The sequence below is a fragment of the Heptranchias perlo genome, chromosome 30, assembly GCF_035084215.1.
Source record: "Heptranchias perlo isolate sHepPer1 chromosome 30, sHepPer1.hap1, whole genome shotgun sequence".
In the NCBI taxonomy this organism is placed as follows: Eukaryota; Metazoa; Chordata; class Chondrichthyes; order Hexanchiformes; family Hexanchidae; genus Heptranchias; species Heptranchias perlo.
This window is the reverse complement of record NC_090354.1, coordinates 18,500,993-18,622,888: the sequence shown is the minus strand read 5'-3', so window position 1 is coordinate 18,622,888 and position 121,896 is coordinate 18,500,993. Positions and strand designations below refer to the sequence as shown.

At 40.9% G+C, this 121,896-nt stretch overlaps 1 protein-coding gene and 1 long non-coding RNA gene across 3 annotated transcripts; one reads left to right on the top strand and one right to left on the bottom strand.

Annotated features, from left to right (window-relative positions):
• Window positions 1–625: 625 nt before the first annotated feature.
• Window positions 626–61,323, bottom strand: LOC137299962 (glucocorticoid-induced transcript 1 protein-like). Of its 2 annotated transcripts, XM_067968999.1 has the most exons (9): window positions 60,830–61,323; window positions 48,230–48,378; window positions 24,297–24,386; window positions 19,706–19,822; window positions 18,614–18,757; window positions 16,488–16,707; window positions 14,892–15,012; window positions 9,767–9,818; window positions 626–827 (listed from the first exon to the last, which is right to left on the bottom strand). In XM_067968999.1, the coding sequence occupies exons 1-9, from the start codon at window positions 61,179–61,181 to the stop codon at window positions 804–806; spliced, it is 1,269 nt and encodes a 422-aa protein (XP_067825100.1). In that variant the 5' UTR covers window positions 61,182–61,323; the 3' UTR covers window positions 626–803. The 2 variants fall into 2 exon arrangements, with proteins under 2 accessions (XP_067825100.1, XP_067825099.1); XM_067968998.1 differs by lacking the exon at window positions 626–827 and having other exon boundaries at window positions 4,797–9,818.
• A 15,702-nt stretch (window positions 61,324–77,025) lies between these two features.
• On the top strand, window positions 77,026–88,718 carry LOC137300158 (uncharacterized). Its single transcript, XR_010958036.1, has 2 exons — window positions 77,026–77,159; window positions 87,412–88,718. It is a non-coding gene; the product is annotated as an uncharacterized lncRNA (long non-coding RNA).
• The last annotated feature ends 33,178 nt before the right edge of the window (window positions 88,719–121,896 follow it).

Genomic DNA, 121,896 nt, shown 5'->3' with positions numbered 1-121,896 from the left:
TGGAAATCTTCCCATGGCTCCCGAATAGCTGACAAACCACTGCCCTAACAGATATGGTAATGGTGGCTGGACAAGCAACGAGAAGTTTACCAGTACTCTGTGCTGGTAAAGTACAGTTTTAGCTGGTTAAACTCCAGCAGTATTCCCGTGCACAAGTGGCTTCTAAGCCTTAGGCTTTGAAAATCTGCACCTAAGCTCTGTATTTTGGAAATGCGATGTATCCTTAACCTGAGTGGGTGGGGGAAAAAGGAGGGAAAGGTAGAAAAAGTGTGCACTTTGCATTGGGCGAACAGAAACTCTGCTCGTGTGGAGGTCATAGTACCTTGGTTTGAAGACTCAAACATGGAGTTCCTGCGCATGTCAGACATCTGGCTGACCAGAACAAAAATATAGCCTGACCTATGTTCTAGCATTATATCCATAAATTACTGGAAAATAAAATTGCTGCCAAAAACACAGTGATTTCATTTGTTTCCCTTCTGCTTGCTAGTTGCAGGTTTCTTATCTATTCAATTGTGATTTGCTTTAAGAATATTTGAGACAATTAGATGCAACAATGATGAAATTTTTTCAAATGCAAAATGTATAAGTGACCGATGTGCACAAGATTTTTCGGTTGATAGCTCAAAGTAATTGATGTCAATGCTAGGTATGTAACATTTTTCCCCTCTTTTTGTCACTCGAGGCCAACATCAACCACTTCCAAGTCAGGTATAGTATAGGCCAATTGTAGTGTGAAGCTCCTTTTCTTCTGCCCAAATATGTTTTTCTAACTTCTTGACCAATGTGAATTTTTCTATTATTCACAGCAACCACCCTGCCAGCATCTAAAAGGAAAACAAACAAATTAATTAGAGCTGGATGTGTGCAGTTTTGTACTGTGTGCTTAAGGCCAGTTGGATCTGGGCTGAATCAGCTCACTCATTTCATGCAGAGTGAAGGGATTTTCATCTATCAATCTGGCCTGGATTTGAACATAGAGATGAAAGGTCTACATTCTAACCTATTGTAGCAACAGTCTCTAACCCTGGAATTTTACTGACTAGGTACCTCACTACAACAATTTTTTTTTAAAAAACAGGTTGCCAGTATATCAGTCAAGGGACCAGTCATCAAAACCATTTGTTTCTGCTCTATCAATATTGATATCAAGACTCTCCACCCTCAAGAGCCTACCATACTACCTACTTGGAGAGGACATGACCAAAGGTGGCATACACACTCTTCTGCTGCAACCTCCTCTACAAAAGCACAGCCCTAACCTTTCCACTCTTCCTGCAGGGATCTACTATTCAGTACAACACTTCTGTATACCAATATGGGAGGCACTAGCCCATCTCCTCCCCAGTATTTCAAAAAGGTGCTGGTACAGTATTTGTTGACTGCTGCCAATTTTTTTTAATGTACTAAGACATAATTAGCCACATTTTTGTAACTTCGCCAGCATACAACAAAATCCTTAACACAAAGTCTAATGAAGAGTTGTTACTATGGGAGTGTTATATTACATTAGTTGTGAATAGAAAACAACACCTCACTACAATACAGTCTGAGGTAACCACTGCCCTTAAAGTTGCTGAAAGATCTGATTTCAATCTGTATTTCACAGGTATAGTGGTAAATTATACAAGCTAATCCAAGCAGCTTCCTGAGCCAAGAAATATGACCCACAAAGATATGAATGTCAAAAAATACAATGTTGAGTCACTGTCAGATTGAATGGTAATACGATGAGGTAGCAAACAGACACTCAGTACAGCACAGTCAAGTTGACTGGATTTCTCATCTGGAAGATGTTTTGCAGAAAAAACGATCATGGAATAGCTTCTGTTTGGGAAAGAAATTAGGAAAATGGGAGAGAAATTGAGGGGGGGGGGGGGGGGGGGGAGGAGGAGGAGGAGGGAGGAAATAAATGTAATCCTCCCCCAAAAAAATTTTCATTAAAAAAAGTGTCACACTACAAGAGCCAAAATCTCTGGTACAGACCCTTGCAGTGCTAAAATATTACATATTAATAGAACAATCAGGTGCATTTTCACCCCCTCCCATACCAGGGTGCTCGAGATTACCAGATTCCAGGCCTTTGGTTCCAGAATGACAGTGGCAATCTTCATAGGGTGCCAAGACTGGATCATCCAATTTTCACTTCTTCCGTGAGAGGCACCTGGTTTTTACTTGGCCCTTTCTATATTTAGGATCATGAAGTTAGTGCACAGTAGATGGGGATTTAATTTAAAATCCATCAACACTGTCAAATTTACCAATGTAATTCAACAAAACAAGTAGAGACAATTTGTTTTTAATGTGAAGACCTAATGTAATCAATGTTGGGCAAGTCCATGGAAATGCATGCAAACAAAATCATTGCTGTTTAAATTTGCATGATGTTTCATACAGAATTATAAAATAATTCTATAAAAGTGTTCAAATGTGCATATCCACAAGAGTTTAGATACCAGAAGCGTAAACGAAATGTTCTGATTAAAAAATAAAACAAAGCAACAGCTCTGGAGGGTGTCACATATAAAACTTGGTTTACAGGAGCACTGGGTGTGATGGTAACAGACAGGAATGGATGTGTATTAATATAAACATCTCAACAAAAAGCTATACTTGAAGGTGTATTTGTCCTCCTTTGCTGGTATGGCTAGTAACAAAACCTATGCCAACAACTCAACATCAAACTACCATGGGCTTTTAAGATTTAGTTGATCTGTTCAGATGGAGACCACAGATCATAAATTCCCCTTAAGAAGCTAACATTTTCTCACGTCTAATTGAACGGTTTAATGCAAGACAACTTATAGCGAAGACTAACCAAATACCACACATCGACCACGTTGCACAATTTCTAGGTCACACATTTTACACACGCCATATTCTCAGCCATCATTTACCACAGATCCTTTCAAAACACGGACACACATCTTGCACATTGTGAGCCATAACTAGGGAGCTCTCATGGTGGATGCTGGGAGCAGCAAGATTGAGAAATTGTGTAAGGGTAGCAACAGACCATCGAAAGAGTCCCATAGCTCAACGCATGTTCCAATGCAGCATTTGAATTTCTGCAGGCAAGGGACATAACTCCAGGTAATGACAATCCAGTGAAGAGAACTGGCTCAGTCCCAGCAGTTCCGTTCCAATCTTCTAGAAGGTAACAAACCAGCTTAATTTCACCTCATCTTTCCCCCTCCCCCTTTTTTCTTTCTTCCTGATTGTCACATAATATGCAAGATGTGCCTTCTTGTTTCTAAATAGGGTTGCCAACTCTGGTTGGACATATTCCTGGAGGTTTAAACACATGACATCCTGCCTCCGGCTACCCTACACAGTTAAACATTTTTTCTCCATTTCCAATATTTTTTATATCTAATAAATCAAACGTGTTCAAAGAAAGTGAAAAATTTTTTTTAATGCCCCAATGATTTTTCTATTACTTCTAAAAGGAACTGTGGTAAATGATGGATGCAAATATGTAATGTGTGAAACATTGTGACCTAGAAATTGCGCAGTACAGTGGAAGTATGATTTTTGGTTATTTGCTAGCGGTTGTTGGAGTTAAGCTGTTCAATTAGATTAGAGAAAATGTCAGATCATTGATCTATTATCTGTGAACAGCTCAACTAAATCTTAAAATCCCATAGTAGTTTGATTGTTATTGGGATGGGTCTTGCTATCAGCCATATCAGCAAAGGCAGACAATTCCATCTTCAGGTATAGATTTTGTCATCAATGAAGTGTTAGAGCAGGCCATCCTCATCCAATCCACCAAGCTGAATAGTCGGTCTTTGGACGATTGAGTTTAAAACCGAGCAGGAGGATTGTTTCTCCTGTTTGGAGCTCAGAGCGCACAAGTATTTTAACCTGAGCAGATATACAAACAAACTTTTTGACAAAAACAGCAAAGTCAAAGCAATAGGGAAACCAAAAAAAAAAAAAGTCAAGTTGCTCCACAGCTGACCATAGGTACATGCAACCCCACAATTCAGTTCAGTAGCTGTGCAGCAGAGTATAGGAAATGCCAATGCTTCTGTGCAGCAGAGGGAGGTATTGAATAACATATGGTGTAGCAGGGCCACACACTGCATCTGCTCAATTTAGGATTGTAAAATTCTTACAGGACAAGAAATCCAAAGTAAAGTGCAACCTGCATAAAAAAGGGAGTCTGATTCTTGCAGATAAGCTGGCTAAAAATTGTAGCCTTCTCACCCTTCCCAATCCAAAGACTGTTCAAACAAAGTGATGAGATGCGGTTGCTTGATCAAGCTGAAATCAGGGGTGAGACTATTTCTCTTCAGGAAATGCTTTGCATGGTTTTTTGTTCAGACGGACAGACAGACACAGACAAGCATCAACATACCTAGCAACTGGCCATAGCACAACATTGATGAAAACATCAGAAGTCATCTCCAGCCCATGCAGTCACAGTGTACAGCACAAGACAGGAAATACAGAAGGTCTCTCCCTCTCTCCAAGCCCATACATTGAGTCCTTTCACTTACACATATTGGGATAGACCTGCCACTGGAGAAAATAGTGCAAAAAGACATACAACAAAGCCTAGTGGGATCAGATAAAAACACATGGCTAACAGTAACTCCACTGTATGCCACAGACAAGGAGCAAAAACTGGGTTACTCCACTCCTGTAGATGTCCACAGGCATCAGTGTATGAAATGCAAGTGCTTGAAAGTTGATTTTGCTTAATGAAAAGCAAAACATTTTTTAAAAATTTGAACAGTTACACCATTGAGACCACAATCCCTTAGGAACAAAGCACAAAATATCTGCAGTGGAAATTGGCACTTTTATTTTTGTATTTTCTGAAACTGAACCTACTTCTTTAAAAAAAACACACAAAATCCACACGCTAAACACAGCTCATGTGGTCAATACATTTGTCCAAGCTTAATGTTCTGAAACATATGTACAATGTCAACCAAACCCCCAAAGTAGTGTCTATAAGACAAAATAATTCTACATCAAAAGGTACACTTCCCAGCCAATTCAAATCTTTAAATACAAAACTGGTGTTACATTAACCAATTTGGTCAGCAATTTACTTTACTCATAACATTCATGTGGTATTAGTCATCTGCAGTCATCATAACAGAGCTCATTCTGATCAACAAATACACTACAATAGAAAACACAATACAGTTAGAATTCTTCAGATATTCTAATTTTGTTTCTCAATATGGACACACATTTCAACAGTGTGTAACAAAAGGAAATGTGTCATGGTAGTGTTTTTTTTGAGGGCAGAGGAATGCTATGCTTGCAATGTCTTGCTTTATAAAGTCAGCCACCTTATCTTGTTTCACATAAGTTCACTATTTATTTACAAAGGGTCATGAACAGATTATTTTTGCTTTGACTTTAATTGCTTGATTCTCAAGTTCTAGAAACCACTGGGATTTTTATTTGGAAAGTACAATTTAAGCTATAATTGTATAAGCCACAGATGACTGCAAGGTTCTCCTTTTTCTAGGAGGCAACACAACAGGAAAAGAGTGACATTTGATCCAGATTTTAAAACATGGCTATTGCAAAAATTCAACAGTAAATTTAATCCAAGATTAAAGAGGAAGAAGAATATTGCTACATTGTTCCACAACAGGTGCAGTTATCCAAATCCTGGCAACTTCAAAAAGTTGAGGTCCATTTAATACTGTTACACCACTTGGTTTCTACCACCAGAAGGTGCTGGTTCACTTCATAAATGCAACAGTGTTTATTTATTTCTACCATGTTCCCCAAAAGACACATTTCTCCAAGTCCTGGCAGTTTCTCCAGCAGTGGATACCACAACACTGCAATTTAAACTCATATTTCCACTGATCCAGATATGCCATCTCATTTTACTACCAGTCTGCATCATTATAATAAAAGCAAAATACTGCAGATGTTGGAAATCTGAAATTGAATCAGGAAATGCTGGAAAAGCTCAGCAAGTGAGGCAGCATCTGTGGAGAAACAAGCAGAGTTGATGTTTCAGATCGAAGACCTTTCGTCAGAACTGGAGCTCTGACAAAAGGTCTTTGACCTGAAACGTTAACTGTTTCTCCACAGATGCTGCCTCACTTGCGAGCTTTTCCAGCATTTTCTGTTTTTATTACTGCATTATAAAGTGGTCTAGGATACAGAAATACAAAAATTGGTAGTATAACATGGGAGTCAGGTTGGCAATATGACTCCATATTTCAAAAGGTGATGAAGAGGTAAGTTCACCTTCACTGAGAAACTGTCACACTACTTCAACTGCAGTACAACTGAAGCAAAACTCTCTCTGAACTACAGAACAGTTAAAAAATTGTTAGAATGTTTAATGCTGTAGGGTCCACAAGCCCAGCTACTCTAACATTAAAATGTAACTGGCTGGTGAGCAAGGCTCTGCACATGCAAGTATGTATTTGCAGAGAGTTGGTTGTTGCTAGGCAGAATGTGACCTACTCCAGTAGTAATATTAACACCCACAAGCTATTTTCTGCAGCTTTATAAGGCATGTAAATCCTACCTCCCAACTATTCCAAAGAGTAAACTTTGAAATCTGTTCAAACCTTCAAATTTTTTTACAGATACATTACTTGCCGTACAATGCAGCATCAGGGCACAGAAGACTATAAAAGGATAATTAAATGAGACATGAGCAAGTGAAGACAGGACTATTATATCTTAAGAGTTGCACAAGATTTTACTTTGGACTGTGCTGAATTCAGAACCAAGCAAAGAGGCCAAGTTTCAACTGAAACCAAAACTAAATTAACACTCCAGAAGTTTGATTCACTGCAAGGATCAAGTTAATAGAAACAATTGCCACAATTACATTTTACACACTGACAAGTGCAGCCCATGTCAATATTGTAAATTGACAGCCATTTCAATTCTACAAATAAAGTATTCTATAATCAATATCTGGACTGGGAAGGGGGATGGTAGAGGAAGGGGTAAACAACAAACATCAACTTCAATTAGCATGGTGTCTCACTGACCCTCCAAAGTACTACTTGACAATTGCACTGCACTGTATCGAGCCTCTTTCAAAGGTCATCATGAAGCATGGACTAATATGTTAGGACACTTACTGTCTACAGTTTCACTGTGTAGGTGATGGAATACCAACAAGATTGCATTGAAACTCAAAATGCACAAGCAAAGAACACACCATGACACAATTCTTTTGGACACTCCATTCTAAATTTGTTTCAGAAACCATAATTAACCACACAATCTTCAACTTGAGACAATAAGATATTAAGAGTCTAAATGCTGGTGCTTTTACTTTCACAGGCTCTGTATCAGAATATACCTGTAAATTAAACTGGAATGCAGAGGAACTAAGCAGTTTTTAAAAAATCTGTACACTTTGCTTTTAAGCTAGAGGTTTCAGATACATAGTTACATTTTTTAATACCCAAGTTAGACTCTAAATGAAGCTAGCCCTTTAAATGGGTACATCAATTGTTTAAATAAATACCAAACAAAAAAAAACTACATTTCTGTATATTTAAGCCCAGTCTTATATTAGAAGTAAAATTAAAAATACAGTTCAGTAGAAAAAGCATTTGAAACAGTGACAATGAGAAAAGTAAAGTCAGATTGTTGTTGGACATAACAGGTGCAAATAAACATTGTGCTCTTCACTTGTTCCCTCTTCCCCTCCAAAAAAAGCCAAAACTATTTTTTTTGGCAGTGCAACCAAATATACTGTTGAATTAAGCCATTATTTTAATCCTTGGTGCTAAATAGCAGCTCAGAATTTTTTTCTAAACATTTCTCCCCAATGTTTAAAATTCCTAAAGTACTGCGATTTTATTTCATTTCACTCTCACAAAATGAATACCAACTGAGTGCAGAATATTTCAGGACAAGCTTAAATCTTCTGAATGGCTTGTAGTTCTAAATGCAGCCATAAAAAAAATCCTACCCAAGATGTAGACAAAGTTCACAATATGTTACTGAAATTGGTTGGAGCAGTCAAACTTCAGAAATCTTGAATATAACATTTGGTCAGGAAATGTATCATGTTGTGTAATACACAATAGCAGAATGCAATATACACCATAGCACTTATGTGCTGTGTCAAGGAACTGAAGTGTATGCCAGTTAATTGCACGAGTTAGATCAGTATAACCTCAACAGCAATTCAGTGTATTTAGATTGGCTCCTAACTTGATTTTAAAAATTAGCCCAGTCACCTACCACATGTTTTATTTGACCTGGACAAATTAATTTAACCAATTCCTAATATTTGAGTTGTTAACCTGATAGATTTTTTTTAAATGAAGTTTTGATTTTAAAATACCCTCCTGCTCCTTTGTGGCACTATCAGAACATTTCAGGGGCAATTCATTCCCATCCAGTCTCAATTTTTAAAAAAGTGTGAAATGAGTAGTGATAATTCTGCTCAATATTGGATAAACAGGAATTTAATTTCCCCTGTGGCATCCCCATTAGTAGGCTTAAGTTGTATCATTATACTCCTTTTATCCTTGGAAAGATATGAGTAATAAGGTTTTGAAGCAGATCAAAACACCATTCACAGTTCAGTTTCTTAGCTGAGCTTATACAAGTGTTTGATTGGCAGGAAATGTACTTGCTGCTACGGGATACTTGCTAAATTCCAGTATTTTACCGTGCTCAATTGTTCAGCAGCACCCAATGGTTTATACTTGCACCAATCCTAATCAGTAACCCGGGATTTCTAATTAGACTCAATATTCTACCTTTAAATCAATAGCAGTTGCACAAGTCACTTCAGTGCTGTACACTGCTTTAAAATGCTAAACCTAATGCTTTTCATAAAGTAAAGAGCAAGAAAAGTTGTTTAAGGAAAAAGCTTCCAATGTGCATTTTTTTTAATATATAAACAATTTTATTTTCTAAATACTGTAGCAGTCTTACACACAAGGTACTATATGAGGTTAAAAGCTGACTGAAAAAGTACCCCAGCAAAAATATTAGACAGTGGCCAACATTGAGAATGGTCCTATGTCTTCACACTTTTTTTTCCCCTCAAGGTAAGCTTGTGCTTATTGTAGTTGCACTCGCAACATGTGGGCTCAAGCCAAGAAAGAATATGTACTGCTCTAGTTAACAGGTAAATAAAGGACTAGCAGACATTTCTGAATTGTTGTTACTGTAAACTCCAGCATATATATGACAATAATTTGTATTCACATAAGCTGATGTTTGGTGCTAGGGTAATGAATTATTTGTCTTCAGCACAAATATTTACAGGCAAGTCCTAATAATACTTGACCAATTTTTCCCTAAAGCAGATGCTTCATTTGTTGGTTTAGTATCAGTCTGTTTACATATGAAACTGTTAAACCTGCAGCCAAGATACAAATACATTTATGGCTAAGGCAGCCAGTATCTGTAGTATTTAACACCATAAACTGGTTAGGGGTAAAGTTCCAGTCAGCTATTTACCATTTGCAGATTTGCCAGTCTAAATCACTAATGAGCTCTGGAAAAAGGCACCTTCTTCAGCCTGAGCAAGTTTCCAAGGATCAAACTGTAGAGGTTGTTCCTTAGAAAGCTCAGCAAAGTCTGTGGTCCCTGAATCCTCCAATGGTTGCTGGAATGAGACCTGAGTTGTAGACTGGCAAGAGGTCAAAGTGCTTGATGATACCCCTGTGCTTGGAGAGGTCGATGAAGCAGATGCCGGTAAGTGCCTTAGTATTAAGTCAACAGTTGGTAAGAGAGGCTTAAGAATATGAACTGGGCAGAAGGCAGAGCCAGTGGGGTTGAAATTAACCTTGTTTTTATCTGGACACGAGTACAGCAGAGCCTGTCCAAAGGAAATAGCCCTGAAAAAGAACACACAGGAATGATTAATTCACAATCATATTTAATTGAACAGATTTGAAAGCATTTCAGCCCAGATAGAATTACTGTACATTCGGGTGAAATCTGATCATTTTGTCAATATAGTTTACATACTGAATTTATAAATCTAAATATTAGTTTAAGTGAAATTGTACCTAGGGTATTTATGTTACCAGTTTGCCTTAAGGTTTTTAGTATTACAATTGGATTCCTGCAGCAAAGCCAAAAAAAAACAAAATTCAGTTCAGCTTTTTTCCACCTCTCCCTCCACCCCCCCCCCGCCGTCCCCCGAAAAGGACAAGTCACAACTTGTAATGATTTTGTACAGCAACTGTTGAGTATTTTAGAAGGAACCATTCTACTCATAACCCTATGCCCTTTACAACAGAGAAAGACACAGCACATCCCTACGTAGGGTACAGAAATTTTTATTTTTTAAAAAATTCGTTCATGGGACGTGGGCGTCACTGACGAGGACGGCACTTATTGCCCATCCCCGATTGCCCTCGAGAAGGTGGTAGTGAGCCGCCGCAGTCCGTGTGGTGAAGGTTCTCCCACAGTGCTGTTAGGAAGGGAGTTCCAGGATTTTGACCCAGCGACGATGAAGGAACAGCGATATATTTCCAAGTCAGGATGGTGTGTGACTTGGAGGGGAACGTGCAGGTGGTGTTGTTCCCATGTGCCTGCTGCTCTTGTCCTTCTAGGTGGTAGAGGTCGCGGGTTTGGGAGGTGCTGTCAAAGAAGCCTTGGCGAGTTGCTGCAGTGCATCCTGTGGATTGTACACACTGCAGCCATTGAGTGCTGGTGGTGAAGGGAGTGAATGTTTAGGGTGGTGGATGGGATGCCAATCAAGCGGGCTGCTTTGTCCTGGATGGTGTCGAGCTTCTTGAATGTTGTTGGAGCTGCACTCATCCAGGCAAGTGGAGAGTAATCCATCACACTCCTGACTTATGCCTTGTAGATGGTGGAAAGGCTTTGGGGAGTCAGGAGGCAAGTCACTCGCCGCAGAATACCCAGCCTCTGACCTGCTCTTGTAGCCACAGTATTTATGTGGCTGGTCCAGTTAAGTTTCTGGTCAATGGTGACCCCCATGATATTGATGGTGGGGGATTCAGCAATGGTAATGCCATTGAATGTCAAGGGGAGGTGGTTAGATTCTCTCTTGTTGGAGATGGTCATTGCCTGGCGCGAATGTTACTTGCCACTTATGAGCCCAAGCCTGGATACTGTCCAGGTCTTGCTGCATGCGGGCTTGGACTGCTTCAATTCCATTCGCAACCCCTCAGATAACGAACACTGCAATCATCAGCGAACATCCCCATTTCTGACCTTATGATGGAGGGAAGGTCATTGATGAAGCAGCTGAAGATGGTTGGGCCTTGGACACTGCCTTTCAGAACTCCTGCAGCAATGCCCTGGGGCTGAGATGATTGGCCTCCAACAACCACTACCATCTTCCTTTGCGCTAGGTATGACCCCAGCCAGTGGAAAGTTTTCCCCCGATTCCCACTGATTTCAATTTTACTAGGGCTCCTTAGTGCCACACTCAGTCAAATGCTGCCTTGATGTCAAGGACAGTCACTCTCACCTCACCTCTGGAATTCAGCTCTTTTGTCCATGTTTGGACCAAGGCTGTAATGAGGTCTGGAGCCGAGTGGTCCTGGCGGAACCCAAACTAAGCATCGGTGAGCAGGTTATTGGTGAGTAAGTGCCGCTTGATAGCGCTGTCGACGACACCTTCCATCACTTTGCTGATGATTGAGAGTAGACTGATGGGGCGGTAATTGGCCGGATTGGATTTGTCCTGCTTTTTGTGGACAGGACATACCTGGGCAATTTTCCACATTGTCAGGTAGATGCCAGTGTTGTAGCTGTACTGGAACAGTTTGGCTAGAGGTGCGGCTAGTTCTGGAGCACAAGTCTTCAGCACTACAACCGGGATGTTGTCAGTGCACTCAGCCGTTTCTTCATATCACGTGGCGCATTTCATCAATTCGTAGGAACAATTAACACAAACAGGATGTCTGCCATCAGTGGTGCCTAAAGACATGCATGTGGGAAGGAGATCCAAAGTACTATCACTTAAATCCTCTCCTAAAAGCAAAGTAACTAGTGGGAGCACGTACCGTCACAAGGTCATTAACCTATCTTGGCCTGCCTCCATACTTCGGAACACAGGAACAGGAGTAGGCCATTCAGCCCCTCGTGCCTGCTCCGCCATTTGATAAGATCATGGCTGATCTGTGATCTAGCTCCATATACCTGCCTTTGGCCCATATCCATTAATACCTTTGGTTGGCAAACAGCTATCTCTCGGATTTAAATTTAGTAATTGAGCTAGTATCAATTGCCGTTTGCGGAAGAGAGTTCCAAACTTCACCACCCTTTGTGTAGAAATGTTTTCTAATCTCACTCCTGAAAAGGTCTGGCTCTAATTTTTAGACTGTGCCCCCTACTCCTAGAATCCCCAACCAGCAGAAATAGTTTCTCTCTATCCACCCTATCCGTTCCCCTTAATATCTTATAAACTTCGATCAGATCACCCCTTAACCTTTGAAACTCCAGAGAATACATCCCCAATTTGTGTAATCTTTCCTCGTAACTTAACCCTTGAAGTCCAGGTGTCATTCTAGTAAACCTACGCTGCACTCCCTCCAAGGCCAATATGTCCTTCCGATGGTACGGTGCCCAGAACTGCTCACAGTACTCCAGGTGTGGTCTAACCAGAGTTTTGTATAGCTGCAACATAACTTCTGCCCCCTTGTACTCCAGTCCGAGATATAAAGGCCAGCATTCCATTAGCCTTACTTCAGAGTCTCTTGAAAATAATGCAAAAGGCTTTACTTGATCTGATTACTTCAGAGCGTTACTTTTCAGCCAGACAGATGACTCAAAAATTTTGATCCAAACTTTAAAAAAAAAATGAATTTGGAAGTACTCAACTGTGCATATCACTTTCCCAGATTTTGAACACTATGCAGCATGTTCAAAGGGCAAAGTATAACACGGAATGGTCTGCATAACACTTGTAGATCTAAATCTTACTAATCCAACAGCCTTTCAATTCTAGCACCGTTAAAAGATGCATTGGTCACAGTGATCGTTCTGCTACAATGTACAACTTGTTACAGTAAGCTAGTTAGTTTGGAATTCAATCAGCCTACTGTTCCATGATCTGCACATTTCTAATATTTTGCACATTGGATTTATTTACTTGTTTCTATTCTTGTGGAATATTAATTGCCGATTATAATCTGCAGACTGATGTTGGTTATATAATATTTGATATTCAATATGGTTGAATTGTTTCTTTGTGCAGCAGCAGAATTTTAAAAGAGGGATCATATGAGACAGAACCTGACACTAGTAAGGACCAGCTAGCATTTGAGGCACAGGGTATTGAACAGAAGCCTTCAGCTCTTCACCTTTGCCCATATTTCATTCTCTTGCCAACTTCATTTAACTAACACAATGAAGCTCCTTCCTAATTTTACAATGAAAATTAGGCAAATACTATAGAGAGGTAGGACAATTCACAACATCTTTATGCCCTGAAATAGATGAAGTTAGTTTCAGAATTTGAATGGCTGGAATAGCCCCACTTGTCAATATTGCCTGCACCAGGATTGGGCTGTACTTAGAAGTTTGTTTTTTTTAAAAAAATTCATTCATGGGATGTGGGCATCGCTGGCAAGGCCAGCATTTATTGCCCAACCTTAATCGCCCTGAGAAGGTGGTGGTGAGCCGCCTTCTTGAACCGCTGCAGCCTGTGTGGTAGGTAGGGAGTTCCAGGATTTTGACCCAGCGATGATGAAGAAACGGCGATATATTTCCAAGTCGGGATGGTGTGTGATTTGGAGGGGAATGTTGTTGTTCCCATGTGCCTGCTGCCCTCGTCCTTCTAGGTGGTAGAGGTTGTGGGTTTGGGAGGTGCTGTCGAAGAAGCAGCCTTGGCGAGTTGCTGCAGTGCATCCTATGGATGGTACATACTGCAGCCACGGTGGTAAAGGGAGTGAATGTTTAGGGTGGTGGATGGGGTGCCAATCAAGCGGGCTGCTTTGTCCTGGATGGTGTCGAGCTTCTTGAGTGTTGTTGGAGCTGCACTCATCCAGGCAAGTGGAGAGTATTCCATCACACTCCTGACCTGTGCTCTGTAGATGGTGGAAAGGTTTTGGGGAGTCACTCGCTGCAGAATACCCAGCCTCTGACCTGCTCTTGTAGCCACAATATTTATGTGGCTGGTCCAGTTAAGTTTCTGATCAATGGTGACCTCCAGGATGTTGATGGTGGGGGATTCAGTGATGGTAATGCTGTTGAATGTCATGGGGAGGTGGTTAGACACTCTTGTTGGAGATGGGCATTGCCTGGCACGAATGTTACTCGCCACTTATCTGCCCAAGCCTGGATGTTGTCCAGGTCTTGCTGCATGCGGACACTGACTGCTTCATTATTTGAGGGATTGCGAATGGAACTGAACATTGCAATCATCAGCGAACATCCCCGTTTCTGTCCTCATGATGGAGGGAAGGTCATTGATGAAGCAGCTGAAGATGGTTGGGCCTAGGACACTGCTCTGAGGAACTCCTGCAGCAATGCCCTGGGGCTGAGATGATTGGCCTCCAACAACCACTACCATCTTCCTTTGTGTTAGGTATGACTCCAGCCACTGGAAAGTTTACCCCGAATTTAGAAGTTAACAGGGGGAAAAAATAGATCATGCATCTACACCAGTCTCCTCATACTAAAAATACCAAGGGCTCAGACAATCTGAATGGGAAAAATTAACAAGTGAGTCTGCTGTCTACTCATTAATTTGGGAATGTAAAAATCAATTGAGTAGATACACATAGGGCATGTGCTTAAAACCAAAAAATAAAGCCAACCTTGAGCCCCGTTAACAGAATGTTGTGGAAAGTTTGTATGTAAAATTGCTCTTAACTTAGCTGCACCAGTAATTAGCCAATTTGAATGAGCATAAAATTATTACATCATACATAAATAATCCCCCCCACCCAAGTGATTTGCATCTAAACACTTGACAATCTTTTACTTACGGTGTTTCTTCAAATGCAGTCACCCGCTCACAGCCTTCTGGAGGCTCCCGCTTGAACATGTAGCTGTGGTTTGGTTTGGGAGAGGAAGCATACTTCAGGAGAGGGGAGCTAGTGCCACTATCTGCATTTTAAAAAAAAGTGGAGGAAGTGACTTAGCAACACTGGTTTCATAACCAAGACAGCTAACATTCCAATTTGACTGTCAGATGTGAGAATATCCATGCTTTCATTGGACAGTTAAGTGGAGTCCAAAGAGGGGAAACAGTTATAGGAATTGTATTAATATACATTTTTAAGGCAACTTAAGCAAGTCAGGCCCATATTTTCCCCTAGTAAGCAGTTTTTCTATATTTCATAAGGGAGACCCTTCTTCAGAAGAGGCTTATTACATAATATGCTCCTCTGCTTTAGCATCTTCCCCACAAAAAATATTTTAGTTGAAAAGGTGCAGTGGAAACACCAATTGCACTGACTATTCATTAAATATATTCACAGACATGAACTTGCTCCTTTTCAGTAATCAGAGTTAGAGGGCCCGGTTTAGAAGAGCAAGTCATTTCCCATTTTATGTAAGGTTGCAATAGCCTGCTGGTTTAAACCAGCATTATCAGATGTATTAGAAGTGGGAAGAAACAACAATGTATTTGGCCCCAACAGGGTATTCTTTACTTCCACTTGCAAATAATTTGGTGAACCTAAATTAAGACACCCACAATAGGGAATATCCAGGATAGCCTCAGCACAGAAGAAATTTCAAATCTTGAGATCAATGCCTGACAAGCTGTAAATTAACAGTCCATAGTGGCTTGTTTGACAACACTAATGTAATTTTACATCTTTGTTGGTTGAGAATATCAATACATTATAGCTGACCACCCAACTGGATTGTTTAGGTTTACGAATAGTGAGTCAAAAAGTGTAGTTAATGGCCCGGAGACAAAAAATGGGATTAAACTAGGCTGAACTGTGGCTTTGAAAGAGGATAAGACACTCTGCAAAAACCTGGAAGAAACGCATTGCAACAAAAAACAAAAAGACTGCGCTGGAGGAGCATTAAGAGAAATTAATTTACAGAGCAGAAGGCTTACTGCTAGAGAAAAGCTGCAACAGGAATTGACTCCTCAAAAGGACTGCTATTTGCGAATACTGCCTTGCACTCTTATTAGCCTAATTTGTATTATTCCGTAGGTTATTTAGTTTGCAAATATTTAGTCCATACATTGCTGAATCCTGTATTGGATATCCTGCTACTTCAAGGAGGACAAAAATGCAAAATAAGCAATCGAATTTTAGCCAGGGCTGCTGTTTGGGTTTCCACAATTCATCTTTATCTTGTGCACATCAGGCAAGCGTAGGATCAAGCTTGGCTACAATGCACATTACAGTCAAAGAGCTTGCTGTGTAGCATCATACAATGCAGAACAAATATATGACCGTAGTAGCAGAAAGCTGCTAGCACCTGTGCAGCCATACCCTGCATGAGTCAATACCTCCAGGGAAGGGCAAGAAATGGTACAAGGGAGAAAAATGAAGTTACATTTTGGTACAAATGATTCAGACGGAAAAATCTTCCACATCTATGCACCATAATCTCACCTTTGTCCCGAACAAAAAATGATACATCTTCTATTATACAAGGCCCCTCTTCCTGGATTCCATTTGGATATGAAGGAGAAGGGGACGGGGACGGATATGGAGAGGGACTACTATAGCCACTGGTCTGTTCGAGGGGTACAGGCGAGGGGTCACTCTGAGAACTGCTGCTGTATCGTTGGGAAGGGAAGGGTGCCCTGTGTCCATCAGGTGCATCCATAATCTACAAAGCAGATACAGGAAAATGAAAAATCAATGATAGTAAAAAAGGTAGAAGACACCAAACCCCAGTTCACAGTGATTATTGAAGAATACAACAATCCAGTCCATCTTGCAGGTAAATGCTCGATTGTGACAACTTCAACAAGCTTTATAAAATATGAAACTATTTGCATTTGTTTTTGGCAAAGTATCATGGCAACCTGAGTAAATTTCCCTTGGCAGTCATAGCCACTGAACCAGATTACCCTGTAATAACCACATCACTGCAGCCGCAAGATTCAAATACAAATGCTCTTGCCCAACAGCAGTGCATCAGATTGGTTTGGTTGGTGGCACTCTTGCTCGCAAGTCTGAAGGTTCAGTGATTCCCATATTGTTGTATTTGAAGTGCTTTGGAGAAATTGGAGATGTGAAAAGGTGGCATAAATGGCAGTTCTCCACCCCTCCAAATACATCATGTTTAAAGCTTAACTGGTCAAACATTTAAATCTATAAATAATCTCAAATTGAATTAGGGGGACTGGTGATTAAATTTTGTTGAATTTGAAATTTGACTAAAAAATATTTACCAGCTTAAATCATTGAAAACAGATGACTAAAAGACCACCCTTGCATTTATACAGCACCTTTCATGCCCTCAGGACAACCTAAAGTGTTACACAGCCAATTAAATACTTTTTGAAGCATAGTCACTGTAGTAATATAAACAAATGCAGCAGCCAATTTGTGCACAGCGAAATCCCACATACTGCAATAAAAGGCTAAATAATCTGTTATAGTGATGTGGTTGAGGTGTAAATGTTGGCCAGGACAAGTTCCCTGTTCAGTTTCAACATCTCATCTGAAAGACAGCACAGCACATCCTAGAGTGGCCTACATTATGTGCTCGAGTTTCCGGAGAAGGACTTGAACCCACAACCTGCCTCAAGTTATGAGTGTGCTAACACCTTAGTTCAGTGGTAGCACTCTCACCTTATCAGTGTCATGGGAACTTTTACATCCAACTGCAGAGACTGAAAGACAGCCCCTCCAACAATGTAGCACTCCCTCAAGTATTGCTCTGAAGTGTCAGCCTAGATTATGTGCTTAAGTCAGAGAGTGCAGCTTGAACCCACAACTTTGACTCCAAGCTGAGAGTTTCATTAGCTGAACTAAGCTGATGTTTGCTTCCACGCCCATTAATCAGGTGAGCCTGGACAGTGGGTGCTCGCAGGCCATTTAACCTGGGAGCATCACAGTTCAGGATGAATTCAATCCTCACCAGACTTCCAGCAGGACCAGGCTACGACACAGGATATCCTCTCCGGATCCACCACACAAATTTGGGGGCAAAGAAAAAAAAACCTTTCCTCCCATCAAAAGTTCAATTCCATCTCCCACGATCCCCCCACCAAGCAAGTGTGTCTGGATTACAATTCCACAGATACCAATAACCTTCTGCTATCTTGCCCAAGTGACCATTCTTCATGCACAAGCTTAGAGTGAATGTTGGTGTGTTGTTCAACCACAGGACCATCACTGCTGAATAGAAAACTTGTCTACACACACTTTCTAGTAGGGGCTCACTGGACAGAGAACAGAGCAATAGCTGAGGCTAATTTCCTTTCTCTAGCTCGGACACAAGCCAATTGTAGTATGCCTTTCACTACTCCACTGCCACACTCACACCAGCAAGCAAACCGGGGACACCATCCTGGTTTGAATAGCTCAGTAATGCATCACACAATACATTTGATCTTGGGATGAGAAAGGGAACAAATCTTCATCCAAGTTATTTGAAATTCAAGTACACATTCAATAAGAAATGTAATAGTTTTGCAGTGCATCGAGTCAAAAAACAATCAGAGGGAAAAAACAAAACGAACATTCAAGTAATTTAACTGGAGTTTATTAACAAGGTTACCTACCTTCAGTAACTCTTTCTCTCCAGGTTCTTTAATAAACATCCCTTCAATTTCCTGATTTATTGCCTCCAAGCTGTTCCTAAGTCGTGGAATTAACTTTGTGATGGCAAGGTTTGCTGGCAGAATCGGTACAAACTTGGAAGGTCCCTTTCAAAAATAGGCATTTCAAATTATGAAAAAAGGGATATAAAATTTAATGAAAATGAACAAGTTCACACATACAGAATGGTTGTTTATCCTCAATGTATCTATACCAACACCCATCTCGCGGTCAAAATCTTCAAAACAAACATTCCCGTGGGAATCTTTCAATGTTTGATTTTTATTAACTATATATTCCTTTTTATATCTAAGGGATAATTTGATCTTTTAACAAAATATTGTCAGACACATTTTATGCCTTTGAGAGTCATCTTTGATTTAATGTCTGAAATAAACTACAATGTGATTCCTCAGATTTTGAACTTTTAATCAGCCATGTTCAGACACACAGCAAATTTACCAAGTCTTACTACAGTATCGGAAAGAAAGAGTTTCAGGACAAGTTAATTTAGCCAGCATCACTTATTCACTGAGGTAGTTTAAAAAAAAACAAATGGCAGTGTGAAGTTAAAAATACTGTATCTTCCAGATATTTTTTAAAAACTGAAGTGTGGATTGATCATGGAGGTGGACATAGGTCCATAAGTTACAGCAGAAAAAATGTGAAAAGGACTTGGTCTACATCACCCTTAGGTGCGCTTATTTAATTTCAAATTTTAAAAAAGTAATAAGCTAAAAACCTCATATTGCATTTCATTAGATTCATGAGGTTTACAGCATGCACGACTGACAACCAGCTTGTTCGCTCTCAAACAATGCAGGTGCTTCAATTATTCAAGCACTTCCTTTCTGATGCCAACACATCAGTATGAACCCTAATAGAATCCAAATTCAAACTTACAACCACCCTATGCCCATGGTCATTGAGACTCAGGCAGTAACTACCAGAACTGGGTACAACGCAAGTTTTAGTTATAGGCAAATTTAATTATTGTGGTTTTAAACAGGCAAAATATAGACAACTTCCATCCACGAGCAGCCCCTGCATCTTACCTGCTGAACCGTGCCCATAGCAGCATGATCTCCATGCAGAGGTGACTGACGCTCTTTGTCTTTGCTGTGCCTCTTGCTTAGTTTAGTGCGTTGGAGTTGCTGTCTGAGCTTTGCAATCTGGTCAGGTACCATAGATGGGGCAGGGGGGGGGGGGGGGGGAAAAAAGTGAAAATTCTCCGTCACAATATTGTTACTTCATCCTGCATTACAGGAATAGTATTTTAAGATATCTATTCAAATTTTTTCTATGCAAGTACCAGTTCAATATTCCCAAAGTTCAGGGCATCAAAAGGTTTTAAAGAGCTAACTAGAAGCCAAGATTTAAAAAGAATCAAAGAAGTGATTAGGTAGCCCTAGGCTTAGATTATAAAAGCCTAACAATGAAAAGCAAGAAGCTCCATAGCTGTGTTTTCCTGAAAAGATTATGCAATATAGCTACACTGAGCTATGCTGGGAATAAATGTTAAAGTAAATGCAAATTTACAGCTAGAAGAGAGAAGTCAAGACAAGATTAGCAAGTCACAACCAAAATGTGGTGTTATGCTTTGTTAATGCCCTTTATTTACTATACCTGGCAGTTTAAAGATGCAACTGCTTTTCAAAACAAATGAATGCTTTATGTTCAAGTTTTGAAAGGTTGGCTCTGCTTGTGTACGTCAAAACACTTAAGATTATGAAGAACAGGAACTTCATTTTAAAAATGTGAATGAAACTCAAATTAAAGACTACATAAAAACTGCATTTAATTGAAGCCTTTGTATTTATTAAGTCAAAAGACAAGCTGTGATGAGCAGCCAAATTAAAAACCAGTTTTGAAAGTTCTTTGGTGGGGGTGGAAATGCAAAAGAATTGGGAATGTGCTGGCATGTAGTTGCAGTGAGCTAGCTTGTACAGTTTAAAAGAACATTAACTATCCCTCGTCACTCATCTTCAGGAATCGCGCTTGATTTGCTCATCAACAGCATTTCCAAAAAACAAATTTTCCACTTTGAAATCACAATTCCAAGCAGTGAACATCAAGATGACAGCACAGGGTAGGCCCTATGCATCTGTTAACAACAATGGTTTGCATTCTAAGTGCCCATGAAGATCAATAACAACAAGATGACCACAGAAACGTTTTCAGCTGTTAAAGCCTGAAATTCATCAGTGGAATTTCTTTGGCTGCATCTACAAACTAATTTGCATTTATGTAATGCATTTCACAATCTCAGGACATCTCAAAGCACTTTAAAAGTCAAATAAGTACTTTTGAAGGGTAGTTACTTTTGTAACTTAAGGAACTGAGGCAGGCAATATGTGCACTGCAAAGTTCCACAAACAGCAATGAGATAAATGACCAGATAACGTTTCAGTGATGTTGGCTGAGGGTTAATTTTTGGCCATGATACTGGGAGAACTTCCCTGCTCTTCAAATAGTGCTATGGAATCTTACACATCCATCTGAGGGCAGACAAGGCCTTGTTTGATGTCTCATCTGGAAGATGGCACCTCCAACAGTGCAGCATTTCCTCACTACTGCACTCAAGTGTCAGCCTTGATTATGTGCTCAAGTCTCTGGAGTGGGGCTTGAAACCATGACTTTCTGACTTAGAGGCAAGTATGCTACCACTAAGCCAAGACTGAGACCTATGGCACATGTCTTGATTTGCGTACAAGGCAAGTATTTTTCCCACTCTGGTAAATTAGAGCACGTCTTCCAGGCTGTCCTTGCATACATCACCTACGATTGGACTGTGTTCTCTGTTTGCTCAAATCCAGCTGAGTGTGAAATAAGTTTGGGAAGAGTCACTAGAGAGTTTCCAGTGCCAAATAATCCACAATGCAATGTAGGGGAAAAAAGTTAGTTGCCAAACACTAGAGAAGCCATATTGAAACAACTGGTGTAAAAAGTTGTCCAAATTTACAGGAGATGTTGGTTAGCATGTCCCCTAAAATATCAATAGGACTTACTGTTCAAATAAATTCCATCACAGTTCAGTAAACAGGTTCCCTCTTTTGCAGAGAAACCCTTGGTTGATGGGTTCCTCAACCCAAATGAGACATGTTGATTGAGTAGCGTGCACATCAGAGAGGAAGGGGGCAGAATTCGTTAAATGGTTCAAATGGTTTAGAATCAACATATGAATCCCAAGCACTGATCATCAACTCCAACTTAATCCCTGCAATATCGTCTTGTAAAATATGTACAACTTGAATTTTATGCAAAAGTTTTGGTCCATATTGGGTCCCTTCGAGTGTTGACTCCATGTTTTGGATGTGTGATGACACAGTTATGAGGACTGACAACTGATTACCACAGTTTATTACAAAATAGTCACCAGTTGATGACCACAAAATTTGATTTTTAGTGTGCAAATCGCAACTGAATAAAATCCTTGTATATGAATTGTTTACAAATTAGTCAGCTGCATTTTCTCAATACCATATTTCCTTCCAGAATATCAGCCCTGCCATTTTTTCTATTATATCACAGCACCACATAATTCCCCAAATATATCTTGGCCCAAGCCACCTCCATATCCAGGCACTGATGTACGTATCTGCAGTCACATCTCTCGCCTCCATTGGAGAAGTGTCTAGCGACCATTTGCCATAGCACTCTAGGCAGCATAAATAAATTTCATTTGCATAGCACCTCATCACATCTCTCAAACGTCCCAAAATGCTTCACTACAATGAATTGCTTAGAAGTGCAGTCACTGTTCCATAGAGCTTGCTTTCAAACCAGATAATTATGGTTCAGCTCCCTGGGTTTCCAGTCACTGCTTGGAAGCGGTTTCTAAAATCAATTCACAGTCCTGCCAATGTGTGAAGCACCACATTTATTTATCTCGAGGGAAAGAAAAAAAAACTGGCATTGTTAGCTCACTATGCGGCATGTATGCGATCAGTCACGATATGGATATCTGTCAGAGCAACCCACAGTCCTAATTGCTGCACTAACAGACTCCCATAGGAAATATTTTTGGGATGTTGGTGATAAAATGGTCATGACAGATAACAGACTTGATGGCCTTAGAAGATTTGAGTCACTTGAACCAAGACAGCCAGTAATAACCAATTAGAAGTCATGCCAAAGTTGCCCATAAAAACAAATTGCTCGTGTTGTCCCTGCTGATTTAAGGAACATTATTCCACATAGGTTTGTGAAAGACCCATGCTGTCCAGAGTTTTTAAAATGGATTTCTGGTGTAGAGACTTGTCAAAAAACTAATATTTAATGCATCATGATAGTTAGCTCCATGTAGTCGTATAAAACCACACTGCTGCACTGTACTAAGCATAAGTGGGATTTGTATTCAAAGTCTGTCATTCAGAGCTCCCAAGTCAAGCAGCAAGCAGATGGTAGGAAAATTGGATGCAGTCATCTCAGGCCACTCTCACCTACCTCCTAGTGGCCAGTTCCAGATACGGTCAATTGCTTGACTAAAATAGGTAAGCTGCCCTTTCGGCTAGGAGTAGCATGGGGCAATGAGAAAAACAAAGTCCCAACTCCTCACCGATAAAATTGAAGTTATATTGCAGCCAATTCATGAATAGAGCAACAACATACTGCATCACAATAACAGTGGGGCTATTTCAGTCCTCACTCAATAGGCCCACATACCCTGAAGGACTTATTCCCTCCCAACCCAAAGATGCAAAGTGCAACCATGTACCCCGGTATTGAGATTAACTAGGGATCAAACACAGGACCACCTTATCAGTAAGGCTCAGTATCACAAAAGTTGACTTACAACTGAGCCAAGTTTGCTGGTCTGCTACACAATTCCTGATTTCTACCATACTAAGATGAAAATGAGTACCCAGTGCCCCTCTAATGCGGCTGGTTGCACAGAGGCCAGAAGATCATGCATGACCCAAAGTGCAAACTGAACTTTACAACATAACAAATCTAATAGCCTGTGTAGGATTAGATTCAGAACAAGTTAAGAGATCCTAGTCTCAGCTATTTCATAGAATCATTCAGCACAGTTGGCCATTCGACCCATCGTATTTGTGCTGGCTCTTTGAAAGAGCTATCCAATTCGTCCCACTCCCCTGTACTTTCTCCATAGCCCTGCAAATTTTTCCTTTTCAAGTATTTATCCAATTCCCTTTTGAAAGTTACGACAATCTGCTTTCACCACCCTTTCAGGCAGTGCATTCTAGATCATAATTTGCTGTGTAAAAAAAAATTCTGATCTCCCCTCTGGTTCTTTTGCCAAGTTCTTTAAATCTGTGTCCTATGGTTACTGACCCTCCTGCCAGTGGAAACAGTTTCCCCTTAATTACTCTATCAAAACCCCTCAATTTTGAACACCTCTATTAGGTCACCCCTTAACATTCTCTGCTCGAAGGAGAACAATCCCAGCTTCTCTAGTCTCTCCACATAACTGAAGTCCCTCATCCTTGGTAAACATTCTAATAGATCTCCTCTGCACCCTCTCCAAGGCTATTTTTCCCACCAACTCTAATTATTTGAGCTAGTACATTCATTATTAGGTCAAGTGGTGCAGCATGTGCAGGCAGACAATAAAAAAAGATTTAACCCAGGGTGACAGCAGCCTCACAGCTTTTGCAGCATCGATTCAAGTACACATCTCACCTCTTTCAGCTGGTCCGCACTGCCCCACGATGCCGAACGTTTGTGAGAGTTTTTCCTCTTCAGTCCTACCTCATGCCAGATGCTAGGAGTCTGAAAGCACAATGAAACCCTTCAATTAAAATTATTCTGATCGCTGTTTAAAATGGAAAGAAAAATTAGCATTTAACAAATAAATAAAGGCTAATTAGTTTAAACATACTGTCTACCAGACACTAAAAATATACTAAGTGTACCTTTACTACTGGACATTTAAGAGCAAAGCTGCATAAAATTCCATAGGGATTTTTTTTATTTCAAGGTAAAATATTCCACATTGTATTATAAGCCCCAGGTGGTACAAAAATGACAGCATAAATGCAATACTGCCAATTCAACTCCAGTGCTACATTGGCCACTTGCAACATCAACACATCAAGAACAAAAAAGGGTTTGCTGTGTTATATTACAGATATGTTCATTCTGCCCCACCCGACTACCACAAGTAAAACAGAAATAGGTTTTTAAAACTTAAGCCCATAGACTTCGTACAGTGATGAGTGGACTAGAAGAACTCCTATATATGCCAGAATGGAGTTTGAAGCTCTTACTGGATTTCCTTTTTTTTAAAAAAAAGAAAAAAGCATTTGGAATTTCCAGACATAGCTCATATGCTGTGACCAAGGAAAAGTAGTTTGCATCTTGATTTTAAAAAAAATATATAAACCCCTGATAGAGGGATTAGAACTCTATGAACGGAGCAAGTGATTTGGTGCTGTGCTACATACCATAATCAATTCTGTTAATTTCTATACTTAATGTATGTAGCATAATTTGTAATTTTGCCCATGACATCCTGGAGACAGTGACCATGCTGATTTGAGATCCGTAACAAATTAGCCGGAAAAGAGAGAAAAAAAACTTGAAAGTCCTTTGTCGAGCTGATAGGTACACAAGTCCAGGGTTTGAATGCATCACCATATTTTTGCAAGCACTGTCCAAGTCTTACATAGCTTTTGTATGTGTGTGTGACTGGTGCAGTCTATTGTGTGCAATCTTTATGCATCCAACTGGTTGAACAAATGGCAACACTTAGCTGCAAATTAATGTAAATTTTTATTGCATTTCAATTCAGACTGCAACCAAAAGGCATCAAGTATCTTGTAAGATACACAGCAATACTAAATTGAGTCAAAACCTAGTAAGCAAGTACTAAAAGCAGAATGAAAAGCCCAGAGTATAAACAAACAGTCACAAAAAAAGGTAGGTAAGCAACAACTTTCCCTGCTTTCTTATTTAAATAGCATGCATGTGATCAATACAAGAGTTATCTTCAAAGGTTAGGTGGGCAAAGAATATTTCCCATTAAAGCTTTTAGAAACTGCATTTAAAGAATTCTAGATTTTAAGCAATGCATTGTTGGCCACTACAAATACAGATAGTGAGTACTTCCAAGGTCCTCACTATTAAAATCTTTTGATGGGGGGGGCGGGGAAAAGAGTGGTGGAGGAAAGAGAAAAAAAAGGGGATTGCAATAAAACAGGTCAAGTTCCTGCGGGAACTTTGGACTTACTTTACATTGCAATTTCCTCACCTATTTTGTGCACTTTGTAACAAGATAGGAATGAAACTGAAAACACACCTGTTGAAAGTTAAACCAAATCCAGGATAAGTGTTCAGTGGTATCTAATCAAGTACAGTACATACCAACATGATCAGGACACCAATTTAATTTGGCTGAACTGGAATTGCATTTACTGAAATTTGTTTTGCACTTACTGGCACTGATCTACTTAAAATCCAACAAACTATAAATATTGACAGGTCTGTTGGTGACAATGAGCTTAAACACAACTGAAAGATTACTTGCATAGTTTTCCTCATCCTTTGGAATACTACTAATTTGTTTTTGGTGAAGGTTTAATTATTCAAAAACATGAACTATTATGGATATTAATACTTTAAAGCAGAGGTTCCCAAATGTGGTTATCAGGAGCTGTGAGAAGTACGGGTTGGCCTAGAGTTTGAACATGGGGTTGGGGGCGTGATCACTCGCACTTAATCATCGCAGAAATCGGCCACGACCACCAGGGAAGCAAGCATGGAGACTGCCAAACTGGTGATTGCATGGTGAAGGTACAGTGATGGAGAGACCGGTATAGTAAATGCCATTTTGGGGGGGGGGGGGGGGGGGGGGGGGGGGGGCCGAGCCATTGCAGTCCTGATAACCGACCTCCCATTCAGTACTGACCCCAAACGGAGGTGAAATTCAAACTCATTTCAGATTTGATGTTTGATAAGAATTCGCTCTCAAAGGCTGTTTAAATGTGGTTGCAAACTAACTGATTACACATTTAATACATACACTTGATTTCTAAAACATTTCACAGAAGTTAGCAACTTTAAAAATCCAAAAATATTTCTCCCCTTGCTGGGCTGTAGTTCTGTGGATAATGGAAGTGCTGTAGTATTTTGTCTGGTGACCATTCACTGAGAATCGGTGCCCTAATTAGTACCTAACTGTGTCACGGTAAAATCCTGATGCTGTAGTTTATATAAAATCTTATTTTTTTAATCCCACGTTTCCTTGTAGCTTACTCACATGATGCTTCATCTTTGGCAATAAAGCAAAAGCGTTAGTTTGTGAACCTATTTACAAATCAAATCCACCAAAAAAAACTAATTCTTGCATGTCCCTTTAACTAAGGATATAGATACTGGTTAGTTTGGGAGAGGGATTTCTGTGTATTGGTCTCTTTCCCTGCTGTATTTTTTGCTCGCTGACTAAATCTCTTGACTATCCTTCAGTGTCCCTCTGAACATCTCACCTACTTGGGGGGGGGGTTAAAGATCCAAAGCCATCAGCAAACAGCTCATCCTACTCAATGAAACAAAGGTGAGTCACCAAGTGTTATTATGTTCAAGTTTATTCAGTAGTATAACAGTGGTCCAATGCTATTTATGTAGCATTCTGTCTTAAGCAATATTTTATATTGGCCGAGAACATAAAATCCTTGTTTTAAGCAGAAAACCTGTTTCTTTGAAAGAGGGGCGCAGGGGACATGAATCTCCGAAAGGGGGAGGTTCAGCAAAAAACAATTTGGGAAGCTCGGCTTTAATGCTTTCACATCTTTGCATGAGCCGTGCAAGTGTTTCCTGCTCCCCGCCCCCAGAATACACAAGGCCTTGTTCGTACTTTGACTCCAAGATATGGCAACAGAACATCCAATAAATCTAGCAAGAGGCAAAAAACAAGCTCCAAGCAAGGTCAAAGAATTTGAGGTGTGGGACAGGTCTCAAAATGTAGTTCAACCTCCACCTGCAAAGAATGAGCAAATAGATAACATACCACTCCAAGTGAGCCACCAAAGTACTATATAATGAGGTGGGAAACTATGACCTTAAGTTAATACAAAGGCAAGTTTGGAGAACACACTTCAAAACAGCATAATCAAAGTCAGAATTAACAGAAGCATTCAAATAGTTTCACATAGCTGCCTCCTTTTCAAAAGCCACAAATTTAAATGAAGGCAGTCAAGTTCGGCCACTCCTAGTGCTCCATCGGTGACAGCAATTTTTAGCTGTCAGTTAACTGCAGTACATCTAAGCACAAAGCCTTGTCCCTCAAATTGGGGGGGGGGGGGGGGGGGGGGGGAGAAAATCAATTATGGTCATCTTTTCCAATCAGATCTAGGGGAAAAACTCAAATATTGCCTCCTCCAAAATAGATAATCCATCCACGGCCAACTACTGGACTATCCCTAACTACCACAGGAAAAGTAGCAACTGTCAAATCAAGGTCAATACATCCACCACCTGCCAAAGACAAATTGGTTTGCAAGGACATTTTTACTCACTTCACCCCCTCAAGAAATCCACCAATATATATTACAGCCAAATGGAAAGCACAGATCAGCAAGCTCAAAAAAAAGTGCTGGGGACATAAATGCCAAACTGAATCAAATCTGAAGAAACTGCAGCCCCCCCCACACCTATCTATGCACTAATGTCACAGTTTAGTTTGATTTTCAAGTTATCTATATATTACACAGGATTTACAGCACAGCAACAGGCCATTTGGCCCAAATGGTCCATGCCAGCGTTTATGATCCGCATGAGCTTCCTCCCACCTGACCATCTCAGACTATCAACATATCCTTCTATTCCTTTCTCCCTCATGTACGTACCTAGCTTCCCCTTCAATGCAGCTATGCTATTCGCCTCAACTACTCCATATGGTAGCAAGTTCCACATTCTAATCACTCTCTGGGTAAAGAAGTTTCTCATGAATTCCCTATTGGATTTATTAGTGACTATCTTATAGTTATGAACCCTAGTTTTGGACTCCCCCACAAGCAGAAACATTTTCTCTAAGCCTACCCTATCAAACCCCTTCATAATTTTAAAGACCTCTATTAGGCATCCCTCAGCCTTCTCTTATCTAGGGAAAAGAGCCCAAGCCTGATGGTTATAACCTCAGGTCTGGTATGTAGATTGGCTTCCTTAAGAACATGGCTAATTAAAGCATAACACTTGAGGGTTCATTTATACTTGAAAGAATATGCAGTTGAGAGAACACAAATAGAAGTAGGCCATACGGCCCCTCAAGCCTGCTCTGCCTTTCAAACAAATCATGGCTGATCTTTGGCCTCAACTCCACTTTCCCACCTGATCCCCGTATCCCTAGATTCCCCTGGAGTCCAAAAATCTCTCAGCCTTGAATATACTCAACGACTCAGCATCCACAGCCCTCTGGGGTAGAGAATTCCAAAGATTCGCAACCCTCAGTGAAGAAATTCCTCCTCATCTCAGTCTTAAATGGCCGATCCCTTATCCTGAGACTATGCTCTCTAGTTCTAGACTCTCCAGAGAGGGGAATACCCTGTCAAGCCCCCTCAATCTTTTGTTTCAATGAGATCACCTCTTATTCTTCTAAACTCGAGAATATAGGCCCATTCTACTCAACCTCCCCTCATAGGACAACCCTCTCATCCCAGGAACCAATCTAGTGACCCTTCATTGCACCGCCTCGAAGGAGAGTATATCCTTAGATAAAGGAGGCCAAAACTGTACGCAGTACTCCAGGCGAGGTCTCACCAAAGCCCTGTACAATTGTAGCATTACTTCTTTACTCTTGTACTCCAACCCCCTTGCAATAAAGGCCAACATGCCATTTGCCTTCTTAATTGCTTGCTGTGCCTGCATGCTAACTTTGTTTCTTGTAGAAGAACACCCAGATCTCTCTGGACATTTAAATAGTTTCTCACCATTTAAAAAATATTCTGCTTTTCTATTCTTTCTAACAAAGTGAATAACCTCACATTTCCCCACATTATACTCCATCTGCCACCTCCTCGCCCACTTAACCTGTCTATATCCCTTTGCAGACTATGTCCGTCTCACAGCTTACTTTCCCACCTACCTTTGTATATATTCAGCAAACTTAGATGAAGGGACTGAATGTAATGTATTCAAGTCACTAGAATAGATTGTAAATAGCCGAGGCCCCAGCACTGATCCTTGCTGCACCCCACGAGTTACAGCCTGCCAGCCTGAAAATGACGCGTTTATCCCTACTCTTCTGTCCATTAACCGATCCTCTATCCACGCTAATATATTACTCCCAACCCTATGAGCCCTTGCGTAGCAACCTTTTATGCAGCACCTTACGAATGCCTTTTGGAAATCCAAATATACGACACCCACTAGTTCTCCTTTATCTACCCTGCTAGTTACATCCTCAAAACAAATAAATTTGTCAAACACTATTTCCCTTTCATAAAACCATGTTGACTCTGCCTAATCATATGATTTTTTTTTTAAGTGCCCTGTTACCACTTCCTTAATAATGGATTCCAGCATTTTCCCTATGACTGAGGTTAGGCTAGCTGACTAGTCCACTGCTTTCCCTCTCTTCTCGAAAGGAGTGTTCATTTGCTACCTTCCAATCCACTGGGACAGTTCTAAAATCTAAGGAATTTTGGAAGATCACAGCCAATGCATCCACACTACCTCTGCAGCCACCTCTTAGAACCCTAGGATATAGCCATCGGGTCCGGGGATTTTATGGCTTTTAGTCCCATTAGTTTGCCAGTACTTTTTCCTCTACTGATTTTAATTGTTAAGTTCCATGAGAATTCCATGGGTGGGTACTCCTGCAAAACAAGGCAATTGGTCGGGACTTATGCGCCCAATACACCTACTGCAAGCATGTTAAGTTCACCAGTTGAAAGCTGCCTTCTGGTTGATCCCCATTTCCTAGGACAGAGAGCATACCAAAGTCTACTTTGCACAAATTCATTTGAAACAACCTCAAGAACCTTGCACCTGGCAACAGTTATTCATTTGTAGAGCTATAAGCCCTGTGGTAGAGGTGTGCTTGAATACAAATGTTCCATTAACAAGTTCAAGCCTTTAGAGTGACCCTGAAGTAAGGAGTCCAAGCTTAGAGATGTCAAAGCAGACTCCTGATGGTATGTCTTAGAGTCTCTGGGGAACATTTCTCATCTGATTAGCAATGTCAGCTCCCTAAAATGCTATTGGATTTTACAACATTTTTGACCAAGTAAAGAGACAATGAAATATTGCAGTCGGAGCAAAAAAAACTTCACTAACATTACAGAAACTGATGTCAAGCCAAAAACAGACCAAATAAAATCTCTTCCCACATTAAATTTCAGCTACTGAACTTCATCACAATACAAAAACCATGCATAAACATCTACAGCAGCTAAACTACCTCCAGGCACTTTGTGGTATTAACTAACAGTCTTCAACATTTCAGAAAACACCATCTTTGGGGAACTGGAAAAATCACTGGCCCACTGCAATTTTTCTGGTCTAAAACATACTTTGTGTCTTCAAACAATCATGAACTTGCTTTCTCTTTTCCCTCCACACCCCAACTCAAATCTCTAGTCAGAGCACTCCCAATTGTCCCAACATGGTCATTTCCTTCATCCACAAAAGGTAGTTTGGAATGTAAATCATAGATTTTGCACTCATCTGTAGAATAGCACATCCACTCCCCAATATGGTACATCTAAATAGTAAGGGAAATAATGTCACCATTTCGAGACGAGGTTTCACCTGAATTTTTGTACACAGGGATATCTCTACTGGGTAATGGGATGCATACTTGTTGCATTTAATGTCAGCATGAAGTTAAAACAGAAAATCACTAGAAGACTCAGCTATTCTCACATGTACTGGAGACAGTTGTAATTGTTATTGGTAAGAAAATTACCATCCACTATTTTCTGCTGCCTTGAAGTGGAATTAAAGCTACTTCCTTGTTTGCATTCAAAACCAAAAGGCAGAACTGCTGCAGTTAATAAACTGCATTTCTGTCCATGCAGTATTTACCAGAAATCCTTTTGTATTGTTAAATTTCAAAGTATAATTTCTTCTTGCTCTTGCGTTTCAGAATTGCCTGCAAGAGCTCCAGCAAAAAAGTACACAAACCACAAAAAAAATGTCCCTGCTTAAAAGGATGTGGGCAACATGTGAGCTTGCCTACATTTATAAATCAACACTGGTTAAATAAAGTAGGCCATTTAACAGTTACTTCTTGATACGCCCTGATAATGCACAGTAATATTTTCACAAGTAAGCACAAAAGCTCATTCAGCATTACTTGTGTGCATGCAGGCCAACTCCTCACAAACAGCAATGACCAGTTAAATAGTTTGCTTTATTTTTGTGGTAATAGAAAAGAATACTGGCCAGGACAGCAGGCAAACTCCTTGGGGGAGATTTTAACCCTACCTGCCTGTCAGAAACCATACAGGTAGGCAATTAAAATTGATTGGGTGACGTATCTACCGATGTCCCATTTTTAAAAAATTCATTCATGGGATGTGGGCGTTGCTGGCAAGGCCAGCATTTATTGCCCATTCCCAATTGCCCTTGAGAAGGTGGTGGTGAGCTGCCTTCTTGAACCTCTGCAGTCCGTGTGGTGAAGGTTCTCCCACGGTGCTGTTAGGTAGGGAGTTCCAGGATTTTGACCCAGCCACGATGAAGGAACGGCGATATATTTCGGAGTCGGGATGGTGTGTGACTTGGAGGGGAAATTGCAGGTGGTGGTATTCCCATGTGCCTGCTGCCCTTGTCCTTCTAGGTGGTAGAGGTCACTGGTTTGGGAGGTGCTGTCGAAGAAACATTGGCGAGTTGCTGCAGTGCATCCTGTGGATGGTACACACTGCAGCCACGGTGTGCCAGTGGTGAAGGGAGTGAATGTTTAGGGCTGCTTTGTCCTGGATGGTGTCAGAGCTGCACTCATCCAGGCAAGTGGAGAATATTCCATCACACTCCTAACTTGTGCCTTGTAGATGGTGGAAAGGCTTTGGGGAGTCAGGAGGTGAGTCACTAGGCATGGACTACCCAGCCTCTGACCTGCTCTTGTAGCCACAGTATTTATGCGGCTGGTCCAGTTAAGTTTCTGGTCAACGGTGACCCCCAGGATGTTGATGGTGGGGGATTCAGATCTCACCTTCTTCCATTTTAATCTGCTCTTCAGAGCAGGTGGCAAAGGAACCCGACCGAAGCCAGTGGGATCCTTCTTAAAATTGCAGTTGGGGTCCAATGATTTAATTGGTCCTCCATCTACATATTTTAACTCTGGCCTGAGCAGGGAAGCCACTGTCTGAAGAGGATCTGGAACCAGAAAAGGTCATTCAAGGTACGTATTTGACACTTTCCCGTAGGTCCATGTCAGTACTTATCTTCCTAATAACGACCCTTGCTTTGGTGCCAATTGGAGGTCTCCTGCCACTCAAAGAAAATTTATGGCACAGAAGGCGGCCATTCGGACAATCGTGTCCGCGCCTGCTGAGAAACGAGCCATCCAGCCTAATCCCACTTTCCCGCATTTGGTCCGCAGACCTGCAGGTGCACATCCAGGTTTTTTTTTAAAAATAAGTGAGTTGAGGGTTTCTGCCTCTACCACCCTCTCAGGCAATGAGTTCCAGAACCCCATCACCCTCGGTGAAAAAAATTTCCTAATTTCCACTCTAATCCTTCTACCAATCATTTTAAATCTATGCCCCCTGGTTATTGACTCCTCCGCTAAGGGAAACAGGTCCTTCCTAGCCACACCATCTAGGCTCCTCATAATTTTGTACACCTCAATCAAATCACCCCTCAGCCTCCTCTGCTCCAAGGAAAACAACCCCAGCCTATCCAATCAGTCATCATAGCTAAAATTCACCAGTCCTGGCAACGTCCTCGTAAATCGCCTCTGCACCCTCTCTAGTGCCATTACATCCTTCCTGTAATGTGGTGACCAGAACTGTGTGCAGTACTCGAGCTGTGGCCTAACTAGTGTTTTATACAGTTCCAGCATAACATCCCTGCTTTTATATTCTATGCCTCGGCTAGTAAAGGAAAGCATTCCATATGCCTTCTTAACCATCTTATCTACCTGTCTTGCTACCTTCAGGGATCTGTGGACATGCACACCAAGGTCATAAGAAATAGGAGCAGTAGGCCAATCGGCCCCTCAAGCCTGCTCCGCCATTCAATAAGATCATGGCTGATCTGATCCTAACCTCAAATCTAAATTCATGTCCAATTTTCTGCCCGCTCCCCGTAACCCCTAATTCCCTTTACTTCTAGGAAACTGTGTATTTCTGTTTTAAATTTATTCAATGATGTAGCTTTCTCTACACCTCTCAGTATCCTCCTATTTATCGTGTATTCCCTTGCCTGTTTGCTTTCCCCAAATGCATTACCTCACCCCTCTCCGGATTGAATTCCATTTGCCACTTCTGCCCATCTGACCAGTCCATTGATACCTTCCTGCAGTCTACAGCTTTCCTCCTCACTATCAACCACGGCCTATCTTTGTCATCCGCAAATTTCTTGATCATGCCCCCTACGTTTAAGTCCAAATCGTTAATGTAGACCACAAAAAGCAAAGGACTTAATACCGAACCATGCAGCACCCCACTGGAAACAGCCTTCCTGTCACAAAAACACCCGACCATTACCGTTTGCTTCCTGCCATTGAGCCATTTTGGATCCAATTTGCCACATTCCCTTGGATCCCATGGGCCTTTATTTTTTTGACCAATCTGCCATGTGGGACCTTATCAAAAGCCTTGCTAAAATCCATGTAGACTACATAAATTGTGCTACCTTAATTGATCCTCCTTATCACCTCCTCGAAAAATTCAATCAAGTTAGTCAGACACAACCTCCCCATAACAAATCCGTGCTGACAATCATCAGAACAGGCTGAAGGGGCCTTAGTTGAATTTCTCATCCAAAGGATGCTACTTTTGACAACACAGCATTCCCTCAGGATTGTACTGGAGTGTCAGCCTATATTAAGCTCATACTCTGATGGTGACCGTGTGCAGAGTGTGAAATCTAAACTCTCCTGTGCCAGGACCAACAAACAGGTCACCACAAAGAGACATGTACTTTCCATCATTTTTAATCCTCACTCAAGATTTTCTATGCGTCACTTGATTTGGTGACATGTCAACTTGAACAAATGCCATAGATTTGCCATCACTATCCCAAATGATATGTATAACAAGTGACCAGAGGTACAGCAACATTTACACGAAGGATTTTAAGTTATGTTCTGTCCAATATTTTGCTATAGAAAAGGAACCGTATGCACCAAATGTAGCCCTCAATATTTTATAATGTAAAGTAATCACTGCAATAACAGACATTTTAGGTTCTGGTGATATTAAATGCATCATGGGACAGCTTAGTTCAATTCAACTTAAAAAATGTACGAGAAAATAAACACTGCAAGGAAATAGTTGCCAGATGGTCCAGATCCTATCTGATCTAATAACTAAATCTTGCTGATTATGGTATGTAGCTCCATAGATTTGGAAAGAGGATATTAAGATCTAGTTGACAGAGTTAAGTTGCAATTAGAGCTGTTTAAAGGTACATAAATACAAATTATGTTTGAAAATAGCTTGAAACTAGTTACACAAATAATTTAGAGAAGTGCAATATTTTCAATATAAATGTATTTTTTCTCCCAAATTAGAAGTACTTTTTTGTTTAAAAAAGATTGCTGTGCTTTTAATCTTTCCTCCTTCATGGAGATTCATCATCTCAGATTTCCTTGTGTCCAGGTTGTTCAACTAATCCAACCTGGGAGGCATCAATAATGTACATCCTTGACGTGGCTCCCTACAAAGTACCAGATACTGTTAAGATCTGAGATATCGAACAGCTGGGGGGGGGGGGGGGGGGGGGGTCGCGGTGAGAGGGAGAACAAGAGTGGTGATAAGGAAAGCCTAATTCATTCTGAAAATAGTCCCCACTCTTTCTTTCCCCGATGCTATCCATGCACATTAGGCTAAATAAGCTACATTTATAGCTCCTAAAATTAGGAACTGAAACGTCATTGTTTTCCATACAACAGCCACCTGCCATAATGCATTTTGTATGAGGGTATGGCATGATACAGTACATTAAAAAAGAAAATTCAGCTCTTGGGGGAAATGTACAATATTAAGCACAAACAGAAATGCTTCCTGTATTTCCTTACTCAAATTTGTATGTTTGAATTAATGCAGACAAATGTTCTCTTAAAAACAAAAAGACCTGTTTTAAAAGAAAACTGGAATGTACCTTCCGGTCCTCATCAGGAGTATCTACTGGGTGGTGAACAGATTTTTAATTCAGCTCATCTATCTGCAGTGACCTCTCGCTCGTCAAATTTTGGTTGCGAAGGCTCCTTTGAATGTTTTACGACATGAAAAGGCACGATATTTACTATGCTTAAGGCACTTGTTGAAACAATAAAATGGAGAAATCATCTTTGAATGGGATAGTGTTGAAGTAACTGCTTCACCTTATTTAGCAAGTTCTCTGCAAGAGGACTCTCAACTTGGCCAATTATTTGTTCAGTGACTACTGTTATACTAATCGTTTCACAGCACAGATTGGAATCCATAGGTAGGATGTAAAAAAGGTCTCACTAAAACATGCCAGAAAGACGTCAAATTGCACTGTTTTATTTTGGACGTGTACATCTAGTACCCATTTCTCCCACATGCACAGAATGTGGAGGTGGTCATAAAAGCAAGATTAATCAGTCTGATAGTAGTGAACATTTTTTTGAAACCCACTGCTTCCTCATCAAAAGACAAAAGTAGTGGAGAAACAAGCTTCTATTTTTAAAAAAGGCTCTTTCAGAATTTTCTAGAGTCCATTTACGACACTGTCCGGTTCAAAACTGGATAGGAAATCACAATTAGGACAGGCAGGGGCAATAATTGGTCCTGTTTTATTGTACACAAGTTTGAGAAAAAAACACACATTTTAGGCCAATATTCAATGCAAGGTCAATTTCATTTTTTATTGGTCGGCCCAGTGTCTGACACAGGGAAGCCCATCATTAAGTGCCTTCAATTCAAGGTGAGAAACCACATCCCACCTGCTTGTTTGCCTGACATTAAGTGTTCATTCTCTCTTTTACGAACACTTAGCCAAGTCTAGAGGGCAGAGCCAACACTGTGGGCAAAGGTGTACTGTATGAATCTACTTGCCAAAACCACACAGTCTACCAGAGCAGATTACTTAGAAGCTTCCTGCTGCTTATTCAGGCAAGATCATGCTACTCGTTAGGACCTCGACCTGCAAGATAAACTGGAACATGGTGGGAAGAATCCCAGCTCCCAGTGACAAATCTACCTCTCCAGATTCCATTAATGAGTCAGACTGGCTGGTTAATCAGTCTAGTTCATGGATTAGATTACTATGGAGGGTTGATTTAGTTCCAAATTGGCTGAAAAAAAGTATATAACCCCTCAAAATTTCAGGTTTCTAATAATCTGAAATAAAAACAAGGTCACATGACATAACTCAAGTGAAGATTAGAGTGTACCTTTAGCGATCACCATGAATAATCATTCTATATTGGTCATCTACTAGTCACTGCAATTTTGCTGCCTGCAACCACTATCTATATATTCAAAACCATCAACGTTACTGCAACACAGTTTTTCATTTTGTTTTCCGCTAAGACGACGACACTAACCACACGTTAACAGGTTGCCTCCATGTCAAAATGATCAAATTGCAAGTGACTCACTGCTGCTAAATAGACACCCACATTTTACCTCAAAGCAGATCATACATGGAACTGTAGAGGATTTATTGTGTATACACATTTGGCCTGCAGAATTCAAGCAGTTCCCATGACTCTCAGGTCAAGTCTTGAAATTCTACTGTACTGGCTGCTTAAAGTACTATGGACCTACCTGATTCAGGTATCAGATTAACATGGAGGGCTGACTTGACACCACAGTGCATGCAAGTCCCAAAGTTTCAGATTTCTAATACAAAACACAAATCCACATTACAGATACCAAGTGAAGATAGAGTGTATCTTCAGTGAAGTGGATTTCAGAAAAGTGAGTGTGCAAAATCTTCATATATGTCTATTTGAGCTGTGAAATACACTCACCAGCAAAATTAGACTTTATCCCACCAAATTTGTGTTGTAGCTCATGCTGTTTCCACATATACCATACAAGGATGGAATACTGGTGGTTACAGGGCTACCAGTTCTGCTAGTGTTAAGAGCATCACACAAATAGCAAACACAACTTTAAAAGCAATGTTGAAGTGCAAAAACCCTAAATGGAAATATACCAGTCGAACATTGTAAAGTGCAGTATATTTCAGTTACTAAACTACTTCCAAAACCACCTGAAAAACTTAGCACAGGAAAACGTCCTTACAAGATAGGTCACAATGCCAGCACCCCTTCCCCCAAATTGCCAAAAATCAAATGTCCTGCAACAAGATACAAAATTTGGCTAAGTGAATGAGGCATCCTTTGGGAACTAAAAGTACAGAATGTTCACCATCTTTTGTACAGTTACATTTCACAATGTGTTCTTCAACCCAGGGACTGAAACACCATTTGTACAGGAAATGAAACATCAGGACATCCTGTTTTGTTCTACAGGTGCTCTAAATATCCAGATCATCTAGTCTTAATTGGCATTCAATCAACATTAAAAGTGGCCAATAGAAACATTCCAGTATTACCTGTTTATCAGTTTCTTACTAGAACACTAACAGCACAATATAAAAACTGTGTCAGCAACAGCACAAATGCCAAAAACTAAAAACTTCTGAACTCTATTAAGATTCAAGTTGAACTAGACTTAACTCCCAAGTTGGGCTAGGTCCTGAGCCAAGGTTTATACACTGGTTCATAGGCATGACTTCTGACTCCAGCACATCTAACATGCTCTCACCTCCCTCCTATAGTCAGGAGTTAGCCCCCCCCCACCTCCTGATTATTCACCACCTCTGTTAGCATTCAAGCCTGCGATCTTTGTTCTTCCCGGGTCCAGCGGCCTGCCTCTGGGTCCACATCTGGCGCCCACAGCTCAACTATAGGAAACAAATGAGGCTGGCGGACCAATTTTGCATGGTCCTGCCACCGGCCTCATTGACATGTGCAGTGTGCGCAGCACCAGGATTGCTCCTCGATTCAGGCGTGATCCAATTTCTAGGACCAAATGTTTAAAAAAAAATTCAAATCAATGATTGTGGTAGTTTGCTGATTGGGTCACTGGATCAGACTTAAGTGTCAGCTTGGCCCAGGGCTAACACTCATCCAAGTCTGAAGGTTGTGGGTTCAAGTCTCATTTCAGGACTTCAGCACATAATCTAGGCTGATACTTTAGAGCATTACGGAGGGAAAATGCAACGTCAGGTGAGGTGTTAAACTGAGGCGTCGTATCTGTTCAGGTGGCCATAAAAAAAAATACAATGGCACTTTTCAAAAAGCTGGGAATTGTTTGTGTGCTAAGCTAACAATCTCAACCAATCCTATCAAAACAGATTAAATTTGTCATTCATCTCATTGCTATTTGTAGAACCTTGTTCTACATAAATTCTTTGCTGTTTGCTTACAAAGCCAGTGAGCACGCTCCAGAAGTATTTAATTGGCTGTGAATGTCCTGAGGACATGAAATGTGCTATGTGAACACAAGTCTTTTTTCTTCCAAGGGAGCAGGGAAACCCAGCACAATCAGCTAGCTTCACCTCAATAAATAGATCTCCTAGAGTAGCCTCACTAACAGGCAAGGTTTGTGTATTGCCCTGGCAGGTATAAGGTTAAACTCCTGAGATTGAAAAATACCTACCACATTCCCAGTTTAATTGAATTGCTGACTCCAAAGACTTTATCAACATATTATCTGTTTAGGAAACAGTGCAGATAGACATGTCTTGCAATGGGGTGTACAAGTGGCAGACTGCATTGCCTAAGCAAGCCCACCAGAAATGCAGCTCTGTAGAAGAGTGTAGGTGTGTGTGCAAGGAATAAGTACTTTTCAGATTCACTTTCCCCGCTGAATTAGCACTTCATCAAACCACCGACACCATTCTTTCCATTCCTGACTCAATGAAGATTGAATTCAAATCCATCTTGAATAGGGCAATTTTATCACAATTATACATGCTGAAAGCAGCACACACCAAACATTGGTTGGGTTACACGTGCAACTTGTGGTAAAACTTGCCTTTCTTAATTATGCCTTTAAGATTCCTAGCCACCCATTGGTATATGAAAAATTCTGCACAACTGTTTTCTTTCCTAAACCACATGTGAAAGCAACATTTCATTGTTCACTGAAATTACAGGCGCTCACCTACATAAACTATACAAATAGACCTTTCTTCTCTTTTAGGATCTTGTGTTCCTTTGGTGTTGTCTACAGCATTCAACCACTTACTTGCCAATCTTGGCTCAGCAAATGCTGACAGCTTCGCCTGTGTCATTGAAGGAAACATTATCTTTTACCTTTTGATTTCTCAGAGGGGGGTTGGGAGAAGAAGTTACCAAAACCAGTCTGTTTACAACATTAGAGAGACAGAGTATGAGGTTTCCACAGTGAGCACAAAATGCACTGCATTAAGCCATTCCATGGCCAGCGGTCAAACAAAAGAAAGAGTGAACTGCATTTGTTACAAAAAGGGACAAAATGGATTTCTGACTCACAGCAAATGATCACAAAGTCCTGCTGGGTAGATTTTTTCTGTTGTGGAGTGCGCTATTACAAACCCAACAATTGCTAGAAAGTTGAATCCAGTACCATATAGCCGTTCCGAAGCAAATGTCACCAGGCTCCGTGCAGAAAGATGGGAATGACAGGAATTCACAGCATAAGAATTCAATGTCATAAGAGAATAAACATCATGGAAAAAAGTTAAACCACCTATGTTGGAACAGATAGAAATATGGACAAATAAAAGCAAGGACATGCAAGAGCATAGTTATCTATTTATTACAGCAAGTGCAAATAAGTGAATTTTAAAACAATTTTTGCAAAGCATGGCATGGTGCAAAATATAATTGTGTGCGTACACACGTGTTGGGAGGGGGGGTGGAATGAGAGAAGATGGAAGACAACCTGGATGAATGCACACCAAAAAAACCCATTAACAATAGGTAACCATTATGGCTTTGAAGAAGCATTACCAAAATGGAGTTAAAAGACTAGGTAAAAACCAAGTTCCAAGAAAATAGCTCATGTAACATTTGTTCGAAATAGCAAATTAAAATTGTTGAGTAATTGTAACTTTGCATTTCTAGTTTAGCAGTCACTTCTGCAATTTCTCAGTACTGTAAACCCAGTCAGCTCCTTCCAGGATACTGGATGGAAAGTGCTGACACATCAATAAATTTCAACATGCACTATATTGAGGCCATGGGATGCAGCTTGGCCAGGAAACAAATTTGCTGTGCGCCTGCCTGGAAGGCTAGGTGCCCTATAGTACAGAATTTAGTCCCCGTTAAAGATGCTACAAATAGAAATGGCATCTTAAAATTGTAGGTTGATTGCAAAATCTCAAGATTCCTCTTTCTCCTCTCCACAAACTCTCGAGACACTAGCCCTAACAGAAAAAAAGAATTCAGGTCACCATATACATTTAGCACAAGAGATAACATCCAGTTCAAACTGTTTAAGAATGTTAATAACTGATATAAAACTTCCAATTTATCCCCATTTCACCCACATTTTTGAACTCCTATTCATCTACATACCATTGTATATCACACAAGTTAATTATGTACCTACCCCATTAATTTGATTATATACACATATATTTTGTAATAGTTTGTGATAATTGTGAGTTCTTTCAGCACAATGAAGAGTTAAACACATGGGTTGCTCATCATGTGCTACATGCACAAGTTTCTCCCCCAACCATCCACTCCACTGAGAGAACAGAAAAGCACACCAGAAACACAAGTGCAACAGGACAGAAGCGTATTTCACCAGTTAGCATGAGAAAGACTAGAGCAGGCCCAATATAGCAGGATTTCAGCACAAGGCTGCTGCACAAATTTTTTATGCAAAGGGAGTAGTTCCAGTATTTTTCCAATCATAATTGGAGGTCAGCTCTACCCTAAAGCAGCCTTAAATCTGACAAATTTGGCTAAGTCCGAATGTTCAGCATTTGGCAGTCCAAACCTTCAATACTTTCCTTGGTTATAAGGCAGCAATATTTCAACAGGATAACAGGGTTTTTTTTTGGGGCGGGGGGTAAAAAAAGAGAAATGGCAATTTCAGCTACTTGTCCAGCTGGGACAGCCCTACATGCGATAGCATTCCTTTGCAAGGTTATCCAGAATAAAGCAAGAAGAATTTCAGCCCCTAGTGATAAGCTTATCTCACCAGGTCTCATTCAATGAGCTAAGCTGACAGGCCAAAAGTGTAGCAGAATCCTGGCTCAACTATCAGGATTACTGTATCTGCAGAGTTGCAGCTCCAATTTTCAATCTAGGACATGTCACCTTGAAGCCATCTCAAGCACAAGGAAACCTGTTTACCTTCCCTGGCATTGTCTTGTCTTACCTTCCTCCACTCCATTACTGTGCAAATTCACTTTTTGGGTCAGTTTTTTTTGCTGACAATAGCGCAGTACGACCTATGCGGCCAGTAAACTGTCAATATGGGATACTCCCATGCTGACAACTTGCATCGAAACAGTTTGTTAGCAATGAGACAGTTCCTGGATCACTTTAATAGTATTCAAAGTCAGAGTGCAGTCACATGCAGCCTTTTAACATGGTGGATAACTTTACTTGTCTGGATGCCAATGTGCTGGAGCGGTTCAGATACTCTATGTAAGCCCTATCCTATGAGAAATGTAACAGAATCAGGGTTGCATCTGTGGCTTGATCTTGTCAATTTTCAAACATGCACATTTGATGGGCTAAGCTGACCTGGTTTTCCACCAAATTGTAAAATTGCTCCCACCTCCAAAATGGACTAGAGATTTATTAGAAAAAGGTGTTATAATAGGTATAATAAAGCAAACAGGAGTAAAATTTACATTACCATTTTAAAAAAGGATTAAAACAGCTCAAGTGAAAGTGTCTAGGTCTAAGTAGTTTTAGTCATCTAATGTTAGTGCGCCACACCTCCCCAGTGGGAGTTAAAAACAGTCGGTTGCCCCAGGCTAACACTCAGCTACAGGCAGTTACACAATTAGCAGCCCCACTGGCCAAACCCAACGCATCTGGTCTTTGTATGACAGCTTGTGCAAACTGTTAGCTTAGTACCAACTCACTGCACTTCAACAAACTAAGTGGAGCCATTCAGAGGTGTGCTGGAACAAAGCTCACATTAGCTGAGTTTAGTTTAATGTTGCTCCATTATTTCTACATCAGTTTAAGAGCTTTATTTCCAGCTCCATTTATGGATCTTAAGTCCTGTTCACTCCAAAGATGACCATCCCAAATCAGCTTTGCTGTGATACATATTGAAGGTCAAGAGCTCACCAAAATATGTTACTCCATGACAGTTTTAACATAAATTTATACAAGATTTAAACAGCTACAGTTAAATTCAAATACACCTTTTGCTGAAAGATTTCCAAACTTCCTAATGCTGCTTGTACAAACTAAGACCGAATGCATCACATTTGGGCAATAGAGCTGCAATTAGACATTTTGCAATTTCAGCTGTACTGTATAAATTATTAAGCTATTCTTAATATACTTAAATTTAGCACTAATGAAATTTCAAAGTATCAAGTTACAGAAAAAAAAATTGCTCAATAAATCTCATGCAACATCCTGTTCAGTTTCAAATGTGTCCGATACCTCAGCCTTGATTAAACTCAGGGTACAGAACCCAGAGAAATTTTAACTCCCAGCCCTCATTTGTTGAAGGCAAGTCTCCCGCCCAAAACCAGCAGGAATCACTACCTGACAGGAGCAGGATTTTGGGTGGCAGGAAATTACTGCCAGGGACCCGCAGGAACAGTCTGGTCCTCAGCACTAAGCTGAGTGATGGGTGGGCAGGGGAGCGAGTAGTCCCAGGCTTCCTGTTCCTCTTGGCCCACAAAGAAACTATTAACAAAAAATGTTACTTTCCTTGGCCTCCCTATCCCCAATCCTGTTTGTCACCAGGTCTCTCTAGTAGGTCTGGCACTGGCTGAGACTCATGTGACTGCGAGTAAAATCATCTCGGCGTCCTTGGACCTTAACTTTTGCATATTTATGAGTCCCTTGCCAGCCTGTGGCAACTACCGCAGATGCCTTCCGAAACCCAGGAGTTAAATTGGCGGCAGGCAGAAGCCCAGCGCGACCTGGGAGGCAAGTGCTCAGCCCCTATTTTAAACCCTGCCTCACCGCATACCATGCCCAGTTCTCATCAGGCACTAGGTTTAAAATCTGGGCTCTCTTTCATCCAGACATTGAGTGGGATCATAATGGCAAAGGTTTCTCAAAAGGTCATCAATATCTGGTCATTTCAATTTTCCTCCTTAGTTAAATAGTGTAATTTGAAGTGACTAATTTCTTGTTGTGCATAACCAGCATATAAATATAATGAACAGACAGGAATGGAAACACTCAAATTTCTGTCCATCTTGCCGATGAGAAGAGACAACAAACCAAATCTTAAGTAACCATTAAGTTTCAAAAGAACTTTCATACACAAGACATTTCTGGTGAACTTTGTTCCTTTTCATCCCCATTTGCTGGATCATAGTCACACCATTCATCTTCCAATCACCATGAACATAATTCCAGATCTTTTTCCTAAGTGTCAGTGGATTTTCTGCCACAGTTCTGTTCTTACAAACATTCAAAGTTCCACCTCTACCCCCCACTAAAATAATCAATAAATTGAACATCCTATCTAACATTGCAGAGATCACCAAACCTACTTTTTTTAAACCCTGAAAGGAACATGACAATCTGGAACCAGAAAAGGGCAAGGGTGGGGGGGGGGGGGAAAGAGAGAAAGGGGAACACACCACGTCAGTAACTTATCACCAACTGTAATTCACCAGTGCCAAAGAATTAGTTTTGCAGGATGACCTTCCAGCACTGGAGCAGAACTCTTGGAGAGATGGGTGAGTGGGCATGGTGCAGGATAGGATATGGGCAGCAGAGTTTTGGATGAGCTGAGGTTTAGAGAGTGGCAGATAGGTGGCCAGCTGGCCAAGAGAGCATTGGACAGTTGAGTCTGGAGGTGACAAATGGCATGGATGAGTGTTGCAACAACTTCTCAAAATATTTCCCAACCCCAAATACACAAGAACAGCAGGGGAAACAAATGAAAGATCAGAACTAGGAATGCACCCGCATCTTGCACAGGAAATATTAATCATCAGCATCATTCTAGTATTGTAACATTTACATCAATTCATTTTTAAGTAGCTACATCAGTGACTCTCAATAGTCAACCTGGGCTTGCTTCCTGCCTGTGGAAAATGTCATCGGGAAGAATGCCTAGTTGATCAGAAAGGTAATAGCTACCAACTTTTGAAAAAAAATGCCACATTAGACCTAGCACCTAGACAGTGTGAGATTGTTTTTTTAAAAAAAGTCTAGGATCTATATCTTAGTCTGACAAAGTAATTACATTCTAAAATGAAGCTTTTCCTACACACAAATAAGAAAGCTCAAAGACTTCAACATAGGGGCTCTTTCAAAGTACAGAATGGATAGTAAATTAGAACATTATGCTTTCACCTCTGGAACTTAGGTTTGAATCCAGGCAGCTGAAGTTTTAAAAAAAGTATGACAGCTTTTACAAAGCTTCTAAGCAAGTAGCCTCAACCCAGTTCCTAGAGGTCACAAGCATACAGTGCAAGAGGGCTCATAATTCAGCACTAAGCTGACAGCTTCAGTCCAAGGACAAAGATAGCTGGTGTGGGAAATTGAAACTCACTCATACAGCAACTGTTTCTCTTCTGAACATAGTTGAGGCACATTTTGGCAGTGCTTGATGCTGACATCAAATGCAAGAGTGAAAACGGTCCGCCCACCAGCATGGGACTCACTCACCTCGATAAGCATGAAATTTATATAGAACAGATGCAAATGATAAACTTCCAATCTCAGGAAACAGCTCGCTCGCGCGCACACACCCCACCCCAAAAATAAAACATGCATCACAGCACAATCCAACAAGATGCACATGAACATTTCACCTCTCTCTACACACAAAGATATAAAATTTTCAATGAAGCAGGTATGCGACAAATCCTTCCCAATCTGCTGTATGATACACCAACACCCTCCCTTCCTATTTCCCCCCCCCCCCACCCCTGGAAAGTTATGATGGGCTTCAGGATCTCACCAAACAGAATCATTATGGGGTAACCCAGATTAGCACTAAATATCCTATTTTAATGTGGCCGTCAAGAGGATTAGATAGGATTGCACAACTCCTGGGGAGCAACAGGATACAAGCTGTAACAAAAGAAAGGAAACATCTACCATAAATTAGATAATTCCTCACCAACCCAGTAATACAAGAGATAGTCAGACCAAGAAAGTTTGGATGAGTCCCAAAAGATCTCCTCATTTTATGGACATCACTGCTACAGACACCGATCATAGCAGATGTAAGAGATGAACTGACGTAATGAGCAGCTGCCTGATCATCTAGGACAAGAAACACATACCCCACCCTCAAATCATGAACACAAGTTGGACTCTCATGGCAATACAAAAAGGAGGCACTATAAACAAATGGGCACAAATATTCTACATGTCCCTAGCAGTGGAATACTGGACAGTGATCCTAAGCCAACAGAAATAATCACATTAAGTTGGAGTCATTCCCCAAAATATTTCCAGTGTTTCAATTGCTCCTCCTTTCTCAGCCATCATCTCCTCTTCCTCTTCCTCTTCCTCTCCCTCTCCCCCCCCCCCCCCACCCCACCCCACCCCCAAAACAAAAAAAGCTCATTAGGTTCCTATTTGATCACAGATGGCTTCTTGGCTTGCCAAGAAGCCATTAGCCCTAACAAATGGAAGCAGTTCAGAATTACACTAGGGACAAGGCACTTGTGGGTTTCTCCTGTCTCAGCTCTTCCAGGCTAGCAGTCACTACTAATTGGAGATATACTGAGACTTTTTTTTTAAAGTTACAAATCCACTGTCCCTGGGATGAAGAAAAGATGTTTCGTCACTCAAAAAAGTCAAGGAATAGCACACGAGAATATTAATAGAAAATCTAAACATTGCAAGAGACTCAAACTTTAAACCCAAGAAATTAGGCCTTCAAACAAAAGGGATCAGAGCCTCACAAGTGGTGCCACTACATAGAGGTACAATAGCAGTGCCATTTACTATGTTTTATAAAATACAGCATTTAGGCAGATGGGCATTTTATTGCTGATGTCTTGGTCTTCCCATGTAGGAGCACAGCATCATCAAATCTGAAAGAGTTTTAATTATGTTTTTAAAAACAGTCAAATGGAAAATTGACAGTCAAAAAACCCCAAAGATGCCCCACTATAGCGTTCAACTGTTTCTTCAGTTAATCCAAGAGTTTTTGTATCAGTTACGCTATCTGGAAGTTTATTCCACATGTTGATCACATTCTATTGGCTTTATTGATTGCTGCTGTGCATTGGTTGGACATGTAGATCAGTCCAGTTTAGCAAGTTTCCTAGGTCTCTTTCAGCTTTATCTAACTATTTCAAAACCATTCATGGAGTACATAGGTCACCTATCTTAACTTCTATTATTCAGCACTTTACACTGATCTGTAATTATGCTGATATTTTAATCCAACACATTCTGTAATTTGAGTGCCTCTTTGGCTCCACCGCCTCACCTAATTTGGCAATGAATCATCAGCAAATCTGATCATTTTGCATCAAGTTTCTGCAGTCAGACCATTTACATAAAACTAGGAACAGTAGTGGTCCTCACACTGAGCTATGACACACCCCACTCAGGACACCCACACTCCCAAAACTCCTAATATAACTTTTCTAACAAGTACTTGTTTGCTACCTTTCAGCCTGCCTTGTCCATTCTGAAGGTTTACCCTGAATCCCCAAAGCTTTCAGTTTAATAAGCCAAAGGGCTTATTTAATGCTACATTACTTCACCCAAAATCCAAATAAAAAAATTTGTGTTACAAATAGAAGGGGTGTGCACAACTTCCCCCCCCCAACCAACCCAGATTTTTTTTTTTTTTGGGGGGGGGGGGGGGGGGGGGAAGAAATGTAAGCAAAGAGGAAGAGCAGTAAGAAGAAATGTTAAAGGGGACCAATGAGTAATTAAAGCATTAACAGTTAGACTGCCTTTTTCTACGGTTATAAAACTTGTCATACAAGTTATTCATGAGGGCTGTTAGAGTGGACACTTCAATGATTCATAGCTTTTATTTTGGGAGCACAAGATTTCTATTCAAGATTGAAGTAACGTATTTACAGCATATGATAATAAGGAAACCTCAGGAACACAAAGGGATTTAAAACTGTGCAAAGATACATGGTGTAAGGTTGCACACATTGTCTTACACTGAATGTAATTTCTCTACAGAATCCCTATTTCAAATCTACACTTAGTCCATTTTATTTGTATCAATTTGTAAGATGTCTTTTTGAAAACTTTCAGCAGCTAATCAATACAAGAATAACTACTGATGCTTTTCAGAAATCTGTTCAATTTGGATCTCTAGTTATACCTGCGTAGCTTTCTCATTCTCCCATGACGTATAGTGTACATCAGTGTCGCGAGGCCACTGTCCTATCAGGTAAGGTCCAATGATGGTATCGAGAGAAGAGGTGCGTCGTATACAAGATCTTGTCTGATGAGTCTTGGGTTTCTCAACAGCTGGAATAGAAAAATGGCCATTTTTAATTAGTATCAACTTTCTCAAAATTCCTACAGTTACTGCAATCTAACATATTTCGTTTGCCTTCTCCCACATCAATCATTTGTATTCGTACAGTGTTTAAAAACTTAGTATGGGAAAGATTACATGATGCAGCCTGTATGTAAATGACCTTTCACCCCCAAGACCTATGTTTGAACCCAGCCTCGACGAAGCATAACCTCCTCTCCAAGATACTACATGAAATGAGTTTGGGCCTCGTCCACTCAATTGCTTGTGGTGATAAGATAAAACCGCCCTGAAATTTAGCCCCAACTGCCAGCCTCAAAAATGCTGGTGCAGGAATTAAGAATCTCACACTTGTACAGTAAAGTGCTCTTGCAAGATCCAGGGCTGAGCAGAAGTAGATTTATTTTGCAGCAGGCTCTGGTACACCTGATCTGGGAGTAGTTCATACAGTCAGCACCCAATATAAAAGTATGTTCCACAGTACAAACATCCTTCACTTCAAATAAGAACCAAGCAAAAAAAAAAAGTGCATCATGGGATGGATTTTGACAATACTCCAAAATGGCACATTTGATTCTAAGTTCCATTGCAGGCTCAAGCACATGGAGCTTTTCCAAAATACACTTACATTAAAACAGCAAGATTGAAAAGAATTTGGTTAATAGCATGCTAACAATACAACTGTCACAGAAGAGTAACATTTATACCAGTAAAAGTCACTGGGGAAGGGAAAGGATAAATAGATTAATTCCTGGGATGAGAGGGTTGTCCTATGAGGAGAGGTTGAGTAGAATGGGCCTATACTCTCTGGAGTTTAGAAGAATGAGAGGTGATCTCATTGAAACACAAGATTCTTAGAGGGCTTGACAGGGTAGATGCTGAGAGGCAGTTTCCCCTGACTGCAAAGTCTAAAACTAGGAGGTCATAGTCTCAAGATAAGGGGTCAGCCATTTAGGCCAAGATGAGGAAAAAATTTTTCACTCAGGGTTGTGAATCTTTGGAATTCTCTATCCCAGAGGGTTGTGGATGCTCATTGAGTATATCCAAGACTGAAATCGATGGATATTTGGACACTAGAGGAATCAAGGGATAGGGGGAAATAGAGCAGGAAAGTGGAGTTGAGTTCGAAGATCAGCCATGATCTTATTGAATGGCTGAGCAGGCTCAAGAGGCCATCCGGCCTACTCCTATTTCTTATAACATAGAAGGATTTTGTCTCTAACCCCCTTCGCAAAATTACATTGCATGCAAGTTGACAGTTAGAGGCCAGTGAGGACCAAAATTAATGACAACGTTTCAGAGGTGATGGATCGAACTATAGCCTCGGACACACTTAGGATTAAACAAATATTCCATATTAGGGAGAGGGTGTGGTAAATCAATCCTGAGGGACAAAGAATTTTAAACCTAGTCAGTTTATTCTTCGACCATCAAACCCAGGGTGAAAATTTAGGATTGGTGTAAATGACACCCAGAAGATCCTGTTCAAGAGTTATTGGCAAGAACTGGAACCAAGTATTATGCATTACAGTCTGTAAAAGCCAGATTTGTTGAGTTACTGATTCTGCACTGAGAGCAATTAGTCCATTTCTCAAATTAAAGCCTCCTTCACCTACCCATTTGACAAACAGCAGCAAAAGGAGCTTGTGCCATTTAATTTGACACAGGTTTATTTTCCTTCCACCAAATGCAGGGCTGGAGGAGAAAGGAGGGAGAAGTATGAAGAGGAGAGGGATAAACACTTAGATATGTGGAGAGTATGTGCTTATCTGCTTTTTTTAAAAAGATAGAAAATTGCATTTTTTTTTTTAAAACTCAATTGGGGCTGCAACAAAATTTTGCATGCAAGTGAATTAAGGTTCCGCTTTACAGGATAAGCGCCATCAGATAAATATGCTAAAACAGTTGTCAAATTGGCTTTACAGGGGCCATTCTAACATCAATAGTAGTAATAAAAATATATTTGGTGTCAAAATATAAAATATATAGTACATTCAAATAAATGCAATCTGGCTATACCTGCATCAGCATTCTGTTTAAAACTGATATGTTTGTATGCGATGTAATCAATATTTACTTCGTCTATTTACACAGCCACACTTATATCACCTACCAAAATAGATACTTCCCACTGACTGTTTTTCAAGATTGCACATCCTCTCCAACAACAGGGCTCATTAAAAACAGTGATCTCCGATTTGGCATGCTCAAAGCAACACCCATTTTGTAAATTCCACATTTTAAAAAAAAATTCAGTTACCATGTAACTAAATGAAATATAACCTGCTTATTATGAAACTGCCCAAAACGAGTGCTGGTATTGAAGGATTTAATCTGTAGAGGAGCACAGATCCATGAACACACTGACCAAGTTTTGTTCTGATCAACTTTTTTTTTGGTTTAAGTATCAATATTTAGGTTGCCTCATAACCTGAACTAACAGTTAGAGTGGGCTTGCTCCTTGACACATAGCAGAACTAAACTGGAGGTTGTACTGTTAGACCATCCAACTCAATCCCATGGAGTTCTGAATGATCCTATATCTGTTTAGCTATAAATGTGATACAGCAGAACTGACTATAGATGGCTGCTTTTACCAAGCCAAGACATTAGCAAATGAGGCAGCACCCAACAGTCAAATAGTCAACTACATGATGCTAAGAGTTCCTCTCGACTTCATTTGCAGGACATGTAGATCGGGGACCTCATCCAGAGATTTGGCACAGTACATTTCCAGATGCAAGATAGAAAGACTGGATAATGGCTACAGGATTTTGAGCAGCAAAGCACAGGTCAAGACTCGCTTCACCCTTTCCTTAAAGCTGCACAAGCTCATTGGACGGACGGACACAAGCACACCCTCGAGGCAGGAAGAACAATTTCAAATGGAAAGAACCAGAGATTTTAAGTTATTACACAAAGGAAAGGTTCATAAAGTACAGCTTGCAAAACAACCACAATCAGTGATTTTTTTAAATTTATTTGTTCATGGGATGTGGGAGTCACTGGCGAGGCCGGTATTTATTGCCCATCCCCAATTGCCCTTGAGAAGGTGGAAGTGATCCGCCTTCTTGAACCGCTGCAGTCCGTGTGGTGAAGGTTCTCCCACAGTGCTGTTAGGAAGGGAGTTCCAGGATTTTGACCCAGCGACGATGAAGGAACGGCAATATATTTCCAAGTCGGGATGGTGTGTGACTTGGAGGGGAACGTGCAGGTGGTGTTGTTCCCATGTGCCTGCTGCTCTTCTCCTTCTAGGTGGTAGAGGTCACGGGTTTGGGAGGTGCTGTTGAAGAAGCCTTGGCGAGTTGCTGCAGTGCATCCTGTGGATGGTACACACTGCAGCCACAGTGCGCCAGTGGTGAAGGGAGTGAATGTTTAGGGTGGTGGATGGGGTGCCAATCAAGCGGGATGCTTTGTCCTGGATGGTGTCGAGCTCCGAGTGTTGTTGGAGCTGCACTCATCCAGGCAAGTGGAGAGTATTCCATCACACTCCTGACTTATGCCTTGTAGATGGTGGAAAGGCTTTGGGGAGTCAGGAGGTGAGTCACTCACAGCAGAATACCCAGCCTCTGACCTGCTCTTGTAGCCACAGTATTTATGTGGCTGGTCCAGTTAGGTTTCTGGTCAATGGTGTCCCCCCCCAGGATGTTGATGGTGGGGGATTCGGCGATGGTAATGCCGTTGAATGTCAAGAGGAGGTGGTTAGACTCTCTTGTTGAAGATGGTCATTGCCTCGCATTTGTCTGGCGCGAATGTTACAGCCACATTAAGTTTGATACATCAAGAATATTTCTGATGTGTTGAAAACACCTTTCAGCTAAAGTAGACAATTAAAAGTTGGGGCTCTAGCATTAATTTCTTAAAAATTGCAATTTTTTTTTACAAAAGGGAACCAAGGTGAACAGAGGAGAAATTAATATTGGAATGTTCCAGGACAAATTTCAATATAGTTTCATCAATTATTAAAAAATGTAAACAAAATATCATGTTTTAGAGACTTGTCTTCCTGGTATACCACATAAGGCCAGAAAACACGAGTACAAAGTACATCAGACACTATCATGTGCAGGTGGATAACACACAAATGACCAAATCTAGCAAATAAAAGCACAAGAAATCACAGCTTTTGGAAGCAAATGCAAGTCCATAAAACTGTTCAACAAATTCCTGAAAAATCAAATTTATTTTTTGACAGCATGGGATGGGGGGGGGGGGGAAGAGAGAAAAAGGAGAAATTATTTTTAAAAACCTTACTGATTTTACTTCTGCAGTAGGGTATTTGTAACAAAGTCCCAAATATTTGGACAAGCTCCTAATTAATCATTGAGTAAATCAGCTAGCAAGGCAATATAAAATTTCATACATGAAAAGCAATTAGCCTGGCTAAGTAGCTGTGGACAGTCAATGCACATAGAAGACACCAAATGGGTGGAAAACATTGAGAACTTGACTTGGGGTTGGGGGAAGAGGTAGAAGAGGAGGAAGCATAAAGTTTTAGTTTACTCCGTGCCAAATTTGACTCATACATTGGTCAAATGCAAGGGAAAGGGGCTCAAGTCTGGATTTGGCCTATATGGCACTACTGATTACTATAACGTCATGCTGAATATTCACCTACAACAGTAGAGTATTGCTTCAACCATCACATATTTGATACCAGTAAAGTACCACAAGTGTAATGCAATCTCATGCAATACCAATTACTTCTCCTTACTGCTACAAGGATGTTTAACAACAGTAATACCCACATTGGTAGGCTGCTTCCTTTCTATGTACTTAATCCAATGGTTACCAATATTTTATCGTTCCAGCTCAGACTCACTTGCAAAAGTATTTGAAGTCAAGAATTACCACAGCAGTTTAAGTAATCTCAACTCAGCAACCACCTACACCCCTATTAGCCCCCTGCTCCTCTCCAACTCCATATGAGATGACCCACTGACAGCCTGCCTCTCCCAAAAGGCTTCAGCTGAACTGACATTTTACCCCACCCTTCAGCCCTCCCATTTAAAAGAAGAAACTTGCCACCTATTCTACCCTTTTCACAACATGTGCATGATATTAGATGTAATAATTATCTTGCACCATCTGCTTGTCTGACAGAATGCTAAATAAAGCCATAAAATGTATAAAGATGCACAATGTCTCCTTTCAAACTTCCAATCAAACCATAGTACATCTAATTACAGCTTGTGCCTCTGGTTGAAAAAAAATTACAAGTGAACTTATTTCCACATTACACAATATTGAATACAACACTCAAGGCAAGTAGCAGCACAAGCCAAAGACCCAGGTGCAACACCGTAAATTTTGTAAGATTCCATGATTCAACCGCATTGTCCAAATACATTCTGTAAATTGTCCTTATTCTCCTATATTAAATGTAACACTTGTTTACAGGGCAAGGAAAATAGAAATGATGACAGTGTCATCTCAAGTAGTTGTGTGATGGTTGACTCCCTTCCCTGAAGGACAAGACAATCTAGTAGCTTTCATAGGTCATTTTTCTGGTGTTGGCCCACAAGTTTCCAGATCTGTTGAGTTCAGCTTCACAACTTGCCATAACAGGATTTGCACTTGTTAGCTCTGGTTTGCTAGTCCAGTATCATAACCGCTAGGCTATCGCCAGACATGCAATCAATTTATTTCTCCTTCCCACTCCCCTATAATTTGGTACTAATTTAAAAAGTGTGTTACGAAAGTCAGCTTTAAGTTTCCCCAAAACTGTGGCTTCTAAGAACACGTTAAGGGCTTTTTGTTTCAAACCTAGTCATCATTTTTTTTAAAAAAAGGATAAATGGCCCCAATACCTACAATTGAAGCCTAAAGTAAATTAAAGAACCCAAAATATAATATTTCTTCCCAAGCCTTTATTTATGAATCCCGATCAATTGCCCTTTGGTTGAATTTACTTTTATATTACTACATACTGTGAAATAACTGTCAAGAAATTGTCATTACAATGATTCATTATCTTAATTTTCAACACATTTGTTAAGTAGGATTACTATAATGTTACAGAATTTAGCTATTTGGAAAGCAAAAGTATATGTCATATACTTAATATTTAACTTCGAGAATAATAAAAAATATTGTTCAAGGATTTAGCCCTCTTCCTCCAATTCTTCAGCATAAATATTCCTCCACAAAAAGTTTGCTTTTATCCTAACCAATGAAAAGCAATTAGCTAATCAGACAGAAAACAGGCAATGTTTGCTGCACTTAGTCTGATTACTTGCACTTTATGCAAGAGTGACAAGTACTAACTTGGACTTGAAATGAGGTTAGAGGGATAACAAAGTTTGTGCGTATGGAATAATTACAGGCATAAACCAATGCCAGAATGATGGGTGTGGATTTGTGCCTGCAATAACCTTATACAGTAAAAATGGTGGTAGCACCAATTTATGCTTCAATTGAGAAACACATCAAAGCAACCCCTTGTCCACCACCAATTACTCTCCACTACCTAAAGACAAGGGTCTCCCAAGTTGTTTTTGGTCACGTAGGTGCATTCCATGCAGCCTCATAGGCCACATGTAAAGTTTAAAGTCGACGTTCCCATCAACCTGCATATAGCTGGACCTGTTGGTACAAGCATATTTTGGGTGTTTTCATATTAGGATTTATTTATCCATCAAGGAGGCAACAATCTTCCAGTCGACAAACTGCAAAGCAGCAAGAAATAAGTGCAAATCAAACAGTTGTCTGGGCTTTAGGAGTTGTATTTTTAGGGTCTGTGAGTCACGTAGCCACAGCCCGAGGTTGGGCACCCCTGCTGTAGACAAATTTCAATCATTTTACTTCCAAATGTTTGTGCTGGGAAATTATCAAGCACAGGTTAGATACAGGATCCAATTTTCCCTACTTTACCCCAATATGCCTCAACACCAATATCAAGAGATCACTCCTTACCTCATTATCCTTTGCCACAAAGCATCTTAGCACACATTAACTTGATGGTTTTGCACAATGGACTCCCATCCACTGGGAACTCCATCAAAACTGCCCACACTCGTTCCACTTAGACCCTCATATAAGGGAGACACTTTCATCCCATTATTCAGTGCTAGACTTAAGGCTGTGTGCCAAGAAATTTCACTTTTTGGAATCACAGTTAAAAATCTGTTTGCACTCAGATCAACATCCTATTGTATTTTGATCAGATCTAGTTTAAACTTAATGCATTAATCCCTCAAATTCAGAAGCGTAAAGAAAAACAAATTAAACATACCTCAACAAATTAATGAAACTATACTGAGCTCATGATAAGCACAAAGTGAAAATAAAGTTACTGAATAGCCCTAGTGCTATGAATGGATAAATTGCCAAAATCAGGGGCAGATGTGTGCTTGAGTTCTAGATTTTCAAATTGGCAAATTGAGAGGTATGCATGTTACCAGTGCACCAAGTGAATACCAGACACATTTTCACTAGGAATATCTAGTGACAGGACCATAGCTGCAGGAACTGAGACATTTATCTCAGTTATTGCAGAAAAACTGCAATTTTCATCACTGACCCACAAGTAAAGTAATAGATAAGGTATTCCACCTGTGAATTAACACCCATGAATTACAACCCAATAAACTGACAGGCAGACCAATGAGCTATGAATTTCTTATAAAGCTCCACAATAGGAGTGGCATTTGGCGGGGTCGGGGTGGGGGTGGGGGTGGGGGTGGGGGTGGAAGGAGTTAAGAAATTATAAGAGCAACATTAAAAAGTCAGCATTGTCCATTGCAGTGAAGAAGAAAGGTCACCTACTTCAGTATAGAACCAACATACCCAGAAAGACAGCCACAATCAGTTTCTACAGCATCTACTCTCCTCGTGTCCTTTGTGTGCATGAAGAGGTTTAGTCTAACCTTACTGAGGCTCAAACCGATTACTGTTTCTCCACTTGCCTTCAAAACCCTCCAAAAAAAAGTAAATAAAAGGCAATCTCACAGCAATAAAAAGTGTAATCCTGATACAGTAATAGTTATTTTTCTGAAGCTGCAGATCTATGTGTTGTTTGTGCGTCGAGTTTAATCGTTTCAAAGACATCACAGCCTTATCATAGATTATAATAAAGCGTACAATTACACATTCTTGTCCAACTTCAGGGAATAAATTACAATTTACTGCCTTTTAAATAAAGTTATTGGAGATACTATAACAAAAATACATTTATAATGTTGACAAAAAAACCCATCTGCATGAATTGTTTTTTAAACAGACCACTAAATCTCACTAGTAATGCTGTTACACAGCATAAATCGAGCTCTGCTCAGCCTCCAACTGGTGAAATTTTTAATGTCAGCAATAAGCAGACAAGAATAGCCAACTCTTTGCTCCATATTAAAAGCCTGAACATTAAAAACTGCACAGCTGTACAGTGAACTACTTGAAAAGCCCCAGAATTCAGCTGTGCAACAGTTGGTTATTCTGTAACCAGTCTGAAACTGAAACGGTACAAGATTACCTCCTCCAGATGGTCTTGCATGTCTATTTTAAAAAATAGTATCAGTAATTGTTCCCAATTTGGTACTAGGAAACTGTGGTGCACATAATACTTTGTGCATCAATTGATGCAAAAGGTGCAGTGTAGCTGCCCATCGTCACCACATGCCTACTAGACAAGTTTCAAATAATCACCTACAATATTAAAGAATACAAAGGATGGCTGTATTGCAGGTACTAATGACACATGACAGATAGACCAGTTATACTGCTGCGCCCCCACTGCTTTCTGCCCAGGGGCAGCAGAGCTCCGTGACAGTCAGCTCCCCGCCATCACTGGTAACATCCCACCTTCTGAAAACAAAATGCCAGCTTTGGACAAGATTGGAGCTGCACCCAAATGGTCTCAGGCCTCTTACCCAAATCTACTTTGGGTGACTGCATCTGAATTACAGTAGTTTGTGTAGATGCAAAGCTGAAACCACTTTGCTACGAGAAAACTGTAGTATAGCTGGTCTACGACATATTATTGGGTCACCAATTAGGATTTTCTGACCAAAATAGTCCAAATATGTCACTACAACTAATTAAGGTCATTATTCTGGTTCCATTGTGCAGTTTGTCAACAGGAGTCTTTATTAAAAAAAGAGGGCAAAATATTTTCACTAATGCCGAGTACTTTGGAGTCTATTATGATCATATGCTCGTTTTTCCATAGTTTGGTAAAAGCTGCAGGATCCCTTCAGCAACATCAATTATATTGGCCAGTTTTTCCCAAATACTCTTAAAACTAGTCAACAAAATTAGGGCTGTGTGGCTTGTTTGTAAGTTATTAATGGCTTTTCATAGTGATAAAAGGTCAATAAATAGCTATTCACTGTAGTTAACAAATGGAAGCCACACTATCTATTCGCCACCACCCCCCTTACAATTTATAGTAAGTACTTGGCCTCCACTCCTACGAACTATTTATCAGGAACATTTCCTCTCCATGAAATGGTCATACTTCAAGAATCATTTTACCCGTGACTTTCTAAAACATTGCAATTGATCACAGGCTCCTGCATATGCTTATGCCCTACAACCCTCAGAGATCTCTGCGCATCTCTGATTGTCATCGCTCCACCATTGCCGGCCGTGTCTTCAGATGCCTAGGCCTCAAGCTTTGGAAATCCCTTTGTAAACCTCTCTCTCTCTCTCTCTCTCTCTCTCTCCTCCTTAAAGCCCTACATCTTTGACCACCTGGCCTAATATCTCCTTAGGTGGCTCTTTGTCAAATTTTATTTCTGACACTCCTGCGAAGCACCTTAGGATGTTTTACTGTTAAAGGCACTATATAAATGCTTGTTGTTGAAGCCACCCCTGCATCAAGGAAGTATTCCAAGCCATTCTTGCATATAGGGATTATTACAAACTGGAGGCCCCCCCCCCCACAGAAAAGTCATTAATAACTTGCCAACAGGCCACACAAATATATATTAAAATATTTTGTGCATACATGTACACACACACACTAAATGCAGTCTATATATATTCCAGTAAATACATGAGACTGACTATTTCATCACTGCAAAAACAAAACTCCAGCACTTCAGCTTTTAACAGCTGCAGCAAACATGCGTGGGAACAAAGTGCTACAACCAGCAAATATTTAGTACTGTTAAACAAACTACTGTAGATGGCGGCTGATCTCATGAGAAAGGGTGGCACCGTCTGAACATGGGACTGTGCAGATAAGTGGAAACGTCTGTGGGCCGTTTCCAACTGGATCCACCCCACGTGCAGCTCATTGATACGAGCCTATCTTCAATCAAAAGAAGGTCAATCAGTCCGCATATTGCACCCTGCACAACAAGGAAACTAACTGAATGCTCAATCAGCTGTTTTGGCCAGCAAGTTTAGACGCTGCAATTTTTTTTTACATCATTTATTACAGCACCATTTTTCAGTACAATACAAGGTCTCCTTTTGGATGTGAAACAATCTATACAAATAAAATTTGGTTTCTTCTTTTTCAGTGTAGCAAGCAAAAGTTGTCCACCTACTGCAATTATTACTCATTTAATGGATGTTAAACGTTTTTGTAAACTGTACAGGCTTAAATTTGGAGGCTAGTGATCTTTGCAGAAATATTGACATTACATGTAATTAGATATCATAAGCCCCACAGTGAAACAGTAAAATCTGAATAAAGTGCAAATTAAACTACAAGTTATTCTGAAGATTCTAATACTAGAATGTGACTTTACATGCATCTTTATAATTTCAGAAATAACCTAGTTAAACCTGCTTATAAATCTCCTGTCTAATATTTGAATTCTTAATGCAGGAATTATTTTATTTTTCTCATCTTTCACTTCAATTTTTTTTTAAATAATGCCCCAGCATAACCCCACCACCCTAGCTCACTAGTTTCTTTATGGAAAAGTTACATCAAATGTCAAAAGCCTACAGATTCTCACAGCTGGAAGTATATTATTTAGACACTTCCACATTCATTTTGCCAGCTTCACTAACTCCAAACACATTCAATGCAGTTACTGTACTTTAGTAATATACCATAAGCACTGCAAAAATACATCCTATACATTTCCTACATTGAAAAATTAATATTAACATCTCATTACAGTTGGATTCTTTTCCATTAAAGATAAAGTCTAAATTAACTTTCTTCCCTCCCAAAACAGTCCTATCTGTATATTTGGTGTCACACAGTCAAAACCATCAAACTGCATTTTTGCACCAAATGTAGATCAAAGAAAACATTGATGGAACAGGCAAGTTAGCAGTGTAGCAACAACCTAACACTAGAATTCAACATTTAAAATATGGACAACTCTGCTTCAAAAATGAAGTTCTGAGATTCTTGCACAATTCACATTAAGACTCTAATTAACTATGACTGCACAACAAGATAGAATTACAGAGGAAGGAAAAAATATACTTACTGCTTGGTTGTGTTGAGTACAGTAAAGTCATTTTCAAAGACTGCAGTGGCCACTTAGGACTAAACAATACTGTTAATAATTTAGCACAGGTCAATTTGAAGGACCATCTGAAGTCTTCAAAGTGACAACTAAACACTGTACATGTGTTATACACACACATCTTTTTAGGTCCATTTATTGAGATGCTTTTAACTGACTTTTTTTTAGTGAAAGGTTACCAAATACAATACCAGAAAAGTGCTTTTTTTTTAAATAAAAAGTTTAAAACCACATTGCCTTTTGGGCATATTCTACCCCCAAAACAGTGCAGCTCAAGCAATCCACCACTTTTTCATTTTCATACTGTTCCTATTACTGCACAAATTAATGCCCTTTTGTATAGGTAGCCAGCAGTTAAGTACTAATTATAAAGCAATGTTATACCATGTTTTGTATAAAATCCAAAATAAGACATCACTAGCCAACAAATTTTCTTACAAAAAATAAATTTCCCTTTTCTGTTTCCCTTTTCCTAAATATCTCTGCAACCATAATCATAGTTCAATTTAAAAGGTCAAATGACAGTTTTGCACAATCCTGATCGAATCTGATGCCAGTCTTAACTGGCTTTTCATTGTTACTGTCAAAGCAGAGTTTGAAGCCAGAGATAAAGAGAATTAATAACAAAAAAATATATATGCCATTTACTCCTAGTATGCTAGTTGCAGTTACCACTAGTAACAGAGATTGCAATTCCAGACTCCCTCATTAAGGGGAGGCACTCCTGGGGGGATAGAGTGTGCAAAAACAACTGGAAAATCAAACAACATGCAAGCTCAGATATTTAAATAGAAACTACAATGTATACAGGGAAAGGGGGGAGGGGAAACTGGAAAAAGAGACCCCAAGTTGAGCTGTTTAATTAAGGCAGCTTTCTCCAGGCAAAAATATTTAAGGACAATCAGTAAAAGTTATTGTCCCTGTTCAGCTGTTTGGTTGAGGTTAGTGCTACTGTTGCTCTATATTTAAGGGGTGTTTACGCTGCTGTGCCCGGCAGCAGGTGCAGTACCTTTACTGACAGGAGATGTGCAGCAGGAGGCGGAGTGACTGCTTTTCCTCTCCCCGGACGGGGCCGCTCTCCAGGCCGGCTCTTGCTCGCCCGGCCCGGGGGCAGTGCTGGTGGAGGTGGTGACGGTGTGAAAAGCGCTGCGGCTTCCCGGCGGCGACACGGACGGAGCTGGGGCCGAGGAGCCGGAGCCGGAGCCGGAGCCCGGGGCCAGTCTTTGGCCGGCGATGCCGCTCGGGGTATTGTTGCTGGCGGCCGCTCGCAGCTGGAAGGGGACGGTGGCTCGGAGCGGCTGCGGGCGGTTGGAGGTCGGGGAGCCGCTGGGCCGGACTCGCTGCACCACTTGCGATGACATCGCCCGACTCGCCAATCGACTAGACTCGGAATTTTTTTAAAAAAACAATAAATGGCGACGGCTGCGCCCCGCTGCCTCCCTGGATGAGGATCCGCTCCCCGCGCTGCTCCCCACTGCCTGACACTGCAGACAACACTCGCTCTAACTTTCCTTCAGCTCCGGGGAGGCGGCCTCCACTTACGCTTCTCGCTCCTCAGTGGTCACACGTCCGCAGATCCTCCTCACTATTGGTCTGCCGCGACGTCACTCAAACCCGCCGCAGCCAACCGCAAGAGGGCAATGGCACATTCTTGGAACGGGGCCACGGGTGAAAAGTGCTGATTGGCTGCATTTCAGAAGGCGGGAGGCCCGCTGTGATACTCGTGCCGTTATTGGTTGATATCGACGTCGCTCAAGGGGGTTGCGGTTAAGAGTCGTTTTTGATTGGACGAGCGTAATAGGATGCACCATGGCAACATTAATGAGTGATGTCACAATCAAAGGGTTTGTGCGGTCACGTGACTGTTTCTCTGTGGGTTTTACTACCAGTGTTTGACGTCACGGCAATAATAAAAATAATGAAAAAAAATCCTTCTATTTCTCAATGAATGTCGAATGAAATCGCCGCTCTCTGCTCATTGCAATCCAATAAGCTGATGTGCAAATGATACTCTTCGGGATTTTTACTGCAGTTTCTTCACATTGTTTTTACTTCAACTGTTCTATTCCACCCCCAGCCTGCATCACCTTCCATCAGTATTGAAATTCTCCTCCTACCCTCACACCATATCAAGTCTGATTCTGCTAGTCAGTGCGACAAATTCAGGGTAAGGCCACCATCAGATGCAGGTCATTGCAGCCTATTATGAGCCATACAATTGAAGATACTATTCAGCTGCCAAGCATATGTATTGGGCTATCCAGCGACTTCATATTTGCCAACAGTCGCCTGCGGTACCTGGTGCTCCCACCCCAATGACCTCAGCTATCCACCGAGCTTTGCTGCTGTCCTTTTCAGTCGATGAAAATTAGCCTATCTGCTGCGTCCGCGTGCTCTTGTTGATGACTGCGCACTTGTTGCCCACATAGAAGAAGACCTCCAAGTCATCGTGGACGATTTATCGGACATTTGTAATAAATGTGGCCTCACTATCAGTCTGAAGAAGACGGAAGTTTTATACTAGCCTGGCCCTGCAAAAACCTTTATGTGCCACCCAGTATTACCATCAAAGGGCACATGCTGGCTGCAGTGGACAGGTTCACCTACTTAGGAAACACCATCTCATATGATACACTCCTAGGTGATGAGGTGAACCACAAATTGTTTAAAGCCAGTAGTGGGTTTAGAAGGCTCCGTGGGAGGTTATAGGATAAAAGGGGCATTAAACTGGCAACAAAACTTAAGGTCTACAAGGCAATAGCTATAACATCCTTGCTGTATGCGTGTGAACGCTGGATCACTTACAATCACCACATCAGAAAAATCAATCATTTCCACGTAGGTTGCCTCAGGAAGATCATGAAAATTCGATTGTGGCACAAGGTTCCAGACACTGCCTGGCATATTTGCTCATTTGAGGACCTCATAGAGACAATGATAGCAAAGGAGCAGCTAAGGTGGGCTGGTCACCTAGTCCGAATGCCAGATACTAGACTACCCAAGAAGGTAGTCTACGGTGAGCTGAAGCTTGATAAATGCTCTCATCGTGGTCAGTTCAAAAGATATAAAGATTGCCTAAAGACCAATCTCAAAAAATGTGGCATCTCAACTGACACATGGGAGCATGATGCTTGTGACAGGAAAAATTGGTAGAAGATGATTCACGATGGCCACAACAAAACTTGAAGCAAGTTGTATCCAGCTAGCTGAAGAAAAGAGCCCAAAGGAAATCAAGGAAAGATTAGCCCTCAGGTGAATCTGACATCCGATACTGTGTGTGTGGGAAAACATTCCTTGCGAAAATCAGACTTTACAGTTGTCATGAGAACCCACAACCTGTATTAAATTGGAGAGTATTCATAGGCTGTCATCATCGACAACGATGGACAAACCATCATCATCGACATTTGCCAACATATATCTGAGATGCACTCACTGTAGGTCACTCGGGTGCATTGTGTTCATTTATATTCCCCTCCCATGATGCTCCTGAGTAAAGTGTTTTATGTACTAGCCTGGCCAAAAGCTGATAAAATACATAAGTGTGACTGTTTTATTTGACTCTCAGGCAGTACTCAGTCTCAGCTCTCATCCAGAGACCATGATGTAAGCATCTTCCTGCTCCCAGGTCCATATTTTCTTTTCGCAGTTTACCCAGTCCCCATGTGCGTACTCTCCTCTTCAGTCCTAAAGATGAAGCCTAAAGACATTTCAAAGAATATAATCAATAGTACTTTACAGTTAATTGACCAGGAAGTACATCTGGATCAGAAAGGTGAAACATAGCTGCAAATATCCATTAAGACTGGGATATAAACTCAGGAGTCAACACCTTAGCGTGACAAACATATGAACGTACAGAAAAGGACAGAAAAAGATCACCTGGTCCACCAAACTCATACCATGTAGACAAGGTGCAGCTCACTTAAACCATCAAACCTCCCCCTCCAAGAAGATGCTTGCATCATTCTTTGTTACAATGACAAGTTTTTGAAATCAGGGAGAGAGGTGGCCTGATGGAGGACTGGAACTCCCTACTGAGTCCTCCATCTGGCCACCTCCCTCCCTGATAAGCAGACATCAATCGTAGATTAGAGGACAGGAGGACAGGAAGTAGTCCGAGAAAAACACAGGGTACATGCATGGATATAGGAACAGGAGTAGGCCATTCAGCCCTTCAAGCCTGTTCTGCCATCCAATTAGATCATGGCTGATCTGTATCTCAACTCCATTTACATGCCTTTGTTCCCTATCCCTTGATACCCTCACTCAACAAAAAAACTATTGATCTCAGTCTTGAAAATTTCAATTGACCCAGCATCCAGTCTTTTGAGGGAGAGATATCCAGATTTCTACCACCCTTTGTGTGGAAAAAGTGCTTCCTGATTTTACTCCTGAATGGCCTAGCTCTAATTTTAAGATTATGCCCTCTTGTACTGGATTCACCCACCAGAGGAAATAGTTTTTCTGTATCTACCCTATCGAATCCCTTTATCATTTTAAACACCATAATTAGATCACCCCTAATCCCTCTAAACTCAAGGTAATACAGGCCAAGTTTAAGTAACGTATCTTTGTAATTTAACCCTTTAAGCCCTGGTGTCATTCTCATGAATCCGTGCTGTACTCCTTCCAAAATCAATATATCTTTCCTGAGGTGCAGTGCCCAAAACCGAATGCAGTACTCCAGATAAGATCAGACCAAGGCTCTGTACAACTGAAGCATAACTTCCTCCCCTTTGTATTCAGCCCTCTTGAGCTAAAGGCCAACATTTCATTAGCCATTTTGATTGTGTTTTGCACCTGTGCACTAGGTTTTCATGATTTATGTACATGGATACCTAAATCCCTTTGCTCTTCCACAGCTCCTAGTCTCTCACCATAAAGAAAATATTCCAATTTGTCTTTCTCAATTCCAAAGTGGATCACCTCACATTTTCCCACATTGAACTCCATCTGCCCATTCGTTTAATCTGTCGATGTCCCTTTGTAACTTCCTGCTCCCATCCACACAGCTTACTGCACCTCCTACCTTAGCATCATCTGCAAACTTAGATATACAACTCTTTTCCTTCATCCAAGTCAGTAATATATATGGTAAAAAGCTGAGGCACCAGTAGAGATCAAGCTGAAGGAGCATATCATGGCTGCAATCGATTGAAAAGGCCTTTGTTTGAAAAAAATTACTCTATCACGATACCCTATCCCAGTTAGTGTCAGTTTGGCTCAGTGGTAGCATTATTGCCTCTAAGTCAGAAGGTCGTAGGTTTAAGCCCCACTCCAGGACTGAACGACATAATCTGGACTGACAATGCATTACTGATGGAGCATTACATTGTTGGAGGTGCTGTCTTATGGATGAGATGTTAAACTGAGGCCTGTTCACCTGGGTGTATTTGAAGAAAAGCAGGCAATTCTCCCAGTGCCTTGGCCAACATTCTTCCCTCAACCAACACTACCAAAGTAAATTCACTGGTTATTCATCTCGTTTGTTGCTTGCAAATTGCCATATTTGAGTACAAGACTACAGTGTTTACAGTTCAAGAGTAATTAATTGGCTAGATTAAATTAAAAATGTGAAAGGTACCATATAAATGCCCTTTCTCTCTTTTATGTGGTTTCCCTTCCCAAAAACAAATTAGCTATTACCTGTAATTGACTGACAAGTTAACTGCTAGTTATAACATCGACTTTTAAATTTGATGCACCACGTATTTGTGCATCTGACCATCACAAAACAAACATAAAGCTTAAAAGCAAAAACACGAATGTGAGCAATCTAAAGAAAAAACAAGAAGTACAACAGGTCAGTCAGCATCTGAGAGAAAAAAGAAATGAAATGTGTTGGGTGGGACCCTTCATCAAGGCATCATGAACTTCTCAGTGAAGCATGATGATTTTGAATAGAAATGATCAGTTCTTACTAAAAAGTACCAGTAGATCTCCTGCAATATTGCTTGTGAGCCGAGAACAAGGGTGCTTTTTTTTTAGGCGGGACCTCCAGAGGAAGCAGTTTGGCCTGCAATCTGCAGCTAAAGTAAACAAGGAATGGGGCTCGAGGTTGGAATGGCCAGGGAGCAGAACCGAGATGGAGCACTTTCATTGTGCCTGTGAGGGAGGGAGCAAAGTGGAGTAGTCAGGATAGGTATTGAAAGGAGAAAGCAGAGGTAAAGTTGGAGCACAGGTGGGCCTCAGAGACGAATATAAGCTGGTCCAGGAGGGGAGTCCAGGTGGATGTGGGAGTGTTGCGAAGTAGAGCGTGTGCTCTTTAAAATGAATGACCGAAGGAGACCCATGAAATTCGACTTCACCGTCGTGTAAATGGAGGCACAGGTAATCAGTCTGCCATTTTATTCCGAGGAACATATGGTAATTCATTCACCAGTTCAACTGAGACACAAAACATTTTATAATACAGATGTTTTGTGATCTGGATGAACTGCAGGAGGGCCTACTTTCTGTTTTATTCTATTCTATCATCTAGGGAGAAAGACTGTTTCTTCCAGGGATTTTGAAGGACAACCTGTAAGAATTGGTGTAGGCCAGCTCCTGGAATTTTAGGCTTTGACATTAAATTAAAAACTAATCTGGCAGTAAATATGGTAATATGACTTTCCATTACATAACCACGTGTATTGTCACAGAATTGTGAATGAAAGCTGGGCACAATCTTCCCCCTTCCCTCTTTTGGGGGGGGGGAGCGGGGGGAGGAACAATATTTATTATTTATTTAATTGGATTCTACAAAAGGTGAGGAATGGGAGTGCAGTATTTTTGCCCCATGATTGTCAGTGCTACTCTAAGCTGCAAATAAATCAATTATTTCAGGGCTCTGCACAAAGAAAACATTAACCAAGGAATGACTGTTAGCCCTGTGTGGGGACATAAAATAAAGAACAGCTGTGGGGAAGGGAGAACATCACTGTGAATAAAAAGAAATATGAGTTATAGAAACATTTAAAAGAGAGCAGAAAAAGTAAATAAAATAATTGGGATAGGAAGGCAATATAAGGATTGAGAATTAAACTTTAGGTTAGATGTTAGACTGAACTGAATGAGGCAACCAACCCTTCAGAGGGGAGATCTCGTTTATTTTAAAGTGTTGATATCATATTTTGGTTTTTAGGCCAACTCTGTCCCTAAAACAGAATCTGACTGAAAAGGTAAGGGTAGAAATTACGCTTGGTGATCTTATGGTACAATAAAACTTCCACTCTCATACATGAAGAGAAAATGGGAAATACACAAAAAGGGAGACAGAGAGAAAAAGAAGAGAAAGACCAGGGAAAGGATGATAAGAAAGAGAAGAAAAGAAGATTACATTAATGTCATTTGGGATTAAAACTACTTCTCCTGGAGCCCATGCAACAGATGCTGCTTGCTTCTTTTAACCGTATTTATTTCCTTGGTGTGAGGTGACACCTCAGTATCCGAACTCTCCCAGCGTAGCATCCAACTGCATTTGAAACATGCATGAAAACCTTACACCCAGGACTTGTCTGATGTTGACAGCTCTGTGTACTACTATGCGCCTGGTGACTAATTGTGCGCCTATATTTTCTTTCTCCTAAAGGGTAGAAGATTGGAACACAACATTCCCCATCAGAAAAGCAGATGGATCCTATGGGATATTGTTTATAATTGCCTGGTGCTAACTGAACTGGACCCTGTTCCTGACAACTACATCAAGTGATTTGAATAGGCTGTCAAATTGTCTTTGAGGAAGATAGATCTGAATTGAAAACGAATGCGTACCAAAATGATTTGAATTTGCTTTTAAACAAATTATTTCAACAATGACTCTATTTCATGTAAACCAGAAGGTTCACTAAAGGCTGTCTTTCAATGGTTTATTTACTGAATATGAACTCAGGTTCCAGACCAGGCCATTCGCCTTTCAATTCGTTAATGATTCTAGGAGGATCTATTGTAGGTAAAAAAGAATGAAGGTCCCACAAAAGGACCCAGTGATAGAGTTCACGACTCACAGTACTGTACTGAGTTAATTTGTTGAACACAATGATTGCCCTGTTATTTCTATCTGCAGGGGTTCTTGGCTATTGCAATGACATGCCTGTCAAGGGTGTTGGTGGTGCTAGAAATGATTGTATACTAGCCCACAGTTATATATAACCGGGATTATCCTCAGTAGGCTGCAAATACACATTTGTATAGTAATATATAATAATTCCTTTTTCCTCCCTGAACCTTTCAAAAACTTTACCAGTGTAAACACCAAGGCTTAGAAATTTGGCAGCACATTGCCCGTTTTTTGGACACTAAACAGCCTCCTAAGCCTCCAATATGGCGGGCAGGAAGCACACGCTCATTACGAGCCAGAGATGTGCCATCCGCAATGTCGGTAAAGGCCAAAAATCGCATGCAGTGCCCACCCCTCAAACAGGAGGAAGAGGCTCCGAAAACATCCCCATCCTCAATGATGGCGGAGTCCAGCACGTGAGTGCAAAAGACAAGGCTGAAGCGTCTGCAACCATCTTCAGCCAGAAGTGCCAAGTGGATGATCCATCTCGGCCTCCTCCTGATATCCCCATCATCACAGAAGCCAGTCTTCAGCCAGTTCGATTCACTCCACGTGATATCAAGAAACGGCTGAGTGCACTGGATACAGCAAAGGCTATGGGCCCCGACAACATCCCGGCTGTAGTGCTGAAGACTTGTGCTCCAGAACTAGCTGCGCCTCTAGCCAAACTGTTCCAGTACAGTTACAACACTGGCATCTACCCAACAATGTGGAAAATTGCCCAGGTATGTCCTGTCCACAAAAAGCAGGACAAATCCAATCCGGCCAATTACCGCCCCATCAGTCTACTCTCAATCATCAGCAAAGTGATGGAAGGTGTCATCGACAGTGCTATCAAGCGGCACTTACTCACCAATAACCTGCTCACCGATGCTCAGTTTGGGTTCCGCCAGGACCACTCGGCTCCAGACCTCATTACAGCCTTGGTCCAAACATGGACAAAAGAGCTGAATTCCAGAGGTGAGGTGAGTGTGACTGCCCTTGACATCAAGGCAGCATTTGACCGAGTGTGGCACCAAGAAGCCCGAGTAAAATTGAGTCAATGGGAATCAGGGGGAAAACTCTCCAGTGGCTGGAGTCATACCTAGCACAAAGGAAGATGGTAGTGGTTGTTGGAGGCCAATCATCTCAGTCCCAGGACATTGCTGCAGGAGTTCCTCAGGGCACTGTCCTAGGCCCAACCATCTTCAGCTGCTTCATCAATGACCTTCCCTCCATCATAAGGTCAGAAATGGGGATGTTCGCTGATGATTGCACAGTGTTCAGTTCCACTCGCAACTCCTCAGATAATGAAGCAGTCCGTGCCCGCATGCAGCAAGACCTGGACAACATCCAGGCCTGGGCTGATAACTGGCAAGTAACATTCGCGCCAGACAAGTGCCAGGCAATGACCACCTCCAACAAGAGAGAGTCTAACCACCACCCCTTGACATTCAACAGCATTACCATCACCGAATCCCCCACCATCAACATCCTGGGGGTCACCATTGACTAGAAACTTAACTGGACCAGCCATATAAATACTGTGACTACAAGGGCTGGGTATTCCGCGGCGAGTAACTCACCTCCTGACTCCCCAAAGCCTTTCCACCATCTACAAGGCACAAGTCAGGAGTGTGATGGAATACTCTCCACTTGCCTGGATGAGTGCAGCTCCAACAACACTCAAGAAGCTCAACACCATCCAGGACAAAGCATCCCACTTGATTGGCACCCCATCCACCACCCTAAACATTCAATCACTTCACCACCGGTGCACTGTGGCTGCAGTGTGTGCCATCCACAGGATGCACTGCAGCAACTCGCCAAGGCTTCTTCAACAGCACCTCCCAAACCCACGACCTCTACCACCTAGAAGGACGAGGGCAGCAGGCACATGGGAACAACACCACCTGCACGTTCCCCTCCAAGTCACACACCATCCTGACTTGGAAATATATCGCTGTTCCTTCATCGTCGCTGGATCAAAATCCTGGAACTCCCTACCTAACATCACTGTGGGAGAACCTTCACCACACGGACTGCAGCGGTTCAAGAAGGCGGCTCACCACCACCTTCTCAAGGGCAATTAGGGATGGGCCTCACCAGCGACGCCCACATCCCATGAACGAATAAAAAAAAAGATGTCATCGGCCCTTTGCCTATACAAATAAGAGGCCTAACACCCATATGTAGCCCCCACTGCAAGATTGGTTTGCCCTGAGGCAGCCTTAAAGGGACCATCCGTTAGGCCGCAACCAAGAAGATAAGATTTTAAAATATACTGACCTGATAGTGGCGCCTGGCGGAGAAGGAGTGTTCCTCCCGACCCCAAATTCAAAGAACATGGACCATTGCCGGCCATGCTCCCCTGATCACCAGTGCTACCACCCCCCCCCAGCCACTGCTACCTCCCACCTGATATCCCCCCCTTCCCGACCCAGTCACCCACTTCATCACTTACCCGAGGGCTGCTGCTGGCATCGCAGTGGCCCGATCTACAATCCCGCTGTACTGGTGAGCTGCCTGTCACTGTTCGCAGCTCAACAGCTCGATGGTAATGACGCCCAAGACCCAACATAGGGTGCACTTCGGGCCTCACCATTCAGGCGCGGGGTCAGATCCCTGCGCCCCACACGTGCCCAAAAATAGGTGTGCCTGCATTTCTCGGCCCAAGATTTTATGTCTGAATGTTCAGGTAATTTTCCATTGCATTAACACATTGCAGACTTATTTTTCGATATTGACAACATACCCACTAATACAGTTTATTTGCTTTGCCTCCCATTATTATGCTATAAAAAGATACCTTTTTTATATTCCAAATAACACCTAGTGGAGGGCTAAATTACAAATAGGCATACGGTTCCTTGTTGGCTGTGGGCTTATACGTGTACTTGTCATTGTGTTAATTCAGGGTTAGTAATTCAGACCAAATCAATAGGTTGCAGGCCAAATTAGGCAAGTTAGGTGAATGGGTCTGTGTTTGGGAGATGCCATGCATTGTTGATTACTGTAGTGTCATGTACTCGGGATTAGGAAACTCCAGGCATGTTTATACCATGCAGCGATACCTATTAAAGGTAATGGTACAAGAAAGATACCTGGAGGTAGTGGCTGATCACTCTTTAAAAGTCCACAAGCAGTGTGAGGGGATTATGAGAAAAGCAAATTCGGTTGTTCTGCTTGGACCATTGAAGAATACAAGGCTATATAAGGCTCTGGTACATCCGCACTTGGAGTATTGTATTCAGTTTCGTTTCTGCATGTAGAGAAGGATTTTGAGGCTCCAGAGAGGGTGGAGAGGGGGACCAAAATTATACCAAATCTCAGTTCTCAGATAGTAGGATAGGCTTCAAGAGTTAGGGTTATGTATTTTGGAGGAACACTGGCTTAGAAGGAATATCATTGGAGTTTTTTAAAAGATAAAGGGTTTGAATACAGTCTAGTTAGATAGGTTATTTGAGATGCTTAGGGATAGTAGGATTGAAGGTTGTGATTATGAATCCAGTAGGCAAAAATTAGCTTAGGTTAGAAGCCACATAGTTTTTCATTTTGCAGAGAATTATCACAAACTGCTGATAAATGTGGTGAATATTGACCACTGGCAGACCCCTAAAAGGGAACTTGATAAATTCCTGAAAGAAGAGGACATTTCCAGTTACTGGGGGCAAATGCTAGTTACTTGTGATTATAATGAGTCATGGCAACTGTGGTCTCCTGTAGCTTGTTTGACTTCCTTGGGGCGTTGGAGAGGAATTTCCCTGAGACTTCCTGAACTGACTCTATTTTTTTTCTCTTTTTTTGTATCTGCTCGATGGTACCCAAAAATAGTGTTGGGGTCCCATAATCAGCGTAGGACCCCAATTTAAACATTTTAATGAGGTTTCCAAGTGATTTGGGCAGGAATGCTGGTGTCCATTTCAAGGTCAGTTCAAAAATCGAGTTGGGTGGAACTCGGGCAGCCAGTGGGTGGTTGGATTTTTAAAATTTTCATTCGCCTGCTGCCCCTCTTCTCAGTGTGAAGAGGGTAGTAGGGAGACGGAAATCACCCCCGGTATTGCTAACAGGTGAACAGTGTGTGAGGTTGCACCATTGACTGAATCGGCAGGACTTGATGGGCCTGATGGACTTTTCTCACCCTTCTTTTCGTACGCTAATATGTACTTACTTAAGCTCCAAATCAACTTTGGATTCATATTGAACAATGATCTGAAAACCGAGCTTGTCAATTTTGAGATCACCTTAGAATTATAGAAAGTTACGGCACAGAAGGAGGCCCTTCGGCCCATCGTGTCCTTGCTGGATGTTCAATTCAACTGAGCCAAGTCAATCTCTGCATGAGCTTGCCTGTTTAATACGAATTTGTGGCAGTTTTGAGCTGTCAACTTTCCTCAAACAAATATCCCCAGATTCATTTCACTTAGGATCCTTACAACCATCAGAGAGAACTGACTTTCTGCATTTAATTCCAAATATCAGAGGTGAAAGGATGGTGGGCAACCAACTAAGCAATTCAGTTCCCTTGTCCATTCACTATTAATTGAGGTCAATAAGGCAGGCATTTGAGTATGCCAAGCTTGTACAGCATGTACTGAATAAAGTTCACTTTCTTTCAACCGTGAATTGAATTAGTTTTGGGAAAATTGCTTACTAATGGGAAGAATGAAGATTTACCTGTGATTGTGCAGATGTAGCCTTCCGATAAGTTGACATGTGTCAATATGGTCCTTGGAAAAATAAATTCCTGGCTTCTCAGGTTGGATCCTGTTTGTGCTGTTGTCTGTCTTTCTGCTGAATATCCTAGATTTTCATGCCTGTCGTTGTCAGCATTTAATGTCACATTTCTTCATTTGATTTTCTCCAATCACCCCTCTCCCCAACTGGAAACTAGAAAGTGAACTCATTTTACACTGAGGAGAATGTGAGCCTTGTTGTTTTGTCTTGCAACTCTCTATTATGTTACTTATTCATTTTTCATCCAGTTTTCCTTTTGTCATTTCACTTATTTTTTAAAAAGATAATTTTTTTTCCAAATTCCTTGTACTGGGCAATGTCACTGATATAGTTGCATCTTATAAGAGCCCGTTAGTATTGGGGAAAAAATCCTTACAATGTTCTGGGCTCATATTCAGAATCAGCTCTCCCATTAATATAAATAAGACTTCTTGCCTTTATATTATAGAGAGCTGGGTATAGGATGTGGGCTATCAACCAGCTGCCCTCAATATCTCTGGGTATGTGTCCTTGCAATAATATGATGTCCCTTCCGCCTTATTTTTGGTTTCTTATTTTCTGTATCTTTCAAAACGTGCTCCCCATCATTAAACATGTGCCTTATTTTGTAAGATTGCAGTGTGTTCTGGGGCTGATATGTTGTAAGTGTTGCTCTTTGAGTTTTTCTGTTTCTGGTTGTGTTGAATCTAGTTCTCTACAGTCACTGCATCCAGTTTATTTTCAGCTCCCTATCTTCTGCTGAAATAAATTCTGTTGTTTCCAATGCTCCGTGGTAGATTTTATGTCATTCAAATTTCCTCAAATTCTTCTTCTGAGAAGTCTTTATTGATGTTGGAAGCTGATATCGAACTTTATTTCACTGTTTATTATAGTTTTCTATGGGGCCATTTTTGAAAAATAATACACATTTATATAGAGTATGGTCCATCTCTTAAAAGCTCTGAAACCATTATGTCCCCATGGAGAATATGTTACTCTTTGTACAAAGCTGAAAAAGGGCCTTAAATTCCTGGGGGATCATTCTGCAAAATCTCTGCCTGCCCATGCTGGTAGCCCTCGAGCCCGTTCCAAATTCCAGTACTCTACTCTAGTAAAACTTTGGATCAGCCTTGACTCAGTGGTAGCACTCTTGCCTCAGAGTCAGAAAGTTTTGGGTTCAAGTCCCACTCCAAACATTTAAGCTCAAAATCTAGGTTAACACTCCAGTTCAATACTGAGGGAGTGCTACACTGTTGGAGGTGCCACCTTTTGGATGAGATGTTAAACCGAGGCCCCGTCTGCCCTGGACCTAAAAAATCCCACAGCACTATTCAAAGACAAACAGGGGAGTTCTCCTGGTGTCCAGCCAGCATTTATTCCTCAACCAACACCTAAAACAGACTAATTGGTCATTTATCTAATTGCGGTACGTGGGACATTGCGACGTGCAAATTGCCTGCCGTGTTTCCTACATTACAACGGTGACTACACTTTATTGGCTTTGAAGCGCTTTGAGTGCGAAGGGTGGGTTTCCTGGGGTAGTCTTGGAACTTCCTCCTTGACACATTTCTCCTGATGTGATGGGGGGAGGTGGGGGGTTGATCAAGCAGAAGGTCCACCTAAGGTCGCCCACCACCCTTTAAAAGCCCGAGGCAAATGGGTAGATTCATGACAGAACCAGGTTCTGTCACTTATTCTGGGCCCCTCAGGCGGAGATGGATCCATTTTAATCTCTGCATCCCCAGGAATTTCAGGGCCAAATTCTTTTACTAAACTTTAATTAGAAACCTCCCCAATTTAGTAAAAGAATTTCTCAAACTTTACAGGATTTTTTTTTTGAAAAGAGTATTACAACTAGAATGTAGTTAAATCCAGAGAGTAAAAATTCCAGCCAGGAGGGGATGGATCTACAGTGCAATCCCAGCTTCCCAGTGGGGGGGGGGGAGCACTATTTGGAGTGGAACCTGGATCTGCCTTGGAGCGGAGGAACGTGCTTCTTTGCCTGCCCCCATTACGTCCAGTGAGAACTTTGGGGGCATGTCTGGGGGAGTCCCAGGACTAGCTGGAGAATTCCATTGAGCTTGCCCCAGTAGGCTCAGTTGGATTTATGCCTACTGAGAGCAGATGTCAGTCTTGTTCGGGCCTTGAGAAGGCCCCAGCTTTCAAGAGGACAAAGGTAATCAACTCCAGAGGGAGATGCTCTGAACAGCCTGTGAAACATCAGAAAAAAACATTGCTGGCTTTCACCTTCATCCCTTTTTGGGCCTTGGCTGGCTCCTGTCAGAGCGACTAGCTATCTCCTCAGCGAGGTAGGCGCCATTGTTGCACAGCTACAGGCCCGGGCGCTGACTGCAAATATTCAAATGACTAGGTTCCCAGGACGTGGGACAGGGTCAACAGCAGGACAGAGTGTTGGGCAAAGTTCCACCCCTCAAGAATTTCACCCGTTCCCCCCCCCTACCCCCCCGCCTCACCCCGCCCCAGACCTCACGGGATTTCGAAGCTCAGTAATGTAATTGTGGGATTCAGGTGACATGCAGTTATGCTAGTGACAGCATCTAGACCTCTTGGTTGTGTTACTGCATTGTATTCTTGCCAAGTCATTTACAAATGATGCATACAAGCAACAATATTTCCTTGTATCATTCAGTTAAATATCTGTGAAGCTACTGTTTGCAAAATCAAGATTAAACTGCAGCAGCTGATAACAATATGACACCCCTCCCTGCCAACAAAAAAAAAATGGCAATTGATAAGAACTCCTTATGCTTGTGCATAATACAAAGAACAAAATACCCTGGAGAGTCGAAGACAGTTACACTCTTTTGGGTTATAGGAGTAAATTCAGTGATCATGGGCTCCCACTGGGCACCTTCCTTAAAAGGAGTGTAGGTCAGAGATGGTGTTACAACACTGTACCTGTAGTACTTTGCCCATATCCTATCCCACACCAAGTGCTGCTCACCCATCACCCCTGTTCTTACTGCCCTATATTGGCTCTCAATCCCCCAATGCCTCCAAATTCAATTTCTCACTGGGCCATAATTTGCTGTAATTTGCGTCTGCCGTTAGTTACACTGGCCCATGCACGTTTAGGTGTTTTAAAATTTTTTGCGTGGCAAGTTGCTGAAAGTGCGAGCTGATAACGTCGCAGCAAGGGAAACAGGGCATCTGGGACCCGAGTGAACAGGGCAAGCAATTGGGTATCTCCTTAACCTAACAGATTGAAGGATTGTGAAATTAACAATGCAAGGATTGAGAAGGAAGTGTAAATTCAAGTGGGTGAATTCAATGTCAAATCAGGTACAGAAAGAGAAATAAAGAGAGCGAAAGAAAGATTGGATTAAGAGAGAGAGAAAAAAAGATAGAAAAGAAAAGTGAAAGAAAATGTAAAAATTTAAATTTGACATTTTTAAAATCTCCAACATTAAAACCTGAAGAAATGAGACTCCACACTTGTAATAGTTAATTTTCAATGCCAGAGTGGTTGACTAGCAGTAATTAACACTTATCACATCGTTAAACGGGTACTTAGAGCAGAATGGACAAGACTTAACCTTCCGTGGCGAGCTTAGCTCGTATCTACCGCGCAAATACAGCAACTTCACACCATTCAATGGTGAGTCAGACAGCGAGATGCTGTTTTTGCAAAGCTAACGGCAGAGTGACGCATCTCGGACAGCAACTTTTTAATATCCGCTTTTAACCACGCATCTGCCCCGCTCCTGAAGTTGCTGTAGCATTTGCGCATAAATAACGGCCAGTGCCATTGTGTGAAACACCTTGGGACATTTTTCATCATTAAAGGCGGTATGTAAATGCAAGTTATTGTTTTGAATGAGGCTTCCTGTTGTAGGATCATAATAATGTTGTCTCAAACTGTTACTGTTTGGGACACACTGCAGACTGTATTGTATTCTGCATCGAAAATAATGGGGTTGACAGTGTTTGTTAAAATTCGGACAAGGTCATGCTAAATTAAGATGATTGAAATCATTACATGCACAGATGACTAAAATGTAAGTAATTAAATCTTGCTAGCAGGTATGTACCAAATATAATTAAGAGAGCAATGCCTCATTAGTATTTCTTGACTTGATATGATCCTGAGCAAAAGCAAAGACATTTTGCATTAAACTATATCCAAACATTCAAAATCTTGTAGGTTCTCTATAGGACATAGCTGAGTTACCAACCCTGCAGGATTGTCCTGGAGTCTCCAAGAATTAAAGATTCATTTCCTGGACACTGCTGCGAGCAACCCAGGAGAAAACTCATAGGGGCATTAAAACAAATGTATTTTTTCATTTTCTTTGAACACTTTCTTTTATTAGTGAGAAAAATTTTGGAAATGGTAAAAAAAAAGCTCCTTCACTAGGTGGGGCAGTTGGAGACGGGAGGTCATGTGATGAAACCTCCAGGTTTACATCCAACCAGAGTTGGCAAGCCGAGAAGTAGTAGATACACAGCAAGTATTGTGAAGGCCTTCTGTGTGTTGTAACATAGGTCATAAAGAACAAAATAACTGCGTATGACCCTACTCACATATTCAAGAACTTGTCGTTGCCATCGATTACTAAGTAAAACACAAAACTAAACTTGGGTAAGAATTTGTAATGTAATAATTAGGTAATATATAGATAGGTTTCTAAGTAAGTCACACAGGAAAGGGTTCTGAGTTACTGCAGAGAGGGTGCCTGACTACAGGCAGCATGTGCTGAAGTAAAGGTTGTGGTTCTGTTCAGAAAGGAGATGGTTTGCATTGAAAGGTAAGAGGAGCTTTTGGCAAAAATCTTACAATAGCAAACAATTGTAAAATTAAGAAGGATCTTCTGTAAACAGCAAAGCTAAAAGGAGAAGCTGCAAGTTATCTTTCAGATATTGATCGGCCTGATGAGCATTTTCATTTTTTTTTGTCTTTTGCTTTGATAAATATGCAGTATTAAAATAGCTATCTTCAAAATATCTGCAGATACATTTATTTCTGCCAGAAAAAAGTTTTCTCTCCTCCCGTGCACCTTGTAATAACGTCTCTATTCACAGCACACTCAGTAGGTTCTTTACTGCTCTGTGTCTCTTTATTTCTGAGCTTCACAAAACACACACAACCCCAGATACTGTGATACAGAACAAGTTTAAACCAGTTTGGGTAATTAACAGAACATGTGGGTGACCTATATAGCAGCTAGGCAGAATATAACAATCTCTAGTCTGTGCACTATACAATTATGCCAAAATCATTACTCTACCCCAAAATAATAACTAATTGAATGTTCTCTGTGCGTGATGCTCCTTTCTGTCTATCCAGTACCGTGGCTAATGTTTCTCTCAAGAGTTGTTATAGTTTATCAGTTTGTTTGACAGCCATATGAATAAGATCGCCTCACCTTGTAATTATTTTCTGCTTGCAATCAGGAATGGTCTTTCCCCTGTTTTTTCCCCCCATCTTTATTTACATAACTTTTTATTTATGGGCAATTACTTACATTTAATTAAATGATATCTAGGGTTTTCCAGTACAGAAAGACATTATAGCAGTTACCAGGCCACAGTTTTACATAAGCAGGGTCATGGGTACAGCATTAGCAAGGCAAGGGGCAGCTACCCTTGAAGACAGACAGACTGTCTTCCAGCTGCCCACAAAAAAAAAGACAAGTGGAGAAGGGGGCAGGGTGACCATTCAAACCTTGTCAATCAATTATGAAACTCTTTGTGCGCATTGTCTGCTAGATTCAGTGTCATTAGTTCAAATGTGTTGTGTAGCACCAATGGTTTTCTGAAGGTTTACTTGAACGACTTGACCACACATGACACAAACAAAGTGTTACTGTACAAAGCAATTCAAGTGACATTCAGATAGTGGATGGAACTTCAGTAAATCTTTAAAAGTTTGTCTTTTTATATACATGCACTTTTTTAAATTAGCAGTAAAATGCTTAACATTGGCTGGAAACTGTCCCATTTTACTAAATGGAAATGTCAGTAGTTTATCCATAAACACAGTCTTCTGCCAAGAGTAATTAAATACATGCTGCTATGTTGTGGGGAAATCAAGCTCGTGGCCTTGCATTTTGCAGCATCTGTCACCACCCTGCTTGAGATCAAATTAATGCAGCACAAATCAGAGATCAAACCTGGGACCTTGCTCGTCCGTATAATTCAGCTACTCGCTGATCTAATTGAAGCTTTCAAGATTATGGAGGGAATCGAGAAAATTGAGTCAAATTAAATTGTTCAGTATGGTGAAAGGTTGAAATATGAGGGAACATAAGTTAAACATTAGGAAGAATTTTGAACTACATAGCCAAAACAGTAGAATACAAGTCAGAGGAAGTCATGATCAAACGATATAATGCTCTGGCCAGACCACACTTTGAATACAGTGTCCAGTTCTGGTCAGCGGAAATCAAGAAAGCAAGAAAGACTTGCATTTATATAGCACCTTTCACGAGCTCAGGGTGTCCCAAAGCACTTTACAGCCAATGGAGTACTTTTGAAGTATAGTCACTGTTGTATTGTAGGAAAGACGGCAACCAATTTGCATACAGCAAGCTCCCACAAACAGCAATGTGATAATGACCAGATAATCTGTTTTTTTTAATGATGGTGGTTGAGGGATAAATATTGTCCAGGACACCACGGAGAACTCCCCTGCTCTTCTTCGAATAGTGCTGTAGGATCTTTTAAGTCCACCTGAGAGGACAGACGGGGCCTCAGTTTAACGTCTCATTTGAAAGACTGCACCTCCAACAGTGCAGCACTCCTTCAGTACTGCACAGAAATATCAGACTAGATTTTGTGCTCTAGGCTCTGGAGTGGGACTTGAACCCACAATCTTCTGACTCAGAGGCGAGAGTACCACCACTGAGCCACAGCTGACAAGGGAGACATTTACGCACCAGAGGCAGTGAAGAGAAGAGCCACGAGGCGGGTCGCTAGTGTCAAAGGTCTGAGTTATGAGGAACGACTGAAAAAACTTGGGCTTGTCAGCCTGGAATGGCGGTGTCAGAGGGGTGATCTTACTATAAGATTGTAAATGGTATAAAAAGGGTTAATCAAGAATACTATTTTAAATTAAACTGGAAGGGGGCACAGGTTCATATTTTAGAACTGATACGAAGAGGTTCATCCTCACACAGAGAGTGATCAACATTTGGAATGGACTTCCGAGGACAGTGCTGGTAACGAAAGCCCTGGAATAATTCAAGAAAAAAAATGATGCGAAATGGGGGGAGTGTGGGGTCATTCTAGATGGATGAAATAAAATGGGCGAATAGCCATAAGTATCTTGTGACCTTAATGAGTTATAAGGGAAGTCAGTGAGACATTTTTCACTCAAAGGTTAACGCAGTTGTGGAATAAGTTACCAGAAAAAGCCATTGAAGGTTTAAAAGGCAATTAGTTGAATTTCTGAAGAAGAAGGGGACTGTGGGTTGTGCTGAGAAGGTGATATGTGAGGTCGATCTCTGAAAAAGGGATTTAGCCTGAATGGGCTTTTTCTGTTCCTGAAAAATCTTATGCACTAAACTAGCTGAGTCACCAAGGATCCAACATATCTTTATAAAATAAACTATTTTTTATGGAAGAAAATGAGAAATGCAATAGCTTCTTTTTATTGAAAAAATGCCATTATTACAGAGGGCACTGTGCTGGCGGAATTCTTTCATAAGTGTGTTAGACCCATGAGGGCTACAGGCATAAGCATGGGAATGGCTGCTGCACTGAAGCAAGATAGGTTCAATATTGTGTTAAATGGAATGTTCCTTGAAATGTATTTTGAAATCCAATTCACTTGATACAGACCTTTAAGATACAAGAATCTATTGTCAGGTATAATTTTTTTTTGTTTTTCATGCAGTTAGTCATCAAGCTCCAAGGAAGAAACAATGTCATTTACGCCCATAGAATTAAAATAGAAAAGAGACAATGGTGAATGTGATATAACTTTGAACTTCACCTATGAGAATGATTCAGAAACAACCATATGTGGCATTTCTCATTCTCTGATAAAATATAGCAGCTCAGCTAACTCTTATTTGTTAAGCTGAGAGAGTCAGATCACCTGAGTCTTTCAAAGGGCTGATTATCCTCTGCTGTGGGTCAAGTGCAGCTACTTTTGAGGTGTATATCAGAACAAAACTGGGTGGAGAGCCGTTAACCTGTATCTCTGTCCTGATTGCGATACGTCTCAACTTTTTTTCGGGTTAAAATGTGACATGCTTTAGTGCCCCTGAAAGAGCTGCATCTATGCAAATTTTTATTTCAAATGGTCACCAAATAATGCCATGACCACCTGTAACCAGCATTCCTCTATATCTGCTGGTCACAGGTAAGAGGCAAGCTGGTCCCAGATAAAGTAAGCATTCCTGGTTGCTGTGCTGCATTTTTGCAGCTGTAAAATTTTTAAAAGTACAGGCAGAGAAAGTTTGAAGTACATTTGCTAAGGTGATCTTTACTGTTGCCAGAAGGAGGGCACTGTGGGCAAAAGTCTTAACGAAGCTGTGGGAATTCTTAGTGCCCACCATCCTGTGGAGGTTCCAGTTGGAATCCCTATAAACTTGGCCTAATTGTGGGAAAAAAAGCAGGAGGCCATTTTGGATGCCAGAAAAGAGAGGCATCATAGTGAGAGGAGGACAGTTGGCTGGTCTTACCCAGAACAATGCATTTATTGGTCCCACAGGACTAACATTTCCTACATTCCAACAGTGACTACACTTGAAAAGTACTTCATTGGCTGTAAAGCGCTTTGTGAAGTCCTGAAGTCATGAAAGGCGCTCACATGGTGTGGGGTGAGGAGTGTATTTATTGCGATACTCAAGGTATCACGATTGTGTGGGACAGGCTGGATGGACCAGAGGGTCTTTTCCTGTCCATCGTTGTTCCTATGTTCATATATAAAATGCAAGTCTTTCTATTCTCAACCTAGCAAGGAGCAGTGCATCCTAAGGCTTTGATTCCCAGGGAAGTTGGGTCCAACATTTCTGCAAATTGTTACAGCAGAACTTGCGACTACGTTCTGGAGGAGACACAGCACTGCCAATGCCAGTCAAGACAAGGGTAACCTTACATGGTTTTACCTTGGCATCTTTCAAGGGGGCAGCTGGGGATACTGGCAACACCAATTAGTCAGCAGTGCATTGCTGTATTCAGTAAAAGTGACTGAGGCCTTGTTTGGACGAACCACCGAATACATCAAGCTCCTCCTACACCCCCTGGAGCAATAGGATTGAGCCCTGCACTTCTCCGAGTGGCAGGATGCCCTAAAGTCCATGGGGTAGTCAGGGCATGAGGGAATGTTGGGTCTATTAAAATGGCCCAACATTCAGTTGATCCAGTTTGGAGAAGCAAAATCAATCCTTTAAATATTTTACTCTGATGGCCAATCAAAGCGGATAAATGGTGGATTTAAGAAAATGTTGATATTATAACCTAAATATTACCATTGGCAATATTGGTGGGCAGAGACTTTTTAAAGTGTCAATATGATATTCCTCTGTCCATTATTTTAATGCAGTTAGATGGGTTATCATCTCCACTAAAATAGTAAACAAAGGGATCCATTAATATTGCCTGGCAGTTTTTAGGCTTATATGTTCTATGAGTAAGAATATAATAAAAATAAAACATGCAATGTAAATATTATTTTCTGGTAATCAGTGCTAATGATTTTTTGATAAATGTGCAGTGGTTATATTGCAATAGTCAATCCTCTGGGACAAATATCTTCCAGTATCAACTCAGTGTATTGTCTGTTATCATTTAAACTGAAAGCTGCTGTAATCACCCAAAAAAAACAGATCCCAGACTATGCAAAATCACCTCATGGAGTTCATAAGTTATCATATAAGAAATTGAACATATTATTGTGCATTTTCATGACTGTAATCTCATCCTGGGGTTCAAACAACTGATCAAGTTTTTCCATCTAGGTTTATGACATTATTTGAGCAGCTCAATCAGATTACTGGCTTGTAATCCAGTTATCCATTACTCACTATATGTTACCATGGTTCGGTATGAATTGCCAATGTAGTTGTATATACCACAATGCAGACATTACACTACAATCAATGTTACAGAGTATTTCCTTGTAGTTTCATAATGTTTATATCACAAAGCATTAACGTACTGATTTTCTCTCAGTTTTCTTTCCCTTTCTCCCCTCTCCTGAAAGTGCTGTAGCACAGTTCTACGTGACCAGAAATCCTCTGTCATCCAATCCACTCCTCAGGTGTAAACCCAAGCAGTAATTGTTGGCAGGGCACTCATCCACACAGGACACCACACCCAAGTCAAATCCCATCTCCCTCAACACCCACACACATTTTGCTCCTCCCTAGTCCAAGGGTACTGGAGCCAACAGTAGCACTATAGGGATCCTACCTGAAATCAGCTAACTCAGCACAGACCAAAGGTTGAATCTGGGATGCTTCCAGTCTCCATGGCTTACTATCACAAACAGTGGTGCATTTACTCACTAAGCCACTGGGGGAACGGTTGGGGCTGATATTTCATCTGTGGCACCCGTAGTGCAACTGTACATTGGACACCAGCTCCCAGCATTATGAGGACCTGAGGCTTGAGGCCCACACAGCATCCACTTTTGATAATGTGACCCATAAGCTTCTCAGACACTTGGAGCTTGTGCACCAGTTGTGTTCTATGCTCATTAAAGCCTCGATTCTCAAGCAAATGAGGGGGCAGAGCCCATAATGTGAATAAGATGAGCGCCCCTACAAAATGGGCACTCCAAGGGTGAGATGACTTCCCTACATTTTGGTCCCTTGACCTTGGTCCATTGTTCTTTTTTGTGTACGTGTTTGCAAGTCACTGGCACTAACATCCACTGGCTGTGATCCCGGCCACTACACTCACCAGGACCCCCCAGTGCTGGCTACACCAGAACTTTAGAGGTCAGTATTAGGGCACCTAATTAATACGAGGCTCCATTCTGCTGGGTGGGGATGCCCAGACCACGCCCTGGAGACTACATGAAATCTTCCCTTGGCCCCCTGAACCAGGACTTCAAAAAAACCTTCAAGGGTCCAGGGTGCTTTCCAAATTCTGGGGCTGGGGTCATTTGCATGGCCAAGGTAGGGCTCTAGCGTTTGAAGGATGCTTCAAAAACACCAGTTCTGGTCCGTTGTCATAAGGTGTAGTGATCTGCTGGAAGTTCGCTGAGGCTCTTCCTGGGCTAAAGAAGAAAACACTGAAAAAGGCCTTCAGCTGTGATTTTTACAGTAATCGATTCCCTCTGAGATCAATTCCCTTGCAGTGTCTGGGGCCTTCCTTGCAGTCTCCATAGAACTCTTCCCAGACCTCTTTGAGGGCCCAAGAATTTTGTAATGGGTGCAATTCCCAGGGTTGCCCAGGAAGACACCAGACACCCTCCCCTTTAACAAAGGGGAGAGGGTGGAAGTGGTGTTTGGTCTTCCCTCCCCCCTCACATCAAAATTTAAGTCAGGACTTGGAATGGTGCAGAATCCCAGAAGAACCGGTTTCCGTCCCAAATTCCGGTCCCTCTCTCTACCAGTGGGCCCGATCAGAGTTTTGGATGCTAAAATTCCCAAAGGAGTTTGTAATAGAACAAAGCACACTCCTATAGCCATACGTCGGAATCATTTCCAGGACAGGGATGACTCTGTCCGTGGCTGTAAAGGTTACAGCTGTGGTGAACTTTTGTGTGCCAGTTTTCTTCTAAGCAACCACAGGAGATCTATGACATATCTCCTGATAGTCAGTGCACACTGAATTGTTTGTCAGGGCTCGTTTCCCTTCGGATATGAATTAATATTGCAGGTGCAATTATTCATTTACAATTACATTATCAAGTACTTCCAGAAAAAATCTTTTTTTTTTGGTTGCCATTTTCTATTAAGAATTTTTAATTAAGTTTATTACTTTTACAGTCAACACACAATAAAAATGGAGAGAGTTGTTTTCAAAGAAAACTAGATAGCCACCATGGTCCAGGCCATGTCATAGTCCTCTTAAACATTATTCTTCAAAGCACGAAAGTCCACAAATGTTATTTCACAGCCACAATGGCTCATCTGTGAAGTAAATTTGAAGCTGTCAACGCTGACAGTGTTAGTATAAGGGGAGACCATCAAATACCAGGATGTCATATATCTAACCACTACACACAATAAATCTACCAGGGAGGCTACAATGGATCTGTATTCAACAGCTATAGCAATCTATTATTACTTCTGACTTCTCTGACCTTCCATTTACCATATCAGCTCGGCTGTCAGAGCATCCCTCTTATGTAGATAAAGATCTGCTTCTCAATAAAGCATTAATTCATCATTTTCCTCCTGTCTGATGGGATTGCTGTGTTGTCGGGTATAAAAGTGGGTTCGTATTAACTGCCCTGAATTTTTAATATAGTTTTCTTGTTTATCATATATAATGTCTAGTATTAACTGAATAGGAGTCAATGGCTAATTTTTTTTGTTGGAAAATTTATATTATTTTTTCTATTCTCGTAATCATGAAATATTTCATTTGAGTGTTATTTGTCTAATAATCATTGTTTCTCTTAAAAGGCTATTGTATTCTATTTTTCTTTTAAACAGCAAATTTTAATAATTTACTCACCAGCAAAACTATCTGCTTCGAAATGCTCATTGTGTATCGCTATGTTGTGCATATATCCAGTGTGCAACCCTGCAAGGCCTATCTTAGTTTGGTGGTGAGCCAAGCAACCCGTTCCCCAACCACTGGTGGGAGGTAGACGAGGAACAGCACTCCATTTCCCCCAGGGAACTCACAGGTTGGCTCTAATTTCTGTTGGTGGTATGGTTTTGCACCAGTTCAATCAGAAATCGACCCTGCAATTTTTCAGCACCGGGACACATGGGGTAGAAATTGGTATGCAGTGTGCCTGTTTTTCGGGCATAAATAGGTCAAAAGCATACCTATTCAGCAGTGGAATGACTTGTGGCCAATCTGGGCAGGTGTTGGTCCCACTGCCAAATTCATGGAGTCTAACACTTGTTAAAGGACCCCTTTGAGAAATTAGTCCATGATGAGTGGGACAGGCATGGGGCCTGCCCAGCATAAGATTTCTCAGCAGCTCGATCCAACCTGCCTTCCCGAACGTACCTGAGGGCTGCTTATGGCAGCTCAAAATTCATTTTTCTCAAGGGACAGCTGCCTGTGGAGGCGCGACTGGCATCGGCAGCTAGCCCCGAATATGTAGATGAGGCCCAAGGCCCAATTTCAGGCCGGCCTCGGGCCTCTCTGTTTGGACACAGGCTGCTTGCTAATACTTACCCCCTAGTGCCTTCTTTTTAACCTGCAGTACGTTCTGCATTGGATAGTATCAAGGTATCTGGGTTTGCAGCTGCGCCATAAATCTTCAAGAAACTTTTGGTTCATAAAAGAAGCCAAAATTCTCTGGAAAGTGTTACAGTACAGTTATAGAGGAGAAACCAAGGACTGCATTGTAACTATTCCCAGAATGAAATGCTCAGAGGAAAAGCAGTGCCATCCCATTTGTTTGGGAAAATGCAATGTTCTAGACTGGATGGGGTAGAAATCTGTTTTGGGCGGCATCGCAAACCGGGTGGTATTGTACCTGCCACCTGTTCTATGCCTTGCCTGATATTTAGTTCCACTGACTTCAATAGAACTGAATGTCAAACAGGGCCTGTAGCAGGCGGCCGATGTGATAACGCCCAATTAGCGTTACTGCCCCAAGACGGATTTCTACCCTGATATCTTTCTAACATAGGAACATCAAGAAAAAAAAGTGTTAAAATGAGTAGCAGAGGATTTTGTTTTTGACTAAATGACTAATGCTTACAATTTTTTTTAAGTAACATGGTTATAGCATTGAAAAAAACAGATGAAAGAAATATTTTGATTTCCTATTGAAACAGCTATGTGTAAGATAATAGACAGGGTGAGATGTGTTACAAAGTGGTAACACACTGAAGGGTTGCGAAAGCATTTCTGTTGTGGTTTAAGAATATTATTGCAACCCAGAGCTGTGTTGCGCCTTGAAAAACACTCTAGCTTGTGTTATTCCTTGTAAGAAACACAGGCAGAGCTTGTGGGATGTGGTAAGTATGTGGTAAGCTCTTTAAGAAGGGACTTCAGTTCCTGAATGAGTAGAACATTGCAACATTTCAGGAGTGTGGGGGTCAGAATGCCTTAAATGAAATGAAGTGTCTGCTACACTGCCCCTGCAATGCATCTTAATCCCAACCTCAGCGAGCATCCTCTTTTACACCAGAATGACATTTACGTTTTTCACACTAATGATTATTGTGACCTTTATGAGCGAGACTGTTAATTTAATGCTGATTGGTATTGGTAATTAATGTAAGATTAACTCAGTGATAGTACATTTACGGTGGAGTCAGAAGGTTGTGGGTTTATACCCCACTCCAGCGACTTGAATACATAATCTAGATTGACACTTCAGTGCAATACCGAGAGAATGCTGCATTGTTGAAGGAGCCATGCTTTGTGAACATTCCAAATGTTCTTCCTCTTGCATTGTTGGAGGTGTTGTCTTTTCAGGTGAGGCATTAAACCAAGGCCCCATCTACCCGTTCAGTTGCAGGTAAAAGATCCCATGACACTATTCAAAGAAGAGCAAGGTGTTCTCCTGGTATTCTGACCAGCATTTATCCCTCAATCAACATCTGCAAAAACAGAGTAACTGGTCATTTACTCACTGCTGTGCGTCTTTGCTATGTGTAAATTGGCTGCTGCATTTGCCTACAAAATAACAGTGACTACATTTCAAAAGCAAATCATTGGGTGTGAAGTGTTTTTGGGCATCCGGAGGATATAAGGGGCACTATATAAATGCAAGTCTTTCTTTCTTTGCATTACAGATAATGATGTGCTCTGGACTTGTATCCACTAGCCCCGAGTTGAGACTGTCCAAGCATTTGGGACTTTTGCAGCCATCAGAGATTTTTATCCCATCAGCTGAGGTGATTTGTACCCAGGACTCAGAGCTGAAAGGACAGTGATCCAACGAGCCACACTACTCAGACCCGGAATATTCATCTATCCATCCTCCCAAGCATTGTTTTCTTTCCCCAGATTTCTTGGCCATTAAAGAATTCGTATCCCTGGGGATTTTGTGCCATGCATTGTTTCTGCATTAATTTCTTGTGGGTCTTTTATTTCTTTTATATTTTCCAGCTACTTTGTCTCAAGATGGTCATTCTACTCTCAATAATTTATAATATCCTTCTAGTAAGCATGATAACTTATCTCTGTCAGTCTCCAACCTGTTGTCACAGATGGTGGATGAACCTGAATATGTAACATTCTTGTAGCTGCCATTTCTCGTTTAGCCCTCTGAGGGATTTTATGCTCTGTTAATGCCCCAGGCTGTATTTGTGCGATATATGCCTGTTAGTCTCCAGAACCAGTGATGTTGTCTTAAATTTTGTATATGTAAACTTGATAACAGGTGGTGCCTTGTGTTTTGCACTATATTTGTATTTTATGTCTGTAACATTATTCTAAGAACAGAAATGAAAAACAAATGACAAGAGAGTTAATAGAAGCTTGAACAGATGAACCACTCCATTGTGAACCTATCTATACACATCTTAGAATATTAGCTAGGCACATACAGATACGAGTAGGGTCACCTAAACTTTGAATGCTGTTTTACTGATAGTCAAAGTAATGTTTATACACAAACTAAATCAGTCCTACCTGCTGAGGTTCCTATCTTATATTCATGTTCAAATTCCTGACAACACTGGGCTCAATAACTCCTGATCTCCAGTTGAGTTTCTTTTAATGAGGCGAGAAACCTCTCCATTTTCTTAATTCTCCCCATCCAGGTTTTGCTGGGTTGTGCACCTCCTGTGATCAAAAGGCAACCTGCTCCCAGGTTACTACCAACATTATGAGATATAATTAGCAGTGGCCCTGAAATGGCTCCACTTCCATTATTTCCCTTTTCTCCTAAGGAGGTGCCTGACTTCCATTTGCTGCCACTGCTCATAAGCAGGGCTAAGAATGGGCACTCGGTAGAATGGGGCAATTGAACACCACTCCCTCTATGGTGCTGCACATTCCATGTTCCCTAATGATGTCATCAGCACTCGCCGTTCAAAACACAACTGTTCAAAACAAAATTATCAGAAAAATAGAAATAAACAAGAGGATGCACAAATGAATGAGTGTTCTCTCTATTTGGTTTTCAATAAAAGTTACTGATGAGGACTCTCAGTATTTAGCCATTAAACAACACTGTAAATCACAAGGAGTGGTTGAGGCAAATTGCATAGATGCATTTAAGGGGGAGCTGGATAAGTACATGAGGGAGAAAGGAATAGAAGGACATGTTGATAGGGTAAGATGAAGTTAGGTGGGAGGAGGTTCATGTGGATCATAAACAACGGTACAGACCTGTTGGGCCGAATGGCCTGTTTTTGTGCTGTAAAATTCTATGCAATTTTATGTAAATGATTTAGTTAATGCTCCTATAATATTGCATGAAATAGTCCAAGAAAAACTTTACTGGTTATGTGGGTGTTCACACTGAACAATTCTTGAAGCATGAATCAGCTTCAAAGCCTGACCTTAAAAATCAAGTGACAGTTTTTCTTTGGCACTTTTTGTAAGAAACATATTTCAAAGACTATGAAACATGTCCACACTTTTCACAATTGCCATAACACTATTCAATTAAAGCTACGTGACCCCATAATTTAATTTTTTATTTCAAGAGTACTTATTAAATTAATGAGCTCCTTAAAAAAAATAACAAGAGCATGGTTTGGTGTTGAAGTTATTGGCCTCATTTTTCCTTGCAGGAGATAAATGCAAAGCTGCACACAAGTTATGGCTAACTGTAAGTCTACTGTTTTTCATTCCCTGCCCTCCCTCCTCAAAAAAAAACAGCACAAAAGGTTATCATGTTAAATAGATATAAATAAATGTAGTGCAAAGCATCTTGGCTATGATTACATTGTGTTGTTTGTACACAGAAGTGGCTGCAGATAGCACAGGTCAAAGTAACTTACCTGTTCTACCATTTTCTTCACAAGGGATCTGGCTTTATCTACCCACAGAGCTTTTGTGCTTTACTGGAAGCTGAAGCTTGTGAAACTCCATACAGCATGTGTATGGTACCCTGTTCCATTTGGCATTCCCAATTTTCTTAAGCCCTTAGTTTTGAAAGGAAAAAATGTGAATAAAGGGAATGAAAATAGACAATCCAGAATATTAATTTCAATTAAATTGCAAGAGTAGGACAAAGGCACACAATTCAAACTAGTAAAAGTGAAAATTTAGGACTGATATCAGTAACACTTGGCCATAGGTCATTGTAAGATCACTATGGTCTTCTCCTGGAGGTAATAATCCCATGCTGTTTCACACTTTCACAAGAAAATTTTATAGGACCAGCAACTTTTGATTTTGGTTCACACATCAGCACAGTGAGTCAGTTTGCCCAAGATTTGATTCATATAATGAATGCACATAGTCACATTGTTGAAATCGCAATATATGATCATAGTAATGAACTCATTAACTGGTCATCTGAAATGTTTTTTCTGCGATTTTTAACAAAAGCACCAGTTCATTTATTTTAATTACTAATATTGCAATTTTGACTTCACAAAGGGGGACATGTGATCTCACTTTGCTCCTTAAATTAGCTGAATTTACAAGTTTGCCCAAGTCTCATCTGTGCATTGGTGTGTAACTTAACACTGTTACAAACCTGTTGCAGATTTCTGACTTCAACCAAATAAACTATTCTGACAAACTCCATATCATTAGGCTGACTGTAGTAATGTTACTGAATTCTACTGACAGAAATAAAGAAAAGGATGGGCAAAACCCCCATGATGTTGAAGTTTTCCCAAAGATGGGCTCATCAAACTCAGAAAAAAATCCATGCTCACTGTCTTTGATCAGCTGATATTTGTCCAAGTGCTCTGTCGCTTTGTCCCTGATGATAGATTCCAGTAACTTCCCCATAACCAATGTTATACTGACAGGTCTGTAGTTATTTGGTTAATTCCTCCTTCTCTTAAATAATGGAGTGACATTTGCCATATCCCAAATCATAGACACAATTCCTGAATCTAGAGGCTTTCAAAGTTGAATGATGAAGAAAATTGAGTTCTAATTAGGTGAGGCAAGTTGGATATAGCTCACTAGATTTTAATGACACCTCCCATCTTTTTACCATGAGGGCATTAAAGGGAAAAAAGCCACAATGCAAGACATTTAATCAGTAACAATGTGATGTAGTGCTTCCACTGTTTGCAGGTAACGGAAACTGCAAGTTCCTGTAATTCAATTCTCTGCAAGGTGGCAATCTGCAATGTTTAGTGAACACACAAATGCTAAATATTGAGGCCCTGATTTTAAAGGTGGGGGGGGGGGGTGAGGGGTTGAGGTGATGGGTACGGTGCACGCGAGCCCAGAAGGGAGTCCGAGGACATGGAAGCCCTGCCAATCTTAACGGCTGGTTCTCATCACCATCCCTTTCATCAGAGTCACTACCTGGCTGGTGGGCGGGAGCAGAAGATTGCAAGCAGGAAGCTGCAGCAAAGGGCCTGTGGGATCGGTCCCCGACAGTCAGGTAAGTGGTAAGGGGAGGGGGGGGCGGTGGTCGGGGGGGGATGAAGGCGATCGGGGTGGGGGCGGGAGATGCCCGGAGTAAGGGAGGCCCAAGGCTCCCTTGTGAGGCCCAAAGGAGCACTCCTGCTCCACCTGCTCCACCGATAGGTTTAGCCTGACGGAGAAGCTTTCAATGCTCCCCCAGCTCAGGCCTCCAAGTAAAATTGCAGATCATCTTTGGGACCCGATCTGCATATTTAAATAGGACCCCGCTGGCTTGAGGCAAGTGTTTTATTCGCCTGCACAAAAGAGCAAGTTAATATTCGGACCTGTCGGGAAGGCAGCAGGATCAGAGGGATGGTCGTTCCACTCATCTTAACGGTCCTCCCTTCGTCCGGTTTCTACCAGGCAGGGGAGTTAAAATTGGGGGCTAAGTTTGTGAGGTATAAGCTGATTAGGATGCTTACTAGTCTTCAAGCTTGATAATGTAGGAACATCACATTACTTCAATTCCAGTTGTTACTAACTAACATCAGCAAACAAAATCAATAAAAAATATTAGCACAGAAATTACAGAGAAGTGCTCATTCTGTGGGTATAGGACTCCTTTCTGAATGTCTTTTTTTGGTCTTTCCCTTAGGTCTCCTTGCATCTTCTCTGCTGAGCGGACAAGAAAATGACCTTCCATCATACCTTTGCTTGTGACACTCTGAAACCAGCTTTTAGGAAATGCATACAAGCAGTCTGAAGTGACACTCTCTCCCTTCCCCTTTCTCACCGTAGGAAAGTACTTGGCCACACCCACAATGGCACTTTAGGTCAGTAAAGGTCACCCAAAAAACTGCATTTTAATGCTACAAAAGCCTTGCAAATGGGGGTGAATGTTCTGAAGAAATTGGTCTTGGTGAAAATTCAGTTATGTCAGTAAACTGTTTATGTGAAAATTGCATGAATGGATTTTGTACCCACAAGTTAAATTCCTCTTGTTTGCTTTGAGCTTCAGTTACCTGCAAACAGCAAAAGCACTACACCACACTGCTACAGATTAAATATCTTGCATTGTGGCTTTCTTCCTTTTAATGCCCACATGGTAACAAAATGGAAGGAGTCATCAAGAGCAAGTGAGTCAGATCCAGCTCACCTCACCTAATTAGAGCTCAATTTTCTTAATTATTCAACTTTGAAAATCTTTAGGTTGGTGTTCTAGAGAGAGAGGGCAAGTAAATTGGAGGTCATCCTGGAGCAGGATTATTTACTTCCGAGCAGTAGGTTACAGAATAACACTGGCATATGCTGTTGGGAATCAGATCTGTTCCTCCCACAATTAAACAATCAAATGTAAAATTTTGAAATAAATGTGCAATCAAAACAAGTAATCTATGAATATTGTGGCTGCAGGCATTAGAAATTCCAAACTACAACAGTGGGAAATCAGTGGCAGGATGTAGAAAATAGCAATGCATAAAGACTGAGGGATGCCCTTTTGGGACTAAATGGTCAGATATTGGCAAAATTGAGTTATTTGCACATAAGTATTAACAGCACAAGTTTTATGTTGGGTTCTCCATCTCATTCAGCAATCATCCTAAGGGTAGAGTAGACTATTTGCAGTACTTTTGTAACAATACTGAAAATGTTCAATAACTCCTTACAAGGTGACACTTTAGGATGCTAATTTGATATTAGTTGGCTTGAATGAGCCACAGTGATGCACATGACAGAACCCAGCATGTCTTTTGGGTATAATAAATGCAGCCCATCTTTTTCCCCCAAAATTTAGATTTTGTTTGCAACAGACCTCACATTGTTCAGTATCTGATCCAAATAAGAACATAAGAAATAGGAGCACGAGTAGGCCATTCGGCCCCTCAAGCCTGTTCCGCCATTCAATAAGATCTTGGCTGATTGTCTATCTCAACTCCATTTTCCCGGCCTATCCCCATATCCCTTGATTCCTTAGTGTCCAAAAATCTATCGATCTCAATCTTGAATATACTCAATGACTGAGCATCCACAGCCCTCTGGGATAGAGAATTCCAAAGATTCACAACACTCTGAGTGAAGAAATGTTTCCTCATCTCGGTCCTAAATGGCCGACCTCTTATCTTGAGACTATGACCCTCTAGTTCTAGACTCTCCAGCCAGGGGAAACAGTCTCTCAGCATCTACCCTGTCAAGCCCTCTAAGAATTTCATACGTTTCAATAAGATCACCTCTCATTCTTCGAAACTGAAGAGAATATACGCCCATTCTACTCAATCTCTCCTCATAGGTCAACCCCCATAACTCAGGAATCAATCTAGCGAACCTTCGTTTCACCCCCTCTAAGGCAAGTATATTCTTCCTTAGGTAAGGAGACCAAGACTGTACACAGAACTCCAGGTGTGATATCACTAGAGCTCTGTATAATTGCAGCAAGACCTCCTTACTCTTATACTCCAACTCCCTTGCAATAAAGGCTAACATACCATTTGCCTTCCTAATTGCTTGCTGTACCCCTCATGTTAACTTTCTATAATTCATGTAGAAGGACACTCAAATTCCTCTGAATACCAACATTTCTTAATCTCTCACCTTTTAAAAAATATTCTGTTTTTCTATTCTTCCTACCAAAGTGGATAATTTCAAATTTCCCCACGTTACACTCCATTCGCCACCTTCTTGCCCATTCACTTAACCTGTTTATATCCCTTTGTAGTCTCTTTAGATACTCCTCACAGCTTACTTTCCCACTTGGCTTTGTATCGTCAGCAAACATGGATACATTACACTTGGTCCCCTCATCTAAGTCATTGATATATATCGTAAACAGCTGAGGCCCAAGCACTGATCCTTGTGGCACCCTGCTAGTTACAACTTGTCAACCTGAAAATGACCTTTTTATTCCTACTCTCTGTTTTCTGTCCGTTAACCAATCCTCAATCCATGTTAATATACTGCCCCCAATCCCATGAGCCCTTATCTTGTGTAACAACCTCTTGTGTGGCACCTTATCAAATACCTTTTGAAAATCTAAATATACTACATCCACTGGTTCCCTCTTATCTACCCTGTTAGTTACACCCTCAAAAAACTCTAATAGATTTGTCAAACACTATTTCCCTTTCATAAAACCGTGTTGACTCTGCGTGAAATGTAATGGGCAATACCCAGTGACTGATGTTAACAAAATGCCCAATTTTTACAGCCTTTAAAGTTGAAACCTACTGCTCTTTTTTTACAGTGCAACATCACAGTAAAACTCGCAAATCACAAGATCTGACCTAGCATTCATTGTTTACGGCTTCCTCGTCCATAGGGAGCCCATGTGAAAAAAATGGCTATGACAGGACCCTTGCTACATCACCCAGTTTGCATAACTCCCAGAGACAGCTTTATACAGAGAGGCTGCTGTATTTTGCAATCATGTTCATAATGTTTTAAGCTACCCAATTACAAACTATTTTCATGGTAATTGATGTTATTTTAAATAGTCTCATTGTTCTTCACTGTTGATCAACCCACCTAATTGCAAGAATAGAATTGAACAATTGATCATATTCAGTATAAATAGCAAGGGTAAAACAGAATGAGTGAAATGAGTAATTGTGATGAAACAATGATTGCAGCTGCATTTCAGAAGCTTCTGTTGTAAAAATACTTTCCTGTAAATCTGACTCTGACCCAGTAAAATGTAATTGGACCAAAAACGTGCAATAAACTATGGGCCAAATTTTGCTGTAAAAATAACGGCGAGGCTAACAGCGTTCACCATTATTTCTGTGCAAATTGTACAGCAACTTCCAGCGACTGTACATGTGCAGTTAAGAGTGGTGTCCTCTTCTGTAAGCTCCGTGAAAATAGCATCTCGCCATTTGGCTCCCCATTCAAGTCAATGGAACAGAGTGAAGTTCCTGCACTGACGTTGTAGATATGGACTAATCACGCCAGAAAAAGTTAGGGCTTGTCCATTCTGATGTAAGTACCCTTTTAACAACGTGGTAAATCTTAATGACTGCCAAACAACCTCTCTGGCTCTGAAAATTAACTTTTATAGGTGTGGAGTCTCATTCCTTCAGATTATAATTGTTATTGGTCCTTCAAAAAAAATATATCTTTCACTTTTTCTTTCTGTCTTTTAATTCAATCTTTCTTAACCTCTTTTTACTTTGCTTACTATACCTGATTTAACATTGAAATCACTATTCTAACTTACACTTCCTGGTTCAGTCTGTGCTGCTCATTAATAATGCTTCAATCTGATTGGTTAAGAGGATAGACAGTTGCTTGCCCTGTTCAGACAGGTACCAGATGCCCTGTAGAGGACACCACGTTCTTTGGCCCTCTAATTTAGAGGAAGTTGCCGTGAAAAAGCTCATAGAAAGTCTATAGGCAAGTGCAAATCTAATGAATGGAGGGCACCGTGCGTTCGCAACAAAATCCAGACTATTTTTACTACATAACACAGAAAGATGAATTTCCACAATATTGCGTAGGACCCTGATTTGAAATTTAAATGGGCCTACTGTCTGACTCAGGGGGGCCAGCTCTGGCCACCCAGCGGTAAGCTGGAGGGAACATTGCCGCGATCACAGTGGCGACAGCAATGGGGTCATAGGTCATTGCCCACCATTTTCAGGGTACTACCGTCCTGTTTTCTGCCGGACAGGAGGTCTGAAAATTCACCCTAATATCTTTACACACAGGGTATCTTATTATACCATGCAGCATAAACTCATTACATTTCTGGCTGACTGCAGTCACTCAATCCAGAAAGTGTAATTTTCTGCCACGTTGTTGAGGCAGAGTCCAGAAATTATTTCAAAATAGCTGCTTGAAAAGGAGAACTATTAAAGGGTATGTGAAGCAAACAGGAGGGGAGGATTTGACTGGGTGGCTTATGTGGAGAAAAACACCAGCGCAGACTTGATGGGCCAAATGGTCTGTTTCTGGACAGTAACATTCTACGATTTTATCAATGGCTGGGCACGCAACATTAGTAATTGTGTAGCCAATGAGGATTCTGCAACTTGTTCTGCTGCCTGTACGAAACTGGATGTGAGAGCTCTTAAAAAAACAGAAATAGCACTGCCGAGTGTTTTGATGAAAGGACATATCCCTTTATCTTTACAATTTTTTTTCTCTTTCCCATTTTTCTGGTTTCCCTGGTACCATGAACCAAGGGAAGTAAGGCAGGCGGCCTGCTCCAAGCCCTCCATGTACGTTGCTCTTGAGCAGGCTGTCAGGAGGTATGCAAGAGTGGTACAGTGAGATTCTCCCTCTGCCTTTTTCCTTTCACCTTACTGTCATCAAAGCCCTTTAAATAAGTATTTGGGAGATAAATTCCTTCAGTTAATGCCCGAGTGGAAATGTGCCATTTTGCAATAAATGGCAGCTTAATTTACCACTGATAAGTGTCCTGGAGCTGCACTAATCTAAGAGTTAAGTGGAGATGTTGATGGGGACAATCCAAAAATGTTAGGGTGTCATATTTGCAGCAAAGCAACATGACTCAACACCCACAGATATTGGTAGGAAGAATAATGCAGTTCCAATGAAAAGACTAGAACATGATTTAACATTGTGGAAAAGTCAACAAAACTGAAATTGGGTGGTATCAGCAAGGCCAGCCAAGCATGGCCTTCCCCGCAACATCTAATCTTTGAGCAGGAACCAGCACAATTTTTCTTATCAGAGAACCTAAAAGGAGTGAAGAGAGCCTGACTCTTACACTACAAGAGGAAAACTCTGATGAGCCTTGTTTTGCTGAATAACATCCTCATGTTACAAACAGTATGTGGCGTTACCTCCACACGTAAATGTATATTACCAAAAACTCATTTAAATAACAAGGTAAGTGGAGAATGACAGATCAGTTGCATAGCACCTATTACTGTAGAGAATCTATTCATCATTGTCCTTTGATGTCAACAGATTTGAAGTCTAAAATACTTAGTTTTGCCATGAGTGAGACTTGAAATATCCAAAAGTAGTTCAGAGCATACACTCGTACAAAGTCAGCTATTCATTCATTTGTAGATAAAGACATTGGATAATTGGTCCTTCATGGAACATAACGTAACTACAGGCCACCGGTCACTTGGACACCGATCCCTTTTCCTCGACAGGCTTCCTGAACTGACCTATACACAGAAGTAAAACAGATTGAGCAGGATACTGGGCAGGAGGGATGAGACAGAAAGAGAACAAGAACAACAATTATAGTGGAAATGTCAGTCTACTCCTCATCCTTTTTGAGGAAGAAGAAGAAGAGCCAGTTAGTCATTATGGATTCAGCTCTCCTAATTGACATCCTGATAGCATAGGGGGAAGGATACAGCTCATCACAATCAATATACAGGCATTCAGGAGACTACCACATCACCTTGGTGTGGAGAAGACACACAACCACTATGTAGATCTTCTCCAAGACGAAATCCATAATTTTCTATAAGCCAGAGGGGACACACTACATTCATTGTGTAGTCCAGGAGAAATTGAATCAGAGTCAGCTCTATGTTCTAAATTCAGCAGCATCAAATTTATACCAGTAGATAATGAGCAACTAAACTGTTCAGCTGCATGTTGATTGTCCTACATTTAAATTGGACAGGGAGAGTGCTACTGGAAAAACATTGGTGAATGATTCGGATGCACTGAGTCCTGGGACTGACAGAGCCACAGTATTGATTAGGCGGTAGCTGCAATCTTTTATGCATTGCTGGTTTTCATGAGAGTCCAAAGAACTCCACTTTGTATTGCAATGCACAACAGCCCAAAAAAAAGAACAGATCTTTGTAGAATTATCCTTTAGTGCAATCAGCAAACTATCAGTGTATCTGAAATGCTTTGTGAACATTTCAAATGTTCTTCATCCTGCATATTTGGAGGTGCTATCTTTTTAGGTGAGACGTTGAACCAAGACCTGTCTGCCTGTTTTGTTGGATGCAAAAGGTCCATGGTACTGTTTGAAGTGGAACAGCACGTTTTCCCTCAATCAACACAACTGGTCATTCATCTCAGTTGCTCTTTGTGGAACCTTACTGTATATAATTGACTTCCACTTTTAACTAACTAACAATAATACTGCAGTTCAAAAGTAATTCATTGATTGTGAAGCATTTTGAGACATCTTGAGGATATTATAAGACACTATATATTTCTTTCTTTGCTTCTTTCTTAAATTAGCAATATGACAATTTGTGCCTGATTATAGTTTTCCTCTGCAGGAGTCTCTGCTTCAAATTGGGAATCATCAGTCATGTTTTTTAGTTTATAATTGGTTTCTTTTAGTTCATTCACAAGGTTATTTCCTGCCCAAGTCAAGTCTCCTGTAGAGCGTGGTCAGAAGAGAGTGAAGAAGTCTGCCCCAGAGGAATGGATCTAGAGTATTTAGTAAACATGTGAATAGTAGGTTGTTGGCATCACACACTACCTAAGTGATTGTTCTGATTATGACAAGTGATCTCTATTCAGGGAAGATTCCAGCTGTAGATTTGACCTCCCTCCTGGACCCCGGGGGAGGGATTAGTTGTGTGAAACAACTATTGTGTTTGTTCTTGCGATTGCTGGATTTAACGCAAGGAAATGTGACTCTGCTCTCTTCACCTGTGTATCAGTGACCTGATGAATACATCTACACATGCCTGGGATGCTAAAAGTCAAATAACTGAGCCTTAAAGGTGTTTGAGGGATAGAATTTATGTGCTGCTATCATTTTCACAGCTGCAGGTAAGGCTGCAGTAACTTAAGGAATCTGATACTAAATCCTCAAAACAAATGGCCTTAAATGGTTGCCTGCTGAGTCTGAACTGACTGGTGCACTTTTGCTCTTAGGGAGGTGGTTACCCTGGAGCCTATGTGTCCATTCTGAAGATATAGCCACTTCCTCTTTCTCTCAATTCCATCTCTCTTGGCAACCACGAAGCTGCCTCTGCCATGGCCAGTGCCGCTGGATGACTGAACGTGCCGCGAACACTCGTCCTGCATTATTAGTGCCAGCAGCAGGCATGTCTTAATTATGCCACACATTGCCACTTTCATGGAGCGGGGAGACTGCACGTGCGGTCTAATTAAAGTTGTAATGTTCCTTTTTGCATATGTAATTCTCCAGTATTTGGAACGGGCATTCTTGAAAAGCTCTTGTATTAGAAAATAAAAGAAAAATCAATGTGCCAGTAGCATATTAGCATTGCATATTGGAGAGATAAATATATTGCCAATGGTGTAACTATCAATCAACTGACATTGTGGCGCAAAATGTTTGCTATTTGTACTATACATATGCTGTAAATTCTATGAACAGTTACACATCATCATGTGAATATCCCCAATAAGTACAGATTTCTAAGTGAAAAGGAATTGGCTACTCTTGTTTGAGAAATGAAAAACTTGTCATATCATGACTGACAGAGGAGAGAAATGTTATTGCACACTTTTCAGGATTAAAGACTTGGAAATAATGCCATTTATTGAGAGACCTTCTCCCTCAGACAGGCCACCTGCTTTTGATTATGGCTGGCAGATCCGAGGAGAGGCACAGTGGAAGAGGCAGCGCTGTGACTCGCTTTGGTTACTCGTACTGAGTGGCAGCTATTAATTAACACTTATTCAGCACCTGTCACTGGCAGGTCTCGCTAGCGCCTCTCAAATTTAGCTCACAAAGCAAGTGTGGGAACTCAGAGTCTGTTGTGCAGCTCTGTGCGTCTGCATTATTAATGCATCAGGAATCAAAAAGAAGGGACATGAATGCCATAGGTTGAACCCAGCTTTTAGCTCCAGGGTCCGAACACTTTTACTCTCATTCATGAACTGGGGAGTGTTTGCAGTTCTTTAATTGTGAATGGACTGTGTTCTGACCAGTGCTGATGCTGGCATCCAGTATCGATATCAATATTTGGAACAATACAAGTGCAATCACACACATCATCTGTTCAGCCAAGAAGCACCAATACCACAGTTGAAATTCCTGCTTTATTGCCTCAAATCCCTCATCTTTTTCTAACCCACTATTTTTCATATGTAATGACTATTGGATCCCATTCCATGCTGTGGTAATTTTAACACTGACATACTATCAAGCAGAAAATTGCAGTCTGGGCATCAAACTGACATTTGGACAGTGTTTTGCAAATTCAAACGCGATTCTAATAGTGGTTTTTCAGTACACATGTTAGGGTTGGATTAAATCAGAATGGAGCGAAAATTATTCTCAAAATTAATATAATGTCAGCAGGACTCACAGTCTACTCTTGCTAATTCAAAGTCACTTAATTCAAATTATGCGATGATTAGATTTCTTTTTGTGCTGAAAAGGCCTCCTGCATTGTGATATTTCAATTGTTTAATTTTAATTACTAGAGAATTCATTTTTTTTAGTGCAAAACGCGCCTTTGAATTAATAGGAGTAGACCGTACCATGTGACTGAACATTCCAAAAAGCATTACGGTTGTGCCCAGGAGACTGAACGGCCAATCATCCTGAAGGGTTTCTCTTCACATATGAAATGAGATTGAAAGACTGTCAGCGAGGGAGGCAAGAAGAGACCTCAGAAAAATAATCTTTTACCTCAACAATGATGAAAATATTACAGATAATTAAATATTGAAGATAAAAGTATATGTTTAAGTGTGGTTATCAACTTGCAATAATACAAACAAAAAAATTAAAATGTCTGTACAACAGCAGCAATACTGGAGTAATTCAGTGTAAGATGTAAACACTGGGGCCAAAATTCCTTGGGGCTTCTGCCAGTCTCTCGGTTTGACTCTGGTGGGAGACAGGTGGAACCCCCTGGAAAATGGCAGAGACCCATTTTCGCTGGGTCTGCACCATTTCCGGGATTTTCCTTTCCACCTTGTGAAGGGTAGAATCTCTGTGCGCACCTTAAACAGCAAATGATGACAAGGGGGCGGAGCCAGGGATGGGGACTCCCCTACACCATGAGTTGGGAGCCGGCATATCAGTGGAGGATGGCATACCCAATCAGGTGAGCGGCACCGGCCTCCGCATAGGCGGATGTAGGGGGGGGTCCAGGCCTGGGAAGTAGTACGGACCCCCCCCAAAGAAAGCCTTTTTTGGATAAAGGGAGATTGGGCCCCTAACACAGGGGGCCAAAGAAAACATGGCTGGTGCTGGGGTCTGGGCAAACCCCACTCCCACTCAAAGGGTGGGGATCAAAGTTTCTAGTCGCCACGGGCAGGTGGGCGCTGGGTATGTGTCCAAAACAATGCTTGTGCCTGGCTAACCCATGTTAATAAGATGCCCTCGTACTGACCCCACAAGCTCCAGTGGAGTTAGTGCTGGGTGGCTGTGCCGGGTGCAACCCATGGATTTTTCGACCTCACTGTGTAAAAAGATGAACAACGATGGTGAAACATTATTCGTGTTGGCTATGATAGGACTACATGGTCCCGAATTAAAATTTGGTCATTTACAAATTCAAGAAAAACTGGCTGGTAAATTTTGGGAGGATATTCATTTCAGGAGGCACCACAGGCTAATGCTTTGAATGATGGGCCACTTTGTCCACAGAAGAAGTAAATGCTTCCTCTAGAAACCAATGGAAATGTTTTCAAATGACTTCAGAGACACAACTTGGATACTGTGAAAGACCAAATGAAGTTCCAAAGGTGAAACCATCTTTCAATGGTAACAATTTCTTACTCCAGTCAAATGCGGCTAACCATCTACAGAATGAATGCATCCTTTTCTTTCTCAGGAACTTCACGTTCTTAGTTAGAAATGTGTTGGGCAGATCAGTAAAAACTTTTGATCCCTGATCTTACAGCTGTCCAAAATATCAAAACCATCTGTTCAGTGCAAACTTCAAGGCCCCAATTTCAAAGGAGATGGCAGCCATGGAAAGGTCAAAGAGTAAGGTGTAAAAGGGCATTTGTTATACTATATTGACCACACATTAGTGTCAATGCCTACTTAGTTAAATTAGCAACATGACCGAAGGGGCAATTTTCGAGAATTGTGCAAATCGGGCAGATAATTGGGTCTCATTATAATAATATTGGTGAGTTGCCAGTGTTGAATGAGCAGCTAGCCAATTGGAGGGTGGGAGGCGGAGGGCAGGAAATCCAACGGCTCCTCTGTGGAGCCGAACCGGAAGTGGAATGTTGTTGGGGGGAGGGGCATTTCTGGGGGTGGGGGTTAGGAGGCTGAGGGACCGGTAGTGGGCGGAAGGATTTTCATGCTCCTCCTGGCCCCACAAAAATCATTGGCAAAGTCTTTTTTTTAGATTAATTTTCTGAGTGGCCTGCAGTGGACCGCTTTAAAGAGCAATGGTTCGGCCACTCAACGCTCAGTTCCACTTTGCATATTGTAAGTAGGCTCCCTGCCTGTTTGGGCCAGAGTGTGTTCCAAAAATCGCAGCTGGTGTCAGCAGGAATGGGGCGGTAAGTACTGCTCCTCAATTTCTGGCCTGCTCCCACCCCATTCTCACCCGAAAACGGAGTGGGAACCCCCCACTGCCCCACCCCCACTATCTGTGTTTAAACCTACACAACTAGAAAGAAACATTTAGTTCACCATTTTTGGAAATTAGAACTATATAGTTATACACGTAAAGTATGTTGCATATATTAGCATATATACGCTAAATAGGACTGAATGATGTTCTGTATCAAATGGCGCAATTGCATTTCTGTGTCTGCACACATCCTGCAGGGATAGATAACAAATTTAAATAAGTTTAGATTGGATCTAGTGAAGGTTTTCTAATTCCTATCAGATGCTAGTTGCCTTCAATATTCCCAAATTATGTCTTGTTGGTCACTAGGTGAATGAAACGGATCCTTTACCATTCAGAGGGTTAAAATATCTGATAATGGAATTTAGCAGTTATAAATATTTCAGAAACATCCTGGAAAGATCAAGGCATGACCTTTAGCTCTGATGTCAATAGAGGTCTAACTGTGACAGTGACATCATTGAACATGACTGTTTAAAAACTAACCAGCAACCTCTCCCAACTGCAATTAACTCTTACCCTACTCAATACATAGGAACTGCACCTGGCTTACATTACAATTGCTGTGACTAGCACTTTAAAGACACATTGGTTTCCTGTCTGAGGTAAATACATTTTTTAGTTGAAAAACATTACAATTGTTAACAGACACAATACAGATAACTGGATGAATTTCTTCCACATATTAAGAAAAAGTCCTGAAAATAAACTGTTTGCCAAATTAAGAGCTGACTCGGTTATCATGCATGCAGAAGCAAGAGATGCCACCAGATTAGCCCCATTGTGAGAGAGCACCAGTCGACACTGACTGCAGGGTGTTGATACCACGCCCAAGCTGCAAAGGTCGTGCTACATTCTCATCATTACTTAGATACTAATTGGCAATGAGGAAACTAGTCCCAAACTAAATATAGTCAGATCATAAACTAAAATTACAGCTGTCAAATACGGCCAAAGCAACTATATAAACCCATTCCCATGAGAAAAGATGAGAGAAGCTGCAATAAGACAAACATTATAAATAAGGCAGATATTACATATGGATAATTGTGGAACTAAAACAGTTTGAGACAATGGTTAATAATAAACCGCAATTAGAAACTTTAAAAATTCACAATAAATGTCAGCGATTAAAATTATCAATAATATTTCTGAACTAAACCTCTTAACTCTTAAAAATGTCCAATTTTCTTTTAAACATAACAATTTTCATGTTATAACTGATTTCATCAATACAATGCAGCTTTTAATGAGAGTACCCTTTAGGTGAGTAAGATGACTCTTTGCCCTCTCCTTCAGATTAAACACATCCTATAGAATGATGGGAAATTAACTGTGCCTGAGCAATGGGCCTGCACAGTGCTGTTTGTTTTTTGCTTCAGTTTTAGAGCTCCTAAAATTGAAATTGAAGCTGAAGATTGATGCTGATACCACAGATACAATCTGACCAAGATAATAGGCAAATATTGTTCCTCAATGAAACCACCAGATAAATATGGACAGCCGCCACTATAACAGAAAACAAGCACAAGAACAACTGGGATAACAGACCTCCCTGATGAGTCCACCATCACTGCCAGGTGTCCAGACTCACATCCACCACCATGGAGAAGAGTGAAGGTCCATCTGCATGGTGACTCTAGAATCCCTTCAGACATCTCGGTTATCAGTGTACCTCTTTGACTGTTTGCTTAAAACTGTGCTGTTGTTCATGCTAGCTTGTGCTTAATAAACCTTCTAGAATACATATATATCATGGATATCTGTGTCTCATAGCGTTTGTTTAACAGTCAGAACATTGCATTCAAGCAACAGGCCCATGGGACCTAAAAGTAACCGAGAAAACTGCTCCCATAAGAAGGTAACATAAAAAATAGGAGCAGGAGTAGGCCATACGGCCTTCTCCGCCATTTAATAAGATCATGGCCGGTCTTTGACCTCAACTTCACTTTGTGCCCGATCCCCATATCCCTTGATTCCCTTAGATTCCAAAATCTATCGATCTCAGCCTTGAATATACTCAACGACTAAGCAACCACAGCCCTGTGCATCCCAGATGGAGCTTCGAGCATAGCGTGACATTTTCCAGTGTGCATGTTATGAAATTTGCTGTTGACATCCAGGTATGTGGTTGGATAACAAGTATAAAGGAGATTGATTGCTTTCAAATGGATATGGACCAATTGCACAGATGGGCTAAGGATTAGCAGATGAACTTTTCATGTGGATAAAATGTGAGGTAAATCACATTAGAAATGTGTCTAGTAGCCAAGCTGAAAAAGTTAAATGATTTGGGGGGGTGATTGTTAATCATTGTATGAAAGTATCCAATCAAAGTGTAGCTCTTAGAAACAAGGCTAGCCAAGTACTATAAAACAAAACAAGCCTTGTACAGGTCATTGATGATATCACATTTGAAATATTTTTGCAATTTTGGGCACCCTAACTTCAAAAAACACAAGAAGCTCAGAGATCAGTAACAAGGATTAGATTTCTAGGTTATGAATCAGTCATGAGTTTGTAAAAAACACCAAGTCAGTAAAAAGCACCAAGTCTGTAAAGATCACTCTAAAAAAAATCACTAAACCTGTAACACAATCAACCCAAGCATCAACAGTGAGGAGTTGCCTAATCATCACTGGCCAAGCACTACAGGTGAAAGGGAAATGGAGAATCTCCAGGCCCAATCAGCACTTCCTGACGAATTTCAAATCGCAGCACCAGGTGATTGACAATTCATGCCCAATTTAACAGGCTTTCACTCTGAGCGGGAAATGCAACCAACTGGTATTTCCTGCCCAAATTAAAATTTCACCAGTGAATAAGATTGGCCAGCTAGGAGTCTGCGGGCCGGATGAAAGTGTTCCACGGGTCGGATGTTTGACACAGCTCTTTGGAGGGTGCCTGGCACAAGTGGACCCATACCCCAGCTAAAAGTCTGCACCTTTAAGAGAGGAGGAGAGGGGAGAAAATTGGAGGAGAATACATTGGAGAGAAAATGATTTTTAAAAATTAACTTGGACTGAGTGCAGAACTGGAGGTCACACACTCAAAATTCACGTGTCTCCAGTAAGATCAGAGGTTAGAAGAAATTTGTTTTCCCCACAGGGTAGTGGACATGTTGAACAGATTCCCAGGAAAATTAATGAATGGAATGTCAATTAATTCCTTCAGAAAGGATCTGAGAAACCTTTTTGTCTCTGTCCCTTTCTAGATTCGCATTTGTGCCTGTACTGTGACGAGGATACAATGTTACATTTATTCAGAGTGTACCTTAGCTTATGTAATATACTTTATTGGCGGAGTCAATTTGAGGGATTCAAAATGTTTCTAATTGGGTTTAATGACACACCAACATCGTAGGTTTAGCTGTTTATCAGGAACTACAGTATTCCTATTTGGGTAGTAAATACAGGAAATGAGTACTGTGGAACTATCTAAAATGCTGAAATATCTGGAAGTCAGAAAATCACCACCCAATTATTACAAAAATACAGAGAGCTATAAAGTCTGCAGGTAATAGCCTGTTCAGGACCAAAAAAATAAACTGATTAGTCTTAAATGTTCCAACAGGTAATGTGCCATTTACTGAATATAGTTATTTCTCCCATTAAGTTTGTTGCTATATACTTGATGAGAGTGCCAAATGTCATGGAAGGATGATTGTTCACGTAGCAAAGCGTACATTGTGTTCTCTGACTATGATTTTGACCACAAATTCTTCAGCCAAACCAATTTAGAAGGGAGCAAGGAGGATTTCTAACTCATCAGAATGCACCTTTGTGCAGCCAGGTTATAATGATCTGCCAGTTTCAGTTGCTTATTATTCCATGCCAATGTTTAGGACAAGTGTTTTTTTGCTGCATGATATCCCACACTAAGTCCCGCAATTTTCTACACCAACCTATTGTGATTTGCTACCCCAATTATACATAAAAAGCCTCTGAGACGATGACAAAGATGGTTTCTGACAAATCACTTGCCACAACAAAGCACTTGCCCTATCAGACCCTGCAAACAATGCTGTGGGCTTCCTTCAAGTGAATCCTAAGGACTTTTCTCTCTCATTCATGATCATGACTGGGATTTTCATTAAAAAAAGACATAATACATGGCATTGTGGTCCCTACTCCTCACATTTCGACCAACACAAAGAAGAAACATCTTGGAACTCTTGAAGAATTGTTAAATCCTATGATTATCTTACCGTGCTTCCGTATGATATGTTGAAATGGAATATTGATGGGTGAGCCTTCACTTGTCATCACACTTTTCTGGAACTATGAATGCCTCAAGGCCTTGTTCCCAAGTCTATGTTGTCTCTAGATAGTCAACATAATACAACTATAAATAATTGGAAGATTATGAAGTGGGTCAGACGATTGTGTGTTCTATTCTCATGCAGAATCAGTAGTCAAGTCTTTAAATGCTTTACAAACCTTCTCCCTGTGAAGAATGTTATACTGAAGTTTGGCCATAATATAAGGGTGAAAATGTTGATGTACCTATAGATATATCCGATAAAATCAATCAATTATTGGATGAGACGTGGTGATAGAAAGTGGGGAGTTTAAATGATATTTTGCCATAAACATATGGGTCCAGTGTCTCCTAGAATATTGCTAAATTCTCACTGAACCACGGATATTTTTTCTTTATTTAGACAGTCCAATAAAATAGGGAGATATACTCTGTTGTCTTTCACGGAAGGGAACAAAAATGATCTGTATTTGCATAAAAATAAAATTGGGGATCCTCTCAAAGTTGCAGATGCTGAAAAGAAAACCTTTACAGGCAGTATATGGAAGATATTGGAGCTGAGAAATGTATTGGATTTAATTACTCATATTTTCTCATAAAAAGAGAAATAAGCAAAGGTAGCCATTGATCGAGGATATTTTAATAACCCTTAGAAATTAATGTAATTGCCTTAATATATAAATGTTATTGTTATAAGTTCAAAGTAGTCTGGATTTCAGAAGGTGTTTAAATACCAATATTCTCTGATTTATGGGGTAAATGTTGAAGAAAATGAGCTAGTTTACATAAATTTACATATTGTTTCAGTGTAAAGGTTTTGAATTATGCCAATTATTATCATATAATTATGGCCCTCTTGTAAATTTTAGGCAATTTATTCTTAATGCTTATAGTTAAGTTTGTACAGAAAAATATGTGATCCATGTGTTACTCAATGCAGTTACTTTGCAAGATGCGTTTGATATCAATTTATTTTCTTCTTCTGAATCAGCTACATCAATTGACCTACAAAAATAGAGATCCTACAGCCTAACAGCCCCTTCTCCTGAACCTCCCATATGGTTAATTCTTTGGTTCAGATGTCAATTATTCTAAGTATAATGGTGCTAGGGAATTCTGCACGAGCTGGTTTTGGGACTAGTGTATAGTAGGGGCACTCAGCTCCTGTTACAAGCCCGTGAGGAAGCTCTATTATCCCTTTCAGTAAGTGCTCAGTAAATAACTATTCCTGTTTCTTGTATTTTTTAAGTCATCACATTTGGCAGCAACTTGTGCATCTCACGCCATTAAAAACTCAACCTTTGCCACCAATTCAGTAGCCCCTGGTTGTTTTCTGAAATTCTTTCCTTGATGTCTGCAAGCTGTTTGGCGATCAAAGAAATTGAACCCTTGAGCTAATCCACATTTACAATCACTGCTGTCCTGGTGGAAGACATTTAAGAATTGATGAACTGTCTTTTGGACAGGACTGCCCCATGTTATTATTTTACAAGATGCAATTAATATCAATAGATTTGTACATGTGCCTTCTTGAGAAATATCACTGCAAGCATTCGGGAGGATGTGGACAAATGCCATTTTTGTTTTTCTGTTAATATTTTCTGTGGGAGACAGGATCCTAAAAAAGTGGTGACAAGTTACGTCACTTGAACTGTGAGTAGCTGTTATTTCAGAGGGTCCTAAGGATTTGTGCAGACTAGGTTATGGTCAATAGCACTTTGAATAAGTTGTAATTTTTGGTAAGGTGAAATGGGGAGTCCAGCCAAGAGACCTTTTGGAGAGTTTGAACCTTGAGGCAATAAAGGCGATAAACTAGGGTTTCAGTGATGTTGGAGACGAAGGTTGCATAGGTGGAAAAAAGCATTCTTGTTGAGTGAACAAATACAAGGGAGGAAGCTCAGCTCAAGGGTGAGCAATATGCTGAAGTTTTGGACATCTTGACTTAGCCTGAGATGGTAGCCAGGTAGGTTTATGGAGTCAAGACTAGAGGCTTGTCAAGGATTTCCAGCAAATTCCTCTGGTTCTAATTTCTTCCCTACCCAAAGTTTGCCAACTATATTATAAGTTATCGAGCTTAACCACATCCCCAAACCACAACATGAAACATATCTTTTTGATAATTATGTTATATGTCATGTAGTCAATAATAATAAAATATCAAACTTATTCAGCTCGTAAACACATTTTTACAAATCACATTAAGCATTCAAAAATGTAAAGTGTTGCCATTTAATTTAAAGTCCATGGAAGTGACAAACCTAATTCCTATGAGAAGGATAGATACTTATTTAATCCTTTAATACAGAAGAATCTTGGCGATATGCGTTCCGCATAACATTCTCTCAACCGTTATTAAACTTTAAACCTAGCCAGCAAACCCTTGCTTATCTTGCATGTGATATTACATTTCTAGTAGTTAATCAGTTGCAAATTACTTTAAACATGCAAGAAGAGTGTCAAAATTGATAGTAAGCCCAGGTACCACACAGGAATATAGAGCATTTCGTACCTCATTCATTGGAAGGGGCAGAAGTTTTCTTTGTTGTCTCATTACAGCATATGACCTTCAATATTCCTGTTCTTTCTATTAAACATGAGGGTTCCATAGCTGAAGGAGCATAAGGCCCTTATCTAGGAGGAAATTCAAAGTATTTTTTTGTGTTAAGGAAGGCTGACTTAATTTCAGAATGTTTTATTCCCTGACCTTTTCCCCTCCTCTCCTGAAAGTTCTGACTCTTTCTGGGATATACTCCCACAAGTACCAGCACCTGTCTGGTTCCCTATCCAACTAGCCATTTTTCACCTGTGATCCCTAGCCAGACCATCTTCTTTCTACCCATGCCTGCTGCACACTTATCAAGGGACAGGGTATCAAAACAGAATGTGTTCTGGAGTATGAATAAATTGGAATTGGCGTTTATTCCCATTGACTACAAATACATTTTACAAAAGAGACTTTCCTAAACATCTACACATGAACTTTCTAACCATCCAAAAAGCTATCTTGCTTGTACTGTACAGTTATTCGATGGAATTTAGATGGAAATTAGGGTATTAATTTTTTAAGTGCCACGGCATTTGTTTAAAGATCTTACAAGTAAGACCTGAAGCCATCCAATATCACGTGTGCGTTGAGCTGGTAATGACGAATAAGAAGGCGGCTGTAGTGTGTTCACCTTGAACAGACCTCTTGGGAAGGGCAAAGTTCCAGTCTTTCCACCAAAGTGATTTTTTCCCTTAGTCAAGCGTGTGCTAAAAGACAATGAAAATTCAGTATGAAACATGTAACAATCACACAGACAAGGACACAAAGTTCAATGCTGCATAATTTGAGAAGAACACCCAGTTTTAAACTCTTGTTGTCATGCTTCTATGAGGAAATTACTGTACTGGAAAATGTATTGGCTGAGGAAAGAGTACTACACTGGCAATGAGAATGAAACGGCTCAAAGTTATAGGATTAATTTTCATTAAATTGTGGAATGATTTGTAAATTTCACTCTTGTTTATTCAGATCTTTGTTAACCCATCAGCATTTGTTTTTGACACACTGAGCTCAATTTGGTTTAACACTGAATATATACACATATGGCAAAAGAGGTTTATTCGATCATATTGACTCTATTCTACTTATCAGTTGTAGCACTCATGCTCCAAGTCAGACAGTTGTGGATTCAAACTCTACTCTAGGACTTGAGCACATCATCTAGGCTGATACTTCAGTGCAGTACAAAAGGAGTGCTGTATTGTCAGAGGTGCTGTCTTCAGATGAGATGTTAAACCAAGTCAGTGTGTTTAGATGGACGGGAAAGATCCCATGGCACTATTCGAAGGAGAGCAGGCATGTGTCCTGGCCAACAAAACAGGCAAGTTACTCGACTCATTTGCTTTTGTGGGATCTGGCTATGTGCAGAATTAATGTTGTGTTTGCCTACAAAACAATAACAGAGACATTTTAAAGGTAATTCATTGGTTGTGAAACAAAGATTAGACAAGGGTAATACAATAGATGTAATAAATTTGGATTTTCAAAAGGCCTTCGTTAAGGTACCGCATTGTGGACTCATGACTAAGGTCAGAGCATGTGGAGTCAGGGGACAGGTAGCAGAATGGATACCAAGCTGGCTACAAAACAGAAAACAGAGATGGGGTTACGGGTAGCTACTCAGATTGGCAAAAGGTGGGAAGCGGTGTTCCACAGGGATCGGTGCTGGGACCACTGTTGTTCACAATTTACATTAATGCTTTGGATTCAGGAATCAAAGGTACAATTTCAGAATTTGCAGACAACACCAATTTGGGGGGTGTAGTTAATGCAAAGAAAGAATGCATCAAAATGAAAGAGGACATTAATAAACTTACAGAATGGGCGTGTATTTTGCAAACGAATTTCAACGTAGATAATTGTGAGGTGGTGCATTTTGGTAGGAAGAATAAGGAGGCTACACATTGCTTGGATAGTAAGTCTAAATGGGGAAGAGGAGCAAAGGGATCTAGGGGTACAGATACACAAATCACTAAAAGTAGTGACACAGGTTAATAAGGCCATAAAAAAGGCAAATCAAACACTAGGATTCATTTCTGAAGAGGTAGAATTGAAAAACAAGGAAGTTATGTTAAACTTGTATAGAACCTTGGTTAAACCACACTTGGAGGATTGTGCACAGTTCTGGTCTCCAAATTATAGAAAGGACATAGAGACATTGGAGAAGGTGCAAAAAAGATTCACCAAGGATGATACCAGAACTGAGAGGATATACTTACCAGGAAAGGCTGAACAGACTGAGGCTCTTTTCTCTGGAAAAGGGAAGGCCAACGGGTGACCTGATAGAGGTCTTCCAGGTAATGATAGTTGTAAACAATTTTACAACACCAAGTTATAGTCCAGCAATTTTATTTTAAATTCACAAGCTTTCGGAGACTTCCTCCTTCCTCAGGTAAACATTTACCTGAGGAAGGAGGAAGTCTCCGAAAGCTTGTGAATTTAAAATAAAATTGCTGGACTATAACTTGGTGTTGTAAAATTGTTTACAATTGTCAACCCCAGTCCATCACCGGCATCTCCACATCAGGTAATGATAGGGTAGATGTAGAGAAAATATTACCACTTGTGAGGGAGTCCAAAACTAGAGGTCATAAATATAAAATAGCCACTAATAAATCCAATAGGAAATTCAGGAGAAACCTCTTTACCCAAAGAGTGGAAAGAATGTGGAATGTGCTACCACAAGGAGTAGTTGAGGCAAATAGCATGGATGCATTTAAGGGAAGCTAGATAAGCACATGAGGGAGAAAGGAATAGAGGGTATCCTGATAGGGTTAGATGAAGTAGCGAGGGAGGAGGCTCGTGTAGAGCATAAATGCTGGCATAGACCAGTTGGGCCGAATGGCCTGTTTCTGTGCTGTAGTTTTGATGTTTGATGTTACTTTTGGATAGCCTGAGGACATGAAAAGTGCTATATAAATGCAAGTTCTTTCTTTTTTTCTAATTCAGAAGTAATGCACTGGATGTGAAGTTTGGGATGTCATGTGGATGTGATAAGCCACTATATAAAGTCCTTTAATTATTGCGAAGCACAATACTGAGGGCTTAAAAATCCTCAAAGATGCCACATGACATTTTAGCAAAAATGTTTAAGGTGCTGGAAAAAAAACCTGTTACATGCTTGGGGAACTTTATTGTTCAAATTGCGTATTAGGAAAATCTTTCTAGAAAGAGACCATGGGAGCAGTGGAGAACTGTGCTATGCTGCAGAGTGTAGGATGTGGATTTGAGCCCGTAATTCCGCTTGCATCGAGCTCCTGATCTTGGCAGTGTTATTGTAAAAAGCACTAGGCGGAGACAATGTCCTTCCCCAGAGGAAGGTGGGGAATCTAGTATTGCCATTTTGATGGAGTATCTCTGCCCTAATCCCATTAAAAATAAAACAAGCCCAATGTGATGCCCACAGTTCCACCATTTCAAAGTACACTGCATACAAAATGGCACATTGCAAATGGATTCTCAAAGCTTTGAAAATTGACCTTCAGGTTCTGGCTTCTCAACTAAAATAGATTTTTGTTTGGCCTACATTAGTTTTATTAATGTGGTTAAAAGTTCATCTTCGACTGCATCTGGTTTTGAATGGGTTTTCATTCACAAAATTCCACGTAGGTAACAATAAAAGGAAAATGGAGCAAAAAACTCAATTCACCAGGTGCCCCGCCCAAAAACTGAGGGAAAGCTTTTCACAACCAAGCTGGCGGTTTGCAGCTCAGGGACTTGAGACCATGAGCACTGAGCTGTGAAAAGGTTGTTTTTAGTGTCACTGGTGTGTATGATAAGAGAATATTTTTAACTGGTGAATTTCCTTTAACAGTAAGTTCTAATACAGAAAATTAATTTTAACTTCTTCATTACTGATACTTGATTTTCTTTTTCAAAATAAAGTTATTTTTGATTTGTAAACTTACAATTATAGAATGTCACTGTACATCATCTGCTATATATACATATCATTGATATGCATTATATTGGGCACAGTTTGGCAAGGTTAGTGCTTTTGGGTGGTTCATAGATGGCTTAGGCAGTTCGTGTTAGCATTTCCTGTGTTTAGACAGGGGATGGTTTCAGGGACAATATCAAACCGGTTATATAGTACTCCCCTCCATCACTACCACACTCCTGACACTACCGCCTTCCTTATGATGGATGAATAATCATATTCCTTTTTGCTATAATGCTATGCTTGTGTGGGAAAGTTGCTGGTATGGTTATCTGTCATTTGTAACAGGTTAGGAATGGTAAGCAGACCTTGAAGATTTTTCCTGCGTCAGCTCCAATGAGTGCATTATTTTTTTCTGGCTGGGCGATCGTCCACAGGGCCTTAATCTACAGGTCGAGTGGAAGTTTCTGCTGCTGCTGTGGGGTCATGCCCATTGTGGAGCTTCGCCGCTGACCTGTCGAAGATTGCGGGATCACAGAGCGGGACCTTCAGGAGTTGACCTTCAGGGGTACGAAACCACCCCCTACCCTCCTCCTCAAGAAGATCCTGGAAACAGCTGACTGGCCTAAGGGCTACCGGGCTCCCCTCTCCCCACCACCCCCCCCCAACAAAGAAATGTTCTGGGTACCCATGCAGGTCTCTTTTTTTGGGTTTCTCTCATCTTTGGAGGTCCAGACTCCAACTCCGGCCTTGCAAAGGGTAGCAGGAGTTGCAGCGGGAGTGCACCAGAAGGGGTGAGGAACTTTGGGCAATTTACCTTATTGATAAACAGAAGAGGGTGGACTGCCTGCTGTGTTTCAACTCTAGTGCAATCCCATTTCTCACATTACAAACATAATAGGGGTGATTTTAAACCCCAAGAACGGGTGGGTTTGGGGCGGGTGGGAGTTGAAAATAGTTGTTTTTTGGGTCACGACCGCAACCCGGCTTTATTTCCAAGTTTAACGTTGGTGCGGAAATGTACAGGCTTCCCACTGGGAATGCCATGTCCAAACATTTTGCGGTCGCGACCCAAAAAAACAACTATTTTCAACTCCCACCCGTCCCCAACCCACCCGTTCTTGGGGTTTAAAATCACCCCCAATGTGTTGGATATATGCCAATAGGAATGATCCGTGGCTGGAACTAGTGATTGTGTGGGCCTTTCTCTGTGCATTCACTCAACTCTACTTTCCCATTCCCCAGAGCAGACAACAAGCTTTCTTGGAGTCTCCAGACTGACATTCAGTCATTTCAAGTCATCGCCCCCATTACTTTCAGTGGAAACATTGTGACACCCGTTCACTTCTCTCCCGGTTCAAACAGTTACATCACGAAGCAGCCCAGCAGTGAGGAAATCCAATGTGTTAATTCTCCGTTCAACGAAAAGATATTTTTATGGGTGTATATCTAATTTTTCGGTATAAAATGGGAGAGTTCTTTGAATAAACGTATTCCCTTAGACTTACTTACCTTCATCTTTAAGAGAACAGCTTGAATAAAATCCTGTAGTGGCACTGTATTCAAGTGACCTGCATCTAAAATATTTATAAATCAGTGGTAAAAATGTAGGTGCATGTACATACAACAATTTTTAGGGATATAGTAAATTGGAGATGATTGAAAGGCAAAGTGAGGCATCTTTTGAGCCATGCAAGCCTGGAAGGCCCCATGTTTGATTCCAGTCTGAGCGAAGTTAGCTGATCTCAGCTGGGGCAATGGCACATCCGCTATGGTTGGTTGCCAGCAGTCTGGTTTAGAGAAGGGGAAATCAGCCAAGGTTCTTGCTCCTGATCACTGATTCTCCTGTTGGAAATGTACGTGTCTGGATGTTGGGTGAGAACAAGATTGGGCTCAAATAATGGTCACTTGGGCAGAATACTGGAGTGTGATCACCACCTGTAGAACTGTGACCCTGTGAAGAAATCAATACTTTCAAGAGAAGGGGGAAGAGAAAATTGGAGAGAGAAATGGAAAAGACAGTTCAATTGAATGATACTATTAGAATATGCACAAAATCATGCACCAAATGCTTGCTCCTTATGTGCCTGTGATTTTCCCCTATGTATGGTGAGGTCCACCCTCAAATCTTGGCCTTGTAGTGCACCTAGACAATATTACAAACTAAAATAAGTTAACTGGGTGGTTTACCATACGTGAATGATTTTTCCTGTTGACTTAAGGCATCTCATTCCATGTTGATGGTTAAAGATCTAAAGAAAATTCAGAACCAAACTCTGAATGAAGATTGGTAAAATCAAGTTTTAGCAATGGATTTCTCTTCATATTGAAGTGACTTTGAACTTAAACTGTTACATGGGAGCCCAAGCTTCCTTTATATTTTGCACACATTTGTGAAATGGCAAGATCTTTGGTTTGCCCCACTGCAGGATATGCAAATCTGTGTTCAAATCTCCATGTCCAAAAAAGTGTGCTTAGGTACCCATGAAGAGGGCCTGTCTGCCTATTTATGCAAATTATTTGCACATATAATGCAAAAGGAGAAATCACAATCTATGTGCCGTGTAGATGTGGCTTCACACGGGGTTTTGACCAAGCTAGTTGCTACTTTTCAGTTCCCAACCAACTTAGCTGCAGCAAAGCCATAGCCACAACTGCTGATGCTGTATAATCAGTACTTGAGCAATGTGGCTTTTGCAGCATATGTTAGCAGCTGGTGTTCCAAATATTACAGGACTGGTCCAGTTCTCAGAGAGAAAATGAGGAAGGATTTGCTACCAGCCCATATGACTTTCCCAGCTGAACAGGCCTTGTTTCAAATGATTTGAGAGAAGCCTCAAAACCCTCTTACAGGGAATGACCTAATCTCACTTCATCCTTTGCCTGTGGGAAGCCTTTGTCCTTTTAAAAAGAGCTAATTTGAGAGACTGGATACAAGATCAGCTATAGGAAGGCAGGCAGGCCAGGGACAGGGCAACTGCTAATCGAAATATATTAATCTGGACACAATGCAACTAGTCCTATGATCTCCCAGTTGCTTAACGTTTCAGATAGGAAAGAAAAAACTGCAAATGTTGGATATCTGAAATAAAAACAGAAAATGCTCTAAACACGCAGCAAACCCATCGGGGTAAGGATAATTTAATGTTTAGTTAGAGACTCTTCTGATTTTGTCCGTTCTGATGTTCTGTTTTCTACCCGAAGCATTAGCCTTTCATCTTCTATTGGTATGTTTCAATATTTAATCTAAACAGAAAACAACACTTTTGTTTATGCAAAGTAGTACAAAGAGGTCACTGGAGATCTTCTCATGTATTGTTGGTTAAAACCCATTTTATGTATTATGGGATTGAATTTCCACAGGGTTCTCCAGATCGTCTGCAGTAATTTAGGTGGGAGATCAGATGAAACTTTGGAGAAATGGCATATAACTGGCATATGTGTTTTCTTGTCATTTGGGCCTTTATAAACCATTCTCCACCTCAGAGCACACTGAGGTGACCTGCTACTGCCACTCATGCGTGAGAGAATGTGTGCTAACATTTCCTCCTATTTTGAGGGTTGAAGGAAGTGGCAGTCAAGTGATCAATCTGTAGTAAAATCAAAATAACCATCTTTTAACTCATTCTATGCTGGAAAACAGCATTTTCTGTCATTTCCACTGCAGTCCCATATCTTGTGAAATAGCACGTGGATTCTTTAATGGAAATCCAAATGGTTGATACAAATTGCAACCTGTAGCTGTGTTGTGAATCTAACACAGCAGGGTCACTCACATAGTCCTGAACAAATGTTACATGACTGACTGGACCTCATAATTCACAACCACCAAAAGTAACTCATGGGGTATATAGAGGACAAGGAGATGTATCAAATGATTTCTCCAAACATTTTGATATGAAGATGTTTTGCTGATCCTGATTCCCCAGACTATGAGTTCCAAGTTAGGGCTAGACCCAATAAAAAGAAAAACTACAATTGCTGGAAATCTGAAATAAAAACAGATAACGATGGAACTACACATCAGGTCCATCAGTATATGAAAGAGAATAGATAGGTTAATGCTCAGGAGGAGATCCTTCTGACTTAGATTTCATACCTGAACCACACATGATCACTGCGCCAAATGAGATAAATACATTTTAAAATAGAATCATGGAAAATTTAAGGCACAGAAGGAGGCCATTCGACCCATCGTGTCCGCGCTGGCTGAGAAACGAGCCTTCCAGCCTAATCCCACTTTCCCGCATTTGGTCCGTAGCCCTGCAGGTCACGGCTCTTCAGGTGCACATCCATGTATTTTTTTAAATGAGTTGAGGGTTTCTGTCTCTACCACCCTCTCAGGCAGTGAGTTCCAGACCGCCACCACCCTCTGGGTGAAAAAGGTTTTCCTCATTTCCGCTCTAATCCTTCTACCAATCACTTTAAATCTATGCCCCCTGGTTATTGACCCCTCCGCTAAGGGAAATAGGTCCTTCCTATCCACTGTATCTAGGCCCCTCATAATTTTGTACATCTCGATCAAATCGCCCCTCAGCCTCCTCTGTTCCAAGGAAAACAACCCCAGCCTATTCAATCTTTTCTCATAGCTAAAATTCTCCAGTCCTGGCAACATCCTCGTAAATCTCCTCTGCACCCTCTCTAGTGCAATTACATCCTTCCTGTAATGTGGTGACCAGAACTGTGCGAAGTACTCAAGCTGTGGCCTAACTAGTGTTTTACGCAGTTCAAGCATAACATCCCTGCTTTTATATTCTATGCCTTGGCTAATAAAGGAAAGCTTTCCATATGCTGCAAATTTCTTAATCATGCCCCCTACGTTTAAGTCCAAATCTTAAATGTATACCACAAAAAGCAAAGGACCTAGTACCGAGCCCTGCGGCACCCCACTGGAAACAGCCTTCCAGCCGCAAAAACACCCGTCGACCATTACCCTTTGCTTCCTGCCACTCAGCCAATTTTGGATCCAATTTGCCACATTCCCTTGGATCCCATGGGCCTTTACTTTTTTGACCAATCTGCCATGTGGGACAATCTGCCATATTTCATACATCATTTTTTCTACAAATTAATAACACATTAAGAACATCAAATATTTAGGAGGCAGTCATGGCTCTGTGTTTACAATTTACTGAAATATCACTAATTGTTTCTGCAATGGCATAACAACTTTTCTATAAGATGTTAATTATTGATTGCAATACCACTGCATTGTTAAATGGCTTTTTAACAGTGCTGCTGATTGTAAGTTTCTTAAATTTGCTGAAAGAATTGGCAGTTTCACAGATTTTTATGTTTTATTCATTATAATGCAGAAGTGACAATATAAATCCAGTGTCAGACCCTGACTTGACTCCAGAGGGAGGCAGTGTCAGATCCCCTGGAGGAGGCAGTCCACACTAGTTGGGTGTGTCACGGAGTGCAGTGTCAAACCAGGTTTCAAATGTGCTCAGGGGATGCTTTGGACATTCTGGGCATTTGTTAAACTTGTGCAGAGCTTACTTAATGACAACTTGCATTTATATAGACCTTGAACATAATACATTTTCCAAATATGTTTCGTGGAGTTAAAAATGAATGCCAAGCAGTAGTAGGTGAAGAAGAAGAAGGAGAGATGACCAAAGATGTGGTCAAAAAGTTAGCTTTTGAGGAGGCTTTTGAAGATGGGGAGAGAAGTAGCAAGACAGAGGGCTTCAGGGAGAGATTTCTCCAAGTCGAAGGCCAAGGTGACTGAAGGCTGTATTACCAGTGATGGAATTACCACCCTATTACCAGAAGGTGGACTACAATGGAGGCCATAATCAGAAGAGGGGAGATTGCCTTCTGATAGGTAGGGTTGAAGGGTTTGCAGAGGTTAGGTGGGTTGAGATCATGTAGGGGTATGTAAATGAGGCTAAGGATTTTGAATTTAATGTGTTGGCAATGTGTAGCCAATAAAAATCAAGAAGGACGGGGTGATATAGGACCGGGAATATGTGTGGGATAAGATGCAGGTAGTGGACTTTTTGAGAAAAGCCTTGGAGAAGTCAAGCCAGGTGTCTTGATGATAAACAGGAAATGGGGTTTGATGTTCAGCTCTGGATCAAACAGGTCAGAGGCTGCACACTGTCAGGCTCAACTTGAGTGTGCAGCCGGGGAAGGGGTTGGAATCTGCAGCTAGAGTGCAGGAGCTGAACAGAATGGCTTTGGTTTTACAAATGTTAAATTGATAGAAGTTGCTGAGAAATTGATGATGCTGAGTAAGCAGTGAGACAGCACACTTATAGTCATGGAGTCAAGGGTGGTAGTGGAACAGGTAGAGTTGGGTGTTATCAAGATGCATGTGGAAGCTGACCCCTGCCTACCAATAACACTGACAACAGGCAGCATATAACTGAGCAATAGGAAGGGGCCCCGAGTGGGGGTGGCAATGGGAAGAGAAACCATTGCAGGAGTGTACTGACTGTGATGGGAAAGGTGGGAGTGGAACCCAACAAGGACAGTGTCACGGCACAGACTGTGCAGGAGAGATGACGGAGGAGGATGGATTAGTCATCCATGTCGAACTTCACTGAAAGTTCTAGGAGAACAAGGAGGGCGAGAGTCCCTTGGTTGCAGTCACAAAGAAAGGCCCCTGCTGCTTTCTTCAAATGTTTAATATTTGAGTACCAAGAGCACAATGTATGTGGAACTCTCTCCTCCTTGCTGGGAGAATTCAAATCAGAGCCGGGCAGCAGGAGAGACAGTATAAACAAGGTACTGTCTGGCTAGCTGGTCTCAGACTGATAGTTACAGTATAAAAGAACCCCGTTACTGCCTTTATACTCCAGGTGCTGGTTTGGCGCTGGCTCTTGCTTTGAGAGCAGCACGAGTTATATTGTTGCCTCTACACCATTCTGTACCTGAAGAAGGCAGACTTCTAGGCTTCCAACTGAATCATGCACACACAGAACCTCTGTCGGTGCACTGGAATACCAGTGAAATGTTTAATGAGAGTAGTTAACTGATTTTAATGTTAGTAAACAGTGGACAGTACAAACTTAAAGGTGGCCCAGTAGTTTTAGAAGATAATTTTACGCTGGCTGCCATTGATGATCCCCTTGAAGAAGTTTTATGCTCCTTGCCAAGATTTGAACTGCACCCAAATCGGCGACTTCAAACCAGAATTATTCCACCATTTGGCTATTAAAGCAACATACCATTAATATCAGTAAGTTCTAGAAAGAACTTGCATTTATGTAACACCTTATTATGTCTCAGAAACATCCTAAAACACCACATCTAATGAATAACTTTGAAGTATGGTCGCTGTTGCTTTGTAAGCAAACACCTACAAGTGTTACATCAATGTTGTAATTATGCAACTGGGTAAATCCAGGCAGGACGTTGGCCAGACTGCAAGATAGAATTCGTAAGCTAGCATGAGCTACTGAATGCAAAGTTGTTTTAAGCTTTAATAAAATTAGTTTGTCATTTGATGCTGGATTGTGAGCATCCCTAACACAATCTAACATTAGAACACACATGTCACATCACTGCAGAAACTGCAGGAAAACTGATCTCTTAATATAAGGGAGTGACACCACCAAAACTTTTAATTTTTTTTCACCAAAACAGCAACCTTAAAAATAAAGGAGGTGAAATTTAGTCTGGACCTTATGATCAAAAAAACAGCTAAATCCAGGTCATAAAGTACTTGCTAACCTTGTGATTATTTAGGGAGTTCTGTTCTGTTTCAGATTGTTATCTTGAGACTCCCTCACATATTACATAACTGTGAGGCGTTAGTCTTTCAAATAACAAAGCAGCCCCTCAACAATAGATAGGTGAATGAATTTTTAAAAAAATTGACTTTAGAATTTTAATAAGTTAAATTCCTTCTATTCTCAGCCCTGTGATTTAATTCTTTAAAATGATTACCTTGCCACCTCAAGCCTTGACCTAAAAACTAACCAAAACATTTTGATTTCATGGGTCCTGGGCTGCTAAGCAACCAAATGTGCTCTTGAAATTGAGGGTGTATACTTCTTTAGTTGAGGAGAATGTTTGGAAGTATCTTTCAGCTAAACTCATTGGATTTTGGGTCTGCTTTTGACCATAACATAATCTTAACAGAACTTGACTTAAAGATTCCTCCAGCAAAAGAAAACATTACAAAAGCAAGGAAAAAGTCCCGTTATTTGTTTAGGAATGGTAACAATTGATAACACATACTCTTTGCTTCTCTTTGTTTCAAGATTTTGAACATTAAATAGCTGTCTCTTATTTCTTTGGTCAGAACAATTTATTCTCTCCTACTTTGATAATCTTGCTATGACATCATTTCCTGCTGAGCATCCTGGGTAATTAGTTCATGCACAGTCTCAGTTCACAGTGATCTTAAAATGACGACCAGAGAATTTAAATAGGGAATCTGAAGCCTTGTTTCTTTTTTCCATTTCAAATAAACATGTTCTGATAACCCAGGTAATAGTGTTCAAACCAGAAGGGCAAGAAATAGAACAGAAACAGTCACCATAATTAAATGGATGGAAGGAGAAATAATGTAACGTAATGAAAGGAAATATTTCACCATAAGCAAGAGTTTAACCATCTCCAACATTGGTGAGGAGGTAAGTTTAAAAAAATATCACTGTAAGGGCTAGTTTGG

Excerpts from the sequence above, each read along its gene's own strand:
- LOC137299962 (XM_067968998.1), bottom strand. The coding sequence starts at position 61,181 with ATGTCATCGCAAGTGGTGCAGCGAGTCCGGCCCAGCGGCTCCCCGACC. Across the intron at positions 48,379-60,829 it reads CACATCTCCTGTCAGTAAAG|CTGTTGAGAAACCCAAGACT; the intron begins GTACTGCACCTG and ends TTTCTATTCCAG. Across the intron at positions 16,708-18,613 it reads GAGAGAAAGAGTTACTGAAG|ATTATGGATGCACCTGATGG; the intron begins GTAGGTAACCTT and ends TCTGCTTTGTAG.